Source organism: Scleropages formosus, chromosome 1 (genome assembly GCF_900964775.1).
Source record: "Scleropages formosus chromosome 1, fSclFor1.1, whole genome shotgun sequence".
In the NCBI taxonomy this organism is placed as follows: domain Eukaryota; kingdom Metazoa; phylum Chordata; class Actinopteri; order Osteoglossiformes; family Osteoglossidae; genus Scleropages; species Scleropages formosus.
Genome location: NC_041806.1, coordinates 47,406,308 through 47,529,733, shown reverse-complemented (window position 1 = coordinate 47,529,733; position 123,426 = coordinate 47,406,308). Strand labels below are relative to the sequence as shown.

General features: G+C 44.1%; 5 protein-coding genes and 2 long non-coding RNA genes across 9 annotated transcripts; 2 read left to right on the top strand and 5 right to left on the bottom strand.

The window, feature by feature from the left end:
• Positions 1-2,137: 2,137 nt before the first annotated feature.
• On the bottom strand, positions 2,138-27,962 carry coq8aa (coenzyme Q8A, genome duplicate a). The gene is made up of 15 exons (XM_029256032.1): positions 27,870-27,962; positions 21,595-21,735; positions 21,142-21,462; positions 19,912-19,978; positions 13,976-14,050; positions 12,000-12,125; positions 9,068-9,153; positions 8,553-8,693; positions 7,980-8,061; positions 7,086-7,179; positions 6,280-6,421; positions 3,373-3,480; positions 3,200-3,265; positions 3,024-3,110; positions 2,138-2,715 (listed from the first exon to the last, which is right to left on the bottom strand). The coding sequence occupies exons 2-15, from the start codon at positions 21,715-21,717 to the stop codon at positions 2,422-2,424; spliced, it is 1,812 nt and encodes a 603-aa protein (XP_029111865.1). The 5' UTR covers positions 21,718-21,735; positions 27,870-27,962; the 3' UTR covers positions 2,138-2,421.
• A 5,068-nt stretch (positions 27,963-33,030) lies between these two features.
• On the top strand, positions 33,031-66,816 carry itpkb (inositol-trisphosphate 3-kinase B). 2 transcript variants are annotated; one of them, XM_018742369.2, is made up of 9 exons: positions 33,031-33,659; positions 35,568-35,571; positions 37,658-38,891; positions 59,015-59,114; positions 59,413-59,626; positions 60,642-60,846; positions 62,734-62,835; positions 63,711-63,782; positions 65,663-66,816. In XM_018742369.2, the coding sequence occupies exons 3-9, from the start codon at positions 37,860-37,862 to the stop codon at positions 65,873-65,875; spliced, it is 1,938 nt and encodes a 645-aa protein (XP_018597885.2). In that variant the 5' UTR covers positions 33,031-33,659; positions 35,568-35,571; positions 37,658-37,859; the 3' UTR covers positions 65,876-66,816. The 2 variants fall into 2 exon arrangements, with proteins under 2 accessions (XP_018597885.2, XP_018597886.2); XM_018742370.2 differs by lacking the exon at positions 35,568-35,571.
• Positions 66,817-74,135: 7,319 nt separating this feature from the next.
• stum (stum, mechanosensory transduction mediator homolog) lies at positions 74,136-93,951 on the bottom strand. Of its 2 annotated transcripts, XM_018742387.2 has the most exons (4): positions 93,587-93,951; positions 80,239-80,418; positions 75,977-75,985; positions 74,136-74,936 (listed from the first exon to the last, which is right to left on the bottom strand). In XM_018742387.2, exons 1-4 carry the CDS (start codon positions 93,753-93,755, stop codon positions 74,902-74,904), a joined length of 393 nt encoding a protein of 130 aa, XP_018597903.1. In that variant the 5' UTR covers positions 93,756-93,951; the 3' UTR covers positions 74,136-74,901. The 2 variants fall into 2 exon arrangements, with proteins under 2 accessions (XP_018597903.1, XP_018597904.1); XM_018742388.2 differs by lacking the exon at positions 75,977-75,985.
• Positions 93,952-106,233: 12,282 nt separating this feature from the next.
• LOC114912030 (atypical kinase COQ8A, mitochondrial-like) lies at positions 106,234-108,250 on the top strand. Its single transcript, XM_029256611.1, has 4 exons — positions 106,234-106,361; positions 106,469-106,534; positions 106,624-106,710; positions 107,030-108,250. The coding sequence occupies exons 1-4, from the start codon at positions 106,299-106,301 to the stop codon at positions 107,321-107,323; spliced, it is 510 nt and encodes a 169-aa protein (XP_029112444.1). The 5' UTR covers positions 106,234-106,298; the 3' UTR covers positions 107,324-108,250.
• Positions 108,251-111,293: 3,043 nt separating this feature from the next.
• On the bottom strand, positions 111,294-113,995 carry LOC114912325 (uncharacterized). The gene is made up of 4 exons (XR_003798200.1): positions 113,846-113,995; positions 111,960-112,059; positions 111,509-111,571; positions 111,294-111,423 (listed from the first exon to the last, which is right to left on the bottom strand). It is a non-coding gene; the product is annotated as an uncharacterized LOC114912325 (long non-coding RNA).
• Positions 113,996-115,888: 1,893 nt separating this feature from the next.
• On the bottom strand, positions 115,889-117,484 carry LOC108928509 (C-C motif chemokine 3-like). Its single transcript, XM_018742451.2, has 3 exons — positions 117,358-117,484; positions 117,035-117,146; positions 115,889-116,691 (listed from the first exon to the last, which is right to left on the bottom strand). Exons 1-3 carry the CDS (start codon positions 117,419-117,421, stop codon positions 116,472-116,474), a joined length of 396 nt encoding a protein of 131 aa, XP_018597967.2. The 5' UTR covers positions 117,422-117,484; the 3' UTR covers positions 115,889-116,471.
• Positions 117,485-122,260: 4,776 nt separating this feature from the next.
• LOC114910246 (uncharacterized) lies at positions 122,261-123,179 on the bottom strand. Its single transcript, XR_003797558.1, has 3 exons — positions 123,025-123,179; positions 122,653-122,764; positions 122,261-122,334 (listed from the first exon to the last, which is right to left on the bottom strand). It is a non-coding gene; the product is annotated as an uncharacterized LOC114910246 (long non-coding RNA).
• Between the last annotated feature and the right edge of the window lie 247 nt (positions 123,180-123,426).

Below are 123,426 nucleotides of genomic sequence, written 5' to 3'. Positions count from 1 at the left end.
CAGGTAATATTTATTTTCATCTGAGATTTTAAAACATATTTTGATGGCTTCAAGCAACTTCCAATTGTACATGAACCATATTTCTACTAACTATTACTTTTCTATAAAAATAGACCAGAACAGGAAACATTATTTTAAAAAAGTGTGTCATTCACCGCAAATAGCAACTTCTACCTCAAATTTAAACTGGTCCTTTTAACCTGTACAGCTTCTTTCCAAAAGAGCTTCCGTTTGACACCTGCTATTGTTTTCTCTCAGTTAAGATATACTGTGTTTATTCTTGGAAAAAGCTTCTTTCTCTCACTGATTTCACTGTAGACACACTGACCTCTATGCATTTCCTCAACCCCCTGACAGGTGACAAACCCGTCATTCTGGTGCTCATGCACCACAGTTACAACCCAGACCACATTGATGACATTCCGATCACACCACCCAGGAGCAACGTGGTGAAAGTGGTCCAGTGTGTTTTCCATGAAACAGCTGGATTTCTGGAGTGTGGATTGAATCAACGAGCAGTGAGTGCAGTGAGATCTGAACTGAAACAGTACTAGTCAGACAGTGTATAAGTACAACATGTACTACAAATCGCAAAAGTAAAGTAAAATAGTTCAGTTTCACGTATCATATCAGCTGAACACTTGAATGTTCTAGTGAAGCATGTCATGTTAAATCAGTCATTCAGTAACTATATTAGTGGTTGTGTAGCAGCTAAAGTAGACGTGTGACCTCTGTGCTGTAGGTTATAAGCCCAGGGTCACTGCAGATGAACCCTTGAGTATGGCCTTTACCCCTAAATTCCTTCATACATACAATAAATTACGCATCGTTTCCCTCATGAGCTTAGTAATGGGTGTGTCTGGGCAGCTGTGCAATCCTCAGAAATTTGAACTAATTCCGGTGCTCCTTTTTGTGTTTGGTACTCATTTCCCAATGGGATCAGCTTGAATCATCGTCTGATAGTCTGATGTGATTGTCAATATTCTGTTGTACAGTGTACTCAATTATGAAGTTCTGTAACAAGAGAAAATAAAAGACATTACATGGATGTCCCGATATTAATTGGAAATAAAGACACAAGAATGTAAACACACACTCTAGTTGTCACGTCTCCGTCAACCAGCACATCGACGACACCTGCTGTTCCCTGATGGGAACAGGGATAAAAAGGGACGCAGAGGAGACGGCAATGCGGAACCTTGTTCAGCGACTTCTCTTGCATGCCTGCTTGTGTTACCTGTTCGACCTTTGCTTGTTTATTCTTTGACCACGATTCTCGCCTTGTCCTGTGCATTCCGTTTGCCGATCGCCCGACCTTCGTCTGTCTCCGACTTCTCTCTTGGATTTCGTCTGTCTGATATAATAAACATCGATTTGAAGAACTCTGCACTTGAGTCGTCATCGTGTGGAACGAAACCACGACACTAGTGAAATGAATGTCCCAGACTGCAATGTTAATATTCATAATTTTATCATAACAACTTTGTGTCATAACACCATAGATAAGAAATTTAAAAGCCTTCCTTTTCCCAACATTCACACAAGATACCGTTTTTCTGGACTCCTGAATAGCATCCTTGTTACACAAGTCTGGTTTATACTGATAGCCCTCGCAGAGAGAATCATGAAGGCTACATCTTCCTCATCATCATCAGTCAACAAAGCTCAACATGATATCTTTCCTCAGATTGAGAAGTGAGGCTTTCAGATTTGAAGCTAAATCGGTAACAAGATAAACGAAAGGAAAAAATAACATTTGACATTTTTTCATGAATGTGTCAATAGTGTTTTCCTGATCATATGACACAACGTCAGACTTCCACACCTCGGGTACGCAGAAACACCAGTCAAAAACACCTGAATTTCGGCTGTCTGCTAAGGGTCTGTCAAAAACAGACCGTGAAGTGAGGGTACGTTACGTCTCAGAAAAAGGCAGACAACGGAAAGGTAACTTGCTTAATGGATATACCACCTTCTCCCTGCTTGTCAACAGATAAAACAAGAAAGCTGAGGAGCAAGCTTTAGAACCACATGGAATCATCATCATCATTCCATCCCAAAGATGGACAGATCAGTTACACCATGTCTCAGCAGATGTAGAAAAATCACACCTTTTCTGTACAATCAAAGCGCGTACACAACCACCTCCATCTCAGCTGACCAGAGAGGCACGTGGCCCAACAACACCGATCTCCTCTCTGACCAATCCTGGAGATGACATCTGTCATCACACTAATGAACTGTGTTGTCTAGATGGTTAAGTGGAAGGTAGCGAGAGGCCCCTGTGCGCATTTCGGTACAAAAGAGAAACGGAACGGAATTAAAGGGTTTTATGAAAGGATAGGGTTGGGGCCGAAGTTTAGTTTACATTCAACTCATGGGAGAGGAAAAGTTTCCTTGGCTATTCCCCAATGTCCACAGTCACTGATTTGTCCCCTCCTGCCGCTCTCTCCAGTACTTGGCGTAGGCCTCCTGGAACATGCCCTTGCAGCGCAGCTTGGCGTTGAGGCGGGAGCAGATGAGGAAGGAGCCGCCCATCTTGCGGTGCAGGGAGTAGGTCTCCTCGGGCGGAGGCGTGAGGCGCTGCTTCAACATCACGGGGATCAGGCTGTGGATGCGCTCCGTCGTGCTCTGCAAGCCAAAGTCGAAGGGCTCGTGGGATGCGAAGGCCTCGCCCAGGATCATCACCGCATCCACGTGGGCCTTCTCCATGGCCTGAGAGGGGGACACAATATATGCAATGATAAGGCCTTTCAAACATTTTAAATGTGAATCATTCAGCCTCACTTGAACAATTCCCAGAAAGCTTGAGCTTTTCATTAGTTTTCCTCTTTACTGGAATTCAGTTGTTTTTTTTTTTTTTTTAATTGGGATAAAGAAGAAAACTAATGAAAAGCTCAATGAAAGTTTAGTCTTTTTAACCCTACAATGGCTCTGCTCCAGCGGCAAACTGAAAAACAAAGTTAAGCAGAGGTTAGAAGGAATGAACAATAAAAACCTCCCAGCTGCTCAGAATTCTCTACCTTCGATTCATATCCCGTTAGAAACTTCATTTCTATCGATCGCTTCAGTACGCAGTCTCTGTCCCCATCTGCGGCGGCCTTGATGATCTGATGAGGATAAGTTAAGATGAGGCATGACTGTTTAACCCCTTAGGAACCGTACCCTCCTAATCCTCCCGGTGTCTACACAAGTCTACCTCGATGTACAAGTCTGTGAAGCTCCAGTCAAAGCCTCTTGTAGCTCCAAAGTCCAGCAAGGCAACCTGTGGGCAGAAACAACAGTAAGAGGAATGATGAGCTTTCCCAGCATTCACCCACCAACCCATCAGGCCACAGCTTAGAAGATTCACTTTGGGACACCAAACTTTACCTTGTGCGTCTGTGGGTCGTAGAAGAAATTGGACCAGTTGGGATCGGTCTGCATGTATCTGAACTCAAAGAGCTCCCTCAAGCACAATATGAGGATGTTCTCGCAGATCTGCAATGGAATAAAAATGATCAGTAAAAACAAAACATGTAAGCCCACAGAACTAGACTGAAAAACAGCTCCTTTCCTGAAGGGAGCATCCGAAAAAAATTACAGTCCAGACTGTGTGACCCCATCACTTTCATTATGTGTAATATTCCCCAAAATACGTAACATTTCCGGTAACTGCTTCTGTTTACTTTGTGTTAGATTAGAAATTATTTTAATTTCTATCTCAGCCTTCTGCCACCTCAGAGCCGTCCGGATACCAAAGACCAGTGATCACTGGGAGGAGTAGGACACAAGAACAAGCAGAGTGTTTCGTTCCAAATTCTCCTCCAGTTTATTGTATGTTCACAAAGATTATATACTATTTTGCAGAACAAAGAAATAAGTTCTCATTAGTTTAGAAAGTGAGTCAAGGTCTAGGGACAAGACTGTAAAAGGTAATATTAAAATTATTATTATTATTACACATAGGGAGGATATGTGATATTCCAGTTGCTTTCATTTGCCCTAGAGCATAGACAAAGAGAGAAAAGTTAAAACAAGAACTTCATTCTTGCACACACATTCTTAACAGGTCCGACACACACACACACACACACACACACACACACACACACACACACACACACACACACACACACACACACACACACACACACACACCAGAAGAACAGGGAGGACAGAGAGATACAGGTGGAGACGAGACACGAGAGCCATTCATTTCTCACACTTTTGCTTTCACTAACAGCTTTACTCTGTGGGTTTTACTGCATCGTATTCATTTTATTTGATCTGAACCCCATTACACTATGCAATGCTGTTAATCTCCACTTAGATTTGCTGATGTGTGCAATACTATTTATTCAGTATTGTCTAGTCCTGTACTATGTATACTTTATTTGTGTGTTGCACTCTGGGAGCTGGAGAAATCAAATTTTGTTACTGTTTGTATCTGTTGCGGTGACAACAACTCAAGTCAACTTTGACAAAAAATCCCCATATATTATATGAACCAGAATTGTCAAGTCCCCCGCAGCCAGCACATCGGCGACACCTGCCGTTTCCTAATGGGAATGGCAATAAAGAGGGAAGCTGAGGAAGCCCAGATGCGGAACCTTGTTTTGCCTCCTTTGTTTCCTAGCGAACCGCGCCACAGTAAAACCCTTCCGATATCGACCTTTGCCTGTACATTCCTGACCTCGTTCTTTGTCTAGCCCTCTGTACTACGTTTGCTGATCGCCTGACCCACGCCTGTCCCTCGACTTTGCTTTTGGATTCCGATTTGGCTTTATTAAACGTCTGGTTACGAAACTCTGCACCTGAGTCCATCCTCGCAAAGTGCAACCATGACAATAATGATATATAAACAAATACATGAATACTAAGTTGTATAACTATAATAGGGTTTGTTTCCCCAATTTCACACATTATTCATTTTATAGAATATTGACAATAATAATTAACAATAATTAACTTTAAATACAGTACAGTATCACAAGTATGTTTTCATGTAAGACCATTTTTTCCCCCACTTTTCCTTATAAACCCATTTTCCTTCGCTTTTTTCCACACCAGTGGAACACTAGGGGTCGAAGTTCACAGGATACAAGTGAAATGAAACACAGTGCTGCAGTGGTTTGGAGTGGGTCCTCCTCTCCGGTGGGTCTGGGGTTCGAGTACCTCTTGGGGTGCCTTACGACGGACTGGCGTCCCGTCCTGGGTGTGTCCCCTCCCCTTCCAGCCTTACGTCCTGTGTTGCCGGGTTAGGCTCCGGCTCCCCGCGACCCCGTATGGGACAAGAGGTTCAGAAAGTGTGTGTGTGTGTGTGTGTGTGTGTGTGTGTGTGTGTGTGTGTGTGTGTGTGTGTGTGTGTGTGTGTGTGTGTGTGTGAGTGAGAGAAACACTGATTGGTTCACCTTCCTCTGCAGTTTGCTGCCCCATCACTAGATGGCCCTTGACAACACACTGAAAACTGTACTACTCTTTCCATTACACCAAGCCTCACATCTGTTGACTGCCTGTCCTTTAGGTCACCTGTTGCCACCAGTCAACACCATGCAATTTGTGGCACCAGTTTCTTGGCGTGGGGTGACGCAGTGTTTTTACACGAGCCTGGCCAGATGGGGTTTCATTTCCAAAGGTTAAAGAGGAAGTGTGAGTGACTTCCAGTGTGAAGGCGGTCAAGGAAACCGGCAAACGTGGACTTCCGCTGTCTGAAGTGCCGCCTAATGTACAATCAGACAGGAACAGCAACAGGGCCGAATCCAGACTCATACCGCAGTAGTGTGCCACAGCTCCACGTACTCTGGACCCTCAAGTTATCCTAAAGATCAGGCACCTACTGCAACATTCAGTCCCATCGCTCTAGAGTCAACAGTCACTTGCCACTTTGACTTAGTGTCACAATTCTTTTTTCTCCTCTTATTGACCAATTTGGGTTTTCACTTCCTGGACAATCTTAGGGATACAATATACTGTCACACTTCCACTTTCCCCACTTATGTCAACTGCTTGTGCAGTGCAGAGTCACTGGAGTCCACAGTTTATACTGGAAACATAGGTTGTGAAGCAGGGTACATGGGACATCAGTCCATCTCAGGTCGATCTCTCTCTCTCACACACACACATTCACTCACACTATGGGAAATTCAGAGTCACCAATATACATGAAACATTTTCAGCCTTTAGACTGTGGGATGAAAACCAGAGTACCTGGAAGATAGCCAGAGAAACACAGGGAGAAAATGCAAAACCACACAGGCTGTGACGGATTCAAACTCAAGCTGAACGAACACCTCTTACCTCATTCTTGAGCTCCTGGGTGAGGTTCTCGGCCTTGTCCAGTGGGAATCCCGGCACCAGCTCTGTGGTGAGAACGTGTCGGCTGCTGAGCTCATCGATCACCTCCGGCACGTAGAAAAAGGGATGGTCCTTCAGGAGCTCCCTGTGGGTGATGCCACACGGCTCATCAGGTGGACATAATGGGTATTACGGCGTGACTCGGCACATCATGGCCAAATTAATAAGCGCTCGGGTTCCTTATCCACCTTTTCATTCAAAACCAAATTGTATCTAAATTAAATTAATATTTCAGCATTTGAAGTAGGAAATTACTTGTTGCTTAATGGATTTCAATTTCACAAATTGAATTTTAGGCAAAATTAACACCAAACACTAAGTGGACACCTTCCTCAGCACCCACCCACATTCAGTGTTCAGCAGACAAGCCTAAAGTAGCCTTAATTATTACTATTAACCCCCCAGTCTCCCCTGTGAGTGTCACAGTGGGGTTGAGCCATCTGACCGCAGACTGATTGAACTCATACTTCTTGGATCGCTCTGTTATTTCCAGGACAGCTATTTCTGACAGCTGGAAGTGTACAAACAGCTCGCCTTCATATCGAGTTACGGCCCCCAAATGCCATCCAGAACGCCAGCATGGTTATTCTTAGCTCTCAGCTGCGGCTCTAAGCCCAGAACGGGGAAGCCACGTTCCCGTTCCTCAACTCAAGGATCAAACTGGCATGATGGAGAACCCTATGTGACCTGTTGACCCACAAGTACAAACCAGCACGGGCTGTCCCCCCCCCCCCAGCTTCCCCACTCACTTGAACTTTTTAGCGCACTTGGCCTCCCTGACGTAGTCGCACTCCAAGGCGAGCTCCCGACTCATCACCTCGATCAGGTGCTCCGGGAACAGGCCTGTTGGAGGGACCGGCAGGAGGGAGAGAGTGACGCCTTCAGGACACACCTGGTACTTCCTGCTCAACATCACGCTGAAGCAACTGAGCCACAAAACATGAAGTCAGTGAAGTGTGTGGGTCGGTGACCTCATATCCTACTACTTCTCCTGATGTCAGTAACAGAGCTGCTGCTAAACAGGGATTCCTGACAGTCTGCATCACGCTTTTACTGACAGAACATCTGTTTAAAGGGGTATAGGGATGGGTTGTGTCTGGGGCAGTGGGGGGGGGGGGGGGGACTTTGACCTTGGAGTTGAAACACCCTGGGGGGCCTATACTTAGCACAGGAGTCACTGTGGTTACCAGGGTCTGAAAAACAAACACTGGCTCAGGACAGTAAGGTTATTACAGCAACCTGCTGTCCACACTAGACACAGAGGGATGAGAGAAAGGCATTTCCACTTTAAAATATAATGGGGGAGAATGGGGGCAGGGCTAAATGAAAGTGGGTGGGGCTGAGAAGGAGGGAGAGGAGCTTAGGTTTATTCAAGAACAAACACATTAGGAATATCCCACCCCTCACAGCTTCAACTGCTGCCCTCTGATACACTTCCCCGCTACTTAGGCCAACCTGCCACATTTAGGACTACGGGGTTCGAAAGCACTGGTTTAGCCATTTTTACCTGTGTACACTGACATGGCTGAAAAATTTGGCTGAGCCGACTGACAGAGTCACATGTGTAGATCATTTACTGCAGCAGGAGTCTAATTTTCTTCAAATTCGAATTTGTTTTGCGACTGCACCCCCTGCTGGCTCACCTTCAGGCAACGCGTTGCTCATGTTGAGGACAGTCATCAGGTTGTTGACGTCACTGTTGATGCTCTGTGCCACTCCAGGGTACTGCAAAGGGGCCGACAAGAGGGCTTAACCCAGGAAATGCTCACCATGCAAACCATTAAAGAGGTCTAAAAGGAAGTTTTATAATGACCCATTTGACCACGGAAACATGGGAAAAATACACAAAAGCTCTGCGCTATAATCATATCACATCTACAAATGCTGAAGGTACACTAAACAAGTCAGGTCTATCAACAGAAACAGCCAAAAGAAATGAAGTTAGTGGATGGTTTTAACTTTGGAAAAGTGAAATTCAGTGTTTTCCCACCTTTTTAGGAGTGAAGCACTTAATATAACAGTATAAAATGTTTCTTTTCCTTCTACTATATGCACTAGTTCAAAATTCAGATTCACAAATGAAGGCAGTGAAATTTTTTTGTTTAAATATACAATTTTACTGCATCAGTGTAAAACTTATCACTGTAGGACAGGGTGATTGCGAGAAGCGCTTCACTGAGGACAAAGGTAATGGCCCCCCAGGTGGCCGCACTCACCTGGATCTTCATGGCCACCTCCCTGCCGTCCTTCATCCTAGCCAGGTGCACCTGACCGATGGAGGCAGCAGCAAACGGTCTCTCCTCGAAAAAGTCCAGCTTGTCCCTCCAGTGGGGGCCCAGGTCGCTGTTCAGTGCTTTCTGGACCGTGGGAAGAACAGCAAGGACTTGTAACGACCGCTGGGTCCCACAGGAAGAGCCTGCCACCAAACCCATGCCCAGCATCCTCCCCAAAAGTAGCCTAGGCCTCCAGCGCTGCACCTAGGGTCTCCTTAACCACTACGCTATGGTCAGTGAGACCCAGTGAGTCACTGCCTCCAGGGCCCTGCCTATTCTAAAAAAAAAAAAATCTCACTGTGACATGTAAAAAGTGAAATAAGCAGAGACATCCTGTACTTGTACCGCCCTGCATGCAAACGAATACTGAAGAACAATTAGAATCGGCTGAGAGGGGCACATTCACATGGTACCGCTGACCCTCTGTACCCTCTTCCGACGTGAATGCAGCTGCTCACCATCATCTGCTTGATGGGCATGAAGTCGGCACTCTGGCGAACCCGCTCAAAGATCTTGGCCAGCTGAGGGTTGATGAAGGCATCGTCTGCGGAGCAAGGCGGAGAGATCAGTAAGGGAGAGCAGGACAGTGACCTCCACCTTACAGGGACACTTCAGTGAACACTGGAGACACAATCTTTGGCTTTCTGACATTTGATTCTCCAGAACATTACTATTACACTTCATTTAGTTGACACTTTTCCAAGTCAACTTATATTTTTACACACTAAGTTACTCATTGACTGTACCATTTATACATTTGGATAATTTTTACTGCATCAATTCAGGCTAAGAACCTGGATCAACTGATTCAAACCTGGGTGAACTGTTAAGCAACAGCTCTATCTGATATGCCACCTGTTGCCCCATCTCACTTTTGCACAGCTGAGAGAGGAATGTAATCGATTTAATATTTAATAAAAAAAAAAAAAAAAAAAAAATGGCATCAAGAAATTAAGATGTAATCTATCATTTAAAATGAAATTAAGGATTTTTAAACAGGGGTAAATGAGCAAATAAAATTAAACTTTAAAAGAAGTGTCACAGGAGGACATGGGTTTTGAACCTGTGTGACCTCCCATTCCAAAGGTGGCAACTCTAACCACTACACCACCTACTGCCCCATGCTTGGGCAACGTCAGTGTGGATGACAACAAACTGCTTCATTTGTAGCTGCCAACTGACAGCCCTGGAAAATACCCGCACGATATACAGCAGCAAAGCATTGTGGGTGGGCCCAAATAAGCCATCAACCAGAAAGGGGTGCTCAAGGAGAACAGCAAAAACAAAGACTATGGAGAAGAGAAAACACAAAGGTCAATGGTAGTTCAGGAAATGCAGATAATTGGTCTACTCCAACCTAGACTAGTCAACAAAGAATTTGATGCACTTCACTCAGTGTGATCACTCGACAATCTAACAATGTGTATGAGAAAGGAGCTCAGAATCAAACTGGGAAAACGTTCCCCTATTGTCTGAAAGTATCAACTGAAGAAACGATACCGACAGAAAGAAAGATCAACATTTGCCCTTTATCTCAGACAAAGAAAATTGATCGTCCCTTTCCATCTACCCTTATCGCTAGAGGTGATACGGTAAGACCTCCTTGTGTTGACTCTTCCATCAATGCAATCAAATCCGATACGAGGTATATTGCTCTAACAGGAGATCCCATCGACCTTACTGATTTACATTTATTCACTTAGACACTTTTCTACAAAGCGTCTTACAACGGATACTATGTAGTGTTACTAACCCACACACCTTATTCACCAAGGTGACTTACACTGCTACATACACTACTTACACTGGGTCACTCATCCATACATCAGTGGAACATACTCTCTCTGTGTCACTCACACACTATGCGGGAACCAGAACAGCATGTCTTTGGACTGCGGGAGGAAACCGGAGCACTCGGAGGAAACCCACGCAGACACGGGGAGAACATGCAAACTCCACACAGACTGAGTGGGGATCAAACCCACGTCCTCTCGCACCACCCAGGCGCTATGAGACAGCAGCACTACTGATGTCATCTTGTTTGAATGTCCCTGACTTCCTTGAGTAAAAACCCTTTAACCAGTTTCACCTAGAGGTCTCCTCATGTACTCTTCTGATGAAGGATAGCTACAGCTTCTGGTGGAGCGCAGTATCACTGCTTCACACACGCCAACTCACACCCAGTGTTTGTGACTGTGGAGAGGATACACCTTCAACGCTCCAGTGACAGAAACTTCAGTGTCACAAACCGCTCCTCGATAGGAGTCGCCCTCCTGATAACACACACACCGACGCACATGTGGGTGGAAACGAGACCAAACTCCTCACGAGGGAATCCGTCGGGATTCTCCCTCTGAAATAGTAAATGTTCAATGACAGAAGAGCCGTTTTCTCACAAATCAGAAAGGTTTTACCTGAAGCTGAACCCAAAATGATGAAGAGTTAGAAAGAAAGGGAAAAAAAAATAAAAATTTAGCTGTGGCATGTGTCTAACGTGTCAGTCAACATGTATTATTAATACAAGCGGGCTAAAACCCATCAATGAGTTTGGGTGCTTAAAAATGTAACAGAACAAGAAAGAAATACCTGATTTTATAAAACAAGGAGATGAGGCAGCAGGACGTGTGGAAGATAAAGAACTGGAGCGAAGACCAATAGGTTGTACGATCAAATCCCAGGAAGGGAACTGCTACTCTACATGTAAAAAAGTACCAAAACGGTAATGCTTCAGTACATACCTGAGTAGGCCACCACTGGCTGCTTTCAAGGCATTAATTTTTTTTTCCCCTAGGGGGCTTGTTTGGGGATTGGAACCCTCACTCTACTGTTCAACCAGTCATCCCAAGATAGAGACTGACAGGTGCACATGGCATGATCAACATGGGTGTGTAACTGTCGCCTGAAGGGGGAGCCAGCACACCTTCTGCGGGGAGTCTAAGGGGGGTCTGTGTGTAAGGCAGAGGGCAGGAGGTCTGTAAAGCTGTGCTGACACCACCCCTCCTCTGCCCTGTGTGGAGGAGAGCCACTTTAAGTGGCCCCAGGCCCTTGGGGGGTGAGAAACAACACTGCATGAAGTCTGGCTGCTTTTTACGTGCCAGCAGATTCCTTACAGGAGTGACCCAGATAGGCAAACAAGGGCGGAGAGGGGGAGGGCTACGACAACAGTCAGACATGTCAAGGGCAGAGCCTGTGTGTGGGGGGTGGGTGACTTGTGTTATCACATTAAGCACAGAGTGGTTCATGCACAACAGATATTAGCCACTTAAACAGCTGGAGATTATCAATCTTTTTGGACCCCACTTAGGGACGTAAACATGCAACCTCTTGATCTATCAACCACCATGCCACCTGCTGGGGATGCAGAGTCAGAGTCAAAGAGAAGGCCCTCACCTTGGATGCTGAGCATCTGACCCAGCTTGAGGGCTGCGCCGCGCACCTTGCACAGCGTCCGGACAATACGCTCTGCATTGGCCTCCGACAAGAACGGGCTGGAGTCCAGGACGGACTTCTTGTCTCCTGAGCAGAAAGAAATCAACTAGTCAAACGGTAAATTCTGCTTCAAAAAAAAAAAAAAAAAAAAAACACATTACATTAACAACATTAACTAATATTTTGGCATGATATTTATAACCAAGGGATGAATTTTCTTCTGCTAGGAAAAATGAACATTTAACCTGCATGATAACTCATAAGGTGCTGGACATCTCTTCGGACCATGAATTTCTTGTACAGTGGTAGCTGACCATACTTTAAAAATACTGTAGTTCTTGCCATTGTGTTATGCATGTCATTGTATTCATAACAAGCTGCTGTTTGTTTTCATGCAACTCAGCGTAGCTTATTAAAAAAATTAAAAGTAATGTACATGGTTTTATACTTTTATAACACACTGATACAAACACACCAGTTTGCTGCTCTCCTCCCTCTGTCTCAGACTGACCATCACATTTTCATTATTCCAGAAGCCAGATATGATTTACCTCTATTCCTGCAGACACTGACTTTGACAAGTTTTCTCTTTGGGTTGCTGGTTGTGAGAGGAACCCAAATGCCACCTCCTGTTGAGGGGCTTGGGCATACCCTAGGGAATGTGGGGTGGCAGCAGTCTATTTCTGGGTGTGTTGTTGAAGATGTGGGTCCAGATTTACTCGTTAATCCCCATGTGCCATGCTGTGTCAAAGACCATTACACACTGACACAAAAAGGAACTCGTGGAACACCTGGGTGGGCGGTTCCACGGAGCTGGTGGTGGAAAGGTGAAGGATAGTGAAAGATGGTAAAGGGTGCGTGGCCAGAGGTTTGACCCTTGCAGAAATGAGCTCAGAGAAGTCAATGTGAAAATGTCAGGGAATGTTATTCCGGATATGATAGTTAGCAGTAACTGTCAATTTAAAATAATAGTAATAAAAAGTCACTCAAACATTTTATCGATGATTACTCTCAAATTGTGCCCCTCCCCCATTTACTCAGGTTCCCTTTATCTAATATAGATTTCAGTTGAAAACCTGAAAACACAGTGTCAAAAATTTTGTAAGAATAGAGGAAATCAGGAAGGGGCAAATACTTTTAGATGGCACAGTAGATTTTTGCACTCTAAACTGCCCGCAGTGTGCACATGTGTGGCTACCCTGCAATGGACTGGCATCCTGTCCAGGGTGTACCCCCCTAGTCTTGTGCCCTGTGATTCTGGGATAAGTACTGGACTGCTGTGACCCCGACCAGGATGAACAGCGAGTTAAAGCGATAAAACTGAGTGAATGAGTGAGTGAGTGAGTGAGTGAGTGTTCCTAAGTTACACTGTGGCATATCAAGGCCAAAACTCAGAATTACAAGTTACAAGTAGTTTTTATTGTCATTCCTCCACACAGCTTGTGTACAATGGAGCGAAATGTTGTTTCTCCGGAGACCATGATGCAAGACAGAACACAGCAAAGCAGAATGACTATGTTGCCAAGGTTTGAAGACTTAGTGGTACATTCCTGTTAAAGCCAGGCGTAATGAGATGATGCCAAAACAAATGACACTGAAAATCTGAAAGGTTCACATCCCTTGGATCAGGAGAGATGAGCCCTGTCAGCCATCGGCCGACGACAAGCAGGGCAAAGCACTCAGGCTGATGACTGACACGATGCATTGGTGCCCTGTCTTGACAGCTGCAGACCAACACTGCAGACAGTCCTTTGTGAATTATTTTTGATTGTTAGGCTACGACAACATTCTAAAGTCCCTGAGCTCAAACCATCTATATCCTCTAATGTCCATATACAGCAAGGGTACAGTGTATCCAGTTTAGCGTAAATGTACATGTGCCACACTGAACATTATACATCATGACATGGCAGCTTTATGAAAGTTTCCTCTGTTACCATTCCTCTCCTCGGACCTCAGGCTCTTCTTGGCCACCTCCGCCAGTGCGCCGATGCCCAGACCGACTGCCAAACCTGCATACAATATACAACAGAGTAAAGAATAATCATAACAATATCACAATTAATCGCACATATGGGCTGTATAACCCTTGAGCAAGGTTCTTACCCTAAACTGACCAAGTAAAATCACCCAACTGTATAAATGGGTAAATAATTGTAAACACCTTAGTATTGTAAGTTGCTTTGAAGAAAAGCATCAGCTGAATGGATAAGATGTAATGTAAATATAACTTGGTTGTCCCATGTTCCAGTTCTCATGGGGTTTGTGGGATGGGCTTTTTAGGTAGTACCATTACCATCCTGAGATGCAGACCCATAGTCAAGGTTGAGCAAGTGCCCAATGGATTTCACCACACTTCTGAAAGACTAACACCAACTAAAATAGCCTCTTATGATTAAGCTGTAATGGAAACATGCAAAAATTAAAAGACAAAACAAGAACTGAGAGAGATGTATGGTACAGCTTAGACTGGCATGTATAACATGATGGATCTTAGAACAGGGACTCTAGATGGACAAAAATGCAACACAGCAATATGCTCGCAATCCCTGAATGTCACTAAAATGAACCACACAAACACTACATTAACCACTGAAGTTGCAATAACTAGAATCTCTCACTCAGAACTGCTGAATCCCTCTGAACATTCAGGAGAGATGTGGGTTTGAAGCAGATGTTTTGAGACTCTCGATCTCTAATTTGCACCATGAACTCTCACAATATTATCTGCCATTTGAAAAAGAAAAAAAATGAAATGTATATAAATTCTATACACACATTTGAAAAGTCTGCAATAAAAAATGGCAGTACTGAACTGGGTGACTACTTTGAATCATGTCAGCACCTATATCTCTTCACCTGTTAGTGAAATCTACTTTGTTTACTGTCACGTTGAATGTTGCATTGGAGAAAACCTTCTGCTCAGTGAATAAATATAAATGCATCATCAAACAACCTGGATTTTCACTAGACACACTGGTATAATGTGTGCAGGATTATTTTGTCTTTTTACATTTTGTGCATATTTTGAAAGACACCCACACAAAAATTAAATGCAATAAATGTATATGGCAAGAAGGAATAAAGGTACTGCAGGTAAAACACCCAAAAACACAAAAACATCATTGTGCAGAGAAAGATTAAGATCGGCACGTGTTACTGGGCCACTTCGAACCACGTGGTCCGACAACAAAAACAAAGAGCTGTAACAACACGGTTTGAGAGTCTTATGTTGCGCAACTGCACGCTTACATAACCACGGCTGTGTCTGGAGCTGAGGAAACCCTGGAAGGAGTTAAAAATGTGGTGCAAGGAGGCCAACCAACACAACTTCCTTTTAAACCGCTGGCTGCTTGCTCAACGCAACTGTCAAGAGCTCACACAGCAACAGTAGAGAAGTGATTTGCACTTCCCATTGATTTTCACGTATTAACATTCAGCAATCATGAGGGGAGGACCTTGGCCAACAAGCCTGCACCTTTACCTTTAAGGCAAGCCCAAAAAAACAATACCACGCTCGATCAATGATTAACCTGCTCATTCTTGTTTACTTCATCTGCTGCTCAAGAAGGCGGACACATGGTACTGTGTGGTGGAGATTTAACAAAAAAAAAAAAAAAAAAAAAAAGCATGTGCTGGGGCCTCCTTCGTACCACACTGTGCTCGACACTTGTGTACTGGTGCATTCTGACACCTCATTTCTTCCTTCAACAAGACTTCACGGACAGCAGACACTGGTATTCACCATCTGCCCAGAGCAGCTTACACTGCAATATCAGTCTACTCACTTTAGGTTTACTCATCGATGTAACAAAATTACACTACCGAATGTCATTATTGCAAGTGCATTTGTGAATAAATACATCAAGTGGTCCTCAAGTTACAACATAGACAAGTTACGAGCATCCCAGACTCGCAACAGCCGCCGCATCAACTTTATTACAATATTTTCAAGTCCTGACGTTCACATAAGAACTGCCACTCCATCTGCTGTACGACAACATAGGGCAATATTAGAAGCTGCACTGCGGCAAAGTGCCGTATTTCTTATTTTTAGGGTCTTGGTCAGCATTTGGGAGTCTAGCAGTGATTTTGTTTTATTAATAAAACTCTTCATTTGTGATTCCTTTCAAGACACTTTGTATATAAAATGGCTGACAAATGAAAAGTAAGTATTGAAGTGGGAGTGAAAACAATAGTGCAACGTGAAAATGTAGTAACAGTGCACCGTACTACTTTAAAATGAGTGAAAAACACAACAAAGCCGTACTATCTAATGTAGCATCCATGCATGTTGTTTACATACCCATGCAGTTCATATAATGTAAGGGGAAATCAAAAACTGTTCCAACCCCATTGTAAGCTGAAGTCAACATGCATACAAATGAAGGTGAGAGACTGCTAATATTTATTAGCTAATAATATACCAAATGACATGCATCTGCAGGCTCTTGCTCTCAATGCAGGTGTTCCTTGGGTCTCTGGCGTCCCTAATGAGTGCTGAGTAATACAGTCATGTCATCATTATGCGGAATAGCTTTCTCAGCCAGCACCCGCAGCACTCCGTCATCACTGAGCTCCATAACACAACCAAGTTAGGACAAAGACAAGAGCTCATCCCGCAGGCCTCTCGTGCCTCTTTGAAACAGCAGCACAAAAATCTTCCATGTTTCCATTTCCCAACTTAAACATGTATGAGTGAATCCAGGTGCCTGTAAAGCCAGATAGCAGATCTGCTCAGGAAGCAAGGCTCCCACTTCTGCACCACCACAGAGATGGGAACAGGAACTCATGGGAGTGATTAACCCGTCCACAACTCCCATTCAATGCATCCCATACCGAGCCCTGTGAGGTTAAAATTTACCATTAATCGTGCACTGTAAGCCTTTACTAACGCTGACTCTTAACAGACAGTGTGGCGCAGGCAGCACCGGACCAGTGCTGTTCTAGGCAACTAAACATCATCACTGAAACGTGCTGAACATTGGACTCTGTTCTGAGAGAAATACAGTTTTCAAGCTATGGGTAAAACACTGACAGTAAACCACTTAGGCCAGGGTCTGTAAAAAGGTTTGTTAACTTACTGGTACAAAATCCATCATTCTGCAGAGAACATGATTCAGATAGATCCACGGAACGAATAGTATAACCCAGAAAATGGCATCCTGAAGGACACGCAAAACGGGGCCATCACTATCAAACAGAGGGGAGCTGTAATAATAGCACATGATCAGAGAGAAAGGCTGCTGTACATTTACATAGTCATTTAGCTGACGCTTTTCTCCAAAGCGACTTACAGTGTTATTCTACCTACAATTATTTACCCCTTTATATAGCTGGGTAATGTTACTGGAGCAATTTTTAGGGTAAGTTACCCGTTTTCGCTTGGAGGTCTGACTGTGGTTTAGTTTCAGCTGACCCTCACGATGGAACTTAATCCCAGGGGCAAAACTCTACAACACAGCAGTTTCTTTTTCCACTGCATTTGCAAGTATGCAACGAGCCTCCGCTGAGCTCCCGCCAAACAAACACAAGAGTGCACATAAGCAGCAGGCTGTGATTAAGTCATAGTTTATATGGCTGCTGTTACACTCTTGAGAGAGTCATTGAACTGTGTGATTTTATGAACTTTATTAGATATTTACATAAGTTGCCATGGAAAAAGAATCCAGGCTAAATCAATAAAACTCTGAACTACAAGATCACTGATCCAGAGGAGTCTGGTAGGTGAGATGATCAATCCAAGATCTCTAATCTACAGGGATGCAGTGGCTGGACCAAAGGTCCACAAAGAGCACGCAGCCTGTACAACACTCGTTCATGACTAACCTGCTCTGATCCCCACGTGGACCCAAAAAGCAAGGACATGTGAGGAGGGCCCTACACGTTGGCAGGGGATCATTTCTCACTGTGCCCTGTTTGGCCACAGCTGGCTGGACACTGGCCTGAAGAATTAGGTGGCAAATTAGCTACTGATCCAGTGTGCAATAAGTTTGAGCAAAAATGATCTGGTAATTTTCAGCATACCTTCCTATCAAGCTGAGAGCAAGATGACTAAAAATACCAACTGAATGTCTGTTCTACACATCAGTTTACAGCAAGCCGAATTCTACTCCTGTTTAGAACAGTGTTTTACACAATCCATTTTCCTTAGTTTTTCTGATTTTTAAAATTTTTCACCAAGTCTGGCCCATGATTGGTCAAAGAACAAATGAGCTCAGAGACCTCAGGCTGGTCGTGCCTCACCATGGTCAAAACACACCACCAAACCTTCTTTATGGTCGGATGCAAGTACAAAAACAAAAAGAAGTGAAGATAAGCTTATTTCCAAGGACTGGACACTATTAAGATGTTTAAGGACTCAAGTTAATGGGGGGGGGGGCAAAGACAAACCTACTATTGTCAACCATGGATGAGTGAGCATGTTTACAGTTTATAATCCTTGAAGTATGTTGGTCAAACCAGTTAAGTAAGAAAAAAAGTGCAGCTTTGCTATTTAATAATATTTCTAAGGAACAGCCACTGAACTGTTTGGACCTGGTCAAAATGGTTAAATATGTTTTCATTGCATCTTTAACAAGCAACACCAGATTAAAAAGTCATTAGGAACCCTGTCTAACTGTTCTGCAGAGCCACATGTAATGTAGGTGGACATAATGATTATAGGCCACAAAACTTTAATAACATCTATCTTAATAAATCATACTGATAACATTCAATTAATGGGAAACTTAAGGTGCAAAACAGAGCACGAGTCATCCATTACACAGTGGTGGGGGGATTTAATTCTAAGTTAACTTTGAAGCATGTCTGAGTTTTGGTTCATTTTAATACAATGTAAAAGACATACAGTTGCATTAAATGAAGTGGCTAACTTTCACTTTCCCATGATTATGTCTGGGAGGAACATGCTAGAAAGACTGTTTTCGGAAGGACCACATCCAGCTCATTAGTACTTTAATTTGAAAAAAATAATTTGTTTAAATGTTCAACCTTCAGCAAGTTACACTTGTTTTAGATTGAAACACTTTAATTTTTAAGAATTAAAACAACCCATCACATGTGAAAACGATTTTGCTCAGCACCTATGCCCCTTTTTCCGTGATCTCTGAAAAGAGAATGTAAAACGCAAGGTAGCTGATGAAGTGTACTAAATGATGTGCATGCGCTTTATAGTACTGTTGTGTAAGCAAATGTTAAAATAAACCGTGTGAAAAGTAAAGAAAATTAAACTAGTACCTGCATTACTCACTGTGCAGTCAGTCTGCTGTTGGTGTGTGAGGAACAAACAATCACATTTGCTTCTGTCAGATACTTTATTTAAAATTTATTTTTAAGGAATTAAGATGCATTGTACTCAGTGGTATGTATTATGCAAATCTTTACTCTGTTCACTTTGATAGTAATCCCTTGAGAGTGTCACAGTATTCATGATGTTGGTGTATACAGCATACATTTTCATCTCACCTTCTACTGTAAATGTATCCTGCTTTTCCATATGCTACAAATACATAATGTACACATTCGTTAATTTGTTAGCCAGAAATTGGTGGAAGCAGTCTGGGTGAAGTGCCTTCCTCAGTTGCATATTATAAGCATTGATTTCCTGGGATATGGACATAAGCCACATTTCTTAGCTACTGCATCGCTTGCTGCTCATAACTGAAGATGAAGTAGTCCAGATGGTTACTGAACACGTAATAGCTCATTCCAACAAGGGAAAACTACCTGATCAAACATGAAGACATACAATGTGGTGTATTCTACACTGTAAAATGATAAATCTTGGTTCATAATCATGACACGTTTTAACAGGTATCAAACCAAAGTGGTGGACAACTGTATACAAGAGTTGTAATACCACAGGTCTTACCTCCAAAATTGGCCAGCCTCCCTAAACGTGTAACTGGTACTTTTCGCTCCCGGGATCTTTCACTGAGCTTTAAAAAAAAAAAAAAAGGGAAGAACACAAAAACAAAATAGGAGCAAGTTTAACAGAAATAGTGTAACAGTTAACAGTAAGTTTTGTTTGCAGTACGGCAAAGTAATTAATTGTTATTTGTATATTGCAATTAATAATACATAAATGAATGTTATTCCAAACATTCAATAACTGATCTGAGTTACTTTAAAAAAATAAATAAATTAATTAATTAATAATCTTACAGCCTCACAAAGTCATTCGCTCAAGGCAACAAATGAGGGTAAAGACAAAATGTATATTAGACTGCTAATTCAGTGTTACTTTTCTCCATTCAGAACAGGGCTTCGGAACGCACATCACATTCCCCTTTTTATTCCATGTTGATTCCTCTTAATCGAAATATGCCAAAATTTTTGTGTGTGCTACACAACAAGAAAAAAGGTGTAAAATATCAAACTTTCACTTGTAGGTGTATAGATGACAAAATATTTGAGACCTTACAGTTAGTTCTTGCATATTTCAAATACTCTTCTTTCTTGCAATGAAATTTCCCGTTTGTAAAGACGTGTTAAGGAAATGATGTCACACATAAGTTGCACAAAAGCGAGACTGAAATTGTAGATAAGATTTGCAAAATAAACTAAAGTATCAAAACATGCAACACAATCAAATCTGAACTCATGCTAAACTATTTCAAATAGAAGATACAAGACAACACTTGATTTAACACATAATTAAGGACACCAACATATATTCTACACATATAGAACCATAAACTGGTAAAACACTTAAAAATTAGAATTAACTCAGAAACAACTCCTCCTTTAACTGGTATATGTATAAACCATGATAATGACTCCTATGGCTGTTTTGGTCAGGCAGTTTTCGGGGAGCTCTACATCATCATACGAAGTGAGGATTCGGAGCAGCTGGTATAGTGGTTAGAGCTGCTGCCTTTGGACCTCAAGGTCAGAATCATACATCCAGCTATAGTACCCTTGAGCAAGGTACTTACCCTAAAAAACAGTTCCAGTAAAATTACCCAGCTACATAAACAGTTAAATAACTGTAAGTAGCTTAACATTATAAGTTGCTTTGAAGAAAACCGTCAGATAAATGAATAAATGTAAATGGACAGAGTAGTAGGACAAATACAGAAAATAGAGGAGAGACACATACCATTTGCCTGTGGGGTTTGATTTCACTCCTCTTGGCCTCCCTGGCCTTCTCTATGTCTTCTGCTGTGAGACCGCTCACTGATGAATGGTCCTGATGGTAGAAGCGGACTGGTCCAGAGAACTGCTTGCCTGGATCCTTGTAGCCCTCAAAGAGGTTGCTGCCAGACTTTCTGGAGTCGTGGCCAGGTGGCCGGGCAGGCCCAGTGCCTGCAGCAGACTCTTCCCAAGAACTAGTGCGATTCTCCTCAGCTCCGGTGTAATTGTAACAGGAGTCCTCATGTGGCCCAGTGTCAGAAATGTTCTGCTGCTGTTCGTTAAAGCCCTGAGATACAGAGGAGCACGAGTGAAGGAGTATACCACAGCTTGATGACATAAAAACCACTCCTCGTGAGACAATGGGAAGCTGGGCAAGGAAAGTAAGACCTTTAATAAGGAACTATGCACTCAGACCCACCTGCGCCATCCTCGCAGCCATGCCCAGGCCCCCTGAGCTACGTAGTGCGCTCGCCTGTGCCTCCACTATGGCCTGGCTCAGCTTGGCCAAGCCACGTGCCAGCAGGATCATGTCGCCCGCCATGATGGATTCTGTTCACACCTGTGCAGACGGACATTAGAAGAGCTTCAGAGGTGAGTAACCGTGACTCACAGCAGTATCACTGCTGATTTAGCTTTTTTTTGTAACCCGGGGTGATTCAGCTGACCCAAAACCAGAAATACCATTCAGGACTCCACAAAAGTTTGCAACATCCTGCATTTCAAGAAATGTTACACACAGGAGGAAAAACACCAGTACAGCACTACAAAAGTTTACTTACTAAAGTATCAGATAACCTAGCAGGAATTCTTATACAGTGACCACTGGGTTTGCATCTACCCTGCTTATGCTACAACCAGGTGTTTAACCTGAACTCAACACAAGCTTTGGGATCAGAAGTAATAGCTGAACGAACACAAACTAAGGACAAGATGATACCACTGAGCGATACCACTGATCAATACCACTGATCAACAGAGAATGTACACACTCCAAAGAAGCAACACAACTGTTTCTGAGCTGTGCCTGCCTACCAAACTCACAGCTGCGGTTGTAGCTCATTTCAGCAAAGACACGCCTTCAAGAGGTCAAACCTGTTTACAATGACAGCAGCAGACCAACTGTCTAATCCTGCAGACCGGAGGACCGTGGTGACGGATTGCAAAGGAGTTCACAGACAGTCCCTTTGCACAGAATGGGGAATACTGCCTCTGAAGGGCAGTTATTCCATGAGTGTGTTTTCTGTAAAATTAATTTCACAGGGCCATGAGAAAATACAAGAAAAATAAATTAAATCAAAAAATCTATACATTTATAGCTGGGTGAAAATTTTGCTTTATTGTTTATTAGTATTTAGTATGGCGTTACTATATATTAACACCAGTATTAATGAATCTAGAGCACATGAATGTATAACAGCCAAGCATAACATACAAAGGGGAAAAAATTAGACACAAGACAGAAAAACACAGGTGTCCTGAGGACCATTTTCTGAGCTTTGGCTTGGAGGAAAGACTGTCTATGCTGAATCGGTCTGGCCCTGTTGCTAGTAATCAGGATTAAGCTCTGGCCTTGTTCCCGGGGTCGCTGACCACTAGGAGGTCAATTTATTCACTAAATAAAAAAAAAAGGATCACCACACATCAGACAGTAAACACGCAAAACTAGTTTAACAGAAGACGAGATCAAAAATATCCAACACAATCTAACTTTTTTAAATTGGTAAAACTGCTTTAATGAGTAAAAGTTTTTGTTTCATTGATTTATGCATAGCATGCTAAATAGACTGCATTACCCACAAAGCACCACTTCTCTCTGACACAGGGGGTCAGAGATTTTAAATGTTGGCTAGTTTCACATAAATATGTGGGCTCTCGCTCTGAATCACAGTGGTTTTCACACAAGACAATTCCCTCGGATTTGCATTCCAACATTAAATGATACATCTGCTTCTATGCAGTATAACTAACTAACAGTAAACCTTTCTGTGCTGTCAGCAGCATGAAAACACTTTTAAAATAGAAAATGTTTCCAAAAAGATAAAGAGAAATGCATTTTGTTGTATTTTACACTGTGACAGCCAGTCCGTTTCACTTAGTTCAGTTTCTACGTGTCTTGCAGAGATATGAGAAGCCTGATTTAAGATCAGTCTACCCAATGGCATCCATCAGCGATGCGTCCTGGGTTCTTCTCAAACCTCCTGAGCCACATTCCCAAGTGGGCAAAATAACCCCGTGTGCTTTGGTGGGACAAGAACGTGACGCCAAGCGATAGTACTACCAAGATGAAGCCCCACACATCCTGGGTTTTGCATGTAACCCGGGTTCCTGTGTCACGTTCAAAACAGGTAAGCCTTGGCAAGTCAGAAACCCAGACATGCACACACACAAATAATCCCTGACTGTCAGTGTACCTATCAAGAGAAATGGACAGACTGCAAATGAAGACAAAATTGCTGTTCTGTTTGCTGACATTAATTCCCTTCCCTCCCCACCAACATAACACACACACACATGGGACCATGGCAGGATCCATCTGAGCTTTCTGATTTTTTTAATGTGTGTCAATTTCACCACCAGGTGGCACTGTCATTAAAGTATGGCACCAGAGAGGATTTACTGCCTAACTGCTGCAAACACCGCCTCGAAAGACATGTTTGAACTCCCAGCAGACAGTCTGTGTGGGGCAGTCTCACAGAGATCCATTAAATGGATTAAAAGGGCATTTATGTGGAGGCGCACATTTTTTCTGCACTCCGCATTCCTGGCAAGTGCACAGAGGCACTAAAGAGAGCCGATTATGAGCAGATTAAAGATGACTCCGGTGAGGGAAGGAAGGTGGTCTGGTGTGGACTTATGGCCAAGGTCCAACTTCATCTCCTTCTAAACCGTAAGGCTTCTTTCTCCAAGCACTTGGGTTCTTCCTACCCCAACACACAGAATGAGAAAGACCAAAAATATCAGAGGCAGCTGGTAGTGTAGTGGTTAAAGCTGTTACCTTTGGACTCAGTGGTCACAGGGTCGAATACCTCCTCCAGCCATAGTGCCCTAGAGCAAGGTACTTACCCTAAGTTGCTCCAGTAAAATTACCGAGCTGTATAAATGGGTAAATAACTACAGGTAGATCATCACTGTAAGTTGCTTCGGAGAAAAGCATCAGTTAAGTGAATAATTGTAAATATCAAACAGGCTGCAGAGCCTTTTCTTCCACCTAAACAGGTGTGGCATGACATTCCTGCACTACTTTCCAAGCAGGGAAGTCTGGTCCCTCTGTGCAGGCAGAGGAAGCGCGTCCAAACACATCCCCATATTTTCAGCAAGCAGGGTGTTTGTTTCCAACACGCTGCGCTGGAGTGTGCGAGCAACACGATGAAGCCCAGCAGCATTACATTTACTCATTTATCTGATGTTTTTCTCCAAAATGACTTGCAGTGTTAAGCTACTTTACAATTACTTACCCATTTATACTCACAGGGAGCAGCTCTATCCATGACGCTACCAGCTGCCCCCTAAATATACAATATCCTGTTGATGTCATTTACAAGAAAGAAGTAGGAGGATAAAGATACAGCAGAAGGTATCTCAGGAGTTTAACAAAATAGCAGCAGCTCTAACCTTTAGCAAAGAGGAAAAAAGGAGAGGATGTCTTCTGTGTAAACTCTGCATAAACTCTGATACGTCCATTTGGAGAAGGCGATGTTGGGCTGTTGGTTAAGCAGAGACCAACACGTCCCAACGAGCACCGGAAGCACCGCGGCGAACATATATCGTGGGATGTGTCGGGCCTGTTATCTAAATCTACAGCCAAAATCACCAGGATGTGACTGGCCTTTTGTGCAAAGAAAAACTTCCCAGTTTGTACAGAGGAACCATAAATGAGGAAGTATATATAAAAAAAAAAAAAGAAGCAGAAATATCCCAAATCGGGGGGGGGGGAACAGGTTTAGGACCATAATGAGAATCTGCATTTTATTTGCCGTCTCTCCCTCCCTCACAGACTGGAAAGCCTTAATAAGAGATTATCGTAATTAGAATGTTTCACTTGATGTCACGCTCTTTCGACCCTGCCTGTCCTTTTGTGGCCGGTACCAAAAGTGTATTACAGTGTTTCCAGCCAGGAGAATATTGCTTTGTTTACCACCAGGCCTTGCAGCACTCATGTTCTCCAGCAGGAAAACAGTGGTGCCATTGCCAGCGATGACAGCATTTCCCCACTGCCAGATGCATTCAAAGGGGAGGTGACAGACCCTTCCAGAGATGTGCTCACAGACACATCAGCGCGCTACATTTAGAAGGCGGTCGCCTTTATGAAGAACGACAAACTCGGGCTAACATTTAAATGGAGAAATCCTCAGGGCCAAGCACTAAAGATGAGAATGAGAAATAAATGAGAAATACCATCCAAAGAACTGATAGGCCACCACTGAAAAAGCCAATGAGATAGAAAACCTGTTTCCAATGAAGGTGAACAGCATCACCTTGGGATTTAATTACACCACGCAGTATAAAATTATGCTTTTACCCAAAGTGACTGACACAGCTTAAAATTTCATTCTTCTACCTATTTTTAAACCTGGATATTTATGGAAATTACTAAGGTTTACTGCAAACCTCAAGGGCTGAGTGCACCAGTAGGTTCCCACGTGGCTGGAAGGGCATATGCTAAGCCTCTGCACGATTCCTCTTTAATGATACTGCTTCAGCATCCGTGTTTTTCATGGAGGACACTGGAGAATCTTCCCTGGACGTAGCTGTCCAAACCCAGGAACCCACTCAGCAATACTGCAGCGAACTCTACGTGGCCTTGGAAGAACCACCAACCACTGCGGCAAGTGCCTCATGGCACGGACCACTACAGCTGCACTCTACTGCTCAGGTGCCTCACCAACCATCTAAGAAATAAGGCTCAGATAAGTGAAAACAGCTCAGCATCAAGATTTTGCGGCCCCAGGTCAGGTCACTATTAGTTCTTCACAACACGAAGAACACATGCAATGACCTTCTCTTGCAAACTCCTAACAATCTTATCAAGGTGTGAGATTTCCATCTCAGCTGTGGCTGGCTGTTAATGTGGAATCTAAGTCAATGTTTAACATGGACCATTTTTATTATGCCCATTATTTTCAGACTTTACAATAATAGCATCATTAATAACGTCACAGAGAGGAGCCATAGAAGCAAGGCTGATCATAACAGGGCCCTGAGATACCACATTCTCCCTGTGCTAAGCAAAAACACCAGGGGTTTTTCCATCATATATAAGTCGCATTTATTTTTCTATGGAAATTTCATACAAATGTATGAAGTGTAGGTTTCTAGAGGAAAAGACTGTTCGCCAAGACCTACTGCCCCACTTGACTTGCAGGAGGAGGTGTAGACACGAATGTGGAGACTGCACCCAGGAATCAGCGAAAACCCGTTATGCCGAACCGGGGCTCTGGAAGTTGCCGGCATGTTCTTGATCAGATGTCACCCTGGACCCCGGTGACACACGCGTCCTTGACATACATAGGGCTCCATGTACCAATAGGGATTCTTGGACAACAGCAGGAACCCAGACTTGATGTTGGGTTTGACACAACTAGCTGCCATTTAAAGCCAATTGGGGGTTGGGGGGACGACTTGGTTCATAACCCTTCAACACCATGCCCTCATGGACATGTGGACATTTTAAACATTGGAATTTAGAAGTTAATTTTTACTTTCCAGCTGAAGGATGACAACAAAGTCCCAAAGTCCTGAGAAAAACACTATCAGTACACAAAAGTACACAAAATGTAACCATAAGTATACTATACTATAGTATACCACTTGGGACAAGCAGTTTCAGACAGTGTGTGTGAGAAATTATTTTCATCTGGTTTCCTTACTCAAGTCAAGGCTGCTGAGATTCCATAATCTCTAAATCACAATCAGCTCCTCTCTGCCATAAAACATTAGTAAATGTATAGTAAATGTATACTGTAAACATACACACAGTGAGTAAATGTATACTGTAGCATATACTGTAGAATACTATATAGTAAACTTATTTTTATAGTTATATAAAAAAAATGATATTGCTTATTTCAAAAGTGTACTTATTATGTGTAAAACAATAATCAGAAAATCTAGGACTAGGATTACTAGGAGGAGTAACCAGCAGCATCAGGCAGCATCATATTTTTACAACCCAGGTATGAAAAAAGAAGACGAGCTTTCAAGTTATTATGTTTACTTTAAATCTAGGAGTCAGTTTTCCCCGAAAATACAACCCTCATCCCAACACAACACTGGTGTCTGACGAGAGAGCAGAGCTGAATTGAACTTGGCGCGCGGCAGAGAGTCTGAGCCATTTTGACAACCTGCTATTATTATGCTTGTTTTATATGTTGTTTTTTTTGCGGACGGGGAAAGAGTCCTTCGTTATTTTAATCTCTTTTCCAGGGGTCTAGCCGATGGTACCTCGCACTAGTCACGTCGCACATGGACGCCCGTGTTACTCACCCTTGAAGTTCGAGAGCTGCGCAACGGCGCACGGCTGCATGAGCTCACAAACACAACACGTCCTGGCTACATCTTGCAGTAGTCACAGTAGCAATCTCTCGCAAAGCACGTCAGGTCAGTACACCTTTGGTTCGGTTATTTCCATATAAGTACCCGTGTGCTGCCCTTACGTGAAGGCTTATTTTGTAAAAAGTTTTAAAGCACACTTACCGCAATCTTTGTAAAATATTTGCTGAGCTCTGCATACGCCTTCCTCTCCCTGCTGTGTGTTTTGAACCATGAGGTCAAAGCTGTTTACCAATTCTGATTGCAGGACGCCTGATTACAGGACGGCGAAAAGCCCGCCTCCTGGCTGATCCTATTGGCCGTACAGCTTTAGAGACACCGCCCTTATTTTTGTGGTCTTGTCTGTCCGTCGGTTTCTATTGGGCAAGAAACTGTCAGTAACGTGTGAACAAGAGCGTCTTAAAATATACTGCCTCATTGGTCGATCCGCCGTCAATAAAATGAAATATGCCGCCCTTTTTTGTCTCGACCAATGAAACGATCGACAGACGGAGGCGGAGAAGCCAGTCAGAGCCGAGATTACTAAAACACTAGACAAGCCCACTGTACTCGTGTGTCCTTTAAATGGTGTCTGTTCAGTGTGGTACAGCGTTTCCGTTGAGCGAAAACGTGGCGAAGAAGCGCTGGTGAGACTGATTAGGATGAGTTCACCGTGTCGGTGACGTAAGGCGAGCATAAGTATCTTATTATATTAAGATTAAAAGAACTGGAAGCATTTTTACATCGTTATTCAAATAAAGTTAACATATTACTCGGGTTTCTAAAATACGTCATGGAATAATTTTAAAGCAGGCAATTCGCGTTTTTTAAAGAAAGCATCAATTAAAAAAATATTGCAGCGCCCAACATTCATCATGTTTATTATAAGAGTACATATCTAAATGCTCGACTGTAGTGAAAAAAGTACAGAATGTTATCTGTATAAATCTGACCATTGTGGCGCGCGCTCCGGTTTTGGATAGGGCGAAGAAGAACGCACGGGCAGCGTTTGTTTTAAACAGCTATTAAAACACTGGCACACGGGGAAATAATTCTCTGGGTTTGAAGACGCTGTTTCTTCAAGGATCTGCGTTTCTGAAGGGAAACCTGAGGTGTCTCAGACCAACCCACTTAGCGCCCCCAAAAATACAGTCACTCCAGTAGTGTCCCCATGAATCGCCCTGGTGGTTGTTATCGCTATTACTTTTTACCCACAATTCAACTATTTACAATAAACAAATCTTCCCGCCCAAATGCACTGTAACGCGGGTCGTTACAATATATAGCTTTCAGGTGTACCTCAAATAAGCATTATTATTATTATTACTACTACTACGACGACGACGGACTACTCAATAATAATACGTCTTTTTATTATAAAAGAAATCCTGCAACTCTTTTTTTTTTTTAATTTATGTTAACTGCTAAAACTACTTACTTCAAACTCAACGGCATGATGACTAAGACTATTACTAAGAGGGTCTGCTAAGTGAGATTTAGTTGACGATGACGCAAATACAGTACATACTTCCTGAAACAATACATTGTTTTTGCGCTAACGCATCGATCGTCTTCGTTTGCGCAATAGCAGCAGTTCGCAGAACTCTGCAGGCCCACGTCTTCGCACTGGATGTTTTCTTTCCCCCCTCTTTTAATCACTCACACACACGCTGGCTGAAGCCGCTTGTCTCGAGAGTGGTCGCGGCGTGCCGAAGCCTAACGCGGCAGCACGGGGCTGGAGGGGGAGGGGACACACCCAGGACAGGGCGCCACTGCATCGCAAGGCACCCCCAGCGGGACTCCAACTCCAGGCCCGCTAAAGAGGAGGACACGGCCAAACCCACTGCGCCACCGCGCCCCCCGTATTTTTAAGTCTGTATATTTATTTCTTAAGTCCCCACCGTTGTGCACACAAGTGTGTGCGTTGAACGTGACGTCACGTGGAATTTCTAATAGAGTTTATGACGACATCGAGTTTGGTTCTCAGAAAAGGTGGTGCGGTCTGTGCTGCCACCTGTCGAGTTCATTTCCGTGTGTAGAAGGAGTTTGTTTTCAGTTCTCCATTTTCTAGACTAAGGGGTTCGAATTGGCACTTTAAAACCACAACAAGCAAGCACAGCAAAAAAGAAATAATAAAATATTTATTTATTTAATTATTTAATGAATAAAGTACAGAATCTTTGGCGCAGTGGGTTGGATCGGGTCCTGCTCTCCGGTGGGTCTGGGGTTCGAGTCCCACTTGGGGTGCCTTGCGACAGACTGGTTTCCCGTCCTGGGTGTGTCCCCTCCCCCTCCAGCCTTACACCCTGTGTTGCCGGGTTAGGCTCCGGTTCCCCGCGACCCCGTATGGGATAAGCGGTTTAGAAAATGTGTGTGTGTGTGTGTGTAATAAAATAATAATTTTAAACAAAGACGCCGTATCATAATATTATTATTGTTGTTATGTACACACTGGTTATTTGTTATCTGTAGGTATTTTTTCTATTTACATACTTGCTATTTGTTATTAATATTGATATTTACACACTGGCTATTTGTTATCTGCGGCCTATTTGTTTTAAACATTACATTTTTGATAAGTTTTATTACTCATCAGAGGTTATCCTTGACAGTGCTTTGCTTTATGAATACTATGTTTATTGTATGCACACGACGAAAAGAAAAAGAAGTAAAATAAAAAGGAATCCCAATGACGCCGTATCATTATTATTATTGATATTTACACTCTGGCTATTTGTTATATGCGGCCCATTTGTTTTCATTTGTTTAAATATTAAATTTTTGCTAAGTTTTATTACTCATCAGAGGTTATCCTTAAGTCACTTTCCTTTATGAATACTATGTTTTATTGTATGCACACGCTGTGAGCCCCCCCAACCCCCGACCCCCCTCTACGCACCTTCCGGTGACGTATTGTTTACGACTCATTCACTGCGCAACAATTAATCGACACAGTTACAGTACTAATGAAGTCTCTCAGAGTCTTGTATTACCGCTGAAGACCTGCAGGTGGCGCATGTGGCACATCCTTTGTGACAAGGATACGTGTTCCTGGAGGGGGGGGGGCAGTTAAGTATGCGCTTTACTATCAATAACGCTATTTATAAGGCACTTACTATAATAAATATTGACACCACTTTCCCTGAAGTGAGGTCTGTTCTGGGAAATCGCCTTGCAAAAAAATACGCTTCATTATGCGTACATTTGTTTATATATAAGAAAGAAACTACTGTATTTTCCCACGTTTGTTTTAACTGGTTTTGTTCCCTGAATGAGGTTGTTGATTTGATTCAAAAATCGGCTCGAGAGCTTGAATATTCATAATTTTTATTTTCAGTTTCGTCAAGAAGAACTTGCAGTAAGGAACTATTCATGATGATGTCATTCTGAGAGTCTGAAGATCACACAAACACATGCAGAGTGACTCACACCTTACTGGCCTTTTCAAAGGAAGGTGTAACAGTCCAATAGACCAAATAGTGACATTGTGATCCCCTCACATTTCCTCACAGACTGTTGGCACACCGCACTCAATTGCCGCCGGGTTTATTTAAAATACCCTCTTCGTCAGGCGTATTTGGTCCCGTGCCTGGGTGTACCAAACAGGCCCGAAATGAATAAATTTAAGTGTGATACAGGATTAACATGTTACACATACTGCATGCATTTATATGTAGAGCCGTCACATGTTCCGAATGAAAATAACTTGCACTCTCTGAAAAACTGCAGTTTGTACATGTATTCCGCAAGGTGTGTAGGTAACTGTATATAAACATTTAAGTAGAATATTTATAAAAACACCTTAAGCCTGAGAGACAGGGAGAAATGTGGGTTTTATGATGTAGGTGTGTTCCTTACTGTAAAATACATTCGAACCCTTCACCTTTTGTAGTCCACCTACATTCTATTACAACACAATAATGTAAGATGGTTATTCATTTAGAATGTCTGAAAGGTGATGAGTGGGCTTTGCAGAAATAAACCTTTCATGTCAATATTAAGATATCTGTTATTAACAAAGGGGTGTCGGGGCAGTGCGCATGTTTTCAGTCTGCTCGCAATTATGGGCCATGGAAAATTAATTTTCATACTACCTATCAGGCAGCAAGTCTCATTCAAATCAGAAAGGCCACCAGCCTTTGTATTTTCCATCCACAGTTTAGTCTGCCAGATGACACACTTCCTTGTATTTTATTGCCTCTTCATTGGTTTTTGCCACAAGAAAGAAATTAATCAAATTATTTGGTAAACTTTGGTAATAGGGTACACAACCTAATGTCAATAAAATACTAGTGAGTAGACATTTTCAGTTAACAGTGTACACATTATCTATTATTGAAAAACTATTTTTATAACACCCATATTCATGTATATACATCACCCATTTTTTGTAAGTAGTGTTTTTAATTTGACTTCAAAGCAAAAATGCATAAAAATAATATAATAGAACTTTGAGGTCTGTAAGTGGAAAAAATATGATACCAATTTGATTTATTAGGTTTTATTATAGCATGTAACTGCTTGGTACATGCTGGACTTTGTACAGACAAGTCACTTACATATGAACTACATTATATTTATTTTTCTGTCAAATTTTGTGACACATGTCCTTAGAAGGATGTTTTTGCTCTTTTAATACTCCTGAAAATAGGTGAGGCCACAGTATAGTTGTTTAATTTTCATTATGCTACTTAAACATTATTTTATATGTTTCACAGCTTTCCGTTATATGTTCTAGAGAAATTGCAAATTATAATATGCATTTTGAATAAACCACTATTGCATTATGGCGTACACATCAGACTTCGCAGAGAATTGCCCTGCCCCAGTGCCAGAGGGCTGAATTGGTGTCAGAGGTGGAACTGGCACCAGAATATGGTAATACCTGGTACAGTGTAGGCAAGTGTGTGAAATACCCAGCTTTCAGTGGCTGTCCGTTAATTTATTGTCAGGGGTGGGATATAGGGCGCACAGGGTGTAAACTCTGCTGCAGTGCAGGTAAGTGTGTATATGACCAAACCCCCAGTGCTAGTGGGTTAAACTGGTGTGAAAAGCGCGAGAGGCACAGAAGATGGTAAAATCCTGAACAATGTAGGTAATACCCCAAGAGGACTGCAACACAGCTAAGACGGTACACTTTTATTCTGCACCATCACAGCAGATTGATTGAAACGCGCGTGCTTAAAATTACGCAGATCTATTCTTTTCAGTGCTTTTATGCCATTTCCTCGTGATTACATAATCTAACTGGTTTTTTATGCATGAAACGGTAATTATTATATTTGCGTCTTGGACTCCAGTGAGAGTGACTCGTCGAGTGGAACATTTTTGGGGAGGGGAAAAGGGGAAAGTTCAGCGCAAGTTCTCCGCGCCTTCACCTCCGAGTCTTTCAGCAGGGTCTGTAGGGAGACCTCTCTCCCTCTCCTCTCCCCTTCTCTCCCTCTCTCTTTCTTTATTCCTTTCTTTCTCTCCGTTTTTCCTCCTTTCCTTCGCGCGCCTCTTCCCTGCAACCCCGCTCTCGTTCTTTGCGACAAAAAGAAAGCGTCTCGTTCCGTTCGGTTGCGCTTCCTTCCTGTTTCGCGCGCATCACACAAGCGCACACTCTCTCTCTCACACACATACACACACACACACACACGCACGCGTACAGCTGGGTGTCGCTACGAAGGTGCGCGCGCTCGTGTGTGTCTCCGCGTGTTGGCGAGAAGGTCCGATCCCGGGAGCCACGACGCGGACGAGACGCCCCGCGCCGCGCACGGACTGGTCGCGCGCCTCCGCACCGCTCTTTCTCCGCAAACCGGGGACACGCGGCGCCTTTCGCACTTCCGCGCCGCGCGCACACTCACGATCCCGACACCTTGCTGCCCATGGGTACCCCGGCACCTTGGGGGGGCGGGGGCTGGATGAGGATCCTGCGATTTGTGATTTAACGGAAGATTCATATTTTATATCAAGGTAAGACGTTGGCGGCGAAGTGGTGTTAAGCGATCCGGGGAGATGATGATGATGATGATGATGATGGCTTGGACACTTAACTTTCAGGATGAAATTTGCAGACTTGCAGCAGCTGAGCCTGTGGTTTTGAGTTCCGCGAGGATGCTCAGAGTGACTCTGCCAAGTTTTGGCTGCATTCTGAAATGTACTTGCTTCGTACATCGTGTCCTTATGTAACTTATGGGACCAAAGTTCCAATAATAAAATGGGATTTTAAATAATAACAGAAACTGGGATAGTGTGAAAAATTAAGCGGTGTCAGAGAAGGTGCAATGTGAAGGGGATACAATGACTGAGGAAAGGGAGATAAAAAAATATAATAAAAAGCATAAAAAGGGATACATGTATATGATGTAAGAAAAGAGATACAATCAATGAATGTTCGAAAAAGGGATGCCATTGTAGAAAAGGAGATACAATGTTCGAAAGGGATACCATGTCTCATTAAAACTCACCGCTTGGTGGATCTCTCTTCTTTTATGATACTAGTACTTATTTATTATCGTTTATTGCCACCGTAGATATAATCTTCCTGTTGTTAGGATTAGACTCTTCTTAGGTAAAGAAAAGCCAGCAAACAAAGAAAAATAGTATTGTTTGCCTTAACGTAGCCAGATATAAAACAGCTAAAATGATCAGGAATTTGTATCCAGGTTTGTGAATACATGTGTTACTGATAAAGATTTTAATTGATCAAAGAAGGGTCGGCTGTTTAAAAACCTGAATTCACCGAGCACATTCGGAATAAAATGCACATATGCATTCTGTATTATTCATACAAATATTACATTTTAGGTATTTATAGTAAAGTGTTCAAAAATAACCTGTTTAGGTGGGCAAAGTACAGAGGTGTGCTCTCTGAATAACTTCGTTACAGCAGAACAATTTAAATATCAGATACTTCACAAAGAAAGGAATTTAGTATATGTAATATTTTCCTTTATACTTGTCATCTGCAGTACTATATCTCTTGCCAAAGACTAACTAATGGCTGTTTTTTTTTTTGCGCTTGGAGAAACTAAGTTCTTGCAAGCTGTCGTGCAGCTCCTCACGGATTAATTATCACCCTGCTTTCCAAGTCTGTGTGCTTCCTCGCTCTAAAACTTGTCCTTATAGTGCACACTCAAGGCTTGCGAGGATCAAATGGAACAGGCACATTCTTGTGACTGCATGCCTTAGTGAAGCACTTTCTGGTTCACAGGGACATTGATATGTTTTGGAGCCACTAATACAGTGTTGCGAGGGAAATTTAGTACAGCGCTGAACATGGAACACATAACTAACACTTATAAATCAGCCATATTATCATACTGAAGAGATACTTTTGCACGATTTGTAGGGCAGGAGAGAGTCAGCAGAGAGTTCCATCATGTATCAGACTTGTAAAAAATAATGATTGGTAACAGATTCAGTTCTAGTTCCATAGTCTGCTTCATTAACATTAATTGGGGAAAAAAAAATTCTGTGTTTTGTTTTATAACATTCTGAGCGTTAGAGATGTGTGTCTGCTGCAGCAATATGTGGTGCTGTAATCAATATATCGCAATATGAGGACTCAGCCTGTGCTGCTTTGCTCACTATCTGCAGCTGTCCGCAATGTGTACCATGAAAAATTGTGTTAAAAAAAGATAATAATGATGAAAGCAAAGCCATTCAAAGTTTCTTGAAGGATCTAAATTATAAGGTACAGTGCGGAAATTGTGAAACGTGGTTTTTGAAGTAAATCTGATCCAAGGTGTATGCTTTGGGAATGACACAGAAGAGTCCAGTGTTGAACCTCCAGACGTTCATGTTCATTGTGCTGCTGCCCACTGGACGTTAGTGGCTGCAGTTAAAATATCATGGAGTTGTACTCTTTGCAAGGTGCAGCAAGGTTTGAAACGACTCTTGCCTGTCCGGTGTCAAAACTGCAGGCCCATGTCTGGTTCCTAGCACCTGGAGCATCAGTTGAAATGAGAAGGTCTTTGAAGTTCACTCACGCGGCTGTCATGCATGCTGCAAAGCAAGTGTGCCCTTCGGGTGGTTTGTGGAACAGCTGCAGGTTGGTGGGCACCACGGAAGAGTACAACCGACCAGCATTTGACTTTATCTGTCCAAGGTGGGTAGGCATGCAGATAGGTGAAGGGTTAGACCGTAGACCCAAAAAGTGTTCTCATTATTAATTAGATGGGCACTGGTGTTGGATGTAAGCACTCAGACATCCAGAGCATCCCAGTGACCCACCCAAGGAAGCCAACTCAGCAGGATGGCCAGTAATGATAGACGGTTCATTGCCAACTCTCTTGATCTAAGTACTACTTCTAGAGTCTCTTGAAAAATAGAGAACAGTTCAGCCATAATTCTTTTATTTGGAGGCAGAAAAGATAATTGCTGGACACTATCCCTTGCCCTGTTGTTACTGTTCCAAGTTGTTCCAAGATACCTTTGTTTCGTGAAGTGATTTTTCCTCCTGCAATGCATGGCATTGAATTTTATCATGACCTCCAGGGTGTCTTCTTCTTAGGTTGTTTAGAGTTTATACTTTTAACCAACCCCTGGACTTTTTTCAGATCAAGCTTTATTTTTATATTCTGATTCAATACTTTGTATCAACATAAAAATGTTCAAGTTCTCATTTAATTGGGAAGCTTTACCCCCAGAGTGATAGTCATCTCTCTTTGGGTGATATATTTAGAATTCTGGTATGTGAATCTGCTGTGTTTTCACAAAGCCAAGACGGTGTTGTAAATGATCCTTACTCTGTCTTTGACATGGACATAAAAGGTTGCATTTGCTTTTTTTGAGAAATGTGTTTTTAGTCTGTTTTTTAAACGGACCATTTTTTTCTGGGGGAGATTGTCTTCTTCGTTAAGGAATAGTTTTATAGCGTCTCCATAAGACATGTACCCTACAAACAGCAGGGCCATTCCACAATGAGAGCCCTGTAAAGCGGAGATTAAGAGAGTCCACCCGGCGTGTAAAGAGTCTGAGTTTGTGAAACAAGGTATACATTCCCATAGCTGGAGAAGTGAGCACGACCATATGAAGTATAATGGGGAGCCAGTTGGATGGGAGGTAATGTAATGACTAAGGACAGGGACTTGACAGGAGAAAGCTGAAGGGGCCCTGGTGGAGTGTCCTTCAAGTGAGACATTTTGACCTGATTTGCTCCAGGAAGAAATGTAACTGCAAAGGGAATAGAAAGGAAGGCACATTGGATCAGAGTGTCAGCCGAGCAACTAAATAATATAGTCGAGGGGCAGCTGGTACCATAATGGTTAGCGCTGTCGCCTTACTTGCTAAGGAGCTGGGTTTGAATCCCCGATCCTGCTGTAGTATCCTTGATCAAGGTGCTTATCCAGAATTGCTACAGCAAAAATTACTCAGCTTTATAAAAGGATAAATCATTTTCAGTTACTTGGTGTGAAAACCTAACATTCTAAGTTGCTTTGGAGAAAGGCGCCAGGTAAATGAATAAATATTAATAACAGTAAGGTGTACCGGGGCCGTCCCCGGGCCCGTGTTTGTCTGAGGAGCCTTTCGGTCGAGTCGCTTTTGATCCTGAAACCAAAGTGAAGCAGTTTGTTTTTGGTCGTCTCCAGTTTCATAGCTCCATGCTGCTGCAGCACAACAGGACTTTGGGGATCAATGGAGGTTTTCTCCACGCATCTATTACTTAGTGAGGTTACATAAATCACCCGCGAGTACATTGGACACAGACAAAGCAAACACAGGAATGTAATGTTGACAATAATGTTTGGTGCAGTCTCTCAAAGGCTCCTTTGCCTTGAGAAAGAATGTAATCTGTGTTTGGGATTCATTGGGATGTGTTTGTGTTGCTAACCCTCAATGCCGCTGAAGCTGGAAATAAATCAGTGTGAAACATCTGGGGAGGAAACAATATCTACAGTGTAGCCTCTTTTACTAAATTGCCTCTCAAGCAGTCCAAGCTTTTACTGAGATTACTTCTCTTCCCACAGATACCTTTCTTGGAATACTGCCCTGAGGACACAAAACTTAATTTCTTCACAAGTCCCTCTTTGCGGTTCATCTCAGCCCTCGAGTTCCCTGTTTTGTCTTGCCTGCCTGTACCGCCCGAACTATGGCGGGGTCCCTAGACTGCAGGAGGAACCAGGACTAGGGCTAAATGGAAGCCCAAACAGAGAGTGACAGCCTGGCACCATGGCTGCATGCATTGTGAACAGCTTGATTGTGATGAGTGCCAACAATCTGAAAAGTGACAGCAGCCCGCGGCCCGCCAGGCCGGTGTTGCCCGTGCCTGACCGGAGCACCTACTGCCCCATCCTGGTGAGTCCTGGGAGCCTGAGCCCCGGCCCCTCCGGATCCGTGTTCACCTTCCCATCGGCACTGACCAGCCCAGGAAGCCCTAGGGCCCGCTCTCCATCACGGCCTCCGGCCTCTCTGGGGGTGAGTGTGGGCAGCCGGGTCCGTCGGCTTAGCGGGAGCCCCACCCACACAACACCAGGAGATGATGTCCAGCCTCCCAGCCCAGGCCTGTCTGCCTCACGCTGCTCCCCGCAGGTCCTGCAGATCCACAAGGAGCTGCAGAATGTGCAGGTTAACCAGAAGGTGGGCCTGTTTGAGGCCCAGATCTCCGACCAGAGAAGTCAGGTGCAGAATTCAGAAATCCAGCGCAGCCCACGGCTGCCCCGTCGGCCTGGCTCTACCTCTGAGTCAAGTGGTCTGACGCTGGAGGTTCATCGGCAGGCGTCCTCACCCCGGCTGCCGGACAGCTATCCCAACATCCCCCGGGAACTGCAGAATGGAAAGGGTGGCTCTGGGAATAGTGGAGGGGAGGACTGTAGTGGCAGTTCTACTATGGATCAGGGCCACGGGCGCATAAATGAAACACGGACCCAGGCGGATGGCTCGGCTGGCAGTGAGACCAGGGGGATGTCGGAGGTGGGAGTTGGCCTGTGTGGTGACTTGGGGGCAGAGCACGGGGGTTGCCCGGAGACATCAAACATCCCTGCTGTTATCGTCACCGACCATGGGGTAGAGGACTGCACTACTGCACAAGGCCCAGAGGCACAGCCCAGCCCTGGCTCTACCAGGGCCGCCCGGAAGCTCTCGTCTTCTTCCGCTTCCTCCACCGGGTTCTCCTCGTCCTGGGAGGAATCGGAGGATGACATCTCCAGCGACCCCGAACGTGGGGAACGGTCGTCGGCCTTCCTGCAGACGCAGCAGAAAGCCGTGAGTTCGCCGCTTGTTTGCTCCTTCTTCGCTCATCACACTCTCTGCTGCTTCTTTGTCTGTGATCCTGAGATGAAATTGATGGGCCCTTTTGTCCCCATGTAGCCACGTGAAAGGGGAATTTAAGGACTTGAACCATTAGGATGTAATATTTGTCCATATATACTAACAGTAATGATCAAAGTGCGTGACAAGATGCAGATGATCAGGTTCTGAGGGTATCAGTTGAAAAATAATGTATTCAAATAGTTAAATGTGCCTTTTATTTACAACCAGTCAAAGTTTCTGAAAATTAAAATGTACACCCATATATTTGTTAATATGAGCTCTATTTAGTTTTGATTCTTTGAAAATGCAGCACAAAAGATTGACCTTACTTAGGAGAACTAACTTGTTCTATAAAGCATGGAGATGATGCACAAATGCTGCAGATATGAATCAGTTGTTTCTTTATTAAGTGCCCTTAAAATGCCCAACGGGGCTAAAAGAAGGAAACTCAAAACTTGAAAACAGTGACAAATGACTTGTTTAGCTCTGCAGCATGTGGCAGCCACCCCATGTGACATGAGCCATGCTTGTCTTCTGTTCTAATGAAAGTGCTTTTGTTGTACTGTGGTACTGAACTTCAGTCTGATTAGAAACATGATCTGAAATTCTGAAATGTTATCATGATAAGTGCCCCTGTTTGAGAAGTGCATAATCGTGTGTGTGTGTGTGTGTGTCCGTGTCCAAGGAGTCAGTTTCCTTAACTGATGTTTGATTCATGACTTGTGTGTAAGATTCATGTATTGCGTGCAGCAATTCATCTAAACAGCTGCCTTGTTCTGCTGTTGATTGATCTGGCGATCGGACATGTTTGATCGAAAATCTTTCATGATTGTTCGTGACACGCGGGACACTGCAGTTCTTAGACGTTGATTTCTCTACCAATTTTACCAAAAGCTGTTTATTTTCTTGCCATTTTTACCGAAGGCTTTTAATTTACTCAACACTTTTACCAAAAGCCATTGATTTACCCTTCAGACTCCATCATTTTGACTGATTCTCCCTTTTTAATATCAGTTAGTGATTCACCCAACATTTGTACAAAGGTTATTGATTTGCCTACCTTTTTGATTTACCGGCCATTTTTAAGAAAGACATGTAATTTATCCGCCGTTTTTACAAAAAACTGTTGATTTAGCTGCCATTTTTAAAAAAAGGTATTGATTTTCCTACCATTTTTACCATTGGCATTTTATTTGTGTGCCGTTTTGAAAAAAAAAGCTATTGATTTCCATCTTTTTTAACAATAGCTAGGTACCTGCCTTTCTGAGCAAAGCGTTGCCGTGATATATTGTTCTGTGCAGTGGTGAAAATGACCTTGCGGAGGGGATTGATTGACGTTACATTTGCTGTGACCATGTCGGCGTTGTAGCGTTTGACTTTTGGCAACAAACTAGCTTGGGGCCTTTGGTCGAGTCATGTTTCCATAGCGACCGTTAATTCCGAACCCCCTCGTGTGAATGGTCCTCTGAGCATGCCGTGACACAAGTGGCCTCCAGCGAAACACATGGCGCATGTGACCTGCCAACTCCACGCCAGCCCGCTCATGTGATGCCCGCTCCACGGACACGTGAAGCCCGGGAAAGAGAGCACCCCGTACACACACGTCTAGACGGCATTACTGTGTCAATACATTCAGATCACAAGACTCCGATTGTCCCGATGGCCTGCGAGTTCACTGGCAGCTCAACACACATCTTTCTCTGAAGATTTCTTTGTTCTCTCGGATTTGCCTCAGACAAGCATCTGGCAGCAAATTCAGACACCGTACACAACATTTCCAGCAGGTTTATTAACTTCTCTAACAGTCTTTCCCACTATTTCTGACATTTTTAATAAATAATAGGAAAAAAATCCAAACGTTTTTGTTTCTTTTCTGTAGAAAAGGCGTTGACTTGGATTAAATAAATAAATAAAGCTCGGTGAAGGGTATAAAGAGCTTGTCATGGTGATATTTAAAAGGAACATGCCGAGTGAGATGCTTTTTTCAGCACCACTGCTGATGAATATGACACTTAGATACTGAACAGCGCTGGCAAAACTTCTCTGAATGTTTTACTTCACCGTACCCTTTTGGACACGTATCCAAAGACAAAAAAGCGGCCCACAGACATCGTGACAAATGGGTTGAACGCACAAAGCCGAGTGTATGTAGGGTGAAAGGCTATTTAATTTTGAGGGGAGAAGTTCATGTGCAGTTGGCAAGGAAAAGTGGTACCAATGGATTGATGTGCTGCAGCCTGTTGAAAAGCTGCAGTAGCATTTTTGTTTGCGTGCGAGTTTTAAAACTGCCTGGAGATATGTTGATTCATTTTTGCTAAATATCATTTTTTGCAGGCTTTCTATATTTTGAAGTTTTGTGGACCTCACAGTCGAGGGCGAGAGAATGAGTCGTCAGTTAAGTTGTGTAAGGTTGCATTAAAGTATTATGTGGTCATAGAGAAATCTCAGTCTGAGATGTACATCACTTTGGAGAAAAGCATCTGCTAAATGAATGTAAATGTTAACGTTATTGTAAATGACTCTTATGAGCTGTGTGTTCATTTTAAACTAATTTAGTGGTCTATACTGAGAGGCATCGCACTGAAATACTTTGAAAAAAAACTTTCTGAATACAGAAATGAAGGCACGGGTTTATGAAAATTACAAGCTATAAGATATATTGTAGCAGCTAAACTGGGCGAAATAAGCTGGAAGTGTTTTATTTTAAGTTTCTTCAGTTTCTTCATTAAGTTACTTCGTCAAAGAGCCATTTTTTTGTTGTCAAAAGATTTTTTTTACCATGACTTTTTTTTTTTTTAACACGAGTTTAAGTATATGCTGCAGTGTTATTTTTGTCTGATGAATAATATTCAGTTTTTTCCCCTTGTTTTTTCTGTATATTTTAAGACCAATAGAAAAAAGTTAACCGTAAAGTTTGAAGTTGCTAAATACAAGTACCGTTGAAATAGAATAGATCCCTTTCAGTCATGGAAAAGCTGAGGCAATGGTCCAGTGACTGGCAGCTGGCATCCCTAAAAACAAACGTTTATACAGAATTCAGCAGAAAGTTCTTCCTTTCATTTCATGGGCTGCGTCTCTCCCTCTCCCAGTCTCGCTCAGCTCCAAAGCAAATGTTTATATAGAATTCAACTGAAAGTCCTTCTGTTTAGTTCATAGACCTCGTCTTTCTCTCGCTCTTCATTTGGGGTGAGAATCTGGGGGGTGTTTTTAGCTGAGGATGACGCTTTAGAAATGTGTTTCTTTTCCTCCGAACTCAAGGGTTGTTTTCAGCCCGCTGTCGGGCCGTACGAGGCTTTTCCACCTTTTGTTCTCCATCCTCTGTGCAGCGGTGGCCACCTGCGGCCCCAGAGGAGCGAACACGATGGGCGACAAGGATTCACGCCATTTCCCCATGTGCGTTTGCCCAGCTGCTGCTCGCTCTACATGAATGTCAACTTTGTCACCGAATTAAAATATATTTATCCCATATTTATGTATGCTGATAGATATATGTTTATTGGCTTCTATAACAAGCTGCAGTTACGTAAATTCTACAGAGTTTAGGGGTTTGGCGAAGCCGTGCGATGGCGCGTTTGCGTGAGGGGTGGCCGGTTTAGCACTTTCTCGCTTTCGCATTGTAAGATGTTCCAGTCGGGTCTTCATTTTGGGGGAAAGGATTCAAAGAGAAAGAAGCACAGACAGTGACCACGTGTCTGTCTCTGCTTTCGCTGGGTCTTTATAACAGGCCTTTGTGATGCCATTCATAACTCATTTTGCAGAGTATTGAAATGAATGTGTGGGGCGGTTACATCTAGATCCAGCTTTCAGCTTCTCTAGAGTTTGTTCTGGTCTTCAGATTAGAGATCCAGTGTGCTTTCAGAATGTATTTTAGTCTGCATCCCCTCTATATGAAGTGAAAGGAGTGCACTTGGAGTTCTTCTTCTTTCTTATTAAGGTTATTTGAAAATGAAATACAGTATCAGTGAGTCTTCGGGAGCCTCTCCCTGTGGGCCTGATGTCTTTCTGATGTTATCAGGCTGAGTGTCTGCTCTCAGGGCAGATTGTGTTTCTTTATTACTGAATGTGTTAGATCTAAGACGACCATTAATGGTGAGAAACTTCTGTTTTGACGTCCCTGTACATAACGCACTACGCTGCACTGGTGTCTCCCAAAGGTGAGGGAAAAGCTCACACCTGCGGCGAGGCTACAAGATCGACCGCAGACAACCAGTTTTCATTTAATTTCAAATTATTGTTGGTCTCATGTTGGAAGGTTATGCAAGGTCCGTTCTGATGTTTTAAGCAGGCAAAGGAACAGATGCAAAATAAATCACAAATGAATTGCCTATTTTTATTTGTGGAAATTTTTAAGATTCCCTTGGAAATTAAAAAAAAAAAAAAAAAAAAAAGTGTCATCTTTAATCATATCTCGAGGTAAATTTCCATCGAATTTGCATTGCTGAGCAGGAATTATTCTAAAATTCAAAGAAGACTCTTCTGATGTGCACATAAAACCAGGGTGTTACACAGCGCTTGACAAGGGTTTAAATTTGGTTTTGGGTGCAAAAGCTACCCTGGAGCTTTGAACGAGACTGGCTTTGGTCCAAGTTCGAGACAGCACAGTGTCTAATGTTGCATCATTGCAGGTTTCTACATTAATTCTTTCCGAACTGGCCTTGAGTTCTGCGCTCTAGAGGTGGATGAGAAAGGAGGCCGTGCTACAGGCGTAATGCACCTGGAATCAGAGTCAGGCCGTCTTGCCCAGACCGGGCCGCTGTGCCGCTCCCAGGCCCCGTCTTCTTGCAGAACTTGCTAGCCCGGCATTCCCACGAGGCCCCGGCATGTCCCAGCATCTCCTCATACTCTGATCCCGCTGGTGGAAAGGAATGCCCCTCAGCAGGTGTTTCTAGGCACAGCCTGCAAGGGAGGGACTGCACAGTTGCTGACCTACATGTCTGGCCGTTTGCAGGGCACACGCAGCCCTGCGCCTACGGGTGTGAGAGACTAGGCTGAGAAACCCGGTGGAGAGACTGGGTGGAGACACCGTGTTGACAGACCATATTGAGAGGCTCCGTTGAGAGACTTGTGTTGAAAGACTATGCCGGGTTGTTTTGGGGAAGTTCCTCACAACACACTTGCTCGATTTTGATGGGTGTGACTTCGCTGTGGGCAGCAAGACGGTGGATGTGTGATGTGATTGACTGCTGGCTTATGCTAAGTTGTGGGACCTGGGTGGCCGGAAGGCAAGACAGTCCCTGGCCTCTGTTCAGCAACAGCCCCCTGATAACAGCACTTTAAAAACCTCTGGTGTGTCTCTGTTTCCTCTGTGTGTGTGTGTGTGTGTGTGTGTCTGTGTGTGTGTGTGTGAGACAGAGAGAGAGCTGGGGCAGTAGTCTTGAGAGACCTGTAGTAACTTGTCATAGTAAAACTCAAGAAGTAGTACACTATTGCACCCAGGGGCATGCTGTCTGCAAGTGCACCGTTGAAGATTGTGTGCCATGTTTTGCTCAGACAGTGAACCTTTGCTTGCCACTGTCTGCCATCGTTTACCAGAATGGCTGTTTTAGATCCTTTTCGTGAACATTAGTTATGCACTTGCTGGGCATCATTTCCTGTGAGTGTCATGCGTAGACCTAGAGGGCTTCCCTTTTCCTATCTGCTCGCAGTCTCACCTTAGAGGTTTCTCAAGCCAGGCCTCAGTGCTGGACACGAGGACACTGCGGGGGGTGCGGGAACGGATGACCATTACGGAGCAGTCAGGGTGCCAAGGGCAGGTGGGGCTGGGGGTTGGGGTCTTTTCACTGCAGGTCCAACGTCCTGCTCCATTGTTCAGGGAGGCAGGAATGACCTTGACCTTCTCCCCTGAGCACCGGAACAGCCAGTGCTCCAGAGCCCACGAGAATCAAAGGACGCACTCCTCTTTTGTTCATCTGGGAGGGAAACAGAGGAGTGGCAAGACGAGTGCTTGCTGGAGCACTCGTACCTCCTTCTTCAGTTTCCCATGACCTCGAACACAACCTCACATGCGATTGCAGAACCTTGGGTTCTGTAACCTTGTACATGCAATGACCTTCAGGAGGGAATCTGCCAGAGGTAAACCCCAGTTTAGGAATCCACAACAAACGACATTTTCTTCCCTAAAACCTTTCTTAAATCAATCCTCTGTTCTTCACCAGTGTCCCGGAATATAAGTGAAGTGGGCACCTCCCTCCCAACGAAGGGAAGTGCCCACCTGACAACCTCAATGAAATACCCATGTTGGTATTCTGTGGTTATGTTGGATAGAGAAGGACGTTAAGCTTCTTGTTCTCGAGTTATGGAGATATATTTGTTGGCAAGGCTGAATGTTGTTCTCTGGCTTCATGGTGATGCTGGTTGGGCTGGGTCCTTGTGTAGAGGCATTGTAATGTACTCATGGGGTGAAACATCATGTCCTATGTGTCTCGAATGCCTTCAGCTTGTGACTATTCGCAATAATAGAATCATTAATAATAAAATAAGCATCCCTCTGCCATTCGGGCCTTGACTCTGCTAGTGTGTATACATTTCATAGAGTTCATATTTGATAACACTACCTAGAGTTCGCTGGAAGTCGCTTTGGATAAAAGCATCTGCTAAATAAATAAATGTAAATAAAAGTAATATAATGTAACTGTGCATACGGCAGCTTTGCAACATGCAACGCTTTGCTCTAAGCAAGTGCTTGGTTTTAAACATTGGAAAAGCTAAGAAAAGCTAAGTAAAATGCAAAAATAGCTCGATCTGAGACCCGAGCTCTCAAAAGTTCGGTGTAGATTTTTTGTATCAGGGTTGTTTTTTTTTTTTTTTTTTTTTTTTTCCGGATTTGTTCCATAAAGTATCTGTGTAAAAAAACATGATAGCTGGTTTATGTAAAAAAAAATAAAATCTCGTCATTGATTTGGCTAATTTAATTGAAGGTAATTTTTTGTAGGAAGGTTATCAGGATTCATCTATCCTGCATTTTTTTTTGCGATGAACATCGGTGTTTCAAGTGGAAAGAAACAAACTAGGTTCACTTAAGAATCACATGTCTGTAACTATGTCTCTTTCTCCTAATGTAATGTACAAATTGTATTTTCGCTTTGGAGAGAAGCGTCTGCTAAACGAATAAATGTAAATGTAATAAAAATGTTAGTTTCCAGGGGTCATGGAACTTGCTTAGCATTCATGCCAACCATACAGTGATCATGTTCACACTGGCTTTCATGTGCTGTACTGTACGTGAGCCATGTGGCAGCCTCATGTGCAGCCCGTGTGTGGGCAGCAGGAGCCAGAGCCGCGTGTGTGGGGGAGTTAGCCTTCGTCAGTTTTGCCACGGGGGCTGGCAGTTCGTAGCTGAGGGGGCTTTCGAGCCTCCATCCCTGGCTGACTACAGTTACTCGAGCATTTGTGAAAGCGTGTTTTTTGATTTTTGGCTCTACTTGCTGCTCCAGGGCCTTTTTTTCTTCTTCACCAAATTAAAGTGAAGAGAGGCAGAAGAAGAGAAGCAAATCGCTTTGTGAACCTCCGAAGAGCACAGATTTCTCTCTTGTTGATCGTGATTGTTGATGGAGGAAAATTACTGCTACTGAACTTCTGTTTACGGCGTCGGTCTTGTTCGTATTATTATGAAACTTTATTTATCTGACTCCTTTGTCCAAAATAACTCGCAATATTGGGCTTGTACATAAACTAATTTGCAAAGATTTACCCATTTATACAGCTGAGTAATTTTTACTGTATTAATTGAGGAGAAGTACCTTGATCAAGGGTATTCCAGCAGGAGTGGGTTTCACACCAGGGATCTTCGCATCACAAGGTGGCTGCTATAACCACTACGCCACCTGCTGCCCATGAACAATTACTGTTCATGAAGGTGAGCAGCGCTGAATCGTTGGAAGGATGTTGTCACGGCTGCCAGGGTAACAGAATCGGTGATTGTCCCATAACTACAGCAAAGTGGATTTGGAAGAAATGTTGTGATGGAATCTCGCTTATCAACGTTTGTCAGTGTCAAAAAACTGCAGCCATTAATTCTAATCATGAACAGGTGAAACTTTCATTCGTTCATTTCAAGTGCTTGTCAACAAGTCCAGTGACGTATTCTTAGGGTGTTTCCAGCTAGAGGTCTTGTATACGGCTCCCTCTCTCCCTCGCTCGTCCACCTGGGGTACGGCTCCCGTACGAATTTCACTGTAAGCCCCCCACCGCCCTTCCCTGGCCATAACCCCACACCCCGCAAGTGAGCACCACAGTTTCCTGCCAAAAGTAATATCTAGTTAATTTCAGTTCAGATTCTGAAGGTGCAGTGCAATGGAAAATGTAACACCCCTGTGGTAGGCTGTTGCCTGGAGACGGGCTGACGTCAAGCCGGGCCTCGTTCAGACAGCTGTCTCTGTGTACGGGCCCTGCTGGCGAATGGAGACGTTTTCATATGCATGAGACAGGAAGTGCACTTTTTTCACTTAATTTTTTTTTTCTTCACTGAGGCAGACCCATTGCAGTGCAGAAAAACGTAGGCCACGCTCTGCAAAGAGGGAAACTACCGGGTGAACACTTAATGTGTTTGTGTTTACTACCGCTCAAGACGGAAGGGCATTTGCATTTTTCAAACCACTTGTTGTTTTTTCCACTTTGAACCCGCGGTGGCTTCGTGTAGCAGCACCAATCACACTCTGTTTTGTTTCGGGCAGTACGGTGGCGCAGCGAGTGCCGCTGCTGTCTCATAGTGCCTGGGTGGCGTAAGAGGACGTGGGTTTGGTCCCTGCTCAGTCCTTGTGGAGTTTGCATGTTCTCCCCATGTCTGCGTGGGTTTCTTTCAGGTGCCCTGGTTTCCTCCCACACTCCAAAGGCATGCTGTTCAGGTTCCCCCATAGTGTGTGAGTGACAGAGAGTGTGTGTGTGTTCCGCTGAGGTATGGATGAGTGACCCATTGTAAGTAGTGTATCTAGCAGTGTAAGTCACCTTGGTGAATAAGGTGTGTGGGCTGATAACACAACATAGAGTTCATTGGAAGTCGCTTTGGAGAAAAGCATCTGCTAAATAAATGTAAATGCTTTCTCTAAAATGATTGTATGGCGGGACCTGAGCAGAATCTGAAATTTGTGACCTTTTTTAAATTTGAAGCATCGCTATGACTCAGTGGGAAGTAGTTTGTTGTAGTGGTTAAGGAATTATAGTTGTTACATAAACCTCCGTGGATTCCTGCGCTACGAAGTGTCCTGCCGTTGAATCCTGGAGGTGCTTGTGTGACCCAAATTGCATCAGTAGATAGCCAATGCCCAACAAGTGAAAGTCCAGCACGAATTTCGTCGTGCAGGAAAGCTTCTGAGGAAGTTTAATGATAAAATGTTCATGTAGTTAACTTGTGACCTGAGAGGCAAACACTGGGATGCCTTGCTCAACAAGTCTGTAATGGGCAATAAAATTCCTCTTCGTGTAGTGCGATGCAGCATTCAGTGGGGAAGGGGGAGGCCTGGATGTTCTGGCTGACCACTGCCTGACCACCTCCTAGGGGTTGGTAGCCACTCCGCTATCCTGGGTAGCTCATAGTGTGGAGCCAAGTAGCCATCGGGCCAACGGTGGGTTGTACTCACTAGAGGCTTCCTGACATGTGCTGCATGCGTGGGCGGACTTAGCACGGTTGTCATGGCGACATGCAAGGGTGGCGAGGACTGCAGTTTGAAAAACAAACAAAAATGACTGGTGAGAACGTTGAGCGGCCATGGGTAGGCCTCTGAAGGGTGGCCTGGCTCGCGTGTCCTTGGCGTGTCAAAGGGGGGTGTTGAATGGAACATCTCACATGGGTTTCCTATCTTCCAAGGGGCTTGGTTCCATGCGCCCGTGAGGACTATGTGTAACATGATTATGGGACGCTATTCAGATAGCAGACCTTGGCCCCCCTTGGATAATTTCCGTCCTGCGGCATCTGGTGCCCCGTGTTTACATTGACACAGGGCTCCACAAGATAGAGCATGTTCTCAAGGGTCTCTTTAGACATCGCTCTCTTTATTTTCATTTATAAGATCCCACACATCTGCCTGTCACTGGGTATCGTCATAACCGGTCCTCCGCAGCAGATGAGTTTTTATACGGGAGGCCTGGGCCTCAGCTGCTCTCCTTTGAGAGGCTCTCCTGTGTTTATTGGCACACAAGCATGCTGAGCTCTCCTGGGTCAGGAACCTGGAACCACCAGGACCGCCAAGGAATTTCAGGCCCAGCACCACCAAGGAGTTTACGTCCCTGTACGAAGCCCTTTAAAGCAGGGATCATGTAGGTGAAAGTTGGGTTTTGGTTTCAGTGTCATAACCCCTGCCACTGAATAGAACCCTCCTAGAGAGATGGGAACAAGAGAGCAAGAGTGGCTAAACCACAGTCGCTTGGGAAGGGATCTGGACTTGGCGGGATCTCTCCATGCAGGGAGTCTCGTTGTGTTTTCAAAAGCCAGCTAATGGAACACACTGTTTTTTCTTCTTCTGTCTTTTAAACCGACTGCTGACTTTACTATGAGTTGCAGATGTGGAAAATAGTGGTGTCGAGCTTCACCGTCTTCCTGTCTCTCGGAGAGGTTCCTCTCGTGGGGTTAAAAACCACTTCCTCCCGCGAGCGCTCAGTGGAAACTTTAACAACACCAGTGAGGTCGGGGAGTTGCTTCAAGCGCGCGGCATCCCTTTCCTCCACGCCCGATTTAGACGGCGTACGCCGTTATCAGAACAATGGCACGGCATGCTGAGGCTGTGTGCTCCTTGTGATACTCCATGGCCTCTTCCTGCCCTCGTTTTGGCTCTGGGCAGCGGGTAGAGCAGCCACCAGTGAGTTGTAGGTTCAATCCCATGAAGGGGACTGTCATGGGGCCCAAGAGCAAAGGCACTTGACCCAAATCACTGTGTTGAGAATATGTGACTGCACTAAGCGGATAAAAACTGTCATAAGTTCATTCAAGTCATTCTGGACAGAATTGCTTTGAGTGGATGGGGTGAGGTCCTGTACTGTACTGTGACTCTGGTTGTTGGCATGGATGGTGATGGCTGCTAGGAAAAGGGAGAGAAGCATTCGGGGCATGGAAGCACATGGTCTTTAGTCACTATTAGTCACACAGAATCTACATCCTCTCAAAGTTTCCACTGGGTTGCCAGATCCTCAAGAAGATTGAATGGATAATTTCCAGGATTTTATTAAATCAGGTAAACGGCCTTGTAATGGGTGTGTTTCTCCAGTGTAGGGCTTAGAGTTCCACACAGGTCAATGGTACAGCTCCTGCTTCTGGGCCTTGAGCCTATAGTCCCTGTGTCACAAGTCAATCAGCTGTGCTTGCCCCTCCTAAAGGATTATTACAGTTTAAGCTTACACTTTTCTTCAAAGCAATTTACAATTATTTACCCATTTACACAGCCAGGTAATTTTACTGGAGGAAGTTAAGGTAAGGACTTGCTCAAGAGACCTACAGGCAGAGGTGAGAGTCAAACCCTCAACCTTTGGGGCCAAAGGCAGCAAGTCTAACCACTACGCTACCAGCTGTCCCTGACCTGTTATGTTATGACCTGTTTTTTGTCTATCTGGAAACAAAAAGATTAAATAATTTGGTTTTAAAGTGGGCTTTTCTAATGACAACATTTCATGACTGTCGTTTAATATGTTGTATTAACAAATGAAATGTTACATACACACACCTGGTAATATGAGGCTGATTAGCCCCTCTGTAAATAAGGAAGAGGTTAAATGTTAAATGACTCTTTGACGTATCAGATGCCTTCAGGATATCAGGTGGAGAGCAGCGTGCCAAGATTTGTGACACAATGTCAACAGTGGTTATCGCACCGCGGGGAATACTGAGATTTCTGTCCCATGATCACATGTATCCGTGGTACATTCAATCCTGAACTAATCGTCTGGATGCCACCAGTAAAAAGCTAATTCTGTCGACTGCAGTAGTACCTGATTCTGAAACACAAATTTTTTATGGCTTGGGGAGCTCTTGGACAGGATCAATACATGTGACGAGATCCTTGCAGATCTTCTCTTAGTGCTGTTGTACCGGGCTGCCTACAGCGGTTCACTTGGCCATTTGGGTTGTATAAAGCCCCACTTTTTGCCCAAGTATCATCTCGTCACTGGAAAGACTTGGATGGGCACTTCATTTGAGTGGGAAAATTTCAAACCATTCCATTGGTTTATACATTTCTCCTCTGAAAACTGCAATAGGAGACTGGGTCCTTTCGGTAAATTCTGTGCAGGTTGCCATGCGAAGGGTCTTCCTCTCTGTGATATTTTGTTTCATTTTCATCCCATGCCGTTTGGCCCTATTAACTAAAAACTTGAATTTAATTGCACACCAATGCAGAAAATAGTGCAGCGTGGACATTCAAGTGGAAAAATGTCAGCTGTCTAGCAGAAACCACAAGGCCAGCGGAGACTTCAGCTAAGGGGAAGAAGTGTAGGGTATTTGAACCTCTCCGGACACTTGAACCACCGTCAGAACTCCTGTGCGACCGCGGCGGGAGAAGTTCTGTGAAGATCTGCGCACATGTACCAATTGTCTCCCACAGTGCTTTGCAGCCGAGTCTACAATAGGAAACTATTGTGGTTTCAGACTGTGCCGTTTGCACAAAGCAACAACAGAGAAATTCAGCACTTTACATGTGTCTTCACTTGCCACTCGAAGAGGAGCACATGCATTATCTCCTGACACAAATTTGAGAGCAGTCACAATGGGCCTCGGCTGGCTTAAGATGAGCAGATGTAACACCACCCACAAACACTGCAATAAATGGTCAATCTGAACAGCCGACACGGACCGGGGGAAGGGAGAGCAAAAATCCAGTTGTAATCTATACATCCTGAATGTGTTTCTGAATTAAAATTTGTATGAATGCTTTTTAGGTCACAGCTGTAGATGTTTTTGGATGAATGTTGAGACACTGACACCATCATGGATGACAATAAAATCATATCTGTATCAAGTAGCATGAGATAAATCCTGAGCGTGATGTGAGAAGTTAGTGCACCACAACCATGGACACTTGAGCATATGAATTTATATTCTTTCAGTAGGCTGAAGGACTTGAGGAGTTGTGAATATGCAGCCTCATGGTCTTACAACCATTTTCTTAACAACCCTGCCATCCACACAGTGTAGTGTGCGTATATAGGCTTGAGTTTGTTTGAGAAACTTCTAACATTCTTTAGTTGTCAAGATTTTGACCGGATCAATGGCCTCACCAAAAGGGCAGTACTCACATTACTCTTCTGTCACTCTCTCTCTGTCTCTCTGTTTTATTACGGTCAGGTCAAAGGGTTGCAGAATGCAGGTTTCCTCTGTGGTTCAGGAAGAGCGAATATCCCAATAAAGACTTGTGTGTAGACACTGCTGATTTATTGCGGCATACAGAAATACACCAAATGAGACGATGAAGAAGTCGGATGCAGTCCATCAGCAGTCCCAGTAATGGTTTATACCTGTTTAACCATCCATCTCTGGCTGCTGACACTGACATTTCCCTGTGCCTCCCTGCAAATGTTCACTTCTTCTGATGGACTGAGCATCTTGCCAACAGAAGCTGCCAGAAGACTTTGTTATTGTCTTTTGTGCTCATTTTCTTTACTTTCCACATGGTCTCATACTCCTCCCAGTGCTCACTTCTCTATACTTGACTGTCTCGTTTGCCTTAGGAATAGTGCCAAGTGCTTTAACCGCATCACACTAAATGTGCTGTGAAGAGTCCTTGAAGTCAAAGGTAAAACATGGAGATGTACTGAAAGGTTACTGTGTTCCTCACCGATGTAGGCCCGGTGGACTGACGTATGACAGGCCCTTTCTATTCTCGGTGGTGTAAAAGGAGAATAATAATACCATCATATTGGTAACATTTGTCAGGCTTGTGGGATAGGAGAACTGGGACCTCCTGTTGAGAACATTTTCTGCCAGCGATGTCCACTTTTAGAACAATGGCCTGCTATTGGAACAGGACCTTCCAGGATAGCTATAGCTCAACTTGGTCTTCAAATCCAGGCTACGGATGGAGATCTGCAACCCTTACAAGAGTTCAGGAAATCATCCTTAGTCTTTCCCATATTAACTTTTTGTTTGATTACATCATTGGGTGAGTTTACCTTAAAAACTGAAATGTTCTTTGTGACATTTCGTTTCAGAGGATGAGCTGTGCCGAATGACATGACAGGTTAACCAATGGTCACACCCCGGTGTATGTTGATGAAGGTCAAAATGGCACCGTCCACACGGGGTTCCTGACTTTGTTTATTCCAGGGAAACATTTGCCTTCCTCCACCCACAGCACAAATCATTTCAGTGAAGTCCGGCCGATGGGCTCAACTTCTAGTGCAACATTGACTTGTCCAGAAGCTCATATTAAATATGCCTTTTTCTACACATGCATCTTTCTACTTACGGAGCCCGAGCCTTTAAAGTCTTGATTTTCCAGGTGATGTTCACAGCCTGAGGGACTTTCGGTTCATCTTATCAAAGAAGGTTTGGCCTTTCGATTGTCAGCATTTCATTTTGTGTAATAGGGTCCCTCCTCTATTACAATACATAACCAAGTAAATGTTACTACCACTGCATGCTGTGTCTTAGAGCTGCTAGCTTTGCCCAGTCATTCTCAGAAAGTGTCCGATCTGCGAAGCAACCTAGTCGAGACCTACACCTGGGCTGAGATTGCGTGGTCCCGGCACATGCAGAATGGATGAGTCATCCATTTGAGCCTTTACATAATGGTCTTGCTACTCAGGCTGCAAACCAGCGCAATGATCTCAGAGTTGGCCCATTGTGATCGGAAAAAGACCTGTGGAGGAAATGTTTTCAGAATTTTTTTTTTTTTTTTTTGCAGAGGCATTTTGTATATTTTGCAACCGGACAGAAACCTGTGGATAAGAGTGCGGTCTCTAGCCTTCTCACATTTCCCACGGAAACATTTGCATGTCTTGGAGCCCCTGTTCCCCAAACCACTGGCCAAGGGTAACCTGGAGTTCCGGACATCAAACCCCATTTGCATAGTTTGAATTTTTTCAATTAAAATTTGTTGCCCTGACGCAAATGAGTAACACTAGCCGTAGCGTGTTCTGGCATTTGCCCTGGAGACTTGAGCCACCCCGGTGCAGCCCCGTGTGCTCCTACTGTCAACATGCCGTCTATCACATCCCAGGTGTGGAGCGGCGCTCTTTCTCTGCTGCGCACCTTGGCTGGCTCTCTCCTCCTCCTCCTGAAGAAGCTGCAGGTAACGGGGTCACGTCGGGTAAGGATGACATGTTTCTGCAGCCTTCTGCCTGCCTTGGGGACTGACCTGGGTGCCATCCCAGTTTTTGAAAGGTATTCATCACAGACGGTTGCAGTGGTGGTAGGGACCAGCTGTGGCTCCTTTTCTTATGGGCTCTAGTGCGTCACTTTGCTCAGGTTGATTCATTTAGAGTATAACCTACTGATCTAGGTCTGTGCATAGTGTGAGATTGCGTGTTATTGTCACCACAACATACACACATGAATACATGACATACAGTATATGTAGATACATACGTAAAGTAACCAGACTTATAAATAAGTAGAAAAATACATGTTAGCAAATGAAATAAGTAGAGAAATAAATGGATAAGTTAACAAGTGAATGAACACCCAAACATCTTCACACCCAAGAGATGAGGAGTGGATTGAAGTGAGATGATGAGTGAAGTGAGGTGGTGGAGGTTGCGTTGGGACACAGAGCAGCCCAGTGCCGCTCTGTTGTCTCACCCGTCAAGGCAAAGATCCTCTCATTGGGTGGATGAGCATTGCAGCAATTCTCATCATCATGTATGTTTCCTCTCCCAGGGGTTCCTTCATGACCACCTAAACCCAAACAAATCTACATTCATTGTAGTCTCTCATGTTCTTTAATGGCCAGAACGGTTTATCAGTGTGTATGTAAACAAGGACTGCCCTCTAATTGGCCTGACAGAGTTGGTCATTTCCTTCTGCATCGACTGTGTTTAGGTATCACATTTTGAAACCCCCCACCCTCACCCTCTGATGTAGATAACAATGTGTATTTGAGCATCCAAAAGCGCCAAAGACCCCCACTTCTGAACTGATCCTGTTTCCCATCAGCGCAGCAGTTAGTGATTGTGTTGAGAAAAAACTATCGGCCCGGTTGACCCAAATCGCTGAAGGAGCGCACTGCTGTGAAGTACAAGCACACATGGATGTTCTGGTTCTGTGCATAAATGTAAAACCCAAAGAGGCGTAGATAAATCTTCCCGAAAGAGACTGGCCATGTCTTTTCGCAACTGGCATGTCAATTGAATTCACACTACATAATCTTGCTTTGCTTTCTGCTTCTCATGTAGATTCATTACCAAATATTCTTTTAGCTGTTGGACAGTCATGGAAATCGTACATGGCTCCAAATTGACAGCATTTCCTTAAGCAAATGAGCGAATTTTAAAATCTTGTTATTTGTCTCAAGGACAGGTGGAAAGACCTGTGGTCTGCCTTTTGCCTGTATGTAAATAGTGTTTTGATTTTGTTTTTGGGGTTTGATCAGTGAAACTCAAAACGGTGGGAGCTTTTCCTGTCTTCTCCCTGATTTCCATAATGTGAAAAATTGAAAACTGATACAGGTTTTTTGGAGACTGTATGTTTCAATCCGATGCTGTTTCAGATTAATTGTACAATGTGTCACTGTGGAATTCCTGTTAATAATTGTGATTCTTTCTTAAACACAACAAATAGCTGGGTGTTTTCTAGGACATATAAATAAGGGTTCAAGGTATTGATCAGGTAGGAGGGTCTGGTGGCGTGGTGGGTTCAGACGGTGCCTGCTGTGTGGCGGGTCTGGAGTTGAAGCCCTGCTTGGAATGCTTTGCGACGGAGCGGCGTCCCCCCCCTTTGGCCTTGCACCCTGTGTTGCCGGGTAAGGCTCTGGCTCACCGCGACCTTGCTCAGGACAAGCAGTTATGGATGGATGGTATTGATCGGGTAGTGGTTAGTACTGTTCAGATCCCTGCTCCTGATCTGTCTGAGTTTCTAAGCTAAAATGACCAGGCTGTATAAATGGACAAATTGTTAATAGCTTAATATACACAGTTGCTTTGGAGAAAACTGTCAGCTATCAAACATGTTAAAATGTTTGTAGTACATTCCACTCATATTTCTTTAGAATTGTAGGCATGATGGTAAAATGAGATGACTGATAAACTGGTGAAGAGGGCTTGATGCCTGAATGGTGCTGCTGCATGGAGACCTCGCTGTCCACAATGTATGTGTGTGTGTGTGTGTGTGTGTGTGTGTGTGTGTGTGTGTGTGTGTGTGTGTGAGGTTGCAGATTGACAGCCGTGATGTACAGGAAGGAGGGAAGCCTCACACTCCCCAACCCACCCCCTCCTCCCTGCGTCTCGTGTGATGACCCAGCGCTGGCTGTCTCTGAGCGGCTCTGGGGTCAGCAAGTTTCCACTGCATAGCTGGTTCTAGCTGCTTTTTTTTGGGGCTGTAGGGAGTGGGTGAGGACTGCTGGGACTACAGAAACAGTGGTTTGTCACCTCTGAGGTCATACCCCCCTGGCTTAGGCTTCCTCATCCGCCCAGGTCACCGTACAGCACAGGCTCTCGCATGCACATTGGACCTTCTCCACTGGAGCAGAACTCAGGAGCATGTGATAGGAAACTTAGAGCTCGACCCGAGCCCCCGATTAGTGCCTTTTATGTGCCTCGCAGGTCTTGTTTGAGCTGACCCAATCCAAGCTGTGCACACTCTGCCTAAAGATAGTCACGGAGTTTGTTCTGCTTTTACTATTGCAGAAGATGAAAGGAAATCTGTCTAATGGACAAATCCCATTAATTATGACCTTTTCCGTTTAAGCGTTATACAACAGCGTTTATAGCTTCTTTGTGGGAGCACATTCTTTGGAAGTAATTCAGTGGGTAACAAAGCCATTTTTGAAATGATTTAATTTTGCATTTTGGGTCTTGGTGAGATGGCAGTGTGCTGCTGGTTATGTCATGAGGGAGACCTCATATTGAGAGCATCCATCCTGATGAACGAACCCAAAGATCACGGGCTCAGGCCACCTGTTATTTTTGAAGTCGCAGGATGTGGTTGGAATCACGTGGCGCAGCTGGATTCAGCAGGGTGTCTGGGGTCAAATGGTGAAGGTGTCGTCACATGTGTCACGGGCGAAGATCTCCCAAGTTCAAGTGCCCATCCTTCTAAAGAGTGTTACGTGCACATCCATATGCTGTCTTCTGGCCTCGGTCTCTTTTGTGGAGAAAGGCTTTCCCCGTGCTTGGAGCACCACAGGGTAGCCAAGGGAAACCCTGTGCTCGGCCTTGGATACCAGAACAACAACAAGAAGAAGAATGCTCCCTTTATGTTAGCGTAGCGAATGAAAGCAGATGAAAGCAGAGCTCACTTACCCGGGGAGAACAACGGCGAGCCTCTCTCCGGGGGGAAGGCGGCTGACCGGAATGGAAAAACAAACGCAGGCCAGCGTGTTTCTGAGGGCACCGTGCCGTCTGGGGAGCACCGAGCCAGAGCGGTCTTGATGGACCGCAGCTAGTGACCCTGGAGGAATAAATAACCGTCTGGAAAGGGGAAGACACAGGCCTACTCTTTTTTTTAAATGTGGTTTCAATTTATCCATGGTCAAGGGTTTGCTTCCCAGTCAACACTCACCACGGTCCAGCGGAAAGCTCGGTTCATTTACATGCCCCATTATGGAGTTCCAGCTATTGAGTTTGGTAAAAAGGGATTGTTGAATGTGTAGTTTTTTCCGAGGGAGGGAGTTCAGCTTGTTTGTATCAGAAGCAGGCTGTCTAAGAGCTCCAGTTGTCATTTGTTATGAATGTTGCTATGAAAATTCTTTTTTTAAATGTTTTATCCTGCTGAAAACTAGCAAAAAAGGTTTTGGATATATTTCTGGGAAGTTTTGAGATGCCACGTCCTCTACAGTGGACGAAAGTCAATAGTGGAGTCACAGGACGATATGCCACTCGACTCCTAAGCAGAGCAGGGCGGAGCTGTGGAAAATCATCTACATGATCTCCAAGTCCCCTTGTCCAGGATTAGTCCTTGTTGAAGGATTACCCCGGCAGATGTGGTCAGCTGGTGGTGCATGCAAAGATCCTGGGTTTTTGCCGGGCTTTATTTTCCATGTGTGGTGTTCAAGTTTCCCCAGGGGGTGGTGGTGGAGGGGTAAATGTTCCAGCAGGTAAACAAATGATGCCAGAATGTTGCTGAGAGCTCGCCGAGGTAGTGCGAACCTCATACAAATTTCACTTCTAAAGGGCTCCATCTGCACCTCAACCCCTACCCGCAACACTTACACTTCAGCGCAGGCGCCACTCCGGTAGTCAACAAAGTGTAAATGTGTCAGGGAGTCCTGACAGTCCACTCAGCACATCCTCTCTTCTTTTAATAAGTGTTTTCCTCTATTAATCACAGTGTGTTTGAAATTCCCACTGTGTCCAAGTTAACACTGCAGAATTTATTGGTTTGTGTGACATAAAAAGACAGCAGAAAGGCAAGATAATTTACAGATGAATTGTTCCTTTTCTGTTACCTGTTTCTTTATTAACAAAAAATACTCATTCGCTGAAAGTGGTTAGGGATGGTATGGATATATAGAAATATATGTAAATAAATACCATCTATACTCACTCTCTCTCTATATATATATATAGAGCGAGAGCAAAAGAGATATATAGATGTATAGATATATAATGTTATATATCGCTATGTAAAATCTATATATTTATGTATGTATATATATATATATATATATATATATAAATTACTGTTTGCTATAAATTTTTAAATATTTAATATTCAATTATTAAATAGAGTTTCACTTTTAAATGAGATAAGACTAGTTTAGACTAGTTTCAAAATAAGCTGATGTGTTCAGGAAAATACCTGGCTGTATGTCCTGCTTGCTGTAATAGCTGTGTGGTGTATCTGGTGTAATTTCTACAGCGGTGCCCTGTGGGGTGTCAGTTTGCTGTAATTTCCGCATGGTGTGGCGTGGAGCTGTGTGTAAACTGACATGGTAAACTGACACGCTGCTTACATGCTCATGGTGCCATTTGGCTCTGTTTGCTTTTTATTTTCTGTGCAGCATAAATCATGGAAAAAGATAAGGAACATGGTGACCTGGTCGCCATTTGTGATGTCCTTCAAGAAGAAATACCCCTGGATCCAGCTGGCGGGACATGCAGGTAAACCCCAGGTCCAGTTTATTACACGCTCAAGGGCTTGAAAGTAGGGTCTTGATTTTGCAAGAGCAAGCTGCTGCCAGCTGCTCTCTGTGAAAGACTTCTCCATGAAAGTTTTCTCCCCAGCATATGCAGTTCATACTCCATAGGATAACAAACAATAGTCTACCCCTATTTCACTTTAACTTTGTAAGGCCACTCAGTGAATGGGTCCATACGGAAAGGTAGCACAGCTGGGTACCTTCCGCTGGTTTTGATGTTGTGTCCTTGACCACCAGTTGGCGTTGTTGTGTCCCCGCAGGCAGCTTCAAGGCCGGTGCCAATGGGCGTATCCTGAAGAAACATTGTGAGAGCGAGCAGCGCTGCCTCGATTGGTTAATGCGCGATGTTCTACGGCCCTATGTGCCTGCCTACCATGGTGACGTAGAGAAGGACGGCGAAAAGTACAACCAGATGGATGACCTTCTGGCAGAGTTCGACCTGCCGTGTGTGATGGACTGCAAGATGGGCGTGAGGTCTGGCAGCCATTCGAAACCCTCGTTTTCCTCCCATGGAACTGTAGAAGTGCAAACGATAAAGTCAAGCTAGTCAAAAAGGAAATGGCTCCTTGTGTTATGAAGGGCTGAATTTTAATTTATCTATATATTTTTAATCTTCTTCGCTTTTCTGTTTTCTAAAACATCTTGTCTGTAGCAGAGCAAATGGGACCTGTGTCTATGTACCCAGCCAATAGATGGCAGTAAAGAGCACCTAAACAGAATAGAAATGTGGGCCCGCCTTTATCCGACTTGTGACTGGTGTTCCTGAATTTGCGTGATCGATAAAATATCGGTAGGGATCTTTACACATATTTATGGGATAAAACATTCAGCAATTGGAACTGGATTTGTTTTAGATGTTTTCATGCTTGGTTTTCTTAGCTTAACATAGCTGAAAGCTAAAAAAATTTTAAGTAACACATATATTACAGAGTATTATTGATTGTAGCTTTGGAGTTAAGAAAAAATCAGTTTAAGAACAAACTTTTGGTCTCAGTTATGTTCATAAGTTGAGTTGTTGATTTAATGCGATGAGTTTAAGGGTGAAGAAAATTAAAACCTAGAGTCTTCCTCTTGTTTTTGCACAACCACCAAGCTGCCCTTGTCTGATAAGGAGAATGACGAATGATCAGCCAGGAACAGCGATAAGGGCCGCGTTTGTTTAAGCCGCACCTCGACTGTCGAGCCATCATCCAAGGGTCACTATCATCTGTTTAGGGCCTGTTATTGTCAAACTGTTTCATTAGCTACCTGAAGTGCAACTCTACATATTTATAGCCTGTGTGACTGAAACAGAGTCAATGTTAGCAATGTCATCTCTGGAATAATTATTGTAAATGGGAAATTATGTTTGGCTTTCTGTCAGCGTAGAAGTGACAGATATGCCTTGAAGGTGCTGTAATGAACAAGGAGTGTAGCTCCACACCAGGTTCCCCATACCATGTTCCCCAGTATGCTTCATTCCTTCATGTTGTTGACGTGCTCTCCACAGGACATACCTTGAAGAAGAGCTGACGAAGGCGAGGAAGAAGCCGAGTCTGAGGAAGGACATGTATCAGAAGATGATCGAGGTCGACCCAGAAGCTCCCACAGCAGATGAGCACGCCCAGCAGGCTGTCACCAAACCTCGCTACATGAAGTGGAGGGAAACAATCAGCTCAACAGCTACACTGGGGTTCCGCATTGAAGGCATCAAGGTGGGTCCCAACTCCCCCTGCCCCGATTTCATTTGCCCACATCTTGAACTGTGAGTTCACAGGTGCCATGGACTTACTGAGCACTAGTTAACTCACTCGCTACGTCCCAACCAGACTGCTGTACTCCTCCACTTCGGGCCACTTGCTGCTTCCATGGTCCAAAATCAGAAGCCCAAAGAATCTTTCCTCTAATGTGGTAGAATGAGCTCCCTCTCTCATTCAGAACTGCTGAATCCCTCTCATCATTCAAGAAGAGTCTCAAAACACATCCCATTTCTCTCCTGATCTCTTTTTTCTTCATAAACTTCCGGTACACTATCTGTAAAAAAATATTTATCCTTATCCTCCTTTTCTATATACAGCTATTCAGAATATAATGTACTGTACACTGGGAGAAATAGTGGTGTTCGACTAAGTGGATGTGTTGAATCTCTCTGTCTTGATGAAAGATAAGTTTCAAAATAAGCTTTTGTTTGCTCTGAGTTTCTGCCAAATGAATAAATGTAAATGTAAATGTAGTCTACATCATTCAGCAGATTCAAGGCTGTAGGTAGAGATTATAAGAAATGATATACGTATAATTCCAGGTCCATTATCAGAGGGCATCTACTGTTGAACTTTTGAGGGAAGTATTTGGATAGCCAACAGGGATCTCGCTTGCTTGATACTCTGGTTTTGGTGTCAGTGACCATGTGTAGAGAGGTACAGGAAGAACCTGTGGGATGTTGATTTAGTTGAGAACCTGGTTCGATCTGGACTCCCTTACCCAGCCTTGTGACACACGGCAGCGGGTGAAATTTCTCGTCTCACACTCGGCTCGTTCAGCATTGCGTTTCGCTGCAGCGTTAATTAAATCTCGGGCTGATTGCTGGTGGGGGGGACAGAGGAGGTCCCCTCGTTCCCGATGCAGCAGTGATGTGGAGTGTTTTTGTCATTCGAGAGGGCCTGCATGTGACAGCTCCATTGAGAGGAACATCAGCGTGTGACACACCATGATTCCTGCCCATCCGGACTGTCCCCTTCACAGTGGTCGGTGATTACGCCAGTTAAAACACACACACACACACACACACACACACACACACACATTTTCAGAACCGCTTGTCCCATACGGGGTCACGGGGAACCGGAGCCTACCCGGTAACACAGGGCGTAAGGCTGGAGGGGGAGGGGACACACCCAGGACGGGACGCCAGTCCGTCGCAAGGCACCCCAAGCGGGACTCGAACCCCAGACCCACCGGAGAGCAGAACTGTGGTCCAACCCACTGCGCCACCGCACCCCTTTCCAGTTAAAACAATTTAAAGCTATTAAAAAGCAACCAGGAAAGAGTCCAGCCTCGTTAAAAAAATGTTGCGCTATATTTGCTCTTCTCGCTGCGTGACGGAGATGATCCTCGCCATATTTGGTGGGCCATGCTCTTTTCCTCGATGTTTCCTCATTAGTGTGACCTGTAGCCTTGGATGGCTCTAGACCTCTGGAGAGAGAAGGAGTTTTCTCTGCAAGTAGACCTGCCCATAGATGGGTGCAAAGATCTCGCACGCTTCTGTGATGCCGGATGTCTGGCTTGAGCTGGTGTCCACGCTCGGCCGTGCTCTTCTGATGGGGGCACACGAAGGGCCGTCGACCTCTCTTCCCGTCTTTGGCCCACCTCACTTGTGGAAGGTCTTAAATGAGTCTGTAGCTTTGGCCTGACGTCATGCTGGGCTTCAACAAGGTCAATTATATGTACTGGGTTAACCATAACTGGCCTGCATTTGTGGCCTCCACTGGGAACGAAAACACGACCCCCGTGGTATACCGTTGCGGTGACATTTGGCAATATGCCATGGGTGACCTTTATTGATGGCCCCAAAACCTTCCCCTCCATCCCCCACAACCCGGCAGAAAGAAGACGGGACGGTGAACCGGGACTTCAAGAAGACCAAGAGCTGGGAGCAGGTGACCGAGGCGTTCCACGACTTCGTTAAGGGAAACAAGAACATCCTGGTGAGTGAGTGAGAGACAGAGAGAGAGAGAGCGAGGTCGAGCAAGGCAGAAAGAGCCCCGTGCAGTGACGCAGGTCTGCCCTGACTCGCTGCCAGGATGCGGCGGGGGGGTGGGGGGGTGGGGAGGGGGTGCCCAAGGACTTCCCTGTCTAATAATAGAGGAAGTGAGGCCAGAGCTGAGGCTCCACTCTGTTTGGTGCCATTGAACCAAAGCTATAAAAACAGAGAGGCCCAGAGCCTGAGCACTCCAGTAACACAGCACCCTTTATTTGCCAAGAGCCTTTGCATTTTCACAGATCGCACTTCAAAATTGTGGTCTCGCCGTGAGAAGACGAGTAAAAATGGGGGCAGCGAGCGGCTATCGATTTATATGCAGAACTATGTAACGTGCACTGCGGATTTTGTTCATCACTAATACATTCACACATCGGTACGAAATGATTTACCGGCATTAATAAGTAAGGATAAATTGTGTAAACTTGATGAAACATGAGTCTGTTTTAAGGAGCGCTGTGCTCCCTGAAGGAAAGGAGATTTGGCTGTACAACTGATGTGAGTAGGTAGAAAGGGAGCTGTTGCTATTTTTTTTGTGGAAGAACAAAAATGAGCATAACGGCACAGCGCTATGTATTTTCGCTGCATTATTTGTTTGTTTCTTCGTTTCTTTGTTTGTTTTGTTTACAAGAGAGCTGACAGTACGTTGGCGATAAGGATTGATAACCCTAAGCTTTCACGGATGAGCCCAGCCCTGCGTGTTTAAGTATTTCTCCCAGTTGATAAAATCTGCCTCCAGCTCCTTCTCCTTTCCATCATCACATTTCGCAGTAATGCTCAATGGCTACCGGGATGCGGAATAATGGCGTTTTTCCCTTGCAGAACTGTTATCTGAAGAGGCTGAAGGAGATCAGGGACACTCTGGAAATATCACCTTTTTTTAAGACGCATGAGGTAATCCTTCCACTTTACGGTCCTCGGGCTATTTTAAGTTGAAACGGTTACAAACCATTGCCGACCTGCCCTTGACTGCAAATATCTCCAGCATAAGAAACACTGAGACATCACTGTTCCCACTGAGTAAACAAATATAAATGAAGTATTTTCTTTCCTGGAAAATACATTTGTTTACACTGTTAAATACACTCTTAAAATACACTGAAGTGTTTACAGGGCAGGATATGACTTGGTGGGGCAAAGAACAAAGAGATGACTAAAAATAATTATATGACAGCTCAACAATCGAGAATTGACAGGAAATACAGTAATTAGAAGCACAAAAACATTTCCATTTAATTTTGCTGGTATAGTGTGTACACCTTGTCCGACATTATGTTTTTTGCCCGAACGCCGGACCCCCACATTTCTCTTGCTCTGTCCGATGCTAAATTAAATTGTCGGGTGACACACGGAGAGCCAATAGGACGTACCCTTCCTTTAGCTCCGGTGCGTGGTTTTACGCTGACTGATTTTTCTTCTTGAAACGTCAGCAGCTTGAAAGTGATATAAGCGTTCACAGTCTGGAACATCGTTGTGCTGCATTTCTTAAATTCTCACTGGGAATCTGGGGCAGCATGTGGCGCTTGGTTAGGGCCGCTGCTTTTGGTCTCGGAGGTTGCGGCTTCAAAATGTCTGGAGTTTCCCCGACCAAGGTGCTCACCCTAAACTGCCCTAGTAAGAGCTTCCTGGCTTTATAAATATGTAAATCGTTATAAATTAAAATTCAACACTTAATTCACACATACATTGTCTGAACCGCTTGTCCCATACGGGGTCGCGGGGAGCCAGAGCCTAACCCAGCAACACAGGGCGTAGGGCTGGAGGGGGAGGGGACACATCTAGGACCGGTCACCAGTCTGTCACAACGCACCCCAAGCGGGACTCGAACCCCAGACCCATCGCAGAGCAGGACCCGGTCCAACCCTCTACGCCACCGCACCCCCCCTTAATTCAATTTGAAGTCTAACTCAAAATTTGATGCAATCAGTATAGTCATTTGTGCCATTGCCCTCCGGTCGAAACTCCCAGGGTCAAACTGCTCCTCCTGCTGAGCAAGGTACTTACCCTAAAAATTACCCAGTCGTACAAACGGCTAATTAATTATTAAGTAAATTAAAGTAATTTTCGACAGAGGTGCTAATGTAGTAACGGTGAACATTTTGAAACTGGACAATATTCGTGCTGCATTCACCTTTGGAGCCTGTACTCAGCACTTTAGGTACTTGGCTGTTTGTAAATTCTCTTTAAAATACCATACGACAAAAGAATGCATCATCTTTAAACTGAGAACCCAACGAGAACCCTGGGAATTACCGGGGTGAAACTTGTTTACTTAGTAGGAGCTCGCTGAAGTTGCACTGTTTGAAAGTGTAATCTAAAATCCATTCAAAGGTGAAAAAAACAATATTGATGAATATACAACTTGTCAGCACTTACATTTCATATTTGTCATTTAACATTAGTAACAGAGCAAATTCTTTGCTTAAGGAACGGCCGTTTGGTTAGTGGGCCGTCTGTTGACTCGCCTTTGATCGAGCGCTTGACTCTGCCGAATTCTGTCCTCGTTTGACTGGAACTGGGGTTTATTTTACACCGTCCACATTCCTAAGAAGTCTTCCTTCAGTAAACAGAGGGATTACATCTGCGTTAAGGCTCTGAAGATTCGAACATGTTAGCTAGGCCTCTCGCTGCCGCTGCTGTGTTTTTGTTCGCTTTAATGAGTTTTTCCGTTTGCCCGGCCCTGGCACGGCAGCGCCCATGACCCGTGCGGGAAGTCGGGATCCAAGCACGGCTCACCGCGTAACAACTCGGTCCCCTCTCTCTCTTGTGCCCAGGTCATCGGAAGCTCCCTACTCTTCGTCCACGACAGGCGGGAGCAGGCCAAGGTGTGGATGATAGACTTTGGGAAGACCACGCCGCTGCCAGAAGGCCAGATGCTGTCCCACCGAGACCCGTGGGTGGAAGGCAACCGCGAGGACGGCTACCTGTGGGGCCTCGACCACCTCATAGACATTCTGGCGGAAATGGTGGAGAAGCACCCCGGCTAAGGGCTCGGGATTCACGAGGGGATGCGGGGGCTCCGCCCGGCCCAGATCACGCTCACTACAAGGGACACGTCGGGTCCTCGTCTCCGAGGCGGACTAGGACCGAACGGGCGGGACTCAGAGGCGAGCGCGAACCCGAAGCGCAACGCAGCAGCTGTGTGTGTACCAGTAGACACTGTATATAGTCTGTAAACAGTAGGTGCTGGGAAATGATAGGAATATGACTGTTTTGTCCACCTCCCCTCCCAGTCCGTGCTGCAAGAACTGTAGGAACGTCCCCCAATTTGTAGGCGAAGTAACAGAATTTTTATAGGCTTTTTAAAATGTTTTTCAAAAGATGTAAAAGTGTAAACAGCGCTAGGTTTCGCTCACAGTTGACGGCACTCTTCCGTTAGACGTTGTCTTTTCGTTGATGCACGTGCCTTTTTAAAAACACGTTGTTAATCGGAGCACTCCACCGATCTTATCAATGACCCTTGATTTCATATTACCATTAAAAAGTCATTTTTGGTTTCATTCGGTTTATTTTCCCCGGACTGCTGTTGAACTGTTCTGATCTTATCTCACTGCGGTGCCATTGTGTGCAGGGAGGGGAAGTCGATGTCTTAGTGCCTTAATGAACATGTATATCAAGTAGGGTGACTCTGCTAAGGAGCATGTCAAAAGTACACTTGACTGCGTAAGGAGCTGCAAGCTCATTGAGCGCAAGGTGTGTAACAGTTGGAGAAAATCACGTTGGGTTGACACACAGAAGTTCCCCTAATTCCAGAAACTTCCAGGAAATGCCAGAATTTCATATGTAGTATTTTGGTCTGTGCTGTTCTAAAATCGCTAGCATGCTGTGCGTGTTGATAGGGGTGGGGGTTGTCCTGAGGACCATCCCTGGTAGGAAACAGCTAATTGAGCTGAAGAAGAGAGGACAGCATGGAACCCCCCCCCCCATTCCCCCCCCCCACTGTGCCCAGGAGGATGGGGTGTTGGGACGTGGCAGGAAACCAGGCCACCTCTTTCCTCCTGCATCTCCTGTCCTGTCCCCAGCACACCCCCCTCACTCCGAGTACTGTAACCGCCATGGAGTGCCGAGGTCCTCTCACAGAGTCCCGCATGGCTCGGGCCGTTTACATGTGCATTTGCCATGCAAACCTGCTGTCTCGCAGCGTTGGCTTCCACACCTGGTCCATCCACTCGCAAAGCATATTGAGAGGGCGTGGACAGGTGATCACCCTTATAGGCTCACACAGAGAGCAGACTGCATCTGGTCAGAAATAGTTATCCATCAGCTTCATGTGCAGAGCTGACCTCCGTTATCAAGAGTGGACCGGGACAAACTCCCATACGGCGCAACGGTCCGAAAATGATGTCAACTTTTTGCCAATGAGTAGCAATCAGAACCGCTGCCTTTGGACCCAAAGGACCCAGGTTAGAATCTCAGCTCCTGCTGTTGTACCCTTGATCAAGGCTCTTACCCTGAAATGATATTACCCAGTTCTTTAAATAGGTACATCATTGAAAATAGCTGGGGGCGTGGTGGCGCAACGGGTTTGGCCGGGTCCTGCTCTCTGGCGGGTCTGGGGTTCAAGTCCCACTTGGGGCGCCTTGGGACAACCTGGCATCCCATCCTGGGTGTGTTCCCTCCCCCTCCAGCCTTACACATCCCATTCTGGGTGTGTCCCCTCCCCACCAGCCTTATGCCCTGTGTTGCTGGGTTGGGCTCTGGCTCGCTTGGGACAAGCGGCTTCAGTCGCTGTGTGTGTGATTACAAATAGCTTGGTGTACAATAGAAACGTTGTAACACTTTGCAGAAAAGTCAGATAAATGAAGAATAATATTATATGAGGGAAGTAAAAAGTGTCAATAATCTTGGTACCCAAATATATATGTTTGTGAGGGCTAGTGTAGTTTGTAAGGATCAGTTACAACTGCCTTTCTGCAGAGTGCCTGGGAGGTGCAGCGAATCAGAAACAGCTATTGTTAACCTTTACGGAGGGAACTGAGACAGGTTGGGCCTCTTGTGGTACACATGGTTCCCGAAAAAAGACACGCTTCCTGTCTCTGCTGAGATCCTCAGTAAGTGTCTCAGGAGCAGCACCGGGCATGTCCTGAGGTCAGGTCACATGGAGTGGGGTGGCAGGGGGCAGGGGGCAGGTACACAGGGTAGGCTGATCAGGAACGGGCAGTAGGGGGTATGTCCAGAGGGTAGCCCATCAAGGACTGGGCAGAGGAGGGGTGAAACCATGGGCAGGCAGGTGGGCGGGGTCATCAGGATGGGAGGTGGGTGGATGTGCCCATGGGGATGAGGCCTCAATAAGATGGGTTGCAGAAGCTCCTCTGACCTGTACCTGTTCAGCCCCTACAAAGCCCAGCTGGGGCGTTTGGTCAAAAACAAGGTCCGAGTATAATAACCCATACGATCAGAGAACCGGAGCTCCAGTTCGGACTGGAATCCACAGATTAGGCTTTCCTCCCCATTCATGAACATTTCTCCCGCGTGTCATCACCCAGAGTGACGGTACCAGAATTCTCTCACTCTCTCCCTCTTAAACCAAAATGTAGTGAAATATAAGTATAAATGTTTTTTGTAATTTGATTCACCAAAATTCAGTTTTTGTTGGTTTGAACCACAAACACACAGATTCACGCACTGTCACGCAGAACGCGCACGCGGAAAATTGTGCTGTTATTTTTGCCACATAAGAGACACTTACCACTTACAGACACTTCGAGTTTAACGTTTGTCAAATTATGTTATTTGCATAGCATCAGATGCCGTTAGCACGAATGTCATTAGCATGGCATCATCAGATGGTAGGCCTATTGGGCTCGGCTTGTTTCATAAGCACTGGGGAATTTTTAAAATATTTTCATTTTAATGTTAGTGCACTGCAAGCTGTGCTGGTGTTTTTTCTTCCCCATGTCACGCATTCCAGCTCCATCAGGTCATCGGAGACGAGGCCGACTTTCACAGATGAATCCGAAGCGGACGTTTGGCTCGGCGGACCGCTGTCCTCAGCAAATGGGCGTGGCGCCCTCTTGTGGAGCCCCTCGGGATTTAAACGTAGCTTTGAATTTAAAACCCGGGCCCAAAAGTGAGCGGGATTCTCTGGTCGCAAACATGGCTGTGTTTATTACTTTGCGATATCCACGTAAGAACACTAATTGCAGCTGCATGATTTCCATACCTGTGTTGTTATTGCAAAGCGAACACATCGGGCTCAGATGGACTGTAAATACTAACGGTGGCACCACACACTGCTTCTCGCAAACATAGTAATTAATTAAGAAGGTACACGGATTGTTCTAGACTGTTTGATGAACACGCATCAACACACAACAGCATCGCTGACTGTGGAATCACCACTCTGGACCAGATACACAGACCTCATTCCAAATACTGTAGTATTTCACGGTGGGCATTTGATCGTTCTCATGTTCCGACGCGTGCGACTGCTCATGTACACCATGTCATGCCACTTTTGCTGTAATCTGTGCTTGATTGTACAAAATTATTTTAGTAAATTTGGTCAATGGCTAACATTTGACTACTGGGTTAGTCGCTTTTATTTCCAAACACTTTCATTTTGACTTTCCACCAGTATCCTTCCTGTTAGCAGAAGGAAAAAACGGGCAACGATCAGTGGGACTTTCGTTGCTTTAACATTTTTGTTGCTTTTACACGATGGCTTTCATTTTGCTGCCTGTAGCCAGCAATGTTAAAGTGTGGCACCCCAAGAGGATGCTGCACTTGAGTAATTTCCAACCCCTTCCTTTCCCCTCATTAACATTTAGATGTTCATGGAGAAGATGGCCCGGAGGGGCTTAAGATGTTAGCAGTTTCTCAATGAACCGATGAGAAAGGATCGACTTCTTGAACTCATCACGACTTGGTCTGAGGTGTAAAAACAAGCAGACCAATCAGAATTGTAGGTGGTCCCCAATTTACGATTTTTTGACTTTACGATGGTGAAATGGCAACAGGCGTTCAGTAGAAACTGTACTTCGAATTTTGAATTTTGATTTTATCCTGGGCAACCAACATGCAGTGTGATACTCTTCGGATGCTGGGCAGCGGCAGCGATCTGCATCTCCCAGTCTGCCACGCAGAGGCATGTATTACGTGTATTAAATACATTTTTGACTTACGATATTTTCGTCTTATGATGAGTTTTGTGGAACGTAACTCTGTTGTAAATCTGGGGCCACCTGTATTGATCATTGTCCTCAAGGGCTCAGTTTGTCTTCAGTTTTGTGGCTCCTGGGGAAATTAAAATCATCCCGTTCCATGTTAAAAGATGATGAGACACAGTATCAAACAGTCCACCGAAGGCGGGTTGAGGTCGAGTCGCAGATGTACGAAATCCATGTTCTGCATTAGATCCGAACCCACGGCACACATCGTTTAGGTATTTGCTGTAGCATCTGCTGAAATAATTGAGCCATTACTCTCAACATCAACATTACAGAGATAAACTAACCTAATATCCTCCTAACTTATTTACAAATAAACCCAATTAACATCGCTTGGCTTCACTTTTTTACAGAGGTTAACCCTCAAGACACAAACACTATGAATATTCATGCTTCTGCTTTTAAAGCACGGTTCACTCTTTTGAAAACAGCGTACAGGCAGGTTTGTTATGTACAGCATATGAATGGATGTCATAACTGAAGTTTGTATTTTTCTTGCAACATTAGAAATTTGTTTCTCTAGTGTAAAAAGTTCACACGAATCTTGGCGTGTTGTATTATTTCATGTAATGTTTATATATCCCATATTTTCATGCCCCTGCATAAAACAGGAATAGAAATAACTGAGAAACACAAAATAAATTACAAACACATGCGGCCTGAAGGATTCATTGTTCCGAGAAATATTTATGTTTCGATTAGATATCAGTTCAGTCTTGTGGTTACAGGCATTGACATCTTGCAGGGAAAGTTGCCAGTTCAAGGTCCAGCAGGGGCTCTGCTCTTGTACCCTTGAGTGGGGGACTCGATCTGAATCGCTTCCCAGAAACGCACAGCTCTATAAACAGATTCTGCCTTACGCAAGTGGCTCCGACTCCGAACCCTAAAAAAATAAACGAGCGCGATCCTATCCATCACCTGCGTCCCCCACACGCGGTCGGCTCGGGGAACGGAGAGGGCCTCCTTCAGAAAGCCGCACTTCCATTTTTAGTAATGCAAGCAGCTCGAGGGCGGCGGTGCGGGGGTGGGGGTGCAGTGTGACTGGGAGCGTGTGCAGGATCCCACCCACAGCTCGACACCTCTGCGACCCAGATAGACCCAAACAGACCCAAACGTGGTCCAGTGCAGGCCTGGTCCTACAGCCACTTTGGGTACGTTTGCACCGCGCTCCTGTGTGAGGAAGAAGTCGACACTGTAACGGCAGCCGGAGGAGGGTTCTCACTTTTGCTGGAACAGACCTGTCCAGTGGGGGCGCTAGACATTCACACCGACTCCTCTAGCCTCTACAGCGCACAGTGAAGTGTGGTATCCAGCTGCGGGGCGGGTTCTGTGGAATATTTATCGGGGTGGGAACCAAACTTTCTGGGTGAATCTTCATCTGAACACTTTGGCCCCTTTAACCTCATGACATCATCATTCCGGGATGTTTCCAGCCCGCCCACGCCTCCGCAGCACAATGTGCCCTCCGCTTGCTCTCTTATGTAAGAACCCAATAGTATGTGGATGGCACAGTGGCGCAGCAGGTAGAAATGATGTCTCACAGCGCCAGAGCTGTCCTACTGTACTTGGGTTCAGTTCCCACGCAGGTGTGTTACACTGCTCTGCTTTACACATGTAATGACTAGAGGGTGCATGTAACAATGTTTTTCTGTTACAGTGTATGTAAGATGGTAAATCACCTTAGATTGTGTCAGCTATAAACTGGTTAATAATCACTGTACGGAGATTTGGAGAGAAGTGTCTCCCATGCAACCCTGGGAACTATGTGTGCTGGACCTGCACAGCCAGGGGGTGTCCAGACCAGAATGCCGCATGGAGGCCGGACTATGTCTGTCCAGGGTCAAAGTCCCGCGGAGCAGCTGGGGGAAGAACATTCCAGAGTCATCCCCCACACTGCCAGCCCCCTTCCATGGGAAAACAAGGGGAAAGGAATGCTGGAGGCTGAAAAGGACGAGGAAATGCTGCCGCCCTCATAGTTGCTCAGCAGGAGTGTGGAGAGGGACAACTTCGGTATTTTCCGAATGACATACGGCACCAACGTGGAGACTGGAGCCGACCTAGTCTTACGTTTTAGAGCAAGGTGGCTGCCGCCTCCGGACTGAGGTAACAGCACATTGAGACAAACACATTCAGGACACATGTGATGCTGGGGGTGGGGGCAGTGCTACCGTATTCTTTAATGATTCTGGACAAAGTATAAAAAGGTAAAATATGGGAGTTTGTTAGCATCACATGGAGCAGCGTGGCTGATGTGGAGAACTGTGTTTCAGCGGGGACTGAGTCAAACGCGCTCAGAGAGCCGGGCTGGGCACGGTCCTCTCACCGGTACGTGGGGGAGTAACAGTCCTCACAGGGATTGAAACCAGAACTGCCTGACTGAACTGTTTCAGACCCACGGTAGTGTGTGCAAGTGAATAGAGCGCCACCTAGTGGTGATCAGAGCCACAACTCACACCGAAGCTCAAAGCAGCCATCAGACAAAGGTCCGTCAACATCACGTGGGTCCCACGTACACGGGACACCGTGTGACTTGTGACGGCTGATTTCTGACCCAGAACAGATCCACGCAGAGGCTGAGAGGAGATGAGCGAGGTCAGCGCTGAGCTGCTGTCCATCCAAATCTTGTCAGATACCTTCTCCGTAGGCTGCTGAATAAGGGAACCCTCCAGAAGTTTGTTGCTTCACTGCATCCATCTGCAAAAATAAACACGACACTTTCTCCCGGGCTCTCTGCGTTGTAACTCGCACCCCCACAGGTTCCGCTCATCCATGAAGTTTTCTCTTCAGCTTCTGGTAGATTCACAGATCACACATTTCCTTCGTGCTGTCGGTGGATCTGCTGCTTCAGAGGCTTTTCAGACAGCGGTGTCCAATTGCTGAGCGTTCTTGTGGATCTCAAACCCGTGTACCCGCGGGACCACCGGGACCAGGATCGGGTCAGTCACCCCAAGGAGGAGGCAGTTACATGGTTCCTTTCAGCTCGGAAGAATGACAGCCCTGGGCGGTGTTATTCATCACTCCACGATGGCCCGGGAGTCAAAACATGAATAAGCTCTTTATCAGCGGCTCTGCAATGGCCATTGTCCAGTGAGGAAAAACGAGCTGACGGCGAGAAAAAGGCGTCCGGCTTGCTGGATGTCACCAAGGAGCAAACGCCAGAACGTGGCTCAGCTCAGATGAAAATCACCGTGCTCAGTTACACTTGGAAACAGGCAGGAAGAAAAAACCCTGGCAAATGTCAACACGGGATTTTAAAGAATTTTCACAATACATTTATATACAAAATTTAATAATAGATTATCCCGTCATAAAGAAAGTTGCACGATTACGTCTTTGTCTTCTTTTCGTTTTGGGGAAAATGTCTTCTGTATGAGGAGGAGGCTGATGACCTGTGGTGGGGTGACAACCCTTTGCAGCGGTTTCCTCTTCAGGGGCCGAAAGTCTGAGGGATCTTCTATCCCAGGGCCTGAAGGAATGGCCCAAAGTATGAGTCTATGGAACGTCATGGCCTACAACCATGAACCCAAATGTCGTGTTGCGACCCAAAGTGCAGGGTAGCGACCTGCTGTGTAGGGCGACACTGAAGGGGTTCAGCTGAAGACCCAAGTCATCGCTTTCAACCTTAAACAGCTTTTCAGTCGTTCCACTTATAGTAGTATCAAACCCACAGTTCCTCTTGCTTTTTCCCAGCATCCTCTCCTCCACAGTGCCGAAAACTATTTGGAAATTGTACATTCCAGCCATCTTTGCCTGCGGTGCTACGGATTCATTCTTCTAATGCCGAGAGGCAAAAGTACCTAAGGATATGTTCCAAAAGGATGCTACAGGAACTGAATATAAAGCTAAATATAGCCTGACACAGACCATATTTCAGTATAATACATTATTTTATCTGCAATAAGTCAGTAAAAGTGGACTTTAACGGTCTGAAAAACACTAATATTTAATTTGGCACAGTCCACTCCTTTTTTTCTGTTGTAAAATAAGCCATCACCGCAGCATTTCACGAACGATAATTATAAACCAGCTCTCTGCCCACAGCATTCCTTGTTCCTCTGTGATTTTAATAACGCAAATATCACTCTCATACCAAGTACGTTTATTTAATCCCACAAGTACAAATCGAGTTCTTGTTACTGCAGACAGTATCTATGGCAACTGACCCAGAATGATTCACAGAACGATACACCGACTTCCATGATTACAAGGCTTTACAAAAACAACAACTAATAAATAGCAAATCAGAAGTCAGAGGAAATAACCCGTTTGTGTTGCCGGTGGTGTGGACACACTCACGGACGGAGGTGAACGAAAAGGGCACAGAGATCCATGCAGATTATACGAAAAGAGTTCACTTCCACGGTTCATAAGGCCTGACACCAAATACCCAAGGAAGATAGTTATAACAAATAAAATCAGCTGTTTGAAATCCCCAAACCGCTCGAGCAGCCCAAAAGTGCTCGTAGGAAAATTACACTTTCGAGTAAAAACGTTTAACACCTAAATGAAAAATCTATTACACGGAATTGGCCTCGACAGGATGGACACTCATTATTACATTCCAAACCCTGTCGTCCTGTTTTTTAGCGTTATTTTTTTCCACATATTACAGCTTGGCACAAAAAAAAATCTCCCCAGGTGATGTGGTCTTTGGTCCAACACACAGCTGGGACGTGGCGGGAGACCAGAAACGGGGACAGGGCGGGACCGGGGGGGGCGGGGCCTGCAGAAAAGAATATGGCCGCAATCCTCGACGTGGCTTTGAAGGCGCCTTGTCAACTCCATCCAGTACTGTCTGCAGGCGCAGGGAGACTGCATTCTTGCTCCGTTGGGGCTGCCAGGACTCACAGCTGCTGGGGAACACCCTGGTCCTTATACCCTGTGAAAAAGGGAGTGCGATAATGGCCCTGTCCACATCCTAGAGACTGCTGGGGCCTTTGCCGACACAGCAGGTGTGAGCAGACTGCAGCTCTTTTCCAACCAGTGAACTTTGGTTCAGCTGTCTGACCGTTTAACACGTGATCGATATAACAAAGCCGGAAACACAAGTATTAATTCAATTCCCGGTTCTCAGGATTCCCAGAATTCATTCCATTGTTGCATAGCGTCCTTCACAGCAACTTGCCCTCACAGTTTTCCACATAAGATGGTATAAAAATACACAGCACAGACATGCAACAAGTTACATAATAAAGTAATAACAATAGACACTTATTGGCAAAATGGCAAAAATGAATAGAGGACAAAAATCAGAATTCTTATACTCAGTACAGGAGAAAAAGCTCCAGGGCCAGTTGGCTGCTCACCCCTCCTGAGCATACTAGCAAATACAAGTAAAGCGTGAGCGTTGTGCAAGCAGGTTTTACAGAAACTCAGATCTTTTCACACTTATGAAATGATGAGACACTAGTATGTTCTTAGCAGAATGTTAGCATGAGGTCTCAAAAGGAGCAAGCAGGTCATAGCAGGAGCGCGGAGGGCTTAGAGCAGCTAGCAGGTGTTAGGAGGAGCTAGAAAGACTATGAGAACCTAAAAAGTCTTTGGAGGAGCTCGGAAGACTAAGAGGAGCAATTTTTAGTAGGAACTTGATGGACTGAGAGGAGCTAGCAGGTCTGGGGAGAAACTCAGAAGACTGAAACAAACTAGCAGGTCTTAGGAGGAGGTTGAAGGACTAAGAGAAGCTACAAAGTCTTACGAGGAGCTAGAAGGTCTTTGGAGAAGTTTGGAAGACTAAGTGGAGCTAGCAGGTCTTGGGAAGATTTTGGAGGACTAGGAGGAGGACTAGAAGGTATTAGGAGGAGGTAGATGGATCAGGATGAGGTGGCACACTGGCACATTGTTTGAGACCTGAAGAGACGCAAGGGAGAGCCGATGACCATGAGGAAGCAGTATGACCAGGTGAGGACCACACATACCTACCTTCTGAAACTTCATCCATCATCCGAGAGACGAGGAGCAATGAAAGAGACATGGGACACAATTAGCATTGAAACCAAAACTAAACCAGTACCACTGTAGCGGAACTATTACATACTTTATATATTTCATGCAGGCATCTGTATGTGTGCGTAGATCTCTGAGTCACACATATGGGGAAAAGGCAACAGTCAAATTTTTTTGTTGGCTGGATAACATACGTATGTATGGAGTCTGAAACCACGTGACTTACATGAATGATGGTCGGGTTTCTTTTTAAATATATACGTGCTGTTAAAAAGAATATAGACATCTGAGAACCGCCTGCAGGATGACTTGTATTCATGTTCTCATTCATTCTCAAAATGCTTAAGAAGTTAACCTTTTGGCATTTAAGCAGCTTTTCTTTTTTTAATTCCATATTCACTGCATTAAAAGTGAAATCTACAATAAATTATGAAAAAAAACCTTTTTTTGCCTGTTGAAACCATTTTTTAAATTTTTACTCAAGCCACGCTCAGCCTGTGTGTGCTGCGCTGACTGTTGTGTGACAAGCTTACTGAACCTGCTCACTTGTGCAAGGAGAGGAATCTGAGGAACCTTGAACATGTTCAATAAGATCTGCTTTTAAAACCATTCCATTTTTATATTGAAGATTGAATCTGTACCGCACATATTAAAGATATCTGCTCTCGGATTCCTTGCATGTATTTCCATAAGCAACATTAAAATGCTATACGTCACCCTGCTGAGCACTTTTTAAATATACGTCTCCGTTCCCCGCAACGCAAATGCATATAATTAATCTCCAATTACTTGGTTGTGGGCGACGTGCTGCTCTACGCGCCCAATCCAGTTTTCAGAGATCAGTCCATCTCTTGGCACATGGGACTGTTAAATCTGAGCACTGGCAGGGTTGACAGTATGTCAGCGAAACACCTGTCGACTCCATGATTCAGACACCACTGATGACTTCCAAATCCACCAGCTATAGGTGAAAACAGCAAATTATGCATTAATAAATATGAGGCAAAGCTCAACCACAATAATCTCAGAACACAGAAATTCCTCATTATTTCCCCATGTTGCCAAGTTCTTGATTTATACACACTTACTCTTAAACTTATAAACTCAGCTGGAATTAGAAAATCAGAAATTTTTGTGGTAACTCTAAAGTCACTTTTAAATCTTAACTCAGATGCCCCTCAGTTTCAGCAGATAAAAGTCTGTAAAAGTTTTGGATACAGCTATTGATCACCCAAGAAAACAAGACATAAGCTGTAAACACCGTGGAAGTGAGTTGAATGAAGGTGGTCACACACTCCTGGTCCGTTTGTGCGCTCTTTACTGCCACATATCAGCTGGACAGGCGAACGCAGGCCACACTGGCTCCGCCGCACGCACAAACTTGAGAAAATTGCACAGAAAATTCTACTTAAAAACTACAATATCTTTGTGCCTTTGAAATGTCTCATTTTTTAACATGAGGCGCAACTGTTAAAAACTGCAGTAGTGCCGAAAATTGGAACTGCTTCTCTTCATTGCCAGTCCGGTACGCTATTCCAGGTTCATGATCACAAGCAACAGAAATGCATGCAAACTCCACCTTTCAGTTCCTTGAGTTTGCAGAGCGCTTCCAGGAAGAGGGATGAGAACAGACACCCCGAAGATAAACAATACCGAGCGTGCTCACGTACAGGCAACGTGGACCACCGCAGTCCGGCCGCCTCGGCAGCTCAGACACGGTTCGGTGACGAGCCACTGGTGTTTATATTACACTGCTCTAATTTTACTGAACAGAGCTTTCTTAACTGACCGAGCCAGTGACAGCGGTGGCAAACATTGTACATGTGGCAAAGAGGACATGACAAGAAAAATCCACTTTATTCCATGTGTCTGACATCCCCAGCTTCAAAGTCAAAGCAAGGTGGAAGGACATCGCTATCTCCGGTTCCTGGATGCTGGCCGACAATGTCACCTGCGTGGGGACAAGCTGTCTACGATACGCAGAGCAGAAACATCCACAAGAGCAGGAATAAGGTCTTAATTCAAAAGGAAATAGACCACAAATCCTTGGCCGGCGCTTGGGTTTTTGGCACCTCTGGGGAAGAATAATTCTGACACCCCTTAGATTTTTATCTCTAAGTTAAGGTACATACTTGATTGTTTTAGTAATGTATACATACATATCACAAAAATGGGAAAAAAAGAATTTATAAATAAGTCTTTTTTTCTACAATTATTTAGATGAACATTAAATAGGGCTGCTTGACAGTATTTGAACCCCTTGTGTGCCTTAGTTTTACCACAAAAATTTAATGAGAAGTAATTTTTCTCATCTGACACAATAGATGTGTAACGACCAGTTCTATTTGTTTCTTTAGAGGAAAACGTGTGCAGTAGAAACACGGAAGTAGCGCGGGTTGCAAAAGTCGGCAAAGCCCAAATTGCATTGGTTAAACCAAGCAGGTAAGTAGAATCAGGTGTATTTACATTTACATTTATTCATTTAGCAGAAGCTTTTCTCCAAAGCGACATACGTCTCATAGAAAACACAATGTGTGCATTACATTAGGAGAAAGAGACGTAGCTGCAGATGCGTGACTCTTAAGTACAGTTAGTTTCCTTGCCCATATGAGAATATCGCCGATTCCTAATCACCTTCCTAGTCGTTTTTTTTCTTTGAGATACAAATAAACATTTACGTTACATTGCAGGAGTGGCTGTGTAAAGGACTGATCCGAGCATGATATGAACATCTATAACTTATGGTCATGAACATTTATAAACACACATTTTCTGAACCGCTTGTCCCATTTGGGGTCACGGGGAGCCAGAGCCTAAACTGGCAGCACAGGGTAAAAGGATGGAGGGGGAGGGGACACACCCAGGACGGGACGCCAGTCTGTCGCAAGGCACCCCAAGCGGGACTCGAACCCCAGACCCACCGGAGAGCAGGAACCGGGCCAACCCACTGCACCACCGTGCCCCCTGAACATTTATACCTTACATGATTTTAAGAGATCAGGGATGAAGTGAGCTTGGAAGAAATGAGTTTTAAGACCCTTTTAAAACGTGGACAAAGATTTAGCGGTTCTTAGCGAGAGGTCTATAAATCAATCATTTATTCAAGTTTAATATTTTATACAAGAATAATGACCATCCCTATAGGGTTTTCATATTTTCGAGCAGCACGGTATATGTACAGAATACAAATTGATACTTTAATGACTGAAAACTAGACACTTAAAAGAGTGAAATTTATTATGGAAACAAATTGATATACAATACTGTATACTATTGACTGCGTAGATTGCTTTTCATAGAAAATTTCACCTAGAGAGTTGGAATATTTCAAAGACAGGACAGCACTGTGTTATACGATGTTTACATATATGAAGCAAAGATTTTTAATTTTCTGCTAAAACTGTATATTAATAAGGAAGGTTTTTTAATTGTTTTTTCCAAGATTACAATTTATGTTTAGAGTAGCAAAATTTGGCACTCCCCAAATTTCGATGCTCCAGGCTATTGTCTAGATGAGCCTAATAATGAAACCGGCCCTGCAAAAATCAAGCCGCAACAACTCATTGTAACGTTCCTGGGTGTAATTTGCAGTTCTCGTGTCTGGCACAAAACCAAGCACCTCTGACACAATGTGACACAAAAAAATTAAATTTTCTACATCAGTGTTAATTGGCTTCTGTGAAAAAATAAATGTAATTACGGATGTATTCTGAGAACATTCTGTACCGCAGTGCAGTGCTTCTCACCTGGACACATGTTGGGTGAATATGCCTTGTTCCAGCAGTGACAGTGTTCGTTACTGTCAATCAATGTGTTGTTACAACCTCTGACATTATTATTATTATTTTCATTGACACTTTTCTCCAAAGCATCTTACAATGTTACGCTTACATACTAGCCTTTGATTCATTTAGCGATTTATACAATAGGGTAACATTTACTGTACCAATTCAGGGTAAATGCCATGATCAAGGAGATGGCAGTAGGAATGTTTACTGGATCCTTCTTCTGCATTCAAATTAAGCCTCTGTAGTAAGATGTTAATTGGAAAATACTTTGACATTATTTGTGGAAGTCACACACCATTTATGTTTCTGTTGGTAGAACAAGCGCATTAGCAGCTTGGACCTCTGACCACTCTGACTGTTTTTCCATTAATGGTTGAAGATGGACTCCATGGAGGAAAAGCTGTTGCTGTATCAGGGAGGAAGGGGAGAGCGACTGAGGATGTCACGTACTTGCCAGGATGACCATGTCCATGCCCCAGAATATGCTCATGATCCAGCCCACCATCACGATGGCCGTGAGGATCTGGATGAAGGCTGCGGCAATATTCAGCCAGAATACGCAGCACACGTGCCGGTCCGGGAGGTCCGTCCTTGCCCCACACAGCACCGTGAAGGCCGACACGAAGGTCCCTGCAGACGGGGATGGGACATGGAGGATAGGGATGCAATTAGCATGTGAAGTTGGACAGTTCATGTACCAATGTTAAAAATTGGATCACAAATAAATAATCATCTGCACTTTGCTTCAGAACAGCAGGTACCATCATGGTGGGATTGGAGGCTGCAGGTTCAAATGCACCACTGGCTGTAGTACCTTTGATCAAGGTATTTACCCTAAGCTGCTCCAGTAAAAATTACACAGATGTATAAATGGGTAAATCATTGTAAGAAGCTTTGGGTGAAGGCTTTTACTGTCATATAACAAGGCTCAGGCGGTGCAGTGGGTTGGACCGGGTCCTGCTCTCCAGCAGGTCTGGGGTTCAAGTCCTGCTTGGGGTGCCTTGTGATGGACTGGTGTCCCGTCCTGGGTGTGTCCCCTCCCCCTCTGGCCTTACGCCCTGTGTTGCCGGGTAGGCTCTGGTTCCCCGTGACCCCGTATGGGACAAGCAGTTCTGAAAATGTGTGTGTGTGTAACAAGGCTCTCTGCTGCCCCGTGATCATCAGTTATGAAACCCAGTCGAAGCAGCGACACTGTGTTGAAACCATATTTCCACCCCTGACATTAATTGACAGCCAGGGGTACAAAGTGTGATGCAGCAGATGATTGCAGGCTGCTGGCTTGTCCCTTGGGGTGACATACCGGCACCTTGACATCCACTGTCTAGGGAAACAGGCAGTCTGACAACTATTATTGCGCAATCCTTCAACAGGAAGTAGTGGACCGAGCCCCTGGGGACAGGTAGTTTGGGGAGAAACTGCACCAGGTATTTCACATAACATTACCTTGCATTTAATAGCATCTTTACAGTGGACTATCTGCAAGAAAGTCATGTAGGTTAATTCCCTTCATCATCAGTGGAGCAACACAGCTACTGCTGGGACTCCTGCCAGCATCTCTGTTCCAAGTTCTGGTTTTCAGTCGCTAAGCTCCCTTAAGACAGGGAGCGATGAATCAAACGGGCTGTAGAACCGGTGATCCTGCAGCAGGCTGCAGACCAAAGGATCAGGGACCCCAGACATTGCTGAAATGCTAAGCGGACATGTGACGAGGCACCACACTATGCGAAAGGACAACTGTACTCACTAGACATGGGCATGACAATGAAATCCAGATTTCGTGTGGATCACGGGAAAGAGTCACTCCTCTCCAACTCCTCTTACGTACACAGCTTTGCTTTTCCAGCCCCTTGAAGCAACCTAGAGGGTTCAACAGCCTGAGCTCTCTAGAGGCAATGGCTATGTGTCCTTAACCGCGTCACTGTTGGCACCCTCTGCTTCGTGCCTCTATGAGTACTTTACATCTAAGTGTACCAACAACTTGTTGTAGGACACATTCAAGTAGAAAAAATACGAAACTAGAAACAAAACCAAAGTAACTTTCAATGTTATTAACACATTGGACTGCAGTAATAACTAGGCACAAGGGAACAACACCATTAATCCCATGTGGTTAAAAATATACGGCTACTGCAAAATAAACTTATCTTTAAGAATGCATCTGGATGCCAAAAAGCACTGTAAATTCGTACAGAATGCCAAACTAAACACTGAAATGGAAACAGCAGTTTTAACGGAGTACATTACCCTAAAGTAGCAAAACTGGAAAAACTGCCTTGCTCTGCTTGTGAAGTTTTTGAAAACCAAACGAGAACCTTCCAATGGTCATAATTCATCAATTTTTTTTTATCACTTGTATGATTCACAAATCACGAGTACAGCAACATGTTACTGCTTCTAAAGCAATAAGATAAGGCATATTTTTCAGATAGCCACAAAACAGATTTGATGGAGGCAGATTTTCCACGGAGATTGTTGACCAATCAGTCATGCAAAGATGCTGTGTGAGAAAATCCCTGATGACAGAAATACAACCAAGAATTCCTTGGGTCTCAGAGCGGCATGGGCTCTGATTGAGTACATGCAACTTTCAGCCAGAAGGTCCCGCTATCAAGTGATAACGAAAACTTAAATGCTGTGTTTACTGGAAGAGGGCCAGACATCTTCTATTAGCTTGGGAAATTTACTGCTATTTCATGACATTACAAAAACAAAAAGAAGGAAATCAGTAGGATTGCTATGAAAGAGCAGAGATCATTCTCACAGATCTGAGCCCACCCAAGTAGACCATGCAAGCAAAAATGTTGTTTTCAACTCATGTTTCATGCTGGATTGGATGAACTTAAGGTTTAGAATCAAAACACAATGTTACCTGGACCTGGCAGCTCTTGCACTTGATTTGTAGAAGTTCTTAAAATGATTTGATGACCTCGAGTTACTAAACAAACCTTCTACCCTCCAAATGATAATGGTGGCAATAACTTCTCTCTCTACATTAATGATCCATGGCACCACTTAATTCCTACCTTCAGTTTTTTTTTCTTCTTTTTAAAGGAACCATGATTTTTCTATCCACATATTCATCAAATTTTATGACATTTTACATAAGCTAGTTACCTCTGGACATACTCATTTCCCATTAGGTGTATAGCACTTATGCTGGATAGTGTGTGAGTGTCAAAAAGAGAGTGTGTTCCACTGATGTATGGATGAGTGACCCAGCGTAAGCAGTGTATCTAGCAGTGTAAGTCACTGCGGTGAATAAGGTGTATGGGCTAGTAACACTACATAGTATCCATTGTAAGTCGCTTTGGAGAAAAGTGTCTGCTAAGTGAATAAATGTAAACGTAAATGTAGTTCACCTATGAAACAAGGCCATGACCATATAAAAAAAAAAACATAATAGACTGGGTTGAACCATATACACCAGAACATAATTGCTCTTTCTACATTTAGCTTTTACTACAATGATCCTGTATACAATATTTCTCTTCTGTGGGTTTGCAGAGGTAGAAACATTAGGGCTGGAAAGAGTTTCATTTTCAGGAGAATTCCCAAAGGGGTGCTAGATGCTGTTGGCAGGGAACTGTTTTAGTATTTGACACCTCCCACCCTTTGAATGTTGGGCTTCTTGGGAACAGATATAAACCCTAGGAAAACCTTTGAAATTTTGAGCAGTGCTCTGCCAGGAAGAAGAACCTCTTCCATACTGGTTTTTTTTAACCCCATCAGATACCTTAAAATGCTAGAGTAAGGGTAACTGGAATTTAAAAAGCATGAAATTTCACCTGTTTAAGGTGTTCTGGACTTCTGAAAGCGCCTTTGCACTCAAGGAGGCAGCGTCCTCTTTTGCATGGGGTGCTATTACCTCATAAGACAAAGCTTGGCCAATAACAGCTCTAATTACTATCTGTGAGGTCTTCTCAACCCCCCAGCTCTACATCCCTCGCTGCCACGGCAACCAGACCCTGGTGGGATGCAAAGCCATTGACCGCCCTTGCAGCTTCAACCACCCTAACCAGAGTGATACAAGTTAAAGGAGTCCAGATTATCTCAAAGGGCCCAAAGATTTGTGTGTGTGTCGGAGACGAGCTGATGCTTAGTCGCCAAAGGTACTTCATTAACTCAACATCAGAAGTACACTTCTGGTATGGGAAATGTGGTCCCAGCTGTGAAGTAATTGCAGGATTGGGCAGAGTGAGAGGCATCGTGGCGGGGAATGCGGGCAGTGGCATAAAGCGCTCTCAGGAGGGCAGTTATTTCCTGAAGCACGTGTACTCTGTGCCCACTGAAGAAGTGGGAGGTTAATTACCCGCTGCTTTGTTCCCTCACTCTCTGTCTATCTGAAGAACGGCTCCCAGAGTCACTGTGAATGGAGGATGTGCATCAGCGTTAGCATTAGCATCGATGTGGAAAAAAGCTCCAACATGCATCTGCCAGCAGTTATTTGTGCATAAATTTGAGTGTTCTCCATCATTTTAAAAATGCCCTAATTTTGCTTTTAATTTTTTACACTTAAAAACAGCATCATGTGGAAACGACCCGCTGGCCTAGTATTTTCTTTAATGAAAACATCTGCAATAGAAACTTTTAGCTTCAATCATGTTCGGTTTTGAAGTCGAAACTCCTTAGTTCCTCAGCCCAGATTGTATTGTGCCATGTGTCAGCTGTATCCACAGCTAAGCAAGCGACTGTGCACCTGGAGAGGCAGTATAGCCATCCATCATCTCCATGTGCTTATCCATAAAAAATTTATATTGTCACATCCTCTTCAGATGTTGGAAGGAGGACAGAATTCCCTGACACAAGCCGGATGGACACATCCTAAACACGAGCACAGCCAGTACCATCGACCAAGTGATGCAGAGCAACACGGACAATGGTGGACATGGTACTGGGCTTTTAAACAATCAAAACATTAATCAATTCAAGTCCCATTAAACTACGTGCTGTTGAACCTTTAGAATGGGCAGTAAAGCTGATTCACTCAACTAAAAATATTAGCAGAAAAGCACGTACTACTCAAGTTGCACTGGATAAGACATTTTCTAAGCCAATCAGTTAAAATGTATAAATGCTTTAATTAAGGTGCCTCATTATGGACTGAAGAGCTCTTATTAACCTGTTCTGAGACTTTTCCGGAATCTAGGGCTCACATAAGTCATAGAAACTAATTACTTCCCAGTGCAGGAACATGAGACATGTTTCAGAGCTCAGCAGCTGAAATCTGGCCGGCTGGCATCTTCTCCCGGACCAAACTGGACCCCGGCCAGGTGGCCCAAATGGCTCTGGGAAGGAATCCTACACTGAGACAACCCGATTAAAATAGCAAATGGCTGCTGCTAAACTTGTCCCCAGCAAAACATATTCCTCAGCATAAGAGCTGTGCTTCAGAATGTCAACAGTCTTCTGGGATCACAGCCTTCAGGGCCACTGTAGTTCCTTCTCTAGTCTCTTGTGAGGAATCTCTTCAGGAGTCATCATCATAATCAGGGACCCCAAATCTCAGAGACAGTGTGCGATGCTTGTTTCAATATCGAGACTTTTTGCCAAGGGCTGACACAAAACTCGTGCCATGATGGCAACTGTAAATGTCTTTGCAGTTTGCAGGAACAGTGACTCACCCCGACACTGTATAAAATAGCTCACGGCAGCGCTCTGTCACGCTGGGGACAACGCATAAAACGCCCAGAATTCTGGATTCTAATCGCAGCAATATCCCCAGCGTGTACTGCATGTGCGAGCAGTAACAACTCTGTTCCACGGCTTGTTTTCCCAAAGAAGTCGCTTAAAAGCAGCTGGGAGTCAGACTTGAAGCTAAGCTAATGTGCACTGGTTTGCTGTCATTCTGTAGCAGCGGGAGGGGAATATCAGTGTTCAGACAGGAAATTGGAAATCTCACAGGGAGGGAAACGAGCCACAACTTGTGGTATTAAAAAGGGCAAAAACGCAATGGAAGAGGTAGCACTGCTGAGAGACCCAGAGATGACCCCAGTAGGTAGATTGTCCGATGGCTGTCGTGATTTACAGCTATACCCTGGAAAACCGAATTACTTCAGAGCGTTCAGCTCTATGAGGGATTCACTACATCACTTCATAAATGCAACACTGCCCACATGGCCAATTCTTCATGAAAGCCTTGGAGGTATAAGCAGTTTTTACAGGAAAAGAAGGACAAACTGCACGTGGAGCGTTTAATAAATGAGTTGTGTGACCAGAAAGGTCATAGGTGAGCTGTATCGTACTGCAGGGACGTCCGGCTAAGAGCCTGAATACAAAAATTAACAGGCACAAAATTTTCCTCAATGTAAAATCCATACTTTTTAGTTATTATTTCCGTTATTAATTCATAGGACGTATACTGCTCAGCCCCTTATTTCCCAAACATGTACTTACGTGTCGGGGAACAACCGGACTATGGTATTATAGGCTAGTAAACTGTCAGATGCATCCAGTAGTGTACGTCAATGTAAAGACAAGCGAATGAGCCATCAGTTAAGGGTAAATGAGGATATCCTTTAGAGGACCAGTGAAAAAATGACCAAATAGCTCAAACCACGAAAAAGGGCCGTTTCACTAAAGGTCAAACGTCTTCCAAAGGTTGAATGAATAAAACACGGAGGTGACCGAAAGAACACTGAGAGGTTTGGTTGTCTTAACGGGAATCCACAGCCCTTTTTCACAGAGTAACGGAAGGGAATACCGGCACCTGAACCAGTTTTAAGGGGACATTGTAGGGGAACAGTCCCAGAGCCTATGAGGGGAACGCACCGCGACCACCACAATGTCACCAAGAGACATACCGCATGCACACGACTCAGCCTTTGGACGTCACCACAGTATAAATAGGCTGAAGGAATGGAAAAGGGTTGTCAAGGAAACCAGTATCTGTAATTTCAAATACTGGACAATCTGTCTACGAAGTTGAGTTCCGCTGTCTACATTCACAAAAGCTCGCAAACCGCACCCCCTCCCCACCATTTGCGTCTCCGCGGAGCACTGCTGACGTTTAGCAGAACAGTCGTTCTGAAAGTCTCAGCGCTAAGTCACTGCTGAACTCCTGCTTCTGTTTTCTCACGAACGGGTCTCCGGTCCCTTAAAGGCACTGTCCTGGATGCAGGCGCAGTCTGCTTGTCACACGTACTGTACACAAATGCGAGGAGACGGCGCATTTTCCGATGCTGTTTTTCCATGACGGAAAAAAGATCAAAACACTCACTTCCAGGGAACTCTCAGACGAAGCATATTAAGTAATCATCTGTTTACTCAGTTTACTTAACTGCTAGGCGGACACTTATACAAAGCAAGTTGAAAAGCGTACAGTTCCTTAACCACTGTAACTCCTTATAGACAGTGACCGGCAGCAATAATGAAGCCATAGGTAAGGTTCATTTTTGATATGAATTACATATCACATTAAATTGTCGATATTTCTCCCTCTGATTTTCAATCCATTGTTCTAATACTGTGTCACACTCAGCTGCCTACAATGAGCAGCCTGCCAGGAAGCGGGACACGGTTCACATCCCTGTCGCTTCACCTTTTTTTCACCCTGAGCATGACTGCAGAAGCTAGCAGAAGAGTAAAGCACTGACTGGAAGATTCAATCACCACCCTGACAACCAGTAACTCTCAGAGGTGTGAAACCCAGAAGGGTGTTACGCAATGGCCAGCAGACACCTTAACCCCTCAACCCCTGCACCGCTGGATTTAACGTGACCCTAACGCAACGCATCGAGACTCCTGGTAGAAATTTACTTACAGCATATTGTAGATCTGCAACACAATCTGAGCTGTAGCCACCAGCTTGTGTTCAGGAGGATCGTATTAACTGAGCCACTTGTCAGGGGCACCCAGATTATTGATTTCCAAGGAAATCCTTTCTGATGAGTCCTTCACTCCATGATGAATTCATGAGCTGCAGAGCTGGACCTCAGAAGTGAGAAACCTAACAGTCCAAGTCCTTCAACAGCACATTATTCTCAAGGGAAGTTATAGGAGAAACACCAGCTGGCTCCGTACCACTAAGGAGCACATACACACACACACACATTGTCTGAACCGCTTGTCCCATACGGGATCGTGAGGAGCCGGAGCCTAACCTGGCAACACAGGGTGTAAGGCTGGAGGGGGAGAGGACACACCCAGGATGGGACGCCAGTCCATCGCAAGGCACCCTAAGCGGGACTCAAGCCCCAGAACCATCCGAGAGCAGGACCCAGTCCAACCCACTGCACCACCGCACCCCACCAACTAAGGAGTACATTCTGGGGTAAATGCCTTTTCCACACTAGTACACAAAACCATTATGTAAAACACAAATGTGTTTTTGGAGGGACCATCTATAAATGTGCCACTATGCTTCCTGCTGCGGACATTAAATTAGACTTGACAGTTTTCACAAAACGCCATTATGACATGTACTGAGACATTGGTTTGCACTGTTTTCCATCATAAACATTTTATTGTGTCTGAGAGATGTTGTTTGAGTGTACTAAAATATTTTTTCTTTTTTGGCTCACAGTATTTCTGCCAGGAACTTTGTACTCATGGGACTAATGAAACATATTTCTCTTCTCCTTTTCAGGAAACCTTTTTGGCTTAAACTGAGGTAGCAGAGCTTGCGTGGACCTTACAGTCTAAGCATTTCTGTCCACTGATCTTCTGCCTGGAGGTCTCACCCCAATTATTTTACCCAGATTGAGGTACACAGCACCGTCGTACCCTTTCCCATTTCAGTGGTTGCTTTCTTCACTGAAGTTTTTCACACTGAGCAATGTGCCTAAGGCCATTTCCAGGACTTGAACCAGCAGCCTTTTCGAGTTACAAGCCCATGTCCTCAGAGCCTGGAGCTAAAAGCCAGCCTACGTAGCTTATTTCCCAGCTGCACCCTGCAGGTCTTCATGGTACCTTACGCTGATGATCAATGGTAGGTTCAACATTCTGAAACACTGTCCTTGCCCCCCACCCTCTTGATGCCGTGACCATCCCTGTACTGCGATTTGCTTCTCTGTCATGCGTGTCGGCAGCAAGGAAAGGATTTTCTTCACTGAAGAGGTTTCCAGTCCCAGACACTGCTCTGTTGCTGCACCCTCGAGCAAGGCACTTGACCCATATTCCTTCAAGCGACTGTTCTGTGGATATCTGCTCATACTCTTGCATTTTTTTTTTACATTGCCTTGAACTGTTCCTGTACTTCTCAGTTCAGCATTTTATGTGAAGAAAGCTGCCTACTTCACACCGCTCAGTCCTCCGCGCAGGGGCAGAACCTTCATAAGCAGGTGCCACCGTCCATCATTCTTTCTCTACGATCTCAAGGGAAAAATGTTTCTAAACCTCTCTGAACAATGCCAGCGATTAATGTAGAATACCTCCTGGTCTCGCTGTCATGTGGCCGCCACAGCTCAACAAATATGAGCAGAGGACCCTAGGTATGGTAAAACCATCGTTGAGGTAGCCTCTGCTGCCATGGAAACCGAGGTCGCCCAACTGGGAGTAATAGAAAGTGTACAATGGGTCCCCTGGACCATTCAGTAATCCCAGAAATAGAAACATGCAGTATGGTCCTTCCTGATTAGGAACATGGTACCATCCAACCCCCGTCTGGTCCTGACAGCCCCAACTGTTTTTAACAAGAGTCCACATATTGAGTCATTAATTCGTTATCCTTCTTGCTGACTTTGAAGTCATCAAGGCTTGCTAATCATCCCTAGTTTCCAGTGTCATATGAACCCAAAGAGCCCCAGATTAATAATTAACTCACTTTGAGGGTGTCTTCAGATGGGGCAAATTTTTTATCAAGTTAAAAATTTTACTCTTTATGCATTTACACAGCTGATCATTTATTAGAGCCATTTAGGTAATGTGCTGTGCAGAAGAGTACAATGAGTGTGGAGAAAGTCAAAGTCCTGGACAACTACAATAGGCAGATGATGTAGGTTACAGAACCTATAGATCACACAATAGGAGACATTCATCAGCTGTAATAAATAAGAAGGATCATGGAAACATAGAATCATGGAGGAAACTGTCATTCCCATTTGGCTTCCAAGAATAAACAACAAATGGTTGTTTTCCATTTTACCAATTAAATCTGAATATGAAGTAAATGCAATTTTATTCTCGAATTTTTAGCAACTGCCAAGGAGTGGAATACAGTCAAAATGCAATCGATCACTGCTGAAGTGTGGGGAAAACAAAACAGCAAATGACAAATTAGCTTCATGTGACATTCAGTAAGTGACGTGAAGCGTGGAGCAGAGAGGAGGAAATTAGTGCGGTCTCTCCATCATGACTCTGGATCTAGAAACACAAAGTTCCTCCTCTAATTACACATGGTCATTTAAGCATACCCTCCAACACACTCAAGGCGACCTCCCTGTACACATATCCCATCATTCCCCCTCTTAATTTTGTCACACTCCGTTTGTCCCCTTTTGTCGATGGCTCATGGACACATTTGAAGCATTAAAGACTTTAAGAGCTTTGTGCATGGCTTTAATTGAATGCATAGCGCACACCTTGCTGCTGACTATCTAGCCTCGGAAAATCATGGAAAGAATGACTCATGGTTTATTAAGTGATGGGATGCAAAATAAAGGCTAAAAATTAATAGCTGAAATGATGATGATGATGATGATGATGATGATGAATGTTCTGTCGCTACAGAAGCTGCTAATGATTTAAGCTAAATTTATCCTGAGAAAAGCCTGAGTCAGCTGGTACAGATAGCCCTTCAGTGCATTATCTGAGCTAAGGACACCGCATATTGAAGAGCGTGTACAGTCCATCCCCACGAATGGGGGACCTGGTTACATGGATAACTGTCACTCCCATATATCATTTACACAATTTAAAAAAAAAAAGAAGAAAAAAATACATATGTTATATATTGTTCTGACATGAGGGGGTGCGGTGGCGCAGTGGGTTGGACCACGGTCCTGCTCTTGGGTGGGTCTGGGGTGGGTCTGGGGTTCGAGTCCCGCTTGGGGTACCTTGCGACGGACTGGCGTCCCGTCCTGGGTGTGTCCCCTTACGCCCTGTGTTACCGGGTTGGCTCCGGTTCCCCGCGACCCCATGTGGGACAAGAGGTTCTGAAAATGTGTGTGTGTTCTGACATGACAGCAATCTTGTTTTGCTTAAGTAAAATATTTTAACAAATTTTTGAACATTAATAAAATATTTTTTGTTTTATGTATTGAGTTGTACTCTTGCAAATCACTTAAAATATCAAAACTTTTTTTAATCAAATTGTGTAATTTTACCTATAATCCTACCACTCAGGTGAAAAATTACAGACACACAGTAGCTGAAGCTGCTTGTCCTGAGCGGGGTTGCAGCGAGCCGGAGCCTGGCCCGGGAGTGCAGGGCACGGGGCTGGAGTGGGAGGGGACACACTCAGGACGGGACAGCAGTCCATTGCAGGGCACCCCAAGCAGCCCCCCCGTGAAGAATTAGAGATGATGGTAATGAGACGATACCTTGCAATCCTGCTTTTCCAGAAATATTTTTTACCTATTGAAAGTTGTGTGCTGGAAAATCACTTTGAATTGAATGTTTTTTCTTTTTTAAACAATTTGGGTTTTATTTTGCTGACTAGCCAAACACTTTATAGAATTTTTTTCTGAAAATGTGAAATTTTTTAAAAAAAGAAAAAAACAATATCCTGACGCTCTGGACTGTCTTGTCATTGCAATACCTGGTTATCCAAGGTCTGGTCATGCATGGAAGAACTGGTTTGAAGTTTACATGGTCAATGTGATTTAAAGCATTGAAGAGTTATATATAATATAATATTCAACACAGTGATATATTAGAAGTTTTTGAACTGTACAGTGACTCTTAAATTTGACTATTTTAATGAAGAACACACTGTGTTTAAATCCTGAGTGCCAACTTCTGGTGTTGTTGCTTACATTTTGAGGTCAGTCCATATCTCACACTGAATGCCAGGGGAAAGAGGACCCAAAGAGGAGGGGGAAATCTCTTCTCGCATCATCGTTACGTGTTGGATCTGCTACACAGTACTTTCCAACACGCGAGCGGAGTGTGTGTTCCAGACTCATTTTACAAAACCCGAAAACAGCAATGCAGTCTTTCCGCCACGGCATTCTGTGTTGTTCTCTGGGGTCAGGGTCACGCTGATGGCACATGGCACATTGCCCCCGACACATCGATAATCACTGCCACATTACCATGGAGATCCTCTTTTTCACCATCAGCATCCAAAATGCATCTCTCCTAGTGCAAAAATAAGTTTGCAGGAGTGACACATGCTTGGAGAATTCCCCAGGGGACCACCGTTGGTGCCTCGTAATTAGGAAGAGAAGAGGCAGCAGATCCTGGAGCTGTGGGGGGGGGGGGGGGGGGGCTGAGAATTGCACCGATGTTTATAAAAGGAGGAACAAAAGATCAGCAGAAGAAAGCTGTGAATCAGTGCAATTATGGGGGACCAGCTGACAAACACTGGAAATTGTGTGGAGTGCAGCTCATCGCACCCGAGGAGGTGGGTGACGTGGTGACTGGAGTGGAGTGGGTGAAGGATGGAGTAGGTGGAGGAAGTGGAAGGTGAAGGTCAGGGCAGGGTGAGGTTGACTAGGTGGAGGTTTAAAGAGTGCAGGAGAAGAAGGTAAACGGTGGAGTAGGTCACGGTTTCAAAGGTGGAGGAGGAGAAGAACGTTAAGGATGGAATGCAGCAGGTGAGGGTTTGGAAAGGTTGATGACAAGACAGATGAAGCAGGTGAAGGCTGGAGAAGGTAATGGTTTGAGCAGGAGTTGCTGGAACAAGTCAAGGTTTGTAAAGGTGGAGGAAGAGGAAGTTAAGGATGGAATGCAGGAGGTGAGGATTTGAAATGACAAGAAGGATAAGGATGAAGTGGGTGAAAGGTTGGAGAAGATATGTCTGAGCAGGTGGTGGATCAAGTGCAGGTTTAAAACGGTGGAAGATGAGAGGGTTAAGGATGGAGCAGGTGAAGATGGGGAAGATGAAGGTGGTAGACACTGAGAAAAACAGATAGTTGCACCCACGATCTCTCACTGGGGCAGAATCAGATCAGCTGTTCATGAAGACCTGCACTTTTACGATGCGATGGTCAGCTGGTGTAAAAGACTCTTGCAGAACCACATTTCAGAACAGCACAATTTCATAAAACTTTACAGTCAAGAAACAGGGACGCCGTTCAGTTCTTTAATCACCAGAAACGGTTTAATTTCACCCGAAATATTTGCATCTCCACATTTTTATCAGTCCCATGTGACTAAATTACACGTTACTGCTAACAGCAACATCTTATTTTACACATTATTTTGTTAGTCGTAGAAGGGTTGTGTGCGTGTGTATGTGGGGTGTGTGCTGGGGGGGGGGGGAGGAGGTGTCTCCAACAGTCGCAACATTTCCCTTTACAAGTTTAACAGTTTTATCCAGAATACTGAGAAATCCAAGAAAGAGGTTTTCTGGGACGATGAGGAGCGGACAGTTTCTTCCCACCGTTCCCGTTTAAATTAAGTTGCAAATATGAACATCGCTACAATTAACCGATGCGGATGCGTGTGTGAAGAATTTCACAGTTTTGCCAAAACTGTAAAGTCGAAGATGAAAGAAATCAAAGTCGTCTGATCCGCCGGTACATTGATTGATATGTAAACATAATATCATTAAAACAGCTTGTTGTTGTAAAAGTGACGAACGGATCGAACGGGTCGCGCGCCCCGATCGCAATTAGCGCAGCGATTAATTAAAGTAGGCGGGGCAGTGCGTGTGTGTGTGTGTGTGTGTGTGTGTGTGTGTTGGGGGGGGACTCACCAAGTCCAGGTACGAAGGTATTGAGGAAGAGGCAGATGACGGCCACCGGGAACGGCATGCACGGTATGGCGGCTCTCAGGGGTCCCTTCTTCTCTCGGACTTGGACCACCACCCCGCTGGCCGACGAGATCGCGCCCCTGTCGCGCGCCTCCGCGTCTTTCTGCTCCATCGCGCGTTAGAGAAAGAAGGAGAAAAAAAAAAAGGAAACAGGAGGGAGCAGAAGAGAAACTTCCGTGCCGCGTGCGCGTGAACACCCCTCAGCCCGCTCGCTCTCACTGTGGAGAGGAGATGTCCGAGCGCACGGGTGTGGGGCTGCGCGCGCCCTCCTGCGCGTACTGGACTGTCACTGGCGCGCGCGCTCGAGCGCGCCCCCCCTCCGTCTCCTCCTTTGCTTAGATCTCCGACCAAATTGCATTTATCGTGATGGATTTAAAGCGACAGCGTCCTGCTGCCGTTTTTCAGCTTCCGTTCTTGTCCTGGGAAGGATGGGGTGCCGCATACATATATAAAGCTGCATAAAAGTACAAAAACGGGCATTATTTCTATCATAGATTTTATTATTATAGACCCTCCGTTCACTGAAGAGTTGGTTCTTGGCAGTTTTGTTCTTGTGCAAGAAGCCAGAAAAGTACTAAAAACCATTCTGAAGTGATGCATACAGATAATCAATTATAACTGTCTAAATATTAGAGGGAAGGTGTGAAATGTTTGCAGTTGTGTCGTACTTTATGAACTATACTCCATATTTAATGCTCACACTCACAAAATAATTTCACAAAAACTCACATTAACCAGTTCGTGGTCAAAATCAGATTTTCAGATTTAACACATTGGAATAAAACCCAACCCAGCATATGGTGTTACGCAGATGGGTCTGTAAAATGAATTCTCAACTAATTCAGTGGATCATGAAGAACAACAACATTACTGCAGGGGTTTGGATAAGCCAGCTGTGAATAGTTCTGTAAAAATAACACAGCAGAAAATGATAGAACACATGATGATGCTGGGCTGAGCATGACAAACAGCTCTGAAACAAACCATCATGTCTGTCTGGTGGAGTCAAGATTCAGTGAACTCTCTGAGGGCTCAGATGGTCTCTAGACATTGAAAAAGATTTCAGGTCTGGCTTCATTTAACTCCTGGGCAGTTATTGGAGATGGTAATGCACGGCCGCTGGATGACAGGGCCGGTTCCGCAGGGCTGTCACCATGCCGATCCCTCTGCAGCTGTGCGACCAGATGTTTGTGAGCAGCACTGTAAATCAGACACCTCCGCTACGTCTCCCGCAGCAACATACACGACTGAATCTTGCCAGCTGCATGCAAGACCGTCATCCTCTGGTTGTCTGTACATTGTAAATAAAGAGGTGCTTCCTCAGTGAGAAACAGGCAGGATCTCGCAGCACTTATGATGACTCTGTGCTTCTCAGAAATTGCCTCCTCTCAACACTTCTCCCGCAAACGCCCTTTTTATTACCTCTTTTTATTATTTTCCCTCGGCTAACACTTTTGCCTTACACTGCATATCATTTAATCTCTTTACACAGCTCAATGTCGAGTGACTCCCAAGGGCATCGCCTCAAATTTGAACTTTCCGAACTACCTGCTGCCTTTCGACCACGGCAAACCGAATACTTTCAGGACTTGTCGTCGTTGTCAGACAGATGTAATGCGATCCAATCCAAAAAAGTGTTTCATGTTTGTTCAGCCAGTGACCCGGGCAGCAGCGAAAGTGCTCTGACGATTTCCGGGCTCCCATCTTAAATGAGCAGTGATGTGATTTCAGGTTAACTGGAGAGCAGAAGAGGAAACTGAATGTAGGCGTTTAAACTGAGACATCTAGCCTCATTGCCGCGGGGACCTGAGCATCGCGGCGGGATGCATGTTAGCATGTGTAAAACCAAATAAGATCACGGCTTGATGATCGAAGCAACATAATCATGTTTAACATTGCAAGACTAAGGGCTTTGTGTAGGCTTTGAGGAAAGCATGTTAGCAGGCTGCTAAGCATTTTGGAACCATTACAGCATTTTAACAGCATGTCAGAATTTCCTAAACTCACCATTTAAGGACTGATGAGAGAATTTGATCAATAATGTTTGTTTGCAATTCATTGCTGTTTGCATCTGAATTAATCTTATTATTGGAAATTTTTTGCATTGAATGAAAGGGGCTGCAAGAATACCTGTTGTGTGAGACAGATTTGCTCTGCTGTTCTGGGATTATTCATCACAGAAAACATACAGTGGAACAAGATCACAGGAGGCACAACTGCTCATGAGGAACAACAGATAAAACTCAACTGACACTGCAAAATAAATATTCATAAGCCTGACCCCCAAAGATTAAGTCACTCTTTATCGCTGCCGGGTCGCCTAGCAACAGTGAGTAGGCCTCAGCAGAAGTGGTTAATACGCCATGGGTTTTTATTTTGTTTGGCTTTGTATCTGATCTGAACAATTTCTATAATTACAACCATCTGAATGAGGGAGAGAGAAAAAAAAGGCGTGATAAATTTCAGTAAGAATTGTCGAGATTTCATTTCCTCAGTGTTCAGCACAACGGGGACTGATGACTAATTACTGGATGCAAGTGTTTGCAAGACAGATCACTTTTATTACTAAATTAAAAAATATGCTTCAAATTTAACTCACTTGGAGAAAATACTTTATATCTTTAGCTTTATCAGACAAAGACAATGTAGGAGTTGTCAGCTGGGTACTAATTTATATTAAATTACAGCGTTCAGTGGTTGCAAACTGGAAAATGATTTGATGATTTAGTGTCATAAAGAATTCTGAGGATGTGATTATAAAGTTCATCCTGTCAGTTCATTTATGAAGCATTACTGAAGTTGCTGTTTTAAGTACTTAGGCTAAATTTCTTCAGGAGAAAAATAAATTATGCACAGTATATTTACGGCCACTTTCTCCAGAGTTTATTTTTCAAAATTTTCAGACAAGTATATACCAAGCAACTAAATACCTGATAAAAACCGATGATAATCACTCACATTCTTCACTTCGTAAAAGATCAGCACGTGTCAACTCAGAGCTTATTCTGCGCACGTGTGTGTGGTGTGTGTGCTGAGCTGACTACAGTCCCTAAGAAAGCAAATAAATCTAAGTCTTCATAAAGTACATTGATTAAGGTAATTACATCTATTCAGAAGTGTGTACTTAATGAATATAATTATACAGTATATATACGTATGTGTCATGTGTATGTATATATATATATATATATATATATATATATATATATATATTATATACACACACACACTGTACAAGCAAGATTTATAGCATCTTTGTGGGCCTTAACCATGTGCACAGTATGGGTCAAATTTATTATTTTTTGTACAGGGAGGACTGAATAACTAAGCCACCCTTGCTCTTTAAGGAGGATGAGAAGTGCAGAAAAATATAAAACTGACAGTAGCATTTCATACTGCATGAGACACTAATTTTGTGATGGCAAAAAAAAACCTGCTGTTATGCCACCCTTTTGTCTGGTCGTTTCTCCTGTAGGCGGAGCATTTGAAGATATTGCATATGATGGTATCATCTGTGAAGATGAGATGATAGACTTCACAGTGAGGGTCAGGTCTTAACCATCTGGTATTTTTGCAAGGAGAACTTGCTGTCCTGCAGCTCAGTTTGATGTGGTTTTAATGGCACTTTCATTGTCGGCGCACCCAGGGGGCCTTACTCAACTGAACAGCTGCTGGACCTTGTAGACCCCTCTGCACTTGATCTTCTCAAAACTGTCTATACAGTTGGAAGACCGCATTCCTGACTTTTGGGCAGAAGGATTTCATATCTTGGGGGCAAATGGACAGGGTAATTAGAAGTTTTTGGCAAGCAGTTTATTTGTCAAAGGATGATGTAATAATTAATATTCAAATGTAGGATTTTCATCATTCTTGTCAGTGCTCGTTCCCTCTCCTGGAAGAGATGCAATGCTTGTTAATTTAGATGGGAGAAACCAAATGCACTGTTGTCATTTTCTTCCGGCATGTTTTACTCTGAACATGACGAGTGCCACCAGAAAACAGCATGAGCGCTAATCAGCCTCTCAAAGGGATGAGAAGATGTCTTGACACTAATGCGAGATGTTGCAACAAGGTTGTTTTTGTGTGTCACATTGATCCATCACCAGAGTCTCCAGACTCCAGGTATGTTTCAGAAGCGGAAGATGTAGATCGTCGGGGGTTTTGTAGACTTTGTAGCTATTGTGAGTCAGGGCACAAGGGATGGGTGGGTTCATTAATGGAGGGGGCTCATGGGAACTCTGAGGATCCTATACTAACTGGGACAGCTGGTAGTGTAGTGGTTAGAGTTGCTGCCTTTGGATCCACAGGTTCAATCCCCACCTTCGGCTGTAGTACCCTTGAGCAAAGTACTTAACCTAAGTTGCTCCAGTAAGGAATTACCCAGCTGCATAAATGGGTAGATAATTGTAACCTCAACATTGTAAGTTGCTTTGGAGAAAAGCGTCAGCCAAATGAATAAATGTAGCTGTGCTGCAGAGAATGACAGCCCATCCAGGAGTCAAGCTGTGGGAGAAAATAGGAAATACAGGTGGTCCCTGATTTATGATGGAGTTACGGTCCGCGAAACCCATCATAAGCCGAAAATGCATTTAATACACCTAATGCACACCTCGACGTGACAGACTGGGAGATGCAGATCGCTGCCGCTGCCCAGCATTGTGAAAGAGTAACGCTTCAAAATTCAAAGTATGGTTTCTACTGAATGTCTATCGCCAGCCGACCATTGTAAAGTCAAGAAAATCGTAAGTCGAACCATCGTAAATCGGGGACCACCTGTAGACGCGATGGGGCCATCGGTGTGACTGGTACCATAGCAGTTAGGTCTGCTGCCTTTGGCTTCGAAGGTCACGGGTTTGAATCCCACTCACTGTTTGACTGCTTTTGAGCAAGGTACTTTCCCTAAAGTAGCCCAGTAAAAGTTACTCAGTGGTATAAATAGGTGAACTGTTATAAGTAGCACAATACCGTAACTCACTCTGGAGGAAGTGTCAGCTAAATGTGGAAGGTGGTGGACGAAGCCCACCTCATCCTTCATATATTTGTTTTAAAAAATAATTCAGAGCCTTTGCTGTGGAACTGCCATGTTTTGATGTTTTCACATATTGCGTTAAAAGTAATATCAGTAACAGCTGTCAGTAAGACCACCTACGAGAAGGTAAACACTCGCCGGGTGTCAGACTGCTGTGAGCCACTTGACATATCTGTAATGCTCAAATTACCCAGCATGCTGTCTGAGTTTAGGATGATTGCACTTTAAGGATGAGCAAATAAAAAGGGGCTTCATCATTCTCAATATATTCAGTTCACCCTCATTTAGAGATTAATTGCATTACTTATTCCTCTCTGGTCTAATTACCCAAAATGCCGATGCTCTGTTTTGGTCTCTGGAGAAGTTTAATCCCCTCGACTCACAGAGAGGCGGAACGCTTAGTGTGCTGAGCCTTTGTGGGAAAAACACACAGATGAGTCAGGGTATAACACTATCAACATTTATTTTCTCCACCTTTTCTGAAGGTTTCCTCTCAAACAAAGCCGTACTCTGCCTCAGGCTTGCAGGTAGAAGAACCTCTTTAAAAACCCCGGGGAGCTGCTGTTGTACCTCGAGTCAGGCTTTTGGCCCACGAGGCTCCAGTGAAGTCAAGTCACAGCAGGTCAAGTTTATTCCTATAGCGCATTTTCAAACACAATGGTCATTCAAAGCGCTTTACAGAACATAAAGTGCATAATAATAAAAGTACACATAGTGAAAAGCACTGCTAGGAAACAGCAGAGATGCAAAGTCATCTGTGGAATCAAATCAGTGAATGAAATGTAGCAGGTCAACCTTCTTGCTGAGCGAACGCCTCAGGAAATGTCAGGAAAGCCAAGAACACGTTCCATTTCGCAACGAAATTTGAAAGACGCTTTGTGCTGCACAACCCACACTCTGAGATGTTGGTGGTACCTTAGCTGCACGATGCTGCTGGCATGGTTTGTCTTTCACCATGTACCGTTGTCTAAAACGCCTTTCCCGCTTGCCGGCGGCGGCAGCACCGCGCTAGAAGTGTGGCGGTTTTCTGAGGAGTCAAGGATTTGTAACGCAGCCATCCTCTTCTTCGCTCATTTTTCGGAGCAGCCGAGGAATCGTAACGCATCCGTTCTCCGCAGCTCTGATATTTCGCCAGCTGAGGTGAGTCACGGAGAGATTCAGAGTCCGCGGCATCCAAAGCCTGAGATCGTGGCAGGAAAATGGTCCTCCACCTGAGTCTGAAAGAAGCTCCCCATCGAGCTGTCCAGTGGCGCCCAATCTGGTCAAATGGCATGAGGTAACAACAACAGCTGGCAGTTCCCTGAAAACTGTATAATTTTTGTTTTTAACCCATTGATTAACTGAGCAGTTTTACTGAAGTAATTCAGACTTAGGACATCACCCAAGGATGCAAATATGACACCAGAACAACTTACATTTACATTTATTCATTTGGTAGATGTCTTCTTGCAAAGTGATGTCAAACTCAGGAGTATATAAAACTATAATCGGCAACAGGTGAAGAGCTAGCAGATGTTGCTGGACTCATTTATGTAGCAGTGAGGTGATCAGGAGAAAGAGATGGGTTTGAGACGCGTACCGTAGTGGTTAGAGCTGCTGCCTTTGGACTCGAAGGTCACAGGTACAAATAACACCTCCAGCTGTAGTACCCTTGACAAAGGTACTTACCCTAAATTGCTTCGGTAAAATTGCCTGGCTGAAAAAAATGGGTAAAGAAGCATAAGCTGCTTTGGAGACAAGCATCAGCTAAAAGAATAAATGTAAATGTGGAAGGGATTCAGCAGTTCTGAGGGATCAATCTCCTGTTTTACTGTCGATTGTTCTAGGGCACCCTATTAACTGTAGCTATACATGTTGTTGGAGCTGCCTGTCAATTTATATGCAGGAACATGTGCATTAATAATTGATTACAAGTATATATGAAAGAAAGTACAGAGGAGGTGGGCAGGAGCGGCGAAACTGAGTCTGAGGAGAGTAAAGAAACAAATATGTTCAAAGGAGATGCTGAGAAGAGCTGTACCGCTATTAGGTGCACATCTGTTGATACACACCTACACGTCCAGCAATAGCATTTTAGTTTTATAAATTCAAATAAAAAGCCAAAGTCCAAGTGTAATATCAGTGTTATGTTATGTTATGTTATGTTATGTTATGTTATGTTATGTTATGTATGTGAGGGGGCGCGGTGGCGCAGTGGGTTGGACTTGGTCCTGCTCTCCGGCGGGTCTGGGGTTCAGGTCCCGCTTGGGGTGCCTTGTGACGGACTGGCGTCCTGTCCTGGGTGTGTCCCCTCCCCCCCACGGCCTTACGCCCTCTGTTACCGGGTGGGCTCCGGTTCCCCGAGACCCCACATGGGACAAGCGGTTCCGAAAGTGTGTGTGTGTGTGTGTGTTATGTATGGCTATCATTTTGTATTAAACTGGAATAATTCAGGTTAAGTACTTTGTAGAAGGTACAACAGCAGGGCTCCTCAAGGGGATTCAACTGGCAGCCGTCAAGCTACAAAGTCATGTCACTAACTACCCCTGGAGGGGTGGGTTAATACAGCTCATGATGTTAGTTCACGCTACTCTCCGACCACCATCCAGCCCGTGTTACTGGAAGGACGGCTCCTGCAGGATCTGCTCCCGTGTCTCCTCTCCCGTTCTTACCATGGTTCTTCGTCATCTGCACCCGTAAGTTACATATCAGAAGAAGCCCACAAAAACAAATCAGTTACAAACGAAAAACTACACATTCACTTTCGTTCTTGCCCGTTGACCTCGGCCTTTTTTAAGCGATCAGGACGTATGAGTGCACAGCGCGGTAAGACAGCAGGAGGAGACAGGTTCTGAAAGGGTTTCATCTCCACTATGAGGCACGGCTTAAAAATCTGAACGGGAGTAATGAGCGATCTGGCTTCCTTTGTGCTTCTAAAAATAGGCCTCGCGATCCAGAAGGTTTCCTCCTTGCCGGCAGTGTTGGCGGGCTCTGTCAGCAAGTCATCAGGCGGCGAGCCCTGACATCCTCCGGAGCTTGCTCATATCTATGCGCGGTTAAACTGCTTTCCTCTATTTCATGTTAAGCTGCTGGGTGATGGGCTCTTTGTGACGTCAGTACATGAGAGCACATGTAGTCTCTGACTTTGTCACGTGGTGTGGAGCTGCATGTCGAAGAATGACCTCAAGGGAGTTTTACTCCAGCAGCCCATTTTCTGGACATTTCTGAAGGATGAAATTTTAAATAATTATTTTCTAATATTTCTTACCACAGTGTGTAACACAAACTTTTTTCCATTTACCAACAATTACTTTGACTCTTTCATTTGATCAGATTCTCAGAAATATTTTATCTTACCTCCTGATGGTATCTTATTGTGGAAAAATTATGATTAAACATTCTAGAAATAACAATGGAAACGTAAGAAAAACTAATAAAAAAGTAATAAAATTAGATTTTATTCTGGTAATCTTCTATTAATGTAGATGCATTATCTTTTTTTAATGGACATCTAATGCATTTTAGTAGTGCAGCTCTACTGTCACACTTCCAGATGAGAATCACAGTATTTCACTAAGTCCCACAGCAGTTCGGTTCAGTCGGTCTGGATGGTGCCAAGTGCCTCTGAAAAATGAGCTCCGCTCTTTATTATATTTAAATTGTGCTAATTCTCTTTGAAGTTTAACTGGAATGCAACCGTTAAACTGAGCAGCCTCCGAAATGGAATAAATCTAATTCTTGTAGGGGGAAAAAAAGACTCTATAAACAATTTACTAGAGATAAGATGTGTATGCATATGAACCAAACCCATTTCATCCTTATATGGACTCGTTTACACAGATACTGGCACGGTGCGAGACCAAAACATTTAGAGTAGCGGGCGGGCGCCTGAATGAGCCTCACTGGACGCTGGATCAGCTCTGTCACCGCAGACATGGAACATGGCTCTGGCATGTGCGGATGATACTAACAGCCACTGTTTCTATGAGTTTTCTTGTGTAGGAAGGATGAATGAATGCAGCACATAGTCAGTGTGCAGCCTAAGAATGGAGGAGTGATGAGAGCTGTCAAGGTTTTTCGGTAAGGACACACTGTTTGCCTGTGTGGGCCGGAGCTCGCGTTCCGTCTCTGCAGGATGTTGCTCAGAGAGAGAAACAGTAGGGATGTCTTTGTTGACGATGGCAGATTATTTTATTATTAAATCAGCTCATTCTTCGTTCTCACCAATTAAAGCACGATAAGACACCTGAGACCTTCGTAATCGTGAAGAACCTCAGCAGAATAGTTCAGATCAGAGGTTATAATGTGATCAAGCAAAAACATGCGATGTTGCGCTGAGCATCCGAGCGTCTTGGCATAGATGTGGGGAGTGGGAGGCTTCCTCTGACCTCGGACCAGTAGACGTGTGGGAACGTTACATACCGAGAGTCTAAATGTTGGCTCCCAAATGGCTTCGCCATTAATAGATGATCATTCTGTTTTGGGCTAAATGGGGAAGTAAGTTACAGAACGGAACTAGCAGCGTTCTCCCTGTTGAAGCTCGGCAGATTGTCGGATGCTTGCTCAGAAAGATGCCGTATTCATTCAGCCCACAATGTTCCATTTGGATGCAAAAAATGAGAGAAAGGATATGAAGTATGAGGTTGCCAACGCAACTTCTGAGTTTTGGCTGGTTTTACCCAGTCTGGGTGCTGTGCACATATTCCACAAATACGCTGTTATGTTACGACGGTTTTACGAAGGATGTCCCTCTTGAGCTGAATTTCGTTGTCATACGCAGGGGAAGTATGCAGGCTATTTATACTGAATCTTCTCGTAGGTTGTAATTAGTTTTTAATTATCCGCAGTATAAAAACTGCTGAATTTTCTACCTCCTTACCTTGCTTTTTTTTTTAGTAATGTATTATTTCTTTTTTACCTCATCAAAAGTAGGTGCACACTGAAGCTGATGGATAAAGGAAGGTTCAGTCAGGAGTGTCGTAATCAGCGTTACCTTTTTACTTCAAGATGCCTTTTATATGTCTTCCTCCAAAGGGACTTGACCAGCTCACTTGCAAGTTTCACTTTTTTTTGTTTTATTCAGCTGTATTTTCAGAGCCTTTTGAACACCGTACAGAATAATGAAAGAACATGGAAATCTGAAATGTGAAAGTCTGATGCAAGTCATTCAGTTACCCAGTATTAACTGGGTGAAACAACATCTAGGGGTAAAAAGGATCAAAATTAAAGTTTAAAACCTTTCTCAAAGGTACAGCTGCATGGCTCTACCTGAGACTTGAGCCAGAAAAGCGTTCAGCTTTTTACGAGTCTGAGTCAATAACCACTGCAGTACTTGGGGCAGAAGTGTGATATTATTTATATGTATCCTGTGGTGTTATAGACACCTCCACGAAAAGTTACAGCAAAATCATTCAAAATTTAGGCCTGTCAGATGCTTCATTCAGGGGGAATGTGGTGGCACAGCAGGCGGCTGAGTCCTCTTCTCTGGTGGGTCCAGGGTTCAAGTCCTCCTTGGGGTGCCTTGTGATGGACTGGTGTCCCGTCCTGGGTGTCTCTCCAGCCCTGCGCCCTGTGTTGCCGACCCCGCTTGGGATAAGCGGTGTGCGTGCGTGCGTGCGTGCGTGATACCTCTTCCTTAGTGGTGGGGAAGAAGCAGTGCCACCACAGGTGGTTATTGGTACAGACACAAACTCCAATCTGCTGATGGTTTTCAATGCTACACCACTTGAATACAAAGTCCCCATCAAGATTTCAAACTTCAGTCTTTCTTGTATAATTGATACTGTCTGGTGACAGAGCACACCACTGACTGATTTTAGTGTAGTTAAATATGGATGTTTTAGTGTGGTGTAAAATCAGCCCCTCCCTGGTTTTATGCAAGCCTATGATTTCACCTGGATTGCCAGGTGAGCTCACCTGAGTACCCAGTGATTTGATCGGCAGTGTGCTTAACTGTAAAAATACTGTGATTTCTCTTGCAGTGCGCCAAACTTTTCAGTTGTGATTCCCTTCAGGTTGCATTTTTATTTAAAATAGCTAGCAAAGGATAAATTAAGTGTTTTGTGGATCTGGAAAAGAAGTGGAAGGCAATATATTTAGAAAAGAAAAGGAAAATAATAGTGCAGCTTGAAAAACATAACTATGCTGTATTGTATGTATATACAGTATAATTTATCTATATAAAATGGAACTTTATATTGATTCTTTCAGCTGATGCTTTTCTCCAAAGTGATTTACACTGTTACGGTTAGACTTAATACAAGCTTACAATTACTTACCCATTTATGAAGCTGAGTAATTTTGCAGAAGAAATGTTTGGTAACAATAACAGTTGAAGGTACTACATCGGGGGGGGGGGGGGGGGGGGGGGGGGGGGATGGAATCAAACCTGCGACCTCTGGAGTCAAAGTCCATAGCTTTATGAACTACACAATGCTTCCTATCTGTATAGCAGTACTGTTAAGATTGCAATTTTATATACAGAATTACTATATTAATATTTATTTAATATTATACTCCAGGGGGTGCGGTGGCGCAGTGGGTTAGACCGGGTCCTGCTCTCTGGCAGGTCTGGGGTTCGAGTCCCGCTTGGGGTGCCTTGCGAGGGACTGGAGTCCTGTCCTGGGTGTGTCCCCCTCCCCCTCTGGCCTTATGCCCTGTGTTACCGGGTGGGCTCCAGTTCCCCGTGACCCCGTATGGGACAGGTGGTTCTGAAAGTGTGTGTGTGTGTGTATTATACTCCAGCTTATTTACGGTGTAACTGTTCCTACATCATAATTCCGTAAGCATCCCCAGGTACAACCTTTCTTCAGCCACTACTCTGGCATTGTATTTGCTTATTTGTGTATCTTGTATATGCTTGAGACTTTCATGTCTGCAGCTATCTCTTCTTCTCTTAATATAATGCATAAATTGTACTTTTGCTGAGATGTATGTCGCTTTGGACAAAAGCGTCTGCTAAATGAATAAATGTAAATGTAATACTGTGTGGAATTAGTGGAAGAACACAACAAAGCCCTATTAAACAACGTGCACGTTAACTGTTTACATAACTTCATGGTCCATATGATGTTAGGGGATTTTAGACATGACGAAGTCAAGATAATGGGGTCGATGGAACAGAATCGGGACCCCCCGCAGTTAAGTTCTGTGACTGTCGTTCAGTTAACGGCCACTAGGCGGCGCGCAAGAGGCAGAATTAGCGCCGCTTCCCTCTCACTGGTTCCGAAGCGACGGGTGGAGGTGCGTTTCTCGCTGCCCCGTCAAGTACGCTCGGGTTCGTTTTCGGTAAAACGCAGCTCTCTCCGTCACTTTTTCTATTAATCAACACAACATTAAAGTGTTCAGGGCCAGATAAACGGCACGCTTATTTAGTTTACAATCCAGTCTTGTGTCAGTTATGGTGTATTGTGTGTAAGCAAATTATTATTTTTTTCCTTCATCCTTGTTGCTTAAGTTATCAGAGTTCAGTTTCATGTTATTTAAGGTAATGTTTTACCGAAAATAAGTATATGAGAAAACAAGAGAAACACAGTTTTTGGTAAAGTTAATAGTTAATTTTAATAATTGCCAAATCGAGTGGTCCTTATTTACACCTCCACAGACGAACCTACTGGCCTTAGAACAAAACATCATACCACGTGTTACATGTGTGTTACACAGACCGATCCCAACTGGTCCAATTTCTTCTACGACCCGCAGACGCACAAGGTAAAGTTTGGTGTCCCAAAGTGAATCTTCTAAGCTGTGGCCTGATGGGTTGGTGGGTGAATGCTGGGAAAGCTCATCATTCCTCTTACTGTTTTTTCTGCCCACAGGTTGCCTTGCTGGACTTTGGAGCTACAAGAGGCTTTGACTGGAGCTTCACAGACTTGTACATCGAGGTAGACTTGTGTAGACACCGGGAGGATTAGGAGGGTACGGTTCCTAAGGGGTTAAACAGTCATGCCTCATCTTAACTTATCCTCATCAGATCATCAAGGCCGCCGCAGATGGGGACAGAGACTGCGTACTGAAGCGATCGATAGAAATGAAGTTTCTAACGGGATATGAATCGAAGGTAGAGAATTCTGAGCAGCTGGGAGGTTTTTATTGTTCATTCCTTCTAACCTCTGCTTAACTTTGTTTTTCAGTTTGCCGCTGGAGCAGAGCCATTGTAGGGTTAAAAAGACTAAACTTTCATTGAGCTTTTCATTAGTTTTCTTCTTTATCCCAATTAAAAAAAAAAAGAAAAAGAAAAAAAAAAAACTGAATTCCAATAAAGAGGAAAACTAATGAAAAGCTCAAGCTTTCTGGGAATTGTTCAACTGAGGCTGAATAATTCACATTTAAAACGTTTGAAAGGCCTTATCATTGCATATATTGTGTCCCCCTCTCAGGCCATGGAGAAGGCCCACGTGGATGCGGTGATGATCCTGGGCGAGGCCTTCGCATCCCACGAGCCCTTCGACTTTGGCTTGCAGAGCACGACGGAGCGCATCCACAGCCTGATCCCCGTGATGTTGAAGCAGCGCCTCACGCCTCCGCCCGAAGAGACCTACTCCCTGCACCGCAAGATGGGCGGCTCCTTCCTCATCTGCTCCCGCCTCAACGCCAAGCTGCGCTGCAAGGGCATGTTCCAGGAGGCCTACGCCAAGTACTGGAGAGAGCGGCAGGAGGGGACAAATCAGTGACTGTGGACATTGGGGAATAGCCAAGGAAACTTTTCCTCTCCCATGAGTTGAATGTAAACTAAACTTCGGCCCCAACCCTATCCTTTCATAAAACCCTTTAATTCCGTTCCGTTTCTCTTTTGTACCGAAATGCGCACAGGGGCCTCTCGCTACCTTCCACTTAACCATCTAGACAACACAGTTCATTAGTGTGACGACAGATGTCATCTCCAGGATTGGTCAGAGAGGAGATCGGTGTTGTTGGGCCACGTGCCTCTCTGGTCAGCTGAGATGGAGGTGGTTGTGTACGCACTTTGATTGTACAGAAAAGGTGTGATTTTTCTACATCTGCTGAGACATGGTGTAACTGATCTGTCCATCTTTGGGATGGAATGATGATGATGATTCCATGTGGTTCTAAAGCTTGCTCCTCAGCTTTCTTGTTTTATCTGTTGACAAGCAGGGAGAAGGTGGTATATCCATTAAGCAAGTTACCTTTCCGTTGTCTGCCTTTTTCTGAGACGTAACGTACCCTCACTTCACGGTCTGTTTTTGACAGACCCTTAGCAGACAGCCGAAATTCAGGTGTTTTTGACTGGTGTTTTTGCGTACCCGAGGTGTGGAAGTCTGACGTTGTGTCATATGATCAGGAAAACACTATTGACACATTCATGAAAAAATGTCAAATGTTATTTTTTCCTTTCGTTTATCTTGTTACCGATTTAGCTTCAAATCTGAAAGCCTCACTTCTTAATCTGAGGAAAGATATCATGTTGAGCTTTGTTGACTGATGATGATGAGGAAGATGTAGCCTTCATGATTCTCTCTGCGAGGGCTATCAGTATAAACCAGACTTGTGTAACAAGGATGATATTCAGGAGTCCAGAAAAACGGTATCTTGTGTGAATGTTGGGAAAAGGAAGGCTTTTAAATTTCTTATCTATGGTGTTATGACACAAAGTTGTTATAATAAAATTATGAATATTAACATTGCAGTCTGGGACATTCATTTCACTAGTGTCGTGGTTTCATTCCACACGATGACGACTCAAGTGCAGAGTTCTTCAAATCAATGTTTATTATATCAGACAGACGAAATCCAAGAGAGAAGTCGGAGACAGACGAAGGTCGGGCGGTCGGCAAACGGAATGCATAGGACAAGGTGAGAATCGTGGTCAAAGAATAAACAAGCAAAGGCCGAGGTCGGAAGACATTACAGGTAACACAAGCAGGCATGCAAGAGAAGTCGCTGAACAAGGTTCCGCATTGCCGTCTCCTCTGCGTCCTTTTTTATCCCTGTTCCCATCAGGGAACAGCAGGTGTCGTCGATGTGCTGGTTGACGGAGACGTGACAACTAGAGTGTGTGTTTACATTCTTGTGTCTTTATTTCCAATTAATATCGGGACATCCATGTAATGTCTTTTATTTTCTCTTGTTACAGAACGTCATAATTGAGTACACTGTAGAACAGAATATTGAGAATCACATCAGACTATCAGACGATGATTCAAGCTGATCCCATTGGGAAATGAGTACCAAACACAAAAAGGAGCACCGGAATTAGTTCAGATTTCTGAGGATTGCACAGCTTCCCAGACACACCCATTACTAAGCTCATGAGGGAAACGATGCGTAATTTATTGTATGTATGAAGGAACTTAAGGGTATAGGCCATACTCAAGGGTTCATCTGCAGTGACCCTGGGCTTATAACCTACAGCACAGAGGTCACATGTCTACTTTAGCTGCTACACAACCACTAATATAGTTACCGAGTGACTGATTTAACATGACATGCTTCACTAGAACATTCAAGTGTTCAGCTGATATGATACGTGAAACTGAACTATTTTACTTTACTTGTGCGATTTGTAGTACATGTTGTACACTGACCAGTACTGTTTCAGTTCAGATCTCACTCCACTCACTGCTCGTTGATTCAATCCACACTCCAGAAGTCCAACTGTCTCATGGAAAACACACTGGATCACTTTTACCACGTTGCTCCTGGGTGCTCTGATCGGAATGTCATCAATGTGGTCTGGGTTGTAACTGTGGTGTATGAGCACCAGAATGACGGGTTTGTCACCTGTCAGGGGGTTGAGGAAATGCATAGAGGTCAGTGTGTCTACAGTGAAATCAGTGAGAGAAAGATGCTTTTTCCAAGAACAAACACAGTATATCTTAACTGAGAGAAAACAATAGCAGGTGTCAAAAGGAAGATCGTTTGGAAAGAAGCTGTAGAGGTTTTAAGGACCAGTTTAAATATGAGGTAGAAGTTACTATTTGTGGTAAAGGGCACACTTTTTTTAAATAACGTTTCCTGTTATGCTCTATTTTTATAGAAAAGTAATAGTGAGAAACTTGGTTAATGTACAATTGAAAGTTGCTTGAAGCCATCAAAATATTTTTAAAAATCTCTGTTGGAAATCAATCGTACTTGGAATTTCTCTTATTGCTGCCTCCATATCTGTCCCCATCCGGGTGACGATCAGCCAGAAGACCAGGATCACACTGCAGTCTTCCAGGCTGCTCTCTTCCAGGGACATGTGCAGCTTGTTAATAAATGTCTGGTGGGCATTCTGGGTGGGGCCACTAAACTGTACATGGACTTTGACTGAAACAGAACAAGTGCAAAAATATTAATGTATTAAAAAAGAAATAAATACACTTTAATCTAGGTGGTAGGATTACAAACATTGCTCGATGATAGAAAAAATTATGTAATATATATTTCTGAGTGGTTATAATGATAATATAAACACACCCTTGAAGATTCTGAACCAAATGTGCTGTAGAACATTAGAATTGAGACATTTAATTAACCTATTAATATATATTTGCATACCAGCAGTGCTAAGTTTCAAGAGATGAGCTGTAAAATTATTTAGTCCCAACTCTCAAGTAGTTTTCAATTATTCATTTAGCATGCAGTTAAATGATTTTTATTGTCACGTCTCTAGACAGTCAAACATAGAAGGTCAACCCATGACCTTTTGTGCGTTGACTCGACACCTGTACACAATCAAGGAGGAGGAGTAAAACACACTCAAGAACCACAACACGATGAAGGAATCTCTTAGGGAACACATGCCTCAATTGCACTCTTTTCCAGTCCCAAAACCTTGGAGTAAACCACATGCCCGATTTTGCCTCAGCCCCTCTACTCAGACCTCAACCACGATACCACCTGACTCTGAACGGAACGCCGGACCTCGACCCCACTGGCAAACACGGATCTCATTCATCCTTTCCCTGCACAGACACCCCATCTTCATTCCAGCATCCCTGCACACATTTTTCCCTACCTCAGCACTGCTTCATCCTGCAAGAGTTTCCTGGCTGCAGCATCCAATAATCTCTGCCCTTGGATCCACCCACATCTGTCTTGGCATTCACCATGACATTTATGTGGGGGTTAGCTGACTGCTTTGTCCAAGGTCATTTACTGTGTTAGTTAACACTAGAGTAAACTCCCTACAGGGAGTCATGCATTTATACAGCACCGCAATGGAACACACACACACACACACACACACACACACACACACACACTTCGGGCAGTTTAGAGTCAAAGGTTCACCTGAAATACATGTCTTTGGGTTGTGGGAGGACACCCACATGAACACGATGATTGCTATACAGATTGACAGCGATCAAACCTATGTCCAATCACACAGCCCAGACACTGTGAGATACACACAGTGTATCAGTTGTGTTGAAGGAGCTTGGTTTCAGTAACACAGTCAAACTATGAAGGCATAAGATGAAAAAATGGAGAGCGTTCATGTCATTTGGCTCATCGACTTTACTCCCTTTACACTGTGGAGCTCGATAAGTACCTGTAGGTTAAGTGGTTCGACCATTTGGCTGGAGGGAAATGGGTAGCATCCAATTTTGTCTAACCCACTAGTTCTCCGCACCCCACTCCTAACTAAGATAGGAGATGGACAAACAGGGAATGTTGATGTCATTTGACTTGGTGCTTTAATTACTTTTACATAGAAGAGCTTGAAAATATTTCACTGTTATGAGGCTGGACTGTTTACCTGGAGAGCGGACGAAACTCCACAACCAGTTCGCAATGTCTTTGACCAACTGCCACATTCCTAAGAGAGGAGCTGGACAAACAGGGAATGTTAAAGTCATTTCAATTGGTGGTTTTATTCCCTTTACACAGAAGACTGATATTTCATATGTCTTTACCTGAAGGGTAAACCCAATAAAGGAGTCTCGGTATCAAAGCAAGTGTAGAGAAGTCTGAAGCAACTGGAGTCAGTTGAGGAGAGACAAATTTATTTACACAGTCAGATCCTGCATTTCCACGTTAAGACTGATGTTACACATTTCTTTAGGAAAAAAGTATACTTTTGTTAGTTATTATTTCTGCTGATGACTTGTGCTTGATCCCTTACACTATCCATAATGTCTATCAAGTATAATATGTGTGTGTCCAATACAACAAGGAATAAGGCAGAGGAAAGACCACCCAATAACTGGACACTTCAGAGCAAAAAAAAAAGTAAAAATGCTACATCCCAAACTGTATTCATACAACACTGAAAGTTTTGAAACCATGTTGTCACAACACTCCTAAGCCAACAAATTGACCTTTACATGGAGTCACTGATTGAAAAAGTTTGCTTCACCATTTTACCTCGATTAGGGGAATCTTCCAGCTGTTCTTCAGGGACCTTGACATTTTTCACTTCATCCGTGCTTGATTGACTATGCTCTTGTGTATTTTGCATTTCCAACTGTACAAAAAGATAAATGCTGAACATAAAACAATCCATTTTTAATTATTAGTAAGATTAACATTTTATTACGAGTATTAAAAATAGAAGCGGCATGGTCATGCACCGAGTCGTGCTGCTGCCTCGTAGCGCCTGGGTGATGTGAGAGATCCCAGCTGATCCCAGCTCAGTCAGTGCGGAGTTTGCATGTTCTTCCTGTGTCTGTGTGGTTTCCTCTGTGTGCTCTGGTTTCCACCCACAGTCCAAAAACATGCAGTTTTGGTGAATTAGTGTCTCTGACTTTCCCTTAGTGTGTAAATCTGTGTCTATGTGTCTACCCTGTGATGGATTGATGTTTTGTCCCGGCTGTTGCCCCATTCAGGTTTGGACCCTATGATTCTGGAACAAACCCTGGATCACTGTAACCCTGCTCAGGAGAAGCGGTTATTGAAATTGGATGGATAATAAAATCATGTTTCAGTTTTCCTCACAACAAACCTATAGGTTTGCTCTACTGGAACATTTGACTGATAAAATTCCTCCACAAGAATTTCTTTTAAAATAATAAAGCAGAAAGTCACATAAAAACCAAATTGCAGTGAAGGAATATCATCCACAGCCCTCAGGAAAAGTGTTTTACTTAATCCTAACATTCACTTTAGTTACACCACAGTGTTTTTCTGGAATTCATTTCTCTCACTGTCAGACTTTAGCCAAATTTATCCATATTTATCCATTATCATTGTGACAGTGAGTTGAACAACCAACAGAGCATTAGGACATGAAATTATTTTGGAATTAGAGACATTCAGAGGACAGAGGACAACGACTGATACCAGAAGTGCCGGAATGGTTTCAGTTTCTGCACAGGGAGGTGACCAGATCTCTGCGTTTCGTGACCAAGTCTTTCTCATGTGACATATTAGGTATTTTAACAAACCAAGGCTGAGTATGTTTTATCCATAATTTACAGCACAGCTTCAGTAACAAACATTTTGCTTTAAACTCTGCTCTTAACTGTCATTTTGCATACTGCAAATGATTTTTATCATTTATTCACCTTCTCAAGTCAAATATGTAATGACAGGAACACCAACTGTGCAATAACTAGAAATATAAAATCATTATAGCCGTTAAATTATATAACCATAGGCTGTCTAAAAGCACTTGACCCAGGCAGGGTTGCAGCGAACCAGAGCCTAACCTGGCAACACTGGGTGCAAGGCTGAAGGGGGGAGGGGACACACCCAGGATGGGATGCCAGTCCATTGCAAGGCACCCCAAACAGGACTCGAACCCAAGACCCACCAGAGAGCAGAACCTGACCAAGCCTGCTGCACCAATAAGGTCCTCTTATAGAACCTAATAAAATGAACTTAAACTTAATGCAACACATTTAAATGTACATGGTTAGAAACAGTATCAATGAGATTAACATCAAGGCTTCTGCTCATAAAATACATTATGCAAGTTTTCTAAATTAGTTCAAAATGACATCTATCAAAATAACACCTCTTCACAGTAACTGCATGAAATTCACCTTTCCAGTTTTTAATCCTCCAGCAAAGACTTTTTGCACATTAGATTGTTCTCCTGCACTTAGAAAAACAGCACATTCTATAAAATCATTTTCCTGTTGGGAAATTAATCATAATTTAATCAAAAAAATTAATCATAATCCATTAATTTTAAAATATTTACAAGAATGATTTTTTAAAAATAACAGATCATTTGTTCTTTGTCTGTAACACAATCTGGCATATTTTATTCACATTATTTGTTTTCAATGTAAATTCCAAGGGAATACCTTCATCTGCTGCACAGCTTCTCTTTATTCTGAGATGAGGTGTTAAGTTCAATTTTATATGTCCTGCTGCACAGAGTTTCTTCTAGAAGGGTCCAGACCTTTTCACTTTGAGAATCTTATACTTTCGCTTTCTCTATCCTAAGAGTTTCACTTTCGGTTATGAAACTGCTTGTCATTGTTGTGCGTTTCAAATAAAAAAATCTGTTACCCTCAGATTGCTGTTCACTAAAATCTGTCTTGACCTCATACACATATATCACACATCTCAGAATAGGTTGTATGTTCAACAGAAAGACAAATATCATTTCAGTTCAAGACCCAGAAGGTGCCCTGGTTGTGTGCTCTTTATCAGACAGACAGTACAGATGGAAGCTCCTGACGTCTAGGTGTTCAGATGTTTCCCTGGTTATTGAACAATGAGAAACATAGTTGCTCTTTTCCTGAAAAACACTTAATGTCCAGCCAAAACATTTAGGAAGTTTATACAGCGCTGCTTGAAAGTATGTGAACCCCTTCTCTCTTAGCTTTAGATGGCAGTCACAAACAGAAAGCACCCCAGGATTACTAAGGTATCAAAAGTATTCATTCAACAAGACCTGTACGTGTTGTGAAGCGGTTTCTAAAGATCAGGGCAGCTATCCACACATGACTTGATACACTTTTCAAAAGGCTGAAGAAGGTGGAAAAGAAGCAAAGGAAAGGTGAACAAGCTGATTGTCTGGATCCTTCTGCATCTACGAGTTTTTAGCCAATCATGCTCCACTTCCATATAATACCTTCAGAGCTGAAGGTCCCAGCTCCAAGGACAAAGGTCATAAGTAGAAGAACAACTGTACTCTTAGTGAAGCCTTTTTAAGTTCCATAACAATGAAAACAATTCTTTTCAGTCACTTCTGCGTATGTTCGGGTTTTTCATCTCACTGTGCAGTAATCAGCCTGGTCATACTGCTTCATTCCTGGAGTTGAAAGGTGTGAGCTTTGATTACTGTGATGATAATGATGATGATGATGATGATGGTGCAGCAATGTCACAGCTCCCAGCATGCTTTGTTTTTAAGTTTAAAAGCAGAATTCAGCATTTGACTAGCTGATTTCCTTTCGTTCAGGAGACAAGAAGTCCATCCTGGACTCCAGCCCCTCCTTGTCGAAGGCCAACGCGGAGCGTATCGACCGGACGCTGTGCAATGTGCGTGGCACAGCCCTCAAGCTGGGTCAAATGCTCAGCATCCAAGGTGAGAGCCTTCTCTTTGACTCGGACTCTCCAGAGTGCCGACTTCATGCCCATCAAGCAGATGATGGTGAGCAGCTGCGTTCACGTCGGAAGAGGGTACAGAGGGTCAGCGGCACCATGTGAATGTGCCCCTCTCAGCCGATTCTAATTGTTCTTCAGCATTCGTTTGCATGCAGGGCGGTACAAGTACAGGATGTCTCTGCTTATTTCACTTTTTACACGTCACAGTGAGATTTTTTTTTTTTTTTAGAATAGGCAGGGCCCTGGAGGCAGTGACTCACTGGGTCTCACTGACCACAGCGTGGTGGTTAAGGAGACCCTAGGTGCAGCGCTGGAGGCCTAGGCTACTTTTGGGGAGGATGCTGGGCATGGGTTTGGTGGCAGGCTCTTCCTGTGGGACCCAGCGGTCGTTACAAGTCCTTGCTGTTCTTCCCACGGTCCAGAAAGCACTGAACAGCGACCTGGGCCCCCGCTGGAGGGACAAGCTGGACTCACGCTGACATCATCGATATCCGTTTATGTGTCCATTCGAGCGGTTCGTTCCGGCAAAATTGTTTTTGAAATGTGTGACGATGTCATCAATGTTAAAGTGAAGGCGACGCGTCTCTCTCACTCTTTTTTCCATGTTAAATACACATGTTTACACTCGAAGTGTGTACAGTGACTCAGACCACACCTTGGCCTTCTTCCTGAAAATATTTTTATTTCATTTCCATACAAAAGAAAAAAAAAAACATGATGTTTCAGGTGAGCTGGTGATTCTTAATTGTTAATTGTCCTTTCTCTGTGTGTGTGTGTGAGTGAAGGTGATGGATTGGCATCTTATCCAGGGTGTGTCCTGGTGTATCCTAACACCCTATGTTTCCAGGATAGGTTCCGGGCTGCCAGGACCCTTTGTCTGACAAGCAGTTATTGATAATAAGCAGGCGAATCTTTGTCTAAAGCAACTTAAAATGCTGCGGTTTTACTGTTTGTAAATGTATGCACCCCATACAGTAAACCGCATTACATTTTTAACTGTATCAATTTAGGGTAAATACTGTGCACAAAAGTACTGAAGAATGAATGTGACTTGAACTGAGAGCATTTAGATTGCCCAGCATGGACTCTAACCACTATGTCCCTATGCCATTGTGTCATAATATTAAAATTATGGCAAAACAGAACAAAAAGACTTTTTGGACTAATGAAGTTGCCTAGGGCATCAATTAGTTGTTTATTTGACTGATACGTTCCTCCAGAGCGACTCATGCTGTTTAGATGCTTACTGTCATTTAACCTTGGACAAAACATGCTGATTTATCCTGAAACAATTCAGAGTAGGCATCTTGTTCTAGGGTACTACAGCAGGAGACAGGATTCAAACCTTGGCCCTTCAAATGGAGGGAGGCATGTCTAACCACTGCGCCACCTGCTGGCCGACATAAGGTCTTCAGGCCGCGCTTTTCTCCTCATGCCTAGACTAGGTGTTGGATGTTTCCTCTGTGAAGGTTTCACAAGCTTGTTGTGTCCTTTTTCCTTCTCAAAGGGAGATATCTGCAGATTCTTCATAATTTTTTTAACCCACGGCAGAGAGGGGTCCACACATCTCTCATGTTTCCGTACCGTGTAAAATCTGCGATAAGAAACACATTATAATGACAGGAAGAGCTGTGTTTTGGTTGGCAAGGATGCAGGTTTAGTCACAGGAAATGTTCTGTTATTAAATGTTTTGGGGGCTCAAAAAAGGTTAATGAGATGGATTTTACATATCAGTTAAGCAATTAAGAAAAGAAAAAATGTATATGTTTTTTAAAACATAAAGTAATGATATATAATACTTTCTTTTTTCCACATTTTCTTCCAATAATATTTAATATTCACACATTTTAATATACAACCTGCTTATACAATTTAGTACATTTTCCTCATTCCATAAAACAAAGTTATGGTAGAATGACTAATAAATAATCACTTACATCACACCAGGATACACACATCGGCCATCTGTCTCTTCAATGTGTGTCACTGTGTTTGCTGGGATTCTGACTTTGAAGAAGTCAAAGCAGCACTTCTGTGGTTCGTTGCTGTCTGCAGATGAAACATTATTTTTGCCTCTTTAAAAGCTTGAACAATTTTTTCTGCTTTTCAGCCACATGCACTATCATCTACCGTTGATTGCAAACCTGGCACTCAGAGATCAGAATATTTACAGAATTCTAGTTTGCAGTCTAAAAGTGATCAACCAAGTACAGATGATCCGTCACAAACCCCCAAACTACCAAGGAAGCAATATACATACTCTCACTCAGTGACAGGGAGACCAGGGCACGGAGTAGAAGAGTGACGACCAAGATGTGCTTCATCTCGTCAGGTGGTCTGCTTCAGTTGAGCACCAAGGGGTCGCTGTCCTGTCCTGCGTAGCTGTGCTCTCCCATCTTTTATAGACGCCTTGCCTGCTACTGGACTTCCCCCTATGTATCAATGTCCAGCCAATGAGGTATTGAAGCAAGGAAAGTCCCAGAAAATTTTTTATGAAAGTTAAAAATAAAGTGCAGAGGATGTCCACAGAAAAATTCTCTCTCACACACATACACACACACACACATACTTGTCCCATACGGGGTCACAGGAGCCTAACTCAGGGCGTAAGGCCGGAGGGGGAGGGGACACACCCAGAACAGGACACCAGTCCATCACAAGGCACCCCAAGCAGGACTCAAACCCCAGACCCACCGAAGAGCAGGACCTGGTCCAACCCACTGCACCACTGCATCCTGTGTATAGGTATGTGGTGGGTTCTTTAGAAGAGTAAGTTATGTGCAATTTAATTTTCAAATGAGAAGTGGCAAAACAATATATTGTGTTACACTGCTTCAGAGGAGGGCTCAGTGACTAGTTGTTTCTCTGGTTGCAGACTTCTTTAATGGACACCTTTTTCCAAGAAATATACAGAAAAAATTCATCTGAGAGAAATTTCCAATTTGTCACTTTATTTAATATTTTTATCTTTTTTATTAATGACAGCAAGTAGGACATGAGTTCGATTCCCACTCGGTCTATGTGGAAGTTGCATGTTCTCCCCATGTCTGCATGGGTTTCCTCCTGCAGTCCAAAGATATGCTGTTCAGGTTCCCCCGTAGTGTGTGAGTGACGGAGAGAGTGTGTTCCATGGATGTATGGATGAGTGACCCATTGTAAGTAATGTATCTAGCAGTGTAAGTCACCACAGTGAATAAGGTGTGTTGGCTGATAACACATTTACTCATTTAGCTAATGCTTTTCTCCAAAGAGGCTTGCAATGTTAAGGTTGCAGTTGTTACACACTTATAATCATTTACCCATTTATACAGCTGGGTCATTTTTTTTACTGGAGCAATTTAGGGTAAGTACATTGCTCAAGGGTACTACAGCTGGAGGTGGGGATCGACCCTGCACCCTTTGGGTCCGAAGGCAGTAGCTCTAACCACTCCATTACCAGCTGTCTATAACACTACATAGTATCCATTGAAAGTTGCTTTGGAGAAAAGTATGTAAATGTAATAACATCAGAACAAAACTGGGTTACACTAACATGAGCAAACTCATCAGAAATGTAGGGGACTGTATAATTTTTTTAATTCTCAGAGCCAAATACACAATATTAACTGGAAATACTGTATAGTGATGATGGAATTCTCCCTGAAATGTCATGTACTCCTTCCCCCTCTGAAGCTGCTCTTTTCTTTACTTTTCCCACAGTCCTCCAGTTCCCAGATTGTACTGAAGGAGAAAACACTTGTTCACATGCAAATAAGCGACAGAATGTTAGATTCTCAATACTGCTATTGTGTCTACCCACATCTGTTCCTCAAAAGTCTTCACTTTCTAACAGGATGTGGGCAGAATAGAATTGATAATTTCTCTTTCTCTCTGGGTCCTTCTCTCTGGTGGGTCTGGGGTTCAAGTCCTGTTTGGGGTGCCTTGTGATGGACTGGCGTCCTGTCCTGGGTGTGTCCCCTCCCCCTCCAGCCTTGCGTCCTGTGTTGCCAGGTTCAGTTCCAGCTTGCCGTGACCCAGCTCGGGACAAGCGGCTTCAGCCAGTGTGTGTGTACTGCTGTGTTCCATTCATATCGATCAGACATGGACTGAAATTACAGAATTGTTTCAGTTTTGGGGGGCCCGGTGGTGCACTGGGTTGGGCCTCGTCCTGCTCTCCGGTGGGTCTGGGGTTCGAGTCCCGCTTGGGGTGCCTTGCGACGGACTGGCGTCCTGTCCCTAGTGTGTCCCCTCCCCCTCCAGCCTTGCGTCCTGTGTTGCCAGGTTCAGTTCCAGCTTGCCGTGACCCAGCTTGGGACATGCGGCTTCAGCCAGTGTGTGTGTGTGTGTGTACTGCTGTGTTCCATTCATATTGATCAGACATGGACTGAAATTACAGAATTGTTTCAGTTTTTCTCTGTGAATTTAAGTCTTTCCTTTCTGCTCTTGCTGCTGTCCCAGAACTAAGTCTTGATTTACACCGGCATTGTCTTGACACCAACAGGAAGGGGAAGCAGGAGGCAACAAATACAGTTTTTTTGATGAGTGCACCTTCTCCGTCGTTTAGCTGTCATACATGTGGTATTTTACACCGTTTCTGGTACAGGACAGCGGGCTGTTGAGAAATGTGTGATTTCACTCTTCAGTGCCTCTCTGAAATGCTGTATTAACCTCCTCACAAGTTAAATTAAGAATGTTTACCTTGTATGGGTGGGACAGGGACTTACTCTGACATTGTACAGATGGAATGGGACCTGGAATTGCCCTGGAGTTGCTCCAGTTCCATCTGGCATTACCTAGGTCAATGTAAATGGGTGGAGTGCAACATTTCAAGCAGTTCATATGATCAAAGAGACAAAGGCTACAAACAAAAACAATGATACGACTAGTAACCTTACAATAAGTATGATAACAGTAATGTGTGTAGGAACAGGAATGTGGATACCGGTTTAATTTTTTAGTTGCAAATATTTTTTCATTAATGTAAAGCAGTCAGGATTAACGATTACGTTATTACTGTGCTTGTGATGGATGAGAGTGTTGCGAGAACAACTGGACCTGAAGCAGGGTAAATGGGGACTTGTGTATAAAAGGGATCAATCTTCTTGGTGGGTTGCCTGTGGATTGAGGAGGTTATCAGACTGCTTTGAAAAATAAATGTAAATCCATCATGGAAGCAAGAGTCAGGCAGGCCAACATTTCCACGGTCTAGATGGAAGATGTATTTTTTGAGACCAGTACTGGGAATGTGTCATACCTGAAGTTTTCCCTAGTTATTATTGTGGAATGTGTCCTACCCATTATTGTGGACACCAGAACGTGTCCTAATAAAACCACACATATGACCATCCAACAACAGTACCAACATCATCAACAATTTAAGCAAATATTCCTAGACTGGAAACAGCTAACACTCAGATACAGTTTAGCACAAGTGAAAGGCCCCATATGACAAATTTTATCCCCACGCTTACTATTTTACAAAATTTCCTCAAAACAGTTCCTCTCTAATCAGGTATAGTATTCTACATAAATCATAAAGGCAACACATAAGAACTATAAGTAACGTACAAGTCCGCAGCGCTCAAACATCCAGCAGTCGGTTAAGGGCTGATGCCTCTCTCTCAACAATAAGAGAACATACAAAGGAAATCTTTAAGAGATTTTTATTTCTCTCATACAGTAAACAAATGATAAGCAATGCCTTAGTTCTGCCTTTCCTTGGTGTCCAAGCTTATATCCTCATGTAGCCTTCTTAGCTTTCAAATGCATTTACTTTAATATGAACATCCTGACATATAGAACAATAGTAATTTTCAGACTAGGACCTAAAGAATTTTAAAATGAATATACAGGAGCCAACTGTCAGGAGCTCAGTTTCATTTTAAACAATACATCACTTTGCCCTGAGAAAGCGGGGGGCGCGGTGGCGTAGTGGGTTGGACCGGGTCCTGCTCTTCTGTGGGTCTGTGGTTCAAGTCCCGCTTGGGGTGCCTTGCGACGGTCTGGTGTCCCGTCCCGGGTGTGTCCCCTCCCCCTCCAGCCTTACGCCCTGTGTTACCGGGTAGGCTCCGGTTCCCTGTGACCCTGTATGGGACAAGTGGTTCTGAAAATGTGTGTGTGTCCTGAGAAACTTGATTGGGTGTGTCATTCCAACCTTCAGTTTTTGTTGTTTTTTCTAATGGCCACAAGGTGGTGCTGCTTCCTCCATTCTGGTCTGAAGGTGGCGTTGGCAGTTCTCGGAAAGGTGTTGTAGGGGATGTGTTTCCATCGTCCTTGTCAAATGTGGATGCTGTCAGATTAATTTAAAAACAGGGCAACAATGATATTAGTTTCAAAGGAGTTAATCCCACTGGAACTAATACAAAAATTTCTTTGGTAATTGACTTTATTATTTGAGCCCATGATTATATCAACAAAGTGAAATGGTCCAGGAAGAGTCTGAGTCCCCCTCTGGCCTTATGCCCTGGGTTGCTGGGTAGGCTCTGGTTCCCTGCAACCCCATCTGGGACTAAGTGGTTCTGATAATGTGTGTGTGTATTTTAAAACAAGTAAAGGCCTATTTGCAAACTGTTTTGAAAAATCAGAATATGAAAGTATTGTGGCCGCGCCACCGCACCCCCAATATATATGTATGTATATATATATTGGGGGTGCGGTGGCGCGGCAGGTTTGGCTGTGGCCTGCTCTTGGGCAGGTCCTGCTCTGTGGTGGGTATATGGTTCAAGTTGTGTTTGGGGTGTCTTGCAATGGACTGGCATCCTGTTCTGGGTGCGTTCCCTCCTGCTTCAGCCTTGAACCAAACCTGTGTTGCCGGGTTAGGCTCCGGCATGCCGCGACCCTGCTTGGGACAAGTGGTTTCAAACAGTGTGTGTGTATGTGTGTGATTTGTTAAATCTGCCCCTTCCCTACCCCAGGAGCTTTATGGCAGTTCTTGCACAGCCCTAGACGGGTGCTGTCATTCCAGTGCTAAGTTTCTACACCTGATTCTTGTGAAGGCCTCAATGGGGCAGAGTTTCCTTCTCCTTCCTCCAGTTTCCATTTTTCTACACCCGATTCTTGTAAAGGCCTCAATGGGGCAGAGTTTCCTTCTCCTTCCTCCAGTTTCCATTTTTCTACACCTGATTTTCGTAAAGGCCTCAATGGGGCAGAGTTTCCTTCTCCTTCCTCAAAAGCAGGTGTCTGCAGCTTGTTCATTATATCTTGAACCCAGGTCTCGGAGGGGTACACGCATCTCTCAGATTTCCTTACTGTGTGAAATCTGCAAAAGTAAGAACCACAACTTAAAACAATGCACACAGAGGATATGGAGCTGGGCTGGTGTTAGTCACGCAATGGGTGCTGTGGTTGTACACTTTGAAATGCCAAATAAGGAGGAGCAATCAACATTTTTATAAGGTACCTGTTGACCAAGAACATAAAAATTGTATGTGTAATGATATACTCTTATAAAATGATAATACTATAATGAAACAAATGAATACATTTTTTCACAAATAGCCTGTTTATGCAATCAACTAAGTTTTCCTCGTTCAATAAAGAGAAGCTATGATAGAATGGCTAATTAATAACCACTTACATCACACCCCGAATGGGGCATCTGTGATCTGTCTCCTCAAAGTGTGTCACTCTTTTCGCCGAAATTCTCGATTCGAAGAATTCGAAGCAACACTTCTCTGGTCCGTTGGTGTCTGCAAATGAAGTGTTATTATTACTTTGTAAAAATCGAACGTTCGTTTGTACAGCTCGAGAACACACACCGCTGTTTTGTTTGCGATATTGACATGAACAGTTCAGGTTTTCGCTATTTACTCAGATGTGGCCCAACAATCCAGAGTTGAGAGACTCAACGAGTTCGTAAATGTGAAAAAAATTCAGAAAGAAAGTAGTGAGAGAAATGAGATGGAGAGAAACACAAGCTGAGCACCCAGGAAACAGAAGATATACGTACAGTGGCTCAGCGTCAGGGAGACGAGGGCGCCGAGGATGAGAGCGACGACGCAGAGATGCTTCATGTTGTCTGGTGGTTTGTTCTGTTCAGTCCTGATTTGATGCTTTTCTGATCGTGGAGTCGAAGCCACCCATCTTTTATAGACCCTCCTTCAGAATACCGCTCCGTCATACAAGAAAGGGAAGTCTCCAGGAAACTACACTGGGTCAAGGTTGGAAACTGGACCTGTGGAGGCAGGAAATGAATTTGTAGTGAAATGGTACTGCGGTGAGACACCTTTAGCATCATGCAGCACCTCCTCATGCAACACTTTACTCTTTTAAGCAATATCTCACTTGATTTTGTGTTGTTCTGATTTTCCTGTTTTATAAGTTGTACGTGTCAGCCTTAAATTGTGCACAA

Excerpts from the sequence above, each read along its gene's own strand:
- stum (XM_018742387.2), bottom strand. The coding sequence starts at position 93,755 with ATGGAGCAGAAAGACGCGGAGGCGCGCGACAGGGGCGCGATCTCGTCG. Across the intron at positions 80,419-93,586 it reads TACCTTCGTACCTGGACTTG|GGACCTTCGTGTCGGCCTTC; the intron begins GTGAGTCCCCCC and ends CCCCGTCTGCAG.
- LOC108928509 (XM_018742451.2), bottom strand. The coding sequence starts at position 117,421 with ATGAAGCACATCTTGGTCGTCACTCTTCTACTCCGTGCCCTGGTCTCC. Across the intron at positions 117,147-117,357 it reads CTCCCTGTCACTGAGTGAGA|ACAGCAACGAACCACAGAAG; the intron begins GTATGTATATTG and ends TTTCATCTGCAG. Across the intron at positions 116,692-117,034 it reads TGTGTGTATCCTGGTGTGAT|ATTTTACACGGTACGGAAAC; the intron begins GTAAGTGATTAT and ends TTCTTATCGCAG.
- LOC114912030 (XM_029256611.1), top strand. The coding sequence starts at position 106,299 with ATGTGTGTTACACAGACCGATCCCAACTGGTCCAATTTCTTCTACGAC. Across the intron at positions 106,362-106,468 it reads ACGACCCGCAGACGCACAAG|GTTGCCTTGCTGGACTTTGG; the intron begins GTAAAGTTTGGT and ends TTCTGCCCACAG. Across the intron at positions 106,711-107,029 it reads TAACGGGATATGAATCGAAG|GCCATGGAGAAGGCCCACGT; the intron begins GTAGAGAATTCT and ends TCCCCCTCTCAG.
- coq8aa (XM_029256032.1), bottom strand. The coding sequence starts at position 21,717 with ATGGCGGGCGACATGATCCTGCTGGCACGTGGCTTGGCCAAGCTGAGC. Across the intron at positions 9,154-11,999 it reads TCAGATGCTCAGCATCCAAG|ACGATGCCTTCATCAACCCT; the intron begins GTGAGGGCCTTC and ends CTTGCTCCGCAG. Across the intron at positions 3,266-3,372 it reads ACGACCCACAGACGCACAAG|GTTGCCTTGCTGGACTTTGG; the intron begins GTAAAGTTTGGT and ends TTCTGCCCACAG.
- itpkb (XM_018742370.2), top strand. The coding sequence starts at position 37,860 with ATGGCTGCATGCATTGTGAACAGCTTGATTGTGATGAGTGCCAACAAT. Across the intron at positions 59,115-59,412 it reads CCAGCTGGCGGGACATGCAG|GCAGCTTCAAGGCCGGTGCC; the intron begins GTAAACCCCAGG and ends GTGTCCCCGCAG. Across the intron at positions 62,836-63,710 it reads AGGGAAACAAGAACATCCTG|AACTGTTATCTGAAGAGGCT; the intron begins GTGAGTGAGTGA and ends TTTCCCTTGCAG.